General features: G+C 40.9%; 2 protein-coding genes and 3 long non-coding RNA genes across 7 annotated transcripts; 2 read left to right on the top strand and 3 right to left on the bottom strand.

The window, feature by feature from the left end:
- The first annotated feature begins 18,428 nt into the window (after positions 1–18,428).
- On the top strand, positions 18,429–21,168 carry LOC142109195 (uncharacterized). Its single transcript, XR_012680306.1, has 4 exons — positions 18,429–18,559; positions 19,622–19,694; positions 20,258–20,338; positions 21,039–21,168. It is a non-coding gene; the product is annotated as an uncharacterized LOC142109195 (long non-coding RNA).
- A 23,732-nt stretch (positions 21,169–44,900) lies between these two features.
- On the top strand, positions 44,901–47,630 carry LOC142108254 (uncharacterized). Its single transcript, XR_012680133.1, has 4 exons — positions 44,901–45,024; positions 46,087–46,159; positions 46,723–46,803; positions 47,504–47,630. It is a non-coding gene; the product is annotated as an uncharacterized LOC142108254 (long non-coding RNA).
- A 559-nt stretch (positions 47,631–48,189) lies between these two features.
- On the bottom strand, positions 48,190–70,037 carry LOC142108194 (uncharacterized). Its single transcript, XR_012680116.1, has 4 exons — positions 69,974–70,037; positions 57,139–57,221; positions 52,197–52,319; positions 48,190–48,589 (listed from the first exon to the last, which is right to left on the bottom strand). It is a non-coding gene; the product is annotated as an uncharacterized LOC142108194 (long non-coding RNA).
- A 3,934-nt stretch (positions 70,038–73,971) lies between these two features.
- Positions 73,972–100,046, bottom strand: LOC142108808 (cathepsin K-like). Of its 2 annotated transcripts, none has more exons than XM_075192684.1 (8): positions 99,940–100,046; positions 92,825–92,951; positions 90,133–90,255; positions 88,239–88,394; positions 86,721–86,939; positions 85,430–85,595; positions 78,531–78,636; positions 73,972–75,433 (listed from the first exon to the last, which is right to left on the bottom strand). In XM_075192684.1, the coding sequence occupies exons 2-8, from the start codon at positions 92,945–92,947 to the stop codon at positions 75,334–75,336; spliced, it is 993 nt and encodes a 330-aa protein (XP_075048785.1). In that variant the 5' UTR covers positions 92,948–92,951; positions 99,940–100,046; the 3' UTR covers positions 73,972–75,333. The 2 variants fall into 2 exon arrangements, with proteins under 2 accessions (XP_075048785.1, XP_075048787.1); XM_075192686.1 differs by having other exon boundaries at positions 92,825–92,958; positions 99,949–100,015.
- Positions 100,047–126,913: 26,867 nt separating this feature from the next.
- On the bottom strand, positions 126,914–143,798 carry LOC142109031 (cathepsin K-like). Of its 2 annotated transcripts, XM_075193028.1 has the most exons (9): positions 143,687–143,798; positions 143,343–143,419; positions 142,843–142,969; positions 141,280–141,402; positions 138,850–139,005; positions 136,240–136,458; positions 133,332–133,497; positions 132,173–132,278; positions 126,914–128,124 (listed from the first exon to the last, which is right to left on the bottom strand). In XM_075193028.1, the coding sequence occupies exons 2-9, from the start codon at positions 143,363–143,365 to the stop codon at positions 128,025–128,027; spliced, it is 1,020 nt and encodes a 339-aa protein (XP_075049129.1). In that variant the 5' UTR covers positions 143,366–143,419; positions 143,687–143,798; the 3' UTR covers positions 126,914–128,024. The 2 variants fall into 2 exon arrangements, with proteins under 2 accessions (XP_075049129.1, XP_075049130.1); XM_075193029.1 differs by lacking the exon at positions 143,343–143,419.
- Between the last annotated feature and the right edge of the window lie 381 nt (positions 143,799–144,179).

Below are 144,179 nucleotides of genomic sequence, written 5' to 3'. Positions count from 1 at the left end.
GTCATTTTGTAGAATGCACTAAATAAATGAAAGTTAGAATCTAATTGGTTGCTATAGGCAACATCCCCACTTTTTCAAACCCGCAACTTAGTAAATCTAGCCCTTGGACTTCTATCTCACTCTTCCCTGCAAACATGTTCATGAACCATCAAATTGTGAGTGAATCTCCTGTGCACAGCCCTCTATAGGTCATTCAGTGGGATTGGTCTGTCTCCTGTGTTTGCTGGCAGTATACAATTCACATACCTTCTGATGACATTTACTGGGGAAAAATGAGAGAGAAATAAATACTAACTAGGGAAGGCACAGCTCATATGTGTAGTCAGTAGTGACTGTAATGAGGATTAGTATATTCCAAAATAGACATGAGATGAATGAAAAAAACACACATTAAAAGAACATTTTAACCGTATAAATTAAAAGTGCATATATTAAAAGTGAAATATTAAAACTTAGTGGTGTAAAGGAGTAGATACAGATATATATATATATGACGTCACTCAGTGCCGATTATTGCAATGGCGGCAGCGCATATAAACTGGAGCCCTGGTGCTGTGTACATCTATCTATTTGTGCTCCTCCTGATGAAGTCCATACATTACACGGACGAAACGCGTTGAGGATTGTGTCAGCTCATCTGGTGATTTATGGACATTGGTCGTTATTTGCCCTCCAGCTAAGCGGTTGTAGGGATTCTGAAAGAACTTTATGTTGCCAATTCTATTGGATTCCATGCAGTCCAGATGAGTACTGGTTAAAGAAACCTTTATATGTATATTTCAAGTGTTTTTATGTAAGTGGGCTACTTACTGTTTTTAAATTAAAACTGTTTTACACAGTATTACACTATTCCAGTATCTTTCTATTTTTGCTTATGATCTGAGGTTCCAGCTGATATCGGTGTCATTCTGCTGAGGAGAAGTTAACATTGATTGTCCAAGCAGATACATAAAACATCACCAACATGTCAGTTGTGCTTTCCAAAGTCTCTTATCTGGTACACAGAAACTTTAACTAGTGGTGATCTCACTTGGGAATTGAGTCACTTCACTCACGTGTGTGCTGTATTCACTTCACGGTTTTCCCTATCTGGGAACTTACTACAGTACAGATTTTAGCGCCCTGTTCTTTTTACTTTTTTCTAGATTATCCACACTCACCATCTGATTTAGGACTGGCTGCCTCCTGTTAATTGGACTTTGTGCTTACCATAACATTTGACCTTGTATACACTTACTATACAGTATTGGGTTAAGCGCCCCGTGTTCGGTATCAGTTTTTCTTGGTTATATATATATATATATATATATATATATATATATCTGTGTGTGTCTAGCAAAATGAAAACATGAGGTATTAGTTCATATTTTGATCAAAACATTTAAGCCTGCATCCCAGCGTCAAGGGCACCTCATTATATGCACGTCCTACACGGACCTTAATGCTTAAACACCATTAAAATCCAGTTAAAATCAGATGCACTCACCTCCCAAGTATAAGGGTTTACATCTAGCAAGGGCTGGCTTGAGAGCCGGACCCAAATGTGCCTTAAATAGGCTTGATGGACAGCTGCTATGACAAGAAGGCAATATTTTGAAACAAAACCAGAGAAAAAACAAGCCCGCACTCGTTATATCCCACATTATATATGGTACCAGCTGCTTGGCAATAAGCCCGCGCTCTGTATATCCCATATTGTATATGGTACCAGCTGCGTGGCAATATAAATGCCCATATATATATACAAAACAAAAAGACAGCTGTCAGTGCTTATCCTTTACACTGCATATCTGTGGGTGTCTAGCAAAATAAAAATATGTTGTATTAGTTCATATTTTGATCAAAACTTTTAAGTATGCATCCCAGCATCAAGGGCACCTCATTCTATGCAGGTCCTACACTGACCTATATGCTTTAAACACCATTATATATAGGTCAGCCATTCTACCCACTGTACACTTAACCACAGATATGTGGACAAGCGGAACTGGGCAAACTAAAGATTATATGACTGTGACAGCCCACTGGGTTGGTGATTCGCCTTCACCAGCAGGAAGAGGAGCAGCATGTACCCAAGTACGTCACATTTTTCAGAAGTAGGCTTCTCTGTGTATCAGCGGCTGCACTAAGAGGCATACAGCTGACAATCTGTTACAAAAAGTAAGGGATGTCATTGCAGCATGGCTAATCCTGCTTGGACTCTCCTGAGGATAGGTGATTTCTGATAACGACACCAATATTGTTAGAGCATTACAGCGGGGGGAGGGGGGGATTTCATTACATTTCCTGTTTTGCTCACACAATCAACTTGGTGTTACAGAACTTTTAAAAAATGGCAATGACATGCAGGAGATGTTGTTTGTGTCCCAAAAAATTTAGGGTAATTTTCGTGATTCTGCAACAGCATGTAGGAGAATGCAGCAGCTACAAGAAGACTAGCATTTGAGGGGAATATACTTTAGTCCAGTGAAGTAGTCACCTGTGAAGAGAGTGCAGACACAGTTAGCTTGAGTTAAGTGATTGCCTTAATTATACTTTTTAAGAAGCAGCTAGAAAAATTTTATGGCCGAAATAAAACTAAGTAAATCTGCTAACTATATTGTAATTGTAGATTAAGTACTTAATTCGCTTCGCCAGGATCCAAGAGCTATCAACATCTTGTAATGACGTCTACTTCTTCTCTGAAAAAACTTAGCTTTCCCAAGACACGCAGTAGTGATGCAGATGAGTCAGCACAACATTTTGATATTTGCTCTGCTCTAAAAGAATTGCCCAAAAATTGTGACAGCTCCCATAAAATTAACTCAAAATTCCATGAGGAGGCCATTATCGGCAATTACATCAAAGTACACAGACGTCTATGATGGTGGATTCCAGTGGGGATGAATTACTATTGTTTGAGGAAGATGTACACAATGATGAGAGTGATTATGATGACAGTGTCGAATGCAGCAGGGACTAAAATCTAGCTAAGAGAAGGGAGCTACCTGATGCTGGTATGCCTGGTAATATTTTGGGTAGAATGGCATGTTGGCAATTTTATGTTTTTCTACAGTAAACTTTCACCTTTTTTAGAGAGGTTTTTTTTCTTTAAAAAGGTACAATATTTTTATTTACATTTTTGTTTCCCTGACTTAAAAACAGTATGCACTTGAACATAGACTTTAGTACATGTGGTAGAAGGATTAGTATCATTATGACTGAGACTGGAGAGTGACAAGAACAATGCCACCCCTCCTGTTTCTGTATGAGCTATGGTACAATAAAATGTAACTGCAGATTTAGACCAAGCCAAACAGGACTATAATTTCTATTTCAGCAATTACAATTAGCAATGGAGCAATGGAGCTCTTCTCTTTAGGTGTTATCTATATAACGCCTGCAAATTCTACAGACAAGCCTGCTTGTCTTCCTCTTCATCAATGACTCTTAGCAGTTGAGCACTCATCTTTGGGTGTATATTAGACCCTACACTTTGTAGTGCAAATTCAGACAAAAGCCTGCAAGGACTTGTAGATTAACAAAAAATGACCAAAGCACGTCTTGTCTTTGGGGGTATATTAGACCAGTGGTTCCCAAACTTTTGCAGTTCACGGCACCCTTAGAGTCTCCAAATTTTTTCAAGGCACCCCTCCAAAATAATTATTGAGCAGTCCTGTTTTAGAAGTAGTTGGGTAAAAAAATTGTTATAAGTATTTAGGTCAGGACAGAAATACTTATTTAGTTGTATGCAAAAATGCCCCCTTTGCATCCAGACACTCTGCCCTCAGGCACTCTGTCCCCTCTGCATCCAGACACACTGCCCCCTCTGCATCCAGACACACTGCCCTCTCTCACACTGCCCCCTCTGCCACTCTGTCCCCCTCCTCTGCTCTGTCATGCTGTCCCCGCTCCTCTGCCCTCTCTCACAATGTCCCCCTCCTCTGCCCTCTCACACGCTGTCCCCTCCTCTGCCCTCTCATGCTGTGTCCCCCTCCACTGCCCCTCTCATGCTGTGTCCCCCTCCTCTGCCCTGCTGTGACCCTCCTCTGCCCCACTGTGCCCCTCCTCTGCTCTCTGTGCCCCTCCTCTGCCCCGCTGTCCCCCTCCTCTGCCCTGCTGTCACCATCCTCTGCTTTCCTCCTCTGTCCCGCTGTCACCATCCTCTGTCCCCCTCCTCTGTCCCGCTGTCACCATCCTCTGTCCCGCTGTCACCATCCTCTGTCCCCCTCCTCTGTCCCACTGTCACCATCATCTGCTCTCCTCCTCTGTCCCGCTGTCACCAACCTCTGTCCCGCTGTCACCATCCTCTGCTCTCCTCTGCCCCGCTGTCACCATCCTCTGTCACCAACCTCTGTCCCGCTGTCACCATCCTCTGCTCTCCTCCTCTGCCCCGCTGTCACCATCCTCTGCTCTCCTCTGCCCCGCTGTCAACATCCTCTGTCACCAACCTCTGTCCCGCTGTCACCATCCTCTGCTCTCCTCCTCTGCCCCGCTGTCACCATCCTCTGCTCTCCTCCTCTGTCCCGCTGTCACCATCCTCTGCTTTCCTCCTCTGCCCCGCTGTCACCCCTCCTCTGCTCTGTCACGCTGTGTCCTCCTCCACTGCCCCTCTCACGCTGTGTCCCCCTCCTCTGCCCCGCTGTGCCCCTCCTCTGCCCCACTGTGCCCCTCCTCTGCTCTCTGTGACCCTCCTCTGCCCCGCTGTCCCCATCCTCTGCTCTCTGTCCCCATCCTCTGCTCTCTGTCCCCCTCCTCTGCCCTGTTGTCACATCCTCTGCTCTCCTCCTCTGTCCCGCTGTCACCATCCTCTGTCCCCCTCCTCTGTCCCGCTGTCACCATCCTCTGTCCCGCTGTCACCATCCTCTGTCCCTCTCCTCTGTCCCACTGTCACCATCCTCTGCTCTCCTCCTCTGTCACCATCCTCTATCACCAACCTCTGTCCCGCTGTCACCATCCTCTGTCACCAACCTCTGTCCCGCTGTCACCATCCTCTGCTCTCCTCCTCTGCCCCGCTGTCACCATCCTCTGCTCTCCTCCTCTGTCCCACTGTCACCATCCTCTGCTCTCCTCCTCTGCCCCGCTGTCACCATCCTCTGCTCTCCTCCTCTGTCCCGCTGTCACCATCCTCTGCTCTCCTCCTCTGTCCCGCTGTCACCATCCTCTGCTCTCCTCCTCTGTCCCGCTGTCACCATCCTCTGTCCCTCTCCTCTGCCACGATCCCTCTCACTCTGCCCCGCGCCAGGCACCAGCCATAAAAAAAAACACAGAAACTTACCAATCCGTCGGGCGCTGGGACCCAGCAGTCTCCTCTCTCTCCTGCAGCTGGTTACTGACGTCGATATTCAGTGACAGCTGCAGGAGAGAGGAGGCTGCTGGGTCCCGGCGCCCGACGTATTGGTAAGTTTCTGTGTTTTGTTTTTTTTATGTCTAGCCGGCGGATCCCAGGGGTGCCGCGCGCACAGTTTGGGAACCGCCATATTAGACCCTACAGTTATTAGTGCAAATTCAGAAAAATACAGTGCAATGACTGCTATATTAGGATTTCAGCACTCAGAAATTCAGCTGTTTTATAAGGGTGTATATGAGACCCCAAACACTTTGTAGTGCAAATTCAGAAAAATACAGTGCAATAACTGTTATATTAGAATTACCACCCTCCTATTTCTATTCTCTCACTTTGCCTGCTCTATACTGTGACCTAACCCTTCTCTGTCCCTCTTTCAAATGGTGCTAGATCGCAGTGGAGGCGGGTATAAATTGATTCCAAAACTCCCGAGATCCGACGACGTCACAATGACGATTTGCCTCGTTTTGGAATCCGAATAGGCGCGAGAGTACTCGGAACCCCAAAGTTCGGGTGGGGTCGGTTTTAAGGAAACTGAGCCCGTCCATCTCTGCTCTAGAGTGACAAAACCCACAGCCCACAATAAATACACCGATATACACTGGTGGCTCGCAAGCTATTCTAAAGGGGTGGGCTCTATTCTGAGGGGGCGGGCTTAGCCAACTCAGTGACTGTTCATACAGCAGCCCAGCACCAATCACGGCTCTCTGACTTAAACTCAGGACAGCCAGCGCCATGCAGGGAGAGAAAGTAGCTGAGGGACAGTTAGAACTGACAGTCGGAGCAGCCCTGAGCCACTCGTCACATTGAGACTAGGGGGTAAATGTATGAAGCTGAGAATTTTCCGGCGGGTTTGAAAAGTGGAGATGTTGCCTATAGCAACCAATCATATTCTAGCTTTCATTTTGCAGAATGCACTAAATAAATGATAGCTAGAATCTGATTGGATTTTCAAACCTGCCAGAAAACTCTCAGCTTGATACATTTACCCCTAGGGCTGCCATAATCTGTACTGAGGAGTCGGCTCTGCACCCTGGGCAGGGACAATCTGACTGCAGAGCAGGGGAGAACTAGGAGCCTCGGGCACTCTGTCAGGTGGTGTCCGTCCGCAGTATGTACAAGTGCAGAGCTGACAATTTTAACCCAGACTATCAGAGCATCAGAGCATAAACTATGAAACGAAATGTGTAAAGCACCTCACTTATTGCATGAACTACAAACCACTTTTCATGTTTCACTGGTTCCATACAATTAAAAGTTCATAGTCCATTTTCCTATACCCTATCCCCTGCACTGATCGTGGCTCTGTGCGATCAGTGCAGGAACTGCAGAGCAGTTTTAAATCTCCCGCCCCCACCTCAGTGCAGTGAATAAATTAACTGACGTCACTGAGGGGCGGGAGGCTTAACCTGGCTCTGATACAGCCGTACGGACACAGACGGACCTGTTAAACTTTATAATGAGAGCGGTGCCAGGCCTAGAAATGTGTGTCCCCTGCAGCCCCAAAAAACCCGAAGATCCTCCCTGTATCTGGCAAAAATGGCTAATTTCTCCTGCTGGCAGAAGAAAATTTCTTAGCGAGAGGGTCAGCCATATTTGTACTTGCAAGTGAAGCCAGTCTGAGTACACCCAGCACACACATCTAACTGACATGCGCAACCTTATGAATTCCCCTATCTTTAAAATGGGGCATATTTTACTAAAATGTTAAAAAATCTGTAAGTTCTCAAAATTTTAAACCCTCAAAGGCACTCCTCCGCCCTAATAGCTTTCTAACAAAACAGTCCCCAAGGGGTAAATGTGTCAAGCTGAGAGTTTTCCGGCAGGTTTGAAAAGTAGAGATGTTGCCTATAGCAACCAATCAGATTCTAGCTGTCATTTTGTCGAATGTACTAAATAAATAATAGTTAGAATCTGATTGGTTTTTCAAACCGGCCGGAAAACTCTAAGCTTGATACATTTACCCTCAAGTCTTTAAACCTCCTGTACCCTGAGTTACGCTCTCCCAAAAAAAAACAGAAAACCGGTGACTCTTGTAAAACAGGAAGTGGAAAAAAACAGCGACATTTTGAACTTTAGATTATTCCAAATTTGTCGTTTTTTATTATTTTTTTCTGAAATTTGGCATGCGGCACCTTTGGACACTTCTCCATTCGCATGCTTAATAGCTTTAATACTTTTTAAAATATAGCCCCTAAAAACACCATGCCCCGCCCCCTCTCACAGATTTAACATTGCAGAATGTTGTTTATTAGATGCAACCTTAATATAAAGGCACAACTAATAATATATATACAAACATACACGGTAGGCTTTGAATATATACACTCAAGACATCATTCAAAAAAATGTGTTGACTGAACCAAAATTTTTCTAGTATGGTTAACAGCAAAAACATACCACTATCTTTTTCAGTATCCATGTTAATGTTTCCCAGCCCCTTACCTAGTTCTCCGGTCCACAACGAAAAGATCAATTCCAACACTACATCCCATAATAAAGGATGTATAAAACACGTAGCCTATACTGCTGCAATATTACGCTGCAATTAATTGTAACTCTTCTTCATGGTGTACAGCAATAACATAACAGTATAATTATCTTCATCCATCGTCATCTGTTTCCTCACCTCTCTTTCCCTGGTGCCCAGGTTCATATATTTCATAACACTGTGACACCACTATAGCCTAACAAGATCACATTTAAACCATGCCTGTGGGGGCGTCATTGTAAAAGTGTCCATAATAATAATTACCAAAATTATAATCACTGCTACTAACCATGCACAATGTGTGATTGGTGCTGTATGCTATAGCTCCGAATAAGGGCATATTGAAGATTTTTCTATGCACTCTCGACCTCTACACTTTGTCCTATTTAGAACACACCTACTCAGTGTTAAGGTCTAATATTACACATTATTTACTGTACATGGGTCTCCTAAAAATACATTCAGAAACAATACATAGAAATCACATACAAGTTTTATACACTAATCTAACAAGAAAATACTACTTATATAGTATACAATATATAGTGATAGTGAATCATAATAAAACATAGAACACAATTAATAAATCAAAAGCATTTAAAAAACTGAACACCCAGATTAATCATTACCCGAATGAATGCATATCGTGATGTAATCCAATTAGACCAGACTTTTAAGAATTTGGATTCATTATTTCTACTAATACAATCTACCGATGACCCAATGTTTTGTTGACTAAATCAACCCATCTCTGGGTGGCCCTCAGGTGCCATCCCAGTTGTCTATGCTTACTTTGGCCAAGGTGAGGAGATTAACCACATATTGGCTACGTTATGCCAAAGAGGTTTTTCAGTGTTAAGCGAAACATAGTTATTTTTGGGGAGTGCAAATACATTGATCGTATTGTATGCAGTTTAATACTGCTAACCAAAATCTCTGAATCTTGGGGCAAGCCCATAATAAATGCCAAAAAGTACATGGCCTTTCTCCACATTTTGGGCGATTTGTTTCCTCCCTTGTACTAAATTGTATTAATCTGACTGGCGAGAGATACACCCTATGCTATATATATAAAGCTGAAGTTGATGAAACCTACCACAAAATGTTGTTTCTTTGGTATGTGCTAATGCATCAGATCATTCCTCATCTGTTAAACTGTTACTCCAAGGTCACCTTCCCATTTTAATCGGAGTGCCAGCAAATTATCCCCATAAATTTATTTTATTAACAGTGTATAAATGAGAGATATTTTTACTAGTCCTCATAATGTATAGTGTTTTTCATAGGGGCATCCGATAAAATTGGCACTCCACCCCCACCCTCCACCCCAAACCATGACAAAGCTGCAAATATTTATAAAAAGCTGTTCTAGGGACCCCATACCCTGGTTGAATTTTTTCAAAACATTTTACGTGATTGTGCATATAAAGCTGGTCCAACTTAAGTTATCCCATAGCAGCTCCAGAATTCACCCCATTTTTAGTAATTTCCTATATCCCACAATGGAGTTTCTGGATCTATGTCAGAATAATGCAAAATCAAATGCACCGAATTCCATGTACGGACTGTCTGTATTATGAGAGGTGCACCGTTACTCCCCTACTTACCCATTGATAGCATCTGGAGGGGTGTATGTCTTAAGTTCACTAAAGCATTATGTGACATACTGCGCTAATTCTGAAACAGATAACAGCTGGCGATTTGAACACGTTGATCAATGCAAAGCTAAAAATTTGGCAGTAGCCGATGGTGTGAAAAGCCGCCAACACAGACTGCTCAACTCAGACTTTTGATCTGGAATTTATCCAGCAGATTTCTATTCAACTTCCCCATATTGTGGATGTGATCACAAAAGCCTACTGTTTTCCAAGTGTGTGACTTTTATATACACCAATGTTCCTGTGTGTTTTGAGTCAACTTGTAAAATAACATTGATTGGAAAGCTTTCCCTATACAGTATGTGCACTATAATGGTGAATGGTGATCTACATTGAAAGACTGAAATGGGTCCCATTATTATACGTGAACTGAAGAATTTATTTTATTCTTTAATGAATTGGATGCAATGTGTTTGGTTTATTTATTTTTTAACTGTTTAATAAATTGTGTTTTATATTAACTTGCATATGGTGGTTTTTATACTGGAGAAGGTGTTAGCGCTTGTTTTCTTTTTCTCAAAATTGCACTGAGAAGCAGAAATTACCCTCTCCATGCTATAAAGGTCAGGTATTTAGGTATCATCATCATCATTTTATTTATATAGCGCCAGCGAATTCCGTAGCACTTTAGGTATTAAGTAGGATTGGTCTATTGCATTTTAATTTATTAGTACAAATGTATAATTATTAATTCCTATTACCTAAAGTCAGCGCCCAGTATTGCCTTTGTGGGTGGAGGGTTTAGTGCATAGTAATATAGCTTGAGATTGGGTAGAGCTTAGTGCATAGTAATATAGCTTGAGATTGGGTAGAGCTTAGTGCATAGTAATATAGCTTGAGATTGGGTAGAGCAAGATCGCCACACAGTCTATTATCTAAATAAAGTATTTAATCTCATTTTGGCTCCTGTTTCCGCCCATACCAAAGATCACGTATACCCCATCTAAAAAACGTAACCTTGAATAAATATTGGTGAATGTTGATGCGCAAATAAAAATATTTTTTTTTATAATTAACATGTTTTGCAATAATAGTGGAGGGCCCAAGGCGAGGTGGCCTTTATTAGCTGTTTCCTCCTTTCCCCTTCATCGCAATTCATTGGCAACACTGTCCCTACCTGCAGTTGGGTGGCACACACACGATCGGATCAAATACACGGCCTAAGTTCTCACGAGAGGGCTCCCTAACATTACCTTACACAGGAGCACAACGGCATTCGCTACAAAGAGAGCAGCTCCCATCGTTGCAGAGGACCTTCTTAAGCAAGCCTGTGACCAGGCTAATCCAGTCACCAATCTTTCACACTTCCCTGTCTCTTGCTGCCCACCCTGGCAAACGCAATATTGCCACATATTCTCCTCTGAGCCAGTATCACCGGACTGCCATTCTCACAATTTTAGTGCTTTGTGAGTGTGGAATCAGTGTTGCTGCCATCTTGGGTTCTGTTGAGTGCTGTAGGGGTTAACAGTTCTGACGCGTTATATTTTGGCGCCAAAACCACCCACGGTCATCATTTTAGGGCTCTAAAAATGGATGATCCTGACACACTCTGAACAAGGATCCCTACAGATAGCACTCTGGAAGAGCAAACTCACAGTACCATTATCTACATCAAATTATAAGCCAATTTCCTGATAGACTAAATATATACTCTTGCTATGAGACTGTACAGCCATGGCCAAATGTTTTGAGAATGACACAAATATTTTTCACAAAATCTGTTGCCTCAGTTTTTATGATGGCAATTTTCATATACTCCAGAATGTCAGGAAGAGTGATCAGACGAATTGCAATGAACTTTATCCCAAAAACAACATTTCCACTGCATTTCAGCCCTGTCACAAAAGGACTGTCTGACATCAGGTCAGTGATTCTCTCGTTAACACAGTTGAGAGTGTTGACGAGGACAAGGCTGGAGATCACTCTTTCATGCTGATTGAGTTAGATTTACAGACTGGAAGCTTTAAAAGGAGGGTGGTGCTTAAAATAATTGTTCTTCCTCTGTTAACCATGGTTACATGCAAGGAAACACGTGCAGTTATCATTGCTTTGTACAGAATGGCTTCACAGTATTGCTGCTAGTAAGAATGCACCTAAATCAACCATTTATCGGATCATCAAGAACTTCAAGGAGAGAGGTTCAATAGTTGTGAAGAAGGCTTCAGGGCGTCCAAGAACGTCCAGCAAGCGCCAGGATCGTCTCCTAAAGTTGTTTCAGCTACCGCAGGTGTGAGTGCAGCTGCACGCACAGTGAGGTAAAGACTTTTAGAGGTTGACCTGGTGTCAAGAAGGCCAGCAAAGAAGCGATTTCTCTCCAGGAAAAACATCAGGGACAGACTGATATGGGCAGCACGGTCACTTAGTGGTTAACACTTATGCCTCACAGCGCTGTGGTCATGAGTTCGATTCCCGACCATTGTCTTATCTGTGTTAAGTTTGTATGTTCTCCCTGTATTTGTGAGGGTTTTCTCCAGGTGCTCCGGTTTCCTCCTACACTACAAAAACATACTAGCAGGTTAATTGGCTGCTATCAAATTGACCTTCGTCTCTCTCTCTGTCTGAATGTATGTTAGGGAATTTAGGCTGAAGCTCCAATGGGGCAGGGACCGATGTGAATGAGTTCTCTGTACAGTCCTGCAGAATTAGTGGCGCTATATAAATAAATGGCGATGATGATGATGATGATGATGATATTCTGCAAAAGGTTACAGGGATTGGACTGCTGAGGCCTGGGGCAAAGTCTTTTTCTCTAATGACTCCCCTTTCAGCTTGTTTGGAGCATCTGGAAAATGCTTGTCCGGAGAAGGAAATGTGAGCGCTACCATCAGTCCTGTGTCATGCCAACAGTAATACATCCTGAGACCATTCATGTGTGGGGTTGCTTCTCAGTCAAGGGAGTGGGCTCACTCACAATTTTGCCTAAGAACACAGCCATGAATAAAGAATGGTACCAAAACATCCTCCAAGAGCAACTTCTCCCAACCATCCAAGAACAGTTTGTTGACAAACAATGCCTTTTCCAGCATGATGGAGCACCTTGCCATAATGCAAAAGTGATAAAGTGTCTCGGGGATCAAAACATCGAAATTTTACGCCCATGGCCAGGAAACTCCCCAAATCTTAATTCCATTGAGAACTTGTGGTCAATCCTCAAGAGGCAGGTGGACAAACAAAAACCCACAAATTCTGACAAACTCCAAGCCTTGATTAGGTAAGAATGGGCGGCCATCAGTCAGTATGTGGCCCAGAAGTTGATTGACAGCATGCCAGGGAAATTTGCAGAGGTCTTCAAAACGAAGGGTCAACACTGCAAATATTGACTCTTTGCATAAATTTAGTGTAATTGTCAATAAAAGCCCTTGACACTTATGAAATGCTTTTCATTTTAGTTCAGTATACCATAGCAACAAAAATGCCATTCTGCCTATTGTCCACTTAACCACAGATATGTGGACAAGTGGAAGTGGGCAAACCAAAGACTATATGACTGTGAAAGCCCACTGGGTTGGTCATTCACCTTCACCAGCAGGACCAACAGCAGCACTACGTAACATTTGTCACAGGCAGGCCACTCTTTGTATCACCGGCTTCACTAACAGGCATACAGCTGACAATTTGTTACGCAAACTAAGAGATGTGATTGTTACATGGCTCATACCTCTTGGACTCTCCCCAGGATATGTCATTTCTGATAACGCCAACAATATAGTGCAAGCATTATAGCTGGGTGAATTCCAACACATTCCCTGTTTTGCTCACACCATCAACTTGGTGGTGCAGAGCTTCCTAAGAAATAACCGTGAGGTGCAGGAGATGCTTCGGGTGGCCTGTAAAATTTCAGGACATTTCAGGCATTCAGCCACAGCATGTAGGAGATTGCAGCAGCTCCAAGAACAGTTTAACTTGCCCTGCCACCAACTTAAGCAATAGGTGGTAACTAGGTGGAATTCCACCCTGTACATGCTTCAGAGGATGGAGGAACAGCGCAAAGCCATCCAAGCCATGCACAAGCCATGACATTGGGAAAGGAGGGGGGATGTATTTCACTCTGGCACAGTGGGGAATCCTTTCAGTGTTGTGCAAGGTGCTGAAACAATTTGAAGTTGTGATGTGTGAAGTGAGTGCAGACTCTGCTAGCTTGAGCCAAGTCATTCCTTTAATTAGATTATTGGAAAAGCAGCTTGAGAAGCTGAAGGAGGAGATGAAAGCAAGCAATTCCGCAAAGTATGTTGACCTTGTAGATCAAGTACTTAATTCGCTTCACAATGATCCTCGAGTTATTAAAATCTTGAACTCGGATCACTACGTTTTGGCCACTGTGCTTGATCCAAGGTTTAAGACCTACATTAAGTCTTTGCTTCAAAATGAGCGAGATGTGAACTTTTGCAAGGAGCTATTGCTCAGCAAGTTGGCCGCTGAACTGGGCCTTGACTTGACGACGTGTCCTCCTTCAGTTTCTCAAGCAGCTGCTGCTTGTAAAAAATTTAATTTTCCAAAAAGAAGCAGCGAAGACGCAGGGGGCAGACCACTCCAGTTTAACATCTGGGCTGGTTTGAAGGATTTTTCAAAAAAATGTGTGACCCTGCCCATAACTCCATCCAATACGAGTATTAACATGCAAAGGATGGTGGAGGATTATTTTCAAGATGTAATTGATATGAAAATGTCAGACAGTCCCTTTCCTTACTGGGAAGAAAAGCAGGCCATTTGGAAACCCATGTACAAACTTGCTTTGCAATACCTAAGCTGCCCACCCTCCAGTGTGTACTCTGAACGAGTGTTCAACACAGCCGGTAACTTAGTCAGTGATTGCCGTAGAAGGTTACTTCCCAAAAATGTGGAGAAAATTATGTTTATAAGAATGAACTACATCTTCCACGAGGAAGGCCTTCACCATCAAAGACATCCAAGCACTGACTGTTCTCTAATGGCGGATTCAAGCGGCGATGAATTGATAGTCTGTCATGATGACGTACACACTGATGAGGGTGAGGATGAAGCTGAAGATGATGATGATAGCATCTTTTTAAAACTTTCTATTTAAGTGTAGGGTGCAATCTACCCCCAAAGAGGAAAGGGACTTGGGGCATTTCTATATCACGTACCGTCTTGAAAGGCTGCTGTTTTGGCAATTTCTCATTAAGGGTAGGGTGTCATACACAGACTGACCCCAAACTGGCTTTGTCCATTTCAATTAATATTGTACAGTCTATAATGGCTGAATTTTTTTGTATTTTCTATAAGTGGAGGGGAGCCTATAGAGACAGAAACCAAACTGCCTTTTCCTTTTCAATTAATATTTTACAGTCTATAACGGCTGAATTTTTTGGTATTTTCTACAAGTGAAGAGGGGCCGAGAGAGACAGAAACCAAACTGCCTTTGTCCATTTCTTTACATATTTAACTATAAGTGTAGGGTGTAATATACACCCAAAGACGATGGCTGCATTGCCAATATGCATAGATGGAGAGGAAGACAATCTGGTTTGTGTGTAGAATTAATGACGGCCTACCAGGAATTAAACTGTTTTTTTGATAATTTATTAGCTTTACAATTACATTAATTATCCAAGAAACAGGTGGAGCACTAAATTTGGTTATTTTATGCCCAAAAACTTTATTTTTTAAACAAAACTGCAAAACAAAACCAAACAAAACCAAAACATTCAAGGGCCATTTGGCAAAACCAAAACATGACGGTAATCCAGATCCAAAACAAAAACCAAAACATAAACACGGGGGTCAGTGAGCATCTCTAATTTGCAGGGAGGGAAATAGGTTTATTTATTAAATGGGAATACTATTGCCTTAATGTTGGGGCTGGAGGAAGGCCTAATTATTACTTGTGGGTGGTATTTATTTAACGCCGGGGCTGGTTGTAATTTTCTAAATGTAGCCATTTTTTTTCCAAATAGGGCTTCCAACATTTCAGGATCCAGAGATGCTGCAACTAAAGAAATCTGCAACCACAGCTGGTGAAAATGAGAAGAACAGATAGGAGAGAGCAGGAGAGTGTGTGAAATGTTGTGATTCAAGTGGGCTAATCCCAATTTTTGGTGACTGTTCAGTGGTGTTCACAACAATGCAGGTTTTTCTTCTGTAGGAGGGTGGCCTAGCGCTTGTCATCTGGTAGCCACACCCAATTATACATAGCCACGCCCCAATTGTATAAACACCCCCACTAGCACCTAACAGTGTCTTTGTGCTGCCGCACAGCCACAAATTCTTTTTACATTTTCAACTATAAGGGGGACCCCATGAATTTGTTGTACCGGGGCCCTGAATTCCTCTTGGCAGCCCTGCGTGTAAGTAAGTGACTCTGTGGGGAGAGTGACTTGTATGGCAGAATGCTGCACAAAACGTGGGGTCACCTGCAGCTGTGGAGTAGGCACCCATGGACTGAGTGTGATAGTATCACCCTGCCATTACTATCTATCTGCTATCATAACCAACCGACAAGAGGTACTATACCGCAGCACTATCCCCCTCTCCCTCCTGCCGCATCATCTCTGATGTCAGGAGAGTCACACCGCCGGTATAAATTGTTATTTGTAATGTGAGCCACGCCCCTTCCAAGCATCCTTCACCTGATATAGGAAATACATTCTGCGGCTGTGGGAGAGACGTTCATATACCTCATTGGTGTCTGACCTTTACTAGTTTACATAACATCCAGCAACATTCCTGCAGATGGATTAGGCAGTTAGAGGTAACCATTGATACCTGTAATGATAAAAGTAAAGCAGGTAGGTGAGGAGATGTATTACATCACATACTATGCTATGTGGAGGTACATAGTAGAGAAATAAGTAACCGTGGACGTAGCCTTTAAGCGCTTTAAATGAAATGTGTCCCTATGTCACTGACACACAGCTCTAAGAGAACACGTGTAACAGATATGAACATGTATCATGCAATGCACAGTATGACGTGTTTGGTGTACATGCTGTAGTTATAGTAGTACAATGTGTTAGCTATAGTACATGATGAGTGTGGTATTCCCTGAATACTAGATTATTTTACACTGAAGACCAAGTAACCTAATTGGTGTCTGTCACTGGTAGAGAATATGAAGCACGGCAGCCAGGTTTTATATATTAAGTTAGTCCTTTATAGATACTGGTAAACTCAATGTTATCCTCCAGTGCCATGTTGTGGGCACCATGTCTCAGTAATGATGCCCGGTGTACCAGCTTGGTTGGAACCCACATGACATTACAATGCAGTGACATCACAATGTTCCTGGATTCCGCTGCTGCTAGAAAACAGGTTGTATATACTGGAATCTGGGCAGTTGGTGACAGGCGAGTGAAGAAGATGTGTTGTCGCAAGTCCTCTGTTCGACAGATGAGCCATCTGCTGACCTACCTTTTTATTCTGTTACTAGTTAACGGACTTTTCTTCAGCTTCCCGTGAGTACTGTGTGTATTTCAATGGAAACCATTCCAATTAAGTAATAAGTGAGTCAGATTAGTAGATCATGTCATATAACTAATACAATGATAGTACCAGGTGTGGAATCTCTCTCTGTCTCCACTAAAATATATCAAATATCTCATCTGTGCTTTACCTGTAAACAGCAGTTTAGCTATAAAGAGGATTTTACATACCAAAGTTTATGTTTTATAATATCCAGCATTATAATACACTAATCACATCTCTACCAATCTGACAGACCTGTCTGGGCTATTCTATGTTCCTTGTATAAATCACTTTACAGTCAGACTGAAGGGAGTATTCTCCTCTGAACTCAGGGCCCCCTATGTTGCGGGGCCACACACTGTGTCATGTGGTCATGGATGTTACTATGGCCTTTCATTGTACAGTTCTTACCTGTTTCTTTATCCCTCTGTGATGAGTTCTCAGTCATGTTTATATCTATGAATAAGATGGAGGAAATAAAGTAAAATAAAGGAATATTAGGATACAGTAATAGTAATAAGATTATTGCATATTATTAGATATATTTTCTTCCTGTTTAGATGTATTTGGCTGGCTCAGCACCACACCATAGTAGTCCCACTATCAGCCGGGTTGACTTTCCACATTCAGATACTGCTGACTATAGTTGTGGCCTATGTCAATCTAAGGAGATCTTGGAGAGGTGAGCACTGTGATATTAATATTACTAGTCAATGGGCACAAGGGAGATAACATTATATAACGCTTCATGTTTCCCATTAGTTTCATCACAATTACAGCAAACCCTGTTTTTCATGCATCAGAAAAATGGAAGATTATTATCTTATTACCTGAGCGCACATTGTTTAGTTCAAAAGAACTTTTCTGACACTTTTTTTTAACAATTTAATTGTTATTAACATTGTGTATACTGAACAATCAGAAAAGTTGTGTTTTCTAATCCCCATTTTAGCATCACAAACTGTAAGTTTAATACAGCAAAACTGGTCATGGGGCCCAGTTACTCCAATATATCGCCAATTTTATACAATAACTTAAAATGAGTTTGGTCACAGGTATATTGGTCCTTAGGGGACATCCTTCTCTATAAATTGTTTGTACTTGTTATATAATTTATCAGTAGGGAATTATTAGTGACATATTGTATTGTCATTGCAGGTTGCTGCTTCCATACAATGATAAGACTGAGGGCCATCGACTGGCCTATCATTGGCGCTTGGCCATCGGCAGCAGAGGTACATGATAATTACCACAACAGTGACATTATAACGTGTGTAGTATTTATAATAGTAGCCAAATAAATGGCTTCTAGTTCTCCCAGTGCCCCCTGCAGCGCATCATGTTGCTAGGCAACACAAGCATGGCTGCCATCTTTCCGCTAACCGTACTTATGGCAGAGAGATCATCAGCTAATATGGGGGCACTGCCCAACATCTGTTACCTGTATTTTTCTTTTAATTGAATTATAATACCATCACTAACATTAATGAATGTGGTACTTTATGTTTTGTCTCTATAGAACCCTACATGCATGAAGAAATCTCATCTGTACATCATTTTCTTCAGCAACCTATGTGTGCACTCGGCCATCCTCCATGTATTCTCCATAATGTACATCCTGGGGAACTGGATGGAGGATGTGGGAGCTGAGATGATTTGCACGTATCCTTTATGTCAAAGAACTGGACAGAAGACAGGAACGTGGCTTCTCCCAGCAATTGGTATTAGGACACTGGGAAAGAACATGACTTTATGGTGCAGACGTGTCACTTGTATATAACTGTACAGCACCTTTACCTAACATGCCAGTAATTGTATTTACAGAACAGCACAAAGGCCAAAAAGCACAATGTATATAAATGTAATAACATAGGTGAATAAAACCCAATTAGGGATAATGTAAGCTGCACATTAAAAACCCACATTAATATTTACCACCTTTAATTACATCAATCTTGACCATCTTTCCAAACTAACATAATACCTAGTAAGTTAATATAACTTTACATATGATTACTAATCTCACCTTACATCCAATTAAATAGCACAAAATAATACAATTAGTGTTACAGTTACTCTCCCAGTGCTTCACTTTTAGCAGCCAAGAAACTGCATTTACTTTTTTCCTAGTGTAACAGAAACACTAGAGCCAAAACATAAGTAAGAAGAATAACGACCATTTTTCTGAAGCCACAGTTCACTAATACTTAGTCAGATTCCCACAAAAATGGGTCTTATACTGCAGACAAAGTGTACCGTAACTTCTAACAAGTCTTATGTAGTTCTTACTATTAGATCTATGTAATTGCGGATCTATTAGTGATGTAATAAATTGGATACAATATATATCTCTGAATGTTTGATCGCTGTTTGCACAGATGGGACATAGTACTGTTTAATATGACCGTGTACTACATGGACAGCGATGGTAGTGTGCACATAGGAGGAAATGTCATACAAATATAATACAGCATAGCACTGCGCAGAATGACATTTATACACATCAGTTTCCTATATAGGGCTAAGTAATGATATATAAGAAACACATTTCTGTCATTGTTAGTAATTATTAATGACAATATTACTTGTGTATTAAGTTATAACATACATGTCTAGGTATAAGTTACTGTGATAAAGAACAAGGCAGACAGAATTATACACACAGGTGATTACTGTCTCTCCTCCATCCACTATTTATTACATTTCTTTAATAACGGTGCTTAGTATTGTGGTCCTGGTGACATCATTTATCGGGTGTATATCTACTCCTCTGTACGCAGCCTGCTGCTTTACAATGGTGAGTAACACAATGACAACAAGAAGGCGACTTATTATGGGGATACACCGGGGTATCTACATAATGATCTCATACTCTGGAATAAAAATATGATTAAATATTGGATGCATGTTTCCTAGAGGTCGTCCACATGTCAGTGTGGTGAGAGGTGTTATATAATTATACTTGTCCGGTGTATACGTGGATAGTGCAGATTTCTGTCACATTATCCCGTTCAAAGTTGCAGTTTCTCTCAGGAGCCACCTGACCTCCTTCCCAGACAATGACAGAGGGTGTGATCAGAGCTGCAGCCTTTTAAAGGCAGCACGCAGGTGCAACTCCTAGTAAGTCTGCTTTGAAACCTGCACTGGGAAGCTTTCCCCACACACCTAAGCAATCTCTCTCCAGTGGTTTAAAATATAAATGACAGAAATCTAGGTCTTAAATACCTGCCATTCGTTTCTTTCCCAGTGCTTCTGTCACAGTACATACAGCCCTGTTTCATGCTGGTGGTGTAATACAATCAGTCCTTTAGTCTTACTACTCTTATCTAGAAATATAATGTATTTATGTATGTTTTGCAGAGCATAGAGACAGAGGTAGTTGAAGCTATCAGCAATCCTGAGGCAAGAAACCTACCCAGCGTGTCATCACCCCAAAATCAGGTAATTATCATGTTTCATGATTAATATTATAACATACTGACCAGTATTATTATTTCAGGACCATTTAAGGTATTGTTGGGTCCTGCACATAGATTGTATGATTGGTCCACAATCCAGTGTGTGCATGTACTTAGATGCCCGCATGACTTTGCATAATATATATTTATGTGTTATCAATGCACGGTCAGGTTCTGACCAGATCAGATCATTTATGTGCATCCGACCTGTCACACACACTGGGCACACACACACACGTGAGTGGGAGGTGTAACACGGGTCCCATGGAAAGTATAGTGTGAGACCTGAAGACTCAGCTCGGAGCTGGTGAGACATGTCCTTTTGTAGAACAGATATGTCCATGTTCCCCTCTGCACAGCAAGGAGCGCTCTTATACATGTGACTCTACAACACTTTATATTCTGCGGAGATTAGTAACATGAGGACTTACATTTCTCACCAGCTCCGACCTGAGTCTTCAGGTCTCACATTAGACTTTCCATGGGACCCATTCAGCCATTAGTAGCCTGGTGTAGTCACATTAATGAAAGCTTTTATATAAATGGATGCTATGGGTTACCAGACCATTTTACTATGTGTTCCTTTATTACTATTGTTAATACATAATATTGAAATATCACTATGAATAGAGGAGGTAAACTAACACAATGTAGATTGATATTTTATCTTTTTGCACCTACAGACCTCATTGCCTGAAGTGTTTTATGAAACAAGTTGCTGAACCTGCTGGATGAAGCAAATAATCATTATTAATTAATTGTTAAAAATTGTAGTTTAAATATAGTTAATATTTAGTAAATTTTATGCTCATACTGTGTGTGTATTCGTTATTTCATAAGACATTTATTATTTGTTATGTTTATTATAAAAATAATGCTTAAACAGAAGGAAAGAAACTAAATGATCAGGGTAATTTGCTAATTATAATATGTGTATACACAGCACATAAAATTTTGCACAATTGTATCCATTTGTCTGCTGGACACTTTTATGCCGCACGGGCACTCTTTGGTTTTCCACCAGCTCAGAGTAGCTGTGTGCCTGGTATGTTTGTTTGGCATCATACTCACTGCAGGACACAGAGCCAGGGCACTTGTTTCACATGTCCACAGAAGGTGTGTCGGCTGGTGCTACCATCAAGGAGGCTGCAGACATCAGCACCGGAGGAACAGAGATGGTAACAGCAATGACAGCTGAACACTCTGGGTCCAGCAGCTGATCTGAGATGGGTCCAGTAGATCTTCAATACAACCATGTCCTTGGTGTGATGACTCCTCGGCAGTACCATGTAATGTCTCTCTGCCCTCACAGAATGAACAGATATAGCCCCATACATCCACAGTGTATATCACACAGAGATTAGTACGTTTGATGTTGTTTCCCTTTGTGGGACAAAATGAAAATGTTACAATTTCTAGAATTTTAATCACCCATGCAAATTGCTGGTAATAAGGGACATTTACAAGCCTGACAACTGAATGGAGTAACATGTAATGATAACAGAGAGTGACGGGATACAGAATTTTCCTCCTTAGGTTAGGAGGAACTGCCTCAATTGTGGCTTTCTTTGTTCAATGTGGACCAGCAGCAAGAATATGCCTCATGTGGTACCCAAATAGTGGAGAGAGAAGATGTAGGGGGTGCTTCCTAAGTACCCGGGGGCCACAGAGCCTGTTTACTCCAGCACAACTACTTGATTGTTTCATATCCTTCAAGGTGCTGGGTACTGGACTTTGGTCAATACTTTAATTCAAGTCTTTGTCTTACACATTCTATAAAACCATAAAAAGAAACAAATATTACATATGAAATAAAGACAGTCACAATATCCAATACTCTCACGATTATATAAGAAATAAACAAGGCTCCAAGAACTAGGGCCAGTTCTAGACAAGATTGACCCCCAGGCAGAGTGTTACCCTGATATCCATCATATCACCATCATTTATTTGTAAGGTGGAATTAAACTCCATATTATACTAGGATCATGAGGATGTTATAGTTGTCACTACAGGATCCCAATTTTTATTCATTATCCTGGAAGCCACTATAGTCCCCGCACTGAATGGTCTGGTGCTGGATCACATTGCTCTATAGCAGGGGACCTGCATAAGAATACTGTAAATCATCAAATAAAATAAATAGTCACTTAACTGACGCAAAGGTAACAAGAAACTTATTGCTATATGTCCTTACGCTCCTCTCCCTGTTCATGCATTGATAACCAGTATGTGTGATGAGAGCATGTACTGTACTATAAGCACACGGGATAACATCTCCCAGCACATCTGTTAGTGCAGTGAATAAATTACTGACATCACGTTGCTGGAAGAAATGTAATTACATCAATGACTTTCATCTCTAGTAATAAACAACTTTTCTCTTTGAGATGTTAATACAACTCTCTGGTGACATTGTCATACTCTCACCTTGTACAGAACTAGAACTTCCACACAGGACCCAGAATATGGATAGAAATGACAGCAGCAAGACACCACCATTTATATGTCTATCCACAAACATAAACATCCTCCATAATGTCCTGTATAGTTGTATAATCCTCTATCCTCTGTGTCTATGAGATAAGACTATGTTGGTTCTGGTTAGGAGCACGGTAATGTCATCCTGACATCTCCCCCAACATTATTATCCACTAGCACAAGTGTACACTTCACTTATGGCCTCTCCCCAGGGACCCCCAGCACTACAGTGGATATAAAAAGTATTCACACCCTTACTGACATTGCAGGTGTTTGTGGTATAACTTGAAAAACCAAAGAAAGGGAGGGGGGGGGGGGGGGGGAAAGGGAAAAAGTCAGTGTGATATGAGACACTCCAAAATTGCTCGTTAAAATATAACTTTTATTAGATTGAATTTAAAATGGAAAGATTTGAGCGAAATGTTAAAAGAAAAAATAAATACAAAAAGTGATATGTGGTTAAAATGCTAAATAATTTGCAATGTCTCACTTGTCGTCCCTATCGTATCCGCTACAATAGCGCTAAGGGCTGCATATAAAGGGTATACAATGTGCTATAGTAGCCCTCGCTACAATAGCGCTAAGGGCTGTATATAGAGAATATAGAATATGCTGTAGTAGCCCTAGATTGCATAAATTGCAAAGACCAATAATCGCTAATTAAGAAAAGCCTCAATAATTGGTATACATGTATACGATCCACTTGAAGGAGAAGATGCAATAATAATGGTATAAAAGTTATTGCCTGAATGTAACAGAATTAATGTCCATCATATTGATCTCCTAATAATAAAGAGCAGATACCATGTATCTCATATTGACAGCCCGAGGATACTATCTATGAATAGTGCTAACCCGCATCTGGCTAATGAAGCCTATATCGAGGCGCCAATATATAGTAGAAACGGCCTGCAGGAATCGCGGGATTTTGTGATAAATGCCCTGCCTAAAATGAAACTGGGGAGCGATTCCTGCTGTGCTTCTAATCAATCTATGCTAGGAGGACAAGTGAGACAAAACGCCAACGCGCGTTTCGCTCTGTAGCTTTGTGAAGGCGAACTAATCCAAAGGAATGGAAAATATTGGAATTCCTGAATTGCAACTCCTCAGGGGTTGTTTATTGCCTTACCTGTCCGTGTTCTCTGAAGTATGTTGGAATGACCACCAGACCTTTTAAAAAAAGGTTACTTGAGCACGTTAATAACATAAACAGTAAGAAGGACAAAGATAAACTTAAGATACTTACCACAGTTGCAAAACATTTTTTGTTCAAACATGATGGCAACCCAAAGAGGTTGCAAGCATTTGCAATGGTCAGAATTAATTTGGGAATTAGAGGTGGTGACCTACAAAAACAGCTACTGCAAAGAGAGACTAAAATGATATTCCAAGTTTTTTCATAGTAGGTTACGAACTTCATTCCCAACCATTGGTGATATTCAGGAATTCATATGGTTTCACTATTTTTTAATATCAATATGGCTTATAGCCCTATCGATGTTTCTTCCTTGGGGTTTAAACTGTAATTGTATTTACAACTATCAATAATTAATGGGACTTCTCTTTCGGTGTCTTTCATAATTGGCAACCTTTTTAATTTATCTTAATGATATTGAGTTATGATGTTATTTACTCTCTTTTTCGGGATATTCAAGATGGGACATTATTAACCAACATAATCCCTGTGGATTACTCTATATTTTCTACATATTTTTTGATTCCCAAAGGAATATTACAAAATCTGCCAAACAAAAAGGGATAATTATCCTCCTACTATATGTCAGAGTTTTGATTTTATTTTGTCCTCTCAATATATTTTCCTAGATATATCATTATTTTCTTTTGCAAAATCCCTATGGAATAATTATTTCTAGATGGAAGGGATGTCTTTTATTATTATCATTGGTATCTTTATCATTGTTGTTTTATTTTCGGTTTACAAAATTACCATTAATTGGATATGCCCCCCGCCCTCCGTTTATAGTAGCTATTCAATTATACCACCTCAAGTGAGAAATAAATTTATATCACCTCAAGTGAGAAATAAATTTTGAGTGAAAACTCTTTGACTATATTATTATAGTTTATTGATAATCTTTCTCACAATGTAGATAGAATCATGTTATTCTTATAATATATATTTCTCTATGATTGAGGCATAACTATAACGGATGTGAATACCGGTAATCAAACATGGAAAATGATAAATAATAAAAAGGCATGAGTTACTGCTGATATTGAGATTAATTGGTTTTTCTGATTCAGTATCACTCAATATTTCTCAGAGTCAGAATTAAATGAAATGAGCATTAAAACGGCACACTTTGCTATTAACCAATGAAACAATCTGTACTCTAATAGCATCAATGATTATGGGTCAACTTAAATGTCAATCAAAACCACGGGGGGACAAAATGAAAATATACACACCTATCATAACGGAATTTTTTCCGATTGGTCGCATAAACTTTGGCCACACCTCTTTGAGAGACTATTTAACAGCTGTCATTTCTTTGGATCAGTTCGCCTTGACAAAGCTACGGAGCTTTGTCCCACTTGTCGATAGGGACGACAAGTGGGACATTGCAAAATATTTAGCATTTTAACCACATATCACTTTTTGTATTTATTTTTTCTTTAAACATTTCGCTCAAATCTTTCCATTTTAAATTCAATCTAATAAAAGTTATATTTTAACAAGCAATTTTGGAGTGCCTCATATCACACTGACTTTTTCCCTTCCCCCCCCCCCTCCCTTTCTTTGGTTTTTCAAATTAACTAATACAGTGTAGGGTGCACCCCCCGACTTATCATATGTCTTTAATCAGGTTTACCACAATATAGTGCTCGTACCATTTTTTGGCTTGTGTGGTTTTCCATCTCTAAGTTTTTTTCTTTATTACTAGTCCAGTTTGTGGTATAACGCCTGAAATCAGGATCAGTCATGTCAGACCTGTTTCCACCTGTAATGTGACTCTGACACCAACAAAATTAAAGTGAAAAACAAGTAGACAATTTTTATTATAAAGAAGCGAAAATAAGATCCCTGCAATTCACACACTAAACCAAGGGGAATATTTACTAAACTGTGAAAAAGTGGAGATGTTGCCTACAGCAACCAATCAGATTCTAGCTGTCATTTTGTAGAATGCACTAAATAAATGAAAGTTAGAATCTAATTGGTTGCTATAGGCAACATCCCCACTTTTTCAAACCCGCAACTTAGTAAATCTAGCCCTTGGACTTCTATCTCACTCTTCCCTGCAAACATGTTCATGAACCATCAAATTGTGAGTGAATCTCCTGTGCACAGCCCTCTATAGGTCATTCAGTGGGATTGGTCTGTCTCCTGTGTTTGCTGGCAGTATACAATTCACATACCTTCTGATGACATTTACTGGGGAAAAATGAGAGAGAAATAAATACTAACTAGGGAAGGCACAGCTCATATGTGTAGTCAGTAGTGACTGTAATGAGGATTAGTATATTCCAAAATAGACATGAGATGAATGAAAAAAACACACATTAAAAGAACATTTTAACCGTATAAATTAAAAGTGCATATATTAAAAGTGAAATATTAAAACTTAGTGGTGTAAAGGAGTAGATACAGATATATATATATATGACGTCACTCAGTGCCGATTATTGCAATGGCGGCAGCGCATATAAACTGGAGCCCTGGTGCTGTGTACATCTATCTATTTGTGCTCCTCCTGATGAAGTCCATACATTACACGGACGAAACGCGTTGAGGATTGTGTCAGCTCATCTGGTGATTTATGGACATTGGTCGTTATTTGCCCTCCAGCTAAGCGGTTGTAGGGATTCTGAAAGAACTTTATGTTGCCAATTCTATTGGATTCCATGCAGTCCAGATGAGTACTGGTTAAAGAAACCTTTATATGTATATTTCAAGTGTTTTTATGTAAGTGGGCTACTTACTGTTTTTAAATTAAAACTGTTTTACACAGTATTACACTATTCCAGTATCTTTCCATTTTTGCTTATGATCTGAGGTTCCAGCTGATATCGGTGTCATTCTGCTGAGGAGAAGTTAACATTGATTGTCCAAGCAGATACATAAAACATCACCAACATGTCAGTTGTGCTTTCCAAAGTCTCTTATCTGGTACACAGAAACTTTAACTAGTGGTGATCTCACTTGGGAATTGAGTCACTTCACTCACGTGTGTGCTGTATTCACTTCACGGTTTTCCCTATCTGGGAACTTACTACAGTACAGATTTTAGCGCCCTGTTCTTTTTACTTTTTTCTAGATTATCCACACTCACCATCTGATTTAGGACTGGCTGCCTCCTGTTAATTGGACTTTGTGCTTACCATAACATTTGACCTTGTATACACTTACTATACAGTATTGGGTTAAGCGCCCCGTGTTCGGTATCAGTTTTTCTTGGTTATATATATATATATATATATATATATATATATCTGTGTGTGTCTAGCAAAATGAAAACATGAGGTATTAGTTCATATTTTGATCAAAACATTTAAGCCTGCATCCCAGCGTCAAGGGCACCTCATTATATGCACGTCCTACACGGACCTTAATGCTTAAACACCATTAAAATCCAGTTAAAATCAGATGCACTCACCTCCCAAGTATAAGGGTTTACATCTAGCAAGGGCTGGCTTGAGAGCCGGACCCAAATGTGCCTTAAATAGGCTTGATGGACAGCTGCTATGACAAGAAGGCAATATTTTGAAACAAAACCAGAGAAAAAACAAGCCCGCACTCGTTATATCCCACATTATATATGGTACCAGCTGCTTGGCAATAAGCCCGCGCTCTGTATATCCCATATTGTATATGGTACCAGCTGCGTGGCAATATAAATGCCCATATATATATACAAAACAAAAAGACAGCTGTCAGTGCTTATCCTTTACACTGCATATCTGTGGGTGTCTAGCAAAATAAAAATATGTTGTATTAGTTCATATTTTGATCAAAACTTTTAAGTATGCATCCCAGCATCAAGGGCACCTCATTCTATGCAGGTCCTACACTGACCTATATGCTTTAAACACCATTATATATAGGTCAGCCATTCTACCCACTGTACACTTAACCACAGATATGTGGACAAGCGGAACTGGGCAAACTAAAGATTATATGACTGTGACAGCCCACTGGGTTGGTGATTCGCCTTCACCAGCAGGAAGAGGAGCAGCATGTACCCAAGTACGTCACATTTTTCAGAAGTAGGCTTCTCTGTGTATCAGCGGCTGCACTAAGAGGCATACAGCTGACAATCTGTTACAAAAAGTAAGGGATGTCATTGCAGCATGGCTAATCCTGCTTGGACTCTCCTGAGGATAGGTGATTTCTGATAACGACACCAATATTGTTAGAGCATTACAGCGGGGGGAGGGGGGGATTTCATTACATTTCCTGTTTTGCTCACACAATCAACTTGGTGTTACAGAACTTTTAAAAAATGGCAATGACATGCAGGAGATGTTGTTTGTGTCCCAAAAAATTTAGGGTAATTTTCGTGATTCTGCAACAGCATGTAGGAGAATGCAGCAGCTACAAGAAGACTAGCATTTGAGGGGAATATACTTTAGTCCAGTGAAGTAGTCACCTGTGAAGAGAGTGCAGACACAGTTAGCTTGAGTTAAGTGATTGCCTTAATTATACTTTTTAAGAAGCAGCTAGAAAAATTTTATGGCCGAAATAAAACTAAGTAAATCTGCTAACTATATTGTAATTGTAGATTAAGTACTTAATTCGCTTCGCCAGGATCCAAGAGCTATCAACATCTTGTAATGACGTCTACTTCTTCTCTGAAAAAACTTAGCTTTCCCAAGACACGCAGTAGTGATGCAGATGAGTCAGCACAACATTTTGATATTTGCTCTGCTCTAAAAGAATTGCCCAAAAATTGTGACAGCTCCCATAAAATTAACTCAAAATTCCATGAGGAGGCCATTATCGGCAATTACATCAAAGTACACAGACGTCTATGATGGTGGATTCCAGTGGGGATGAATTACTATTGTTTGAGGAAGATGTACACAATGATGAGAGTGATTATGATGACAGTGTCGAATGCAGCAGGGACTAAAATCTAGCTAAGAGAAGGGAGCTACCTGATGCTGGTATGCCTGGTAATATTTTGGGTAGAATGGCATGTTGGCAATTTTATGTTTTTCTACAGTAAACTTTCACCTTTTTTAGAGAGGTTTTTTTTCTTTAAAAAGGTACAATATTTTTATTTACATTTTTGTTTCCCTGACTTAAAAACAGTATGCACTTGAACATAGACTTTAGTACATGTGGTAGAAGGATTAGTATCATTATGACTGAGACTGGAGAGTGACAAGAACAATGCCACCCCTCCTGTTTCTGTATGAGCTATGGTACAATAAAATGTAACTGCAGATTTAGACCAAGCCAAACAGGACTATAATTTCTATTTCAGCAATTACAATTAGCAATGGAGCAATGGAGCTCTTCTCTTTAGGTGTTATCTATATAACGCCTGCAAATTCTACAGACAAGCCTGCTTGTCTTCCTCTTCATCAATGACTCTTAGCAGTTGAGCACTCATCTTTGGGTGTATATTAGACCCTACACTTTGTAGTGCAAATTCAGACAAAAGCCTGCAAGGACTTGTAGATTAACAAAAAATGACCAAAGCACGTCTTGTCTTTGGGGGTATATTAGACCAGTGGTTCCCAAACTTTTGCAGTTCACGGCACCCTTAGAGTCTCCAAATTTTTTCAAGGCACCCCTCCAAAATAATTATTGAGCAGTCCTGTTTTAGAAGTAGTTGGGTAAAAAAATTGTTATAAGTATTTAGGTCAGGACAGAAATACTTATTTAGTTGTATGCAAAAATGCCCCCTTTGCATCCAGACACTCTGCCCTCAGGCACTCTGTCCCCTCTGCATCCAGACAAACTGCCCCCTCTGCATCCAGACACACTGCCCTCTCTCACACTGCCCCCTCTGCCACGCTGTCCCCCTCCTCTGCTCTGTCACGCTGTCCCCGCTCCTCTGCCCTCTCTCACAATGTCCCCCTCCTCTGCCCTCTCACACGCTGTCCCCTCCTCTGCCCTCTCATGCTGTGTCCCCCTCCACTGCCCCTCTCATGCTGTGTCCCCCTCCTCTGCCCTGCTGTGACCCTCCTCTGCCCCACTGTGCCCCTCCTCTGCTCTCTGTGCCCCTCCTCTGCCCCGCTGTCCCCCTCCTCTGCCCTGCTGTCACCATCCTCTGCTTTCCTCCTCTGTCCCGCTGTCACCATCCTCTGTCCCCCTCCTCTGTCCCGCTGTCACCATCCTCTGTCCCGCTGTCACCATCCTCTGTCCCCCTCCTCTGTCCCACTGTCACCATCATCTGCTCTCCTCCTCTGTCCCGCTGTCACCAACCTCTGTCCCGCTGTCACCATCCTCTGCTCTCCTCTGCCCCGCTGTCACCATCCTCTGTCACCAACCTCTGTCCCGCTGTCACCATCCTCTGCTCTCCTCCTCTGCCCCGCTGTCACCATCCTCTGCTCTCCTCTGCCCCGCTGTCAACATCCTCTGTCACCAACCTCTGTCCCGCTGTCACCATCCTCTGCTCTCCTCCTCTGCCCCGCTGTCACCATCCTCTGCTCTCCTCCTCTGTCCCGCTGTCACCATCCTCTGCTTTCCTCCTCTGCCCCGCTGTCACCCCTCCTCTGCTCTGTCACGCTGTGTCCTCCTCCACTGCCCCTCTCACGCTGTGTCCCCCTCCTCTGCCCCGCTGTGCCCCTCCTCTGCCCCACTGTGCCCCTCCTCTGCTCTCTGTGACCCTCCTCTGCCCCGCTGTCCCCATCCTCTGCTCTCTGTCCCCATCCTCTGCTCTCTGTCCCCCTCCTCTGCCCTGTTGTCACATCCTCTGCTCTCCTCCTCTGTCCCGCTGTCACCATCCTCTGTCCCCCTCCTCTGTCCCGCTGTCACCATCCTCTGTCCCGCTGTCACCATCCTCTGTCCCTCTCCTCTGTCCCACTGTCACCATCCTCTGCTCTCCTCCTCTGTCACCATCCTCTATCACCAACCTTTGTCCCGCTGTCACCATCCTCTGTCACCAACCTCTGTCCCGCTGTCACCATCCTCTGCTCTCCTCCTCTGCCCCGCTGTCACCATCCTCTGCTCTCCTCCTCTGTCCCACTGTCACCATCCTCTGCTCTCCTCCTCTGCCCCGCTGTCACCATCCTCTGCTCTCCTCCTCTGTCCCGCTGTCACCATCCTCTGCTCTCCTCCTCTGTCCCGCTGTCACCATCCTCTGCTCTCCTCCTCTGTCCCGCTGTCACCATCCTCTGCTCTCCTCCTCTGTCCCGCTGTCACCATCCTCTGCTCTCCTCCTCTGTCCCGCTGTCACCATCCTCTGTCCCCCTCCTCTGTCCCGCTGTCACCATCCTCTGTCCCGCTGTCACCATCCTCTGTCCCTCTCCTCTGTCCCACTGTCACCATCCTCTGCTCTCCTCCTCTGTCACCATCCTCTATCACCAACCTCTGTCCCGCTGTCACCATCCTCTGTCACCAACCTCTGTCCCGCTGTCACCATCCTCTGCTCTCCTCCTCTGCCCCGCTGTCACCATCCTCTGCTCTCCTCCTCTGTCCCACTGTCACCATCCTCTGCTCTCCTCCTCTGCCCCGCTGTCACCATCCTCTGCTCTCCTCCTCTGTCCCGCTGTCACCATCCTCTGCTCTCCTCCTCTGTCCCGCTGTCACCATCCTCTGCTCTCCTCCTCTGTCCCGCTGTCACCATCCTCTGTCCCTCTCCTCTGCCACGATCCCTCTCACTCTGCCCCGCGCCAGGCACCAGCCATAAAAAAAAACACAGAAACTTACCAATCCGTCGGGCGCCGGGACCCAGCAGTCTCCTCTCTCTCCTGCAGCTGGTTACTGACGTCGATATTCAGTGACAGCTGCAGGAGAGAGGAGGCTGCTGGGTCCCGGCGCCCGACGTATTGGTAAGTTTCTGTGTTTTTTTTTTTTTATGTCTAGCCGGCGGATCCCAGGGGTGCCGCGCGCACAGTTTGGGAACCGCCATATTAGACCCTACAGTTATTAGTGCAAATTCAGAAAAATACAGTGCAATGACTGCTATATTAGGATTTCAGCACTCAGAAATTCAGCTGTTTTATAAGGGTGTATATGAGACCCCAAACACTTTGTAGTGCAAATTCAGAAAAATACAGTGCAATAACTGTTATATTAGAATTACCACCCTCCTATTTCTATTCTCTCACTTTGCCTGCTCTATACTGTGACCTAACCCTTCTCTGTCCCTCTTTCAAATGGTGCTAGATCGCAGTGGAGGCGGGTATAAATTGATTCCAAAACTCCCGAGATCCGACGACGTCACAATGACGATTTGCCTCGTTTTGGAATCCGAATAGGCGCGAGAGTACTCGGAACCCCAAAGTTCGGGTGGGGTCGGTTTTAAGGAAACTGAGCCCGTCCATCTCTGCTCTAGAGTGACAAAACCCACAGCCCACAATAAATACACCGATATACACTGGTGGCTCGCAAGCTATTCTAAAGGGGTGGGCTCTATTCTGAGGGGGCGGGCTTAGCCAACTCAGTGACTGTTCATACAGCAGCCCAGCACCAATCACGGCTCTCTGACTTAAACTCAGGACAGCCAGCGCCATGCAGGGAGAGAAAGTAGCTGAGGGACAGTTAGAACTGACAGTCGGAGCAGCCCTGAGCCACTCGTCACATTGAGACTAGGGGGTAAATGTATGAAGCTGAGAATTTTCCGGCGGGTTTGAAAAGTGGAGATGTTGCCTATAGCAACCAATCATATTCTAGCTTTCATTTTGCAGAATGCACTAAATAAATGATAGCTAGAATCTGATTGGATTTTCAAACCTGCCAGAAAACTCTCAGCTTGATACATTTACCCCTAGGGCTGCCATAATCTGTACTGAGGAGTCGGCTCTGCACCCTGGGCAGGGACAATCTGACTGCAGAGCAGGGGAGAACTAGGAGCCTCGGGCACTCTGTCAGGTGGTGTCCGTCCGCAGTATGTACAAGTGCAGAGCTGACAATTTTAACCCAGACTATCAGAGCATCAGAGCATAAACTATGAAACGAAATGTGTAAAGCACCTCACTTATTGCATGAACTACAAACCACTTTTCATGTTTCACTGGTTCCATACAATTAAAAGTTCATAGTCCATTTTCCTATACCCTATCCCCTGCACTGATCGTGGCTCTGTGCAATCAGTGCAGGAACTGCAGAGCAGTTTTAAATCTCCCGCCCCCACCTCAGTGCAGTGAATAAATTAACTGACGTCACTGAGGGGCGGGAGGCTTAACCTGGCTCTGATACAGCCGTACGGACACAGACGGACCTGTTAAACTTTATAATGAGAGCGGTGCCAGGCCTAGAAATGTGTGTCCCCTGCAGCCCCAAAAAACCCGAAGATCCTCCCTGTATCTGGCAAAAATGGCTAATTTCTCCTGCTGGCAGAAGAAAATTTCTTAGCGAGAGGGTCAGCCATATTTGTACTTGCAAGTGAAGCCAGTCTGAGTACACCCAGCACACACATCTAACTGACATGCGCAACCTTATGAATTCCCCTATCTTTAAAATGGGGCATATTTTACTAAAATGTTAAAAAATCTGTAAGTTCTCAAAATTTTAAACCCTCAAAGGCACTCCTCCGCCCTAATAGCTTTCTAACAAAACAGTCCCCAAGGGGTAAATGTGTCAAGCTGAGAGTTTTCCGGCAGGTTTGAAAAGTAGAAATGTTGCCTATAGCAACCAATCAGATTCTAGCTGTCATTTTGTCGAATGTACTAAATAAATAATAGTTAGAATCTGATTGGTTTTTCAAACCGGCCGGAAAACTCTAAGCTTGATACATTTACCCTCAAGTCTTTAAACCTCCTGTACCCTGAGTTACGCTCTCCCAAAAAAAAACAGAAAACCGGTGACTCTTGTAAAACAGGAAGTGGAAAAAAACAGCGACATTTTGAACTTTAGATTATTCCAAATTTGTCGTTTTTTATTATTTTTTTCTGAAATTTGGCATGCGGCACCTTTGGACACTTCTCCATTCGCATGCTTAATAGCTTTAATACTTTTTAAAATATAGCCCCTAAAAACACCATGCCCCCCCCCCCTCTCACAGATTTAACATTGCAGAATGTTGTTTATTAGATGCAACCTTAATATAAAGGCACAACTAATAATATATATACAAACATACACGGTAGGCTTTGAATATATACACTCAAGACATCATTCAAAAAAATGTGTTGACTGAACCAAAATTTTTCTAGTATGGTTAACAGCAAAAACATACCACTATCTTTTTCAGTATCCATGTTAATGTTTCCCAGCCTCTTACCTAGTTCTCCGGTCCACAACGAAAAGATCAATTCCAACACTACATCCCATAATAAAGGATGTATAAAACACGTAGCCTATACTGCTGCAATATTACGCTGCAATTAATTGTAACTCTTCTTCATGGTGTACAGCAATAACATAACAGTATAATTATCTTCATCCATCGTCATCTGTTTCCTCACCTCTCTTTCCCTGGTGCCCAGGTTCATATATTTCATAACACTGTGACACCACTATAGCCTAACAAGATCACATTTAAACCATGCCTGTGGGGGCGTCATTGTAAAAGTGTCCATAATAATAATTACCAAAATTATAATCACTGCTACTAACCATGCACAATGTGTGATTGGTGCTGTATGCTATAGCTCCGAATAAGGGCATATTGAAGATTTTTCTATGCACTCTCGACCTCTACACTTTGTCCTATTTAGAACACACCTACTCAGTGTTAAGGTCTAATATTACACATTATTTACTGTACATGGGTCTCCTAAAAATACATTCAGAAACAATACATAGAAATCACATACAAGTTTTATACACTAATCTAACAAGAAAATACTACTTATATAGTATACAATATATAGTGATAGTGAATCATAATAAAACATAGAACACAATTAATAAATCAAAAGCATTTAAAAAACTGAACACCCAGATTAATCATTACCCGAATGAATGCATATCGTGATGTAATCCAATTAGACCAGACTTTTAAGAATTTGGATTCATTATTTCTACTAATACAATCTACCGATGACCCAATGTTTTGTTGACTAAATCAACCCATCTCTGGGTGGCCCTCAGGTGCCATCCCAGTTGTCTATGCTTACTTTGGCCAAGGTGAGGAGATTAACCACATATTGGCTACGTTATGCCAAAGAGGTTTTTCAGTGTTAAGCGAAACATAGTTATTTTTGGGGAGTGCAAATACATTGATCGTATTGTATGCAGTTTAATACTGCTAACCAAAATCTCTGAATCTTGGGGCAAGCCCATAATAAATGCCAAAAAGTACATGGCCTTTCTCCACATTTTGGGCGATTTGTTTCCTCCCTTGTACTAAATTGTATTAATCTGACTGGCGAGAGATACACCCTATGCTATATATATAAAGCTGAAGTTGATGAAACCTACCACAAAATGTTGTTTCTTTGGTATGTTCTAATGCATCAGATCATTCCTCATCTGTTAAACTGTTACTCCAAGGTCACCTTCCCATTTTAATCGGAGTGCCAGCAAATTATCCCCATAAATTTATTTTATTAACAGTGTATAAATGAGAGATATTTTTACTAGTCCTCATAATGTATAGTGTTTTTCATAGGGGCATCCGATAAAATTGGCACTCCACCCCCACCCTCCACCCCAAACCATGACAAAGCTGCAAATATTTATAAAAAGCTGTTCTAGGGACCCCATACCCTGGTTGAATTTTTTCAAAACATTTTACGTGATTGTGCATATAAAGCTGGTCCAACTTAAGTTATCCCATAGCAGCTCCAGAATTCACCCCATTTTTAGTAATTTCCTATATCCCACAATGGAGTTTCTGGATCTATGTCAGAATAATGCAAAATCAAATGCACCGAATTCCATATACGGACTGTCTGTATTATGAGAGGTGCACCGTTACTCCCCTACTTACCCATTGATAGCATCTGGAGGGGTGTATGTCTTAAGTTCACTAAAGCATTATGTGACATACTGCGCTAATTCTGAAACAGATAACAGCTGGCGATTTGAACACGTTGATCAATGCAAAGCTAAAAATTTGGCAGTAGCCGATGGTGTAAAAAGCCGCCAACACAGACTGCTCAACTCAGACTTTTGATCTGGAATTTATCCAGCAGATTTCTATTCAACTTCCCCATATTGTGGATGTGATCACAAAAGCCTATTGTTTTCCAAGTGTGTGACTTTTATATACACCAATGTTCCTGTGTGTTTTGAGTCAACTTGTAAAATAACATTGATTGGAAAGCTTTCCCTATACAGTATGTGCACTATAATGGTGAATGGTGATCTACATTGAAAGACTGAAATGGGTCCCATTATTATACGTGAACTGAAGAATTTATTTTACTCTTTGATGAATTGGATGCAATGTGTTTGGTTTATTTATTTTTTAACTGTTTAATAAATTGTGTTTTTTATTAACTTGCATATGGTGGTTTTTATACTGGAGAGAAGGTGATAGCGCTTGTTTTCTTTTTCTCAAAATTGCACTGAGAAGCAGAAATTACCCTCTCCATGCTATAAAGGTCAGGTATTTAGGTATCATCCTCATCATCATTTTATTTATATAGCTCCAGCAATATGCGTAGCACTTTAGGTATTAAGTAGGATTGGTCTATTGCATTTTAATTTATTAGTACAAATGGATAATTATTAATTCCTATTACCTAAAGTCAGCGCCCAGTATTGCCTTTGTGGGTGGAGGGTTTAGTGCATAGTAATATAGCTTGAGATTGGGTAGAGCTTAGTGCATAGTAATATAGCTTGAGATTGGGTAGAGCTTAGTGCATAGTAATATAGTTTGAGATTGGGTAGAGCTTAGTGCATAGTAATATAGCTTGAGATTGGGTAGAGCAAGATCTCCACACAGTCTATTATCTAAATAAAGTATTTAATCTCATTTTGGCTCCTGTTTCCGCCCATACCAAAGATCACGTATACCCCATCTAAAAAACTTAACCTTGAATAAATATTGGTGAATGTTGATGCTCAAATAATTGTTTTTTTTTATAATTAACATGTTTTGCAATAATAGTGGAGGGCCCAAGGCGAGGTGGCCTTTATTAGCTGTTTCCTCCTTTCCCCTTCATCGCAATTCATTGGCAACACTGTCCCTACCTGCAGTTGGGTGGCACACACACGATCGGATCAAATACACTGCCTAAGTTCTCACGAGAGGGCTCCCTAACATTACCTTACACAGGAGCACAACGGCATTCGCTACAAAGAGAGCAGCTCCCATCGTTGCAGAGGACCTTCTTAAGCAAGCCTGTGACCAGGCTAATCCAGTCACCAATCTTTCACACTTCCCTGTCTCTTGCTGCCCACCCTGGCAAACGCAATATTGCCACATATTCTCCTCTGAGCCAGTATCACCGGACTGCCATTCTCACAATTTTAGTGCTTTGTGAGTGTGGAATCAGTGTTGCTGCCATCTTGGGTTCTGTTGAGTGCTGTAGGGGTTAACAGTTCTGACGCGTTATATTTTGGCGCCAAAACCACCCACGGTCATCATTTTAGGGCTCTAAAAATGGATGATCCTGACACACTCCGAACAAGGATCCCTACAGATAGCACTCTGGAAGAGCAAACTCACAGTACCATTATCTACATCAAATTATAAGCCAATTTCCTGATAGACTAAATATATACTCTTGCTATGAGACTGTACAGCCATGGCCAAATGTTTTGAGAATGACACAAATATTTTTCACAAAATCTGTTGCCTCAGTTTTTATGATGGCAATTTTCATATACTCCAGAATGTCAGGAAGAGTGATCAGACGAATTGCAATGAACTTTATCCCAAAAACAACATTTCCACTGCATTTCAGCCCTGCCACAAAAGGACTGGCTGACATCAGGTCAGTGATTCTCTCGTTAACACAGTTGAGAGTGTTGACGAGGACAAGGCTGGAGATCACTCTTTCATGCTGATTGAGTTAGATTTACAGACTGGAAGCTTTAAAAGGAGGGTGGTGCTTAAAATAATTGTTCTTCCTCTGTTAACCATGGTTACATGCAAGGAAACACGTGCAGTTATCATTGCTTTGTACAGAATGGCTTCACAGTATTGCTGCTAGTAAGAATGCACCTAAATCAACCATTTATCGGATCATCAAGAACTTCAAGGAGAGAGGTTCAATAGTTGTGAAGAAGGCTTCAGGGCGTCCAAGAACGTCCAGCAAGCGCCAGGATCGTCTCCTAAAGTTGTTTCAGCTACCGCAGGTGTGAGTGCAGCTGCACGCACAGTGAGGTAAAGACTTTTAGAGGTTGGCCTGGTGTCAAGAAGGCCAGCAAAGAAGCGATTTCTCTCCAGGAAAAACATCAGGGACAGACTGATATGGGCAGCACGGTCACTTAGTGGTTAACACTTATGCCTCACAGCGCTGTGGTCATGAGTTCGATTCCCGACCATTGTCTTATCTGTGTTAAGTTTGTATGTTCTCCCTGTATTTGTGAGGGTTTTCTCCAGGTGCTCCGGTTTCCTCCTACACTACAAAAACATACTAGCAGGTTAATTGGCTGCTATCAAATTGACCTTCGTCTCTCTCTCTGTCTGAATGTATGTTAGGGAATTTAGGCTGAAGCTCCAATGGGGCAGGGACCGATGTGAATGAGTTCTCTGTACAGTCCTGCAGAATTAGTGGCGCTATATAAATAAATGGCGATGATGATGATGATGATGATGATATTCTGCAAAATGTTACAGGGATTGGACTGCTGAGGCCTGGGGCAAAGTCTTTTTCTCTAATGACTCCCCTTTCAGCTTGTTTGGAGCATCTGGAAAATGCTTGTCCGGAGAAGGAAATGTGAGCGCTACCATCAGTCCTGTGTCATGCCAACAGTAATACATCCTGAGACCATTCATGTGTGGGGTTGCTTCTCAGTCAAGGGAGTGGGCTCACTCACAATTTTGCCTAAGAACACAGCCATGAATAAAGAATGGTACCAAAACATCCTCCAAGAGCAACTTCTCACAACCATCCAAGAACAGTTTGTTGACAAACAATGCCTTTTCCAGCATGATGGAGCACCTTGCCATAATGCAAAAGTGATAAAGTGTCTCGGGGATCAAAACATCGAAATTTTACGCCCATGGCCAGGAAACTCCCCAAATCTTAATTCCATTGAGAACTTGTGGTCAATCCTCAAGAGGCAGGTGGACAAACAAAAACCCACAAATTCTGACAAACTCCAAGCCTTGATTAGGTAAGAATGGGCGGCCATCAGTCAGTATGTGGCCCAGAAGTTGATTGACAGCATGCCAGGGAAATTTGCAGAGGTCTTCAAAACGAAGGGTCAACACTGCAAATATTGACTCTTTGCATAAATTTAGTGTAATTGTCAATAAAAGCCCTTGACACTTATCAAATGCTTGTAATTTTAGTTCAGTATACCATAGCAACAAAAATGCCATTCTGCCTATTGTCCACTTAACCACAGATATGTGGACAAGTGGAAGTGGGCAAACCAAAGACTATATGACTGTGAAAGCCCACTGGGTTGGTCATTCACCTTCACAAGCAGGAACAACAGCAGCACTACGTAACATTTGTCACAGGCAGGCCACTCTTTGTATCACCGGCTTCACTAACAGGCATACAGCTGACAATTTGTTACGCAAACTAAGAGATGTGATTGTTACATGGCTCATACCTCTTGGACTCTCCCCAGGATATGTCATTTCTGATAACGCCAACAATATAGTGCAAGCATTATAGCTGGGTGAATTCCAACACATTCCCTGTTTTGCTCACACCATCAACTTGGTGGTGCAGAGCTTCCTAAGAAATAACCGTGAGGTGCAGGAGATGCTTCGGGTGGCCTGTAAAATTTCAGGACATTTCAGGCATTCAGCCACAGCATGTAGGAGATTGCAGCAGCTCCAAGAACAGTTTAACTTGCCCTGCCACCAACTTAAGCAATAGGTGGTAACTAGGTGGAATTCCACCCTGTACATGCTTCAGAGGATGGAGGAACAGCGCAAAGCCATCCAAGCCATGCACAAGCCATGACATTGGGAAAGGAGGGGGGATGTATTTCACTCTTGCACAGTGGGGAATCCTTTCAGTGTTGTGCAAGGTGCTGAAACAATTTGAAGTTGTGATGTGTGAAGTGAGTGCAGACTCTGCTAGCTTGAGCCAAGTCATTCCTTTAATTAGATTATTGGAAAAGCAGCTTGAGAAGCTGAAGGAGGAGATGAAAGCAAGCAATTCCGCAAAGTATGTTGACCTTGTAGATCAAGTACTTAATTCGCTTCACAATGATCCTCGAGTTATTAAAATCTTGAACTCGGATCACTACGTTTTGGCCACTGTGCTTGATCCAAGGTTTAAGACCTACATTAAGTCTTTGCTTCAAAATGAGCGAGATGTGAACTTTTGCAAGGAGCTATTGCTCAGCAAGTTGGCCGCTGAACTGGGCCTTGACTTGACGACGTGTCCTCCTTCAGTTTCTCAAGCAGCTGCTGCTTGTAAAAAATTTAATTTTCCAAAAAGAAGCAGGGAAGACGCAGGGGGCAGACCACTCCAGTTTAACATCTGGGCTGGTTTGAAGGATTTTTCAAAAAAATGTGTGACCCTGCCCATAACTCCATCCAATACGAGTATTAACATGCAAAGGATGGTGGAGGATTATTTTCAAGATGTAATTGATATGAAAATGTCAGACAGTCCCTTTCCTTACCGGGAAGAAAAGCAGGCCATTTGGAAACCCATGTACAAACTTGCTTTGCAATACCTAAGCTGCCCACCCTCCAGTGTGTACTCTGAACGAGTGTTCAACACAGCCGGTAACTTAGTCAGTGATTGCCGTAGAAGGTTACTTCCCAAAAATGTGGAGAAAATTATGTTTATAAGAATGAACTACATCTTCCACGAGGAAGGCCTTCACCATCAAAGACATCCAAGCACTGACTGTTCTCTAATGGCGGATTCAAGCGGCGATGAATTGATAGTCTGTCATGATGACGTACACACTGATGAGGGTGAGGATGAAGCTGAAGATGATGATGATAGCATCTTTTTAAAACTTTCTATTTAAGTGTAGGGTGCAATCTACCCCCAAAGAGGAAAGGGACTTGGGGCATTTCTATATCACGTACCGTCTTGAAAGGCTGCTGTTTTGGCAATTTCTCATTAAGGGTAGGGTGTCATACACAGACTGACCCCAAACTGGCTTTGTCCATTTCAATTAATATTGTACAGTCTATAATGGCTGAATTTTTTTGTATTTTCTATAAGTGGAGGGGAGCCTATAGAGACAGAAACCAAACTGCCTTTTCCTTTTCAATTAATATTTTACAGTCTATAACGGCTGAATTTTTTGGTATTTTCTACAAGTGAAGAGGGGCCGAGAGAGACAGAAACCAAACTGCCTTTGTCCATTTCTTTACATATTTAACTATAAGTGTAGGGTGTAATATACACCCAAAGACGATGGCTGCATTGCCAATATGCATAGATGGAGAGGAAGACAATCTGGTTTGTGTGTAGAATTAATGACGGCCTACCAGGAATTAAACTGTTTTTTTGATAATTTATTAGCTTTACAATTACATTAATTATCCAAGAAACAGGTGGAGCACTAAATTTGGTTATTTTATGCCCAAAAACTTTATTTTTTAAACAAAATTGCAAAACAAAACCAAACAAAACCAAAACATTCAAGGGCCATTTGGCAAAACCAAAACACGACGGTAATCCAGATCCAAAACAAAAACCAAAACATAAACACGGGGGTCAGTGAGCATCTCTAATTTGCAGGGAGGGAAATAGGTTTATTTATTAAATGGGAATACTATTGCCTTAATGTTGGGGCTGGAGGAAGGCCTAATTATTACTTGTGGGTGGTATTTATTTAACGCCGGGGCTGGTTGTAATTTTCTAAATGTAGCCATTTTTTTTCCAAATAGGGCTTCCAACATTTCAGGATCCAGAGATGCTGCAACTAAAGAAATCTGCAACCACAGCTGGTGAAAATGAGAAGAACAGATAGGAGAGAGCAGGAGAGTGTGTGAAATGTTGTGATTCATGTGGGCTAATCCCAATTTTTGGTGACTGTTCAGTGGTGTTCACAACAATGCAGGTTTTTCTTCTGTAGGAGGGTGGCCTAGCGCTTGTCATCTGGTAGCCACACCCAATTATACATAGCCACGCCCCAATTGTATAAACACCCCCACTAGCACCTAACAGTGTCTTTGTGCTGCCGCACAGCCACAAATTCTTTTTACATTTTCAACTATAAGGGGGACCCCATGAATTTGTTGTATCGGGGCCCTGAATTCCTCTTAGCAGCCCTGCGTGTAAGTAAGTGACTCTGTGGGGAGAGTGACTTGTATGGCAGAATGCTGCACAAAACGTGGGGTCACCTGCAGCTGTGGAGTAGGCGCCCATGGACTGAGTGTGATAGTATCACCCTGCCATTACTATCTATCTGCTATCATACCCAACCGACAAGAGGTACTATACCGCAGCACTATCCCCCTCTCCCTCCTGCCGCATCATCTCTGATGTCAGGAGAGTCACACCGCCGGTATAAATTGTTATTTGTAATGTGAGCCACGCCCCTTCCAAGCATCCTTCACCTGATATAGGAAATACATTCTGCGGCTGTGGGAGAGACGTTCATATACCTCATTGGTGTCTGACCTTTACTAGTTTACATAACATCCAGCAACATTCCTGCAGATGGATTAGGCAGTTAGAGGTAACCATTGATACCTGTAATGATAAAAGTAAAGCAGGTAGGTGAGGAGATGTATTACATCACATACTATGCTATGTGGAGGTACATAGTAGAGAAATAAGTAACCGTGGACGTAGCCTTTAAGCGCTTTAAATGAAATGTGTCCCTATGTCACTGACACACAGCTCTAAGAGAACACGTGTAACAGATATGAACATGAATCATGCAATGCACAGTATGACGTGTTTGGTGTACATGCTGTAGTTATAGTAGTACAATGTGTTAGCTATAGTACATGATGAGTGTGGTATTCCCTGAATACTAGATTATTTTACACTGAAGACCAAGTAACCTAATTGGTGTCTGTCACTGGTAGAGAATATGAAGCACGGCAGCCAGGTTTTATATATTAAGTTAGTCCTTTATAGATACTGGTAAACCCAATGTTATCCTCCAGTGCCATGTTGTGGGCACCATGTCTCAGTAATGATGCCCGGTGTACCAGCTTGGTTGGAACCCACATGACATTACAATGCAGTGACATCACAATGTTCCTGGATTCCGCTGCTGCTAGAAAACAGGTTGTATATACTGGAATCTGGGCAGTTGGTGACAGGCGAGTGAAGAAGATGTGTTGTCGCAAGTCCTCTGTTCGACAGATGAGCCATCTGCTGACCTACCTTTTTATTCTGTTACTAGTTAACGGACTTTTCTTCAGCTTCCCGTGAGTACTGTGTGTATTTCAATGGAAACCATTCCAATTAAGTAATAAGTGAGTCAGATTAGTAGATCATGTCATATAACTAATACAATGATAGTACCAGGTGTGGAATCTCTCTCTGTCTCCACTAAAATATATCAAATATCTCATCTGTGCTTTACCTGTAAACAGCAGTTTAGCTATAAAGAGGATTTTACATTCCAAAGTTTATGTTTTATAATATCCAGCATTATAATACACTAATCACATCTCTACCAATCTGACAGACCTGTCTGGGCTATTCTATGTTCCTTGTATAAATCACTTTACAGTCAGACTGAAGGGAGTATTCTCCTCTGAACTCAGGGCCCCCTATGTTGCGGGGCCACACACTGTGTCATGTGGTCATGGATGTTACTATGGCCTTTCATTGTACAGTTCTTACCTGTTTCTTTATCCCTCTGTGATGAGTTCTCAGTCATGTTTATATCTATGAATAAGATGGAGGAAATAAAGTAAAATAAAGGAATATTAGGATACAGTAATAGTAATAAGATTATTGCATATCATTAGATATATTTTCTTCCTGTTTAGATGTATTTGGCTGGCTCAGCACCACACCATAGTAGTCCCACTATCAGCCGGGTTGACTTTCCACATTCAGATACTGCTGACTATAGTTGTGGCCTATGTCAATCTAAGGAGATCTTGGAGAGGTGAGCACTGTGATATTAATATTACTAGTCAATGGGCACAAGGGAGATAACATTATATAACGCTTCATGTTTCCCATTAGTTTCATCACAATTACAGCAAACCCTGTTTTTCATGCATCAGAAAAATGGAAGATTATTATCTTATTACCTGAGCGCACATTGTTTAGTTCAAAAGAACTTTTCTGACACTTTTTTTTAACAATTTAATTGTTATTAACATTGTGTATACTGAACAATCAGAAAAGTTGTGTTTTCTAATCCCCATTTTAGCATCACAAACTGTAAGTTTAATACAGCAAAACTGGTCATGGGGCCCAGTTACTCCAATATATCGCCAATTTTATACAATAACTTAAAATGAGTTTGGTCACAGGTATATTGGTCCTTAGGGGACATCCTTCTCTATAAATTGTTTGTACTTGTTATATAATTTATCAGTAGGGAATTATTAGTGACATATTGTATTGTCATTGCAGGTTGCTGCTTCCATACAATGATAAGACTGAGGGCCATCGACTGGCCTATCATTGGCGCTTGGCCATCGGCAGCAGAGGTACATGATAATTACCACAACAGTGACATTATAACGTGTGTAGTATTTATAATAGTAGCCAAATAAATGGCTTCTAGTTCTCCCAGTGCCCCCTGCAGCGCATCATGTTGCTAGGCAACACAAGCATGGCTGCCATCTTTCCGCTAACCGTACTTATGGCAGAGAGATCATCAGCTAATATGGGGGCACTGCCCAACATCTGTTACCTGTATTTTTCTTTTAATTGAATTATAATACCATCACTAACATTAATGAATGTGGTACTTTATGTTTTGTCTCTATAGAACCCTACATGCATGAAGAAATCTCATCTGTACATCATTTTCTTCAGCAACCTATGTGTGCACTCGGCCATCCTCCATGTATTCTCCATAATGTACATCCTGGGGAACTGGATGGAGGATGTGGGAGCTGAGATGATTTGCACGTATCCTTTATGTCAAAGAACTGGACAGAAGACAGGAACGTGGCTTCTCCCAGCAATTGGTATTAGGACACTGGGAAAGAACATGACTTTATGGTGCAGACGTGTCACTTGTATATAACTGTACAGCACCTTTACCTAACATGCCAGTAATTGTATTTACAGAACAGCACAAAGGCCAAAAAGCACAATGTATATAAATGTAATAACATAGGTGAATAAAACCCAATTAGGGATAATGTAAGCTGCACATTAAAAACCCACATTAATATTTACCACCTTTAATTACATCAATCTTGACCATCTTTCCAAACTAACATAATACCTAGTAAGTTAATATAACTTTACACATGATTACTAATCTCACCTTACATCCAATTAAATAGCACAAAATAATACAATTAGTGTTACAGTTACTCTCCCAGTGCTTTACTTTTAGCAGCCAAGAAACTGCATTTACTTTTTTCCTAGTGTAACAGAAACACTAGAGCCAAAACATAAGTAAGAAGAATAACGACCATTTTTCTGAAGCCACAGTTCACTAATACTTAGTCAGATTCCCACAAAAATGGGTCTTATACTGCAGACAAAGTGTACCGTAACTTCTAACAAGTCTTATGTAGTTCTTACTATTAGATCTATGTAATTGCGGATCTATTAGTGATGTAATAAATTGGATACAATATATATCTCTGAATGTTTGATCGCTGTTTGCACAGATGGGACATAGTACTGTTTAATATGACCGTGTACTACATGGACAGCGATGGTAGTGTGCACATAGGAGGAAATGTCATACAAATATAATACAGCATAGCACTGCGCAGAATGACATTTATACACATCAGTTTCCTATATAGGGCTAAGTAATGATATATAAGAAACACATTTCTGTCATTGTTAGTAATTATTAATGACAATATTACTTGTGTATTAAGTTATAACATACATGTCTAGGTATAAGTTACTGTGATAAAGAACAAGGCAGACAGAATTATACACACAGGTGATTACTGTCTCTCCTCCATCCACTATTTATTACATTTCTTTAATAACGGTGCTTAGTATTGTGGTCCTGGTGACATCATTTATCGGGTGTATATCTACTCCTCTGTATGCAGCCTGCTGCTTTACAATGGTGAGTAACACAATGACAACAAGAAGGCGACTTATTATGGGGATACACCGGGGTATCTACATAATGATCTCATACTCTGGAATAAAAATATGATTAAATATTGGATGCATGTTTCCTAGAGGTCGTCCACATGTCAGTGTGGTGAGAGGTGTTATATAATTATACTTGTCCGGTGTATACGTGGATAGTGCAGATTTCTGTCACATTATCCCATTCAAAGTTGCAGTTTCTCTCAGGAGCCACCTGACCTCCTTCCCAGACAATGACAGAGGGTGTGATCAGAGCTGCAGCCTTTTAAAGGCAGCACGCAGGTGCAACTCCTAGTAAGTCTGCTTTGAAACCTGCACTGGGAAGCTTTCCCCACACACCTAAGCAATCTCTCTCCAGTGGTTTAAAATATAAATGACAGAAATCTAGGTCTTAAATACCTGCCATTCGTTTCTTTCCCAGTGCTTCTGTCACAGTACATACAGCCCTGTTTCATGCTGGTGGTGTAATACAATCAGTCCTTTAGTCTTACTACTCTTATCTAGAAATATAATGTATTTATGTATGTTTTGCAGAGCATAGAGACAGAGGTAGTTGAAGCTATCAGCAATCCTGAGGCAAGAAACCTACCCAGCGTGTCATCACCCCAAAATCAGGTAATTATCATGTTTCATGATTAATATTATAACATACTGACCAGTATTATTATTTCAGGACCATTTAAGGTATTGTTGGGTCCTGCACATAGATTGTATGATTGGTCCACAATCCAGTGTGTGCATGTACTTAGATGCCCGCATGACTTTGCATAATATATATTTATGTGTTATCAATGCACGGTCAGGTTCTGACCAGATCACATCATTTATGTGCATCCGACCTGTCACACACACTGGGCACACGCACACACGTGAGTGGGAGGTGTAACACGGGTCCCATTGAAAGTATAGTGTGAGACCTGAAGACTCAGCTCGGAGCTGGTGAGACATGTCCTTTTGTAAAGCAGATATGTCCATGTTTCCCTCTGCACAGCAAGGAGCGCTCTTATACATGTGACTCTACAACACTTTATATTCTGCGGAGATTAGTAACATGAGGACTTACATTTCTCACCAGCTCCGACCTGAGTCTTCAGGTCTCACATTAGACTTTTCATGGGACCCATTCAGCCATTAGTAGCCTGGTGTAGTCACATTAATGAAAGCTTTTATATAAATGGATGCTATGGGTTACCGGACCATTTTACTATGTGTTCCTTTATTACTATTGTTAATACATAATATTGAAATATCACTATGAATAGAGGAGGTAAACTAACACAATGTACATTGATATTTTATCTTTTTGCACCTACAGACCTCATTGCCTGAAGTGTTTTATGAAACAAGTTGCTGAACCTGCTGGATGAAGCAAATAATCATTATTATTTATTAAAAATTGTAGTTTAAATATAGTTCATATTTAGTAAATTCTATGCTCATACTGTGTGTGTATTCGTCATTTCATAAGACATTTATTATTTGTTATGTTTATTATAAAAATAGTGCTTAAACAGAAGGAAAGAAACTAAATGATCAGGGTAATTTGCTATTTATAATATGTGTATACACAGCACATACAATTTTGCACAATTGTATCCATTTGTCTGCTGGACACTTTTATGCCGCACGGGCACTCTTTGGTTTTCCACCAGCTCAGAGTAGCTGTGTGCCTGGTATGTTTGTTTGGCATCATACTCACTGCTGGACACAGAGCCAGGGCACTTGTTTCACATGTCCACAGAAGGTGTGTCGGCTGGTGCTACCATCAAGGAGGCTGCAGACATCAGCACCGGAGGGACAGAGATGGTAACAGCAATGACAGCTGAACACTCTGGGTCCAGCAGCTGATCTGAGATGGGTCCAGTAGATCTTCAATACAACCATGTCCTTGGTGTGATGACTCCTCGGCACTACCATGTAATGTCTCTCTGCCCTCACAGAATGAACAGATATAGCCCCATACATCCACAGTGTATATCACACAGAAATTAGTACGTTTGATGTTGTTTCCCTTTGTGGGACAAAATGAAAATGTTACAATTTCTAGAATTTTAATCACCCATGCAAATTGCTGGTAATAAGGGACATTTACAAGCCTGACAACTGAATGGAGTAACATGTAATGATAACAGAGAGTGACGGGATACAGAATTTTCCTCCTTAGGTTAGGAGGAACTGCCTCAATTGTGGCTTTCTTTGTTCAATGTGGACCAGCAGCAAGAATATGCCTCATGTGGTACCCAAATAGTGGAGAGAGAAGATGTAGGGGGTGCTTCCTAAGTACCCGGGGGCCACAGAGCCTGTTTACTCCAGCACAACTACTTGATTGTTTCATATCCTTCAAGGTGCTGGGTACTGGACTTTGGTCAATACTTTAATTCAAGTCTTTGTCTTACACATTCTATAAAACCATAAAAAGAAACAAATATTACATATGAAATAAAGACAGTCACAATATCCAATACTCTCACGATTATATAAGAAATAAACAAGGCTCCAAGAACTAGGGCCAGTTCTAGACAAGATTGACCCCCAGGCAGAGTGTTACCCTGATATCCATCATATCACCATCATTTATTTGTAAGGTGGAATTAAACTCCATATTATACTAGGATCATGAGGATGTTATAGTTGTCACTACAGGATCCCAATTTTTATTCATTATCCTGGAAGCCACTATAGTCCCCGCACTGAATGGTCTGGTGCTGGATCACATTGCTCTATAGCAGGGGACCTGCATAAGAATACTGTAAATCATCAAATAAAATAAATAGTCACTTAACTGACGCAAAGGTAACAAGAAACTTATTGCTATATGTCCTTACGCTCCTCTCCCTGTTCATGCATTGATAACCGTTATGTGTGATGAGAGCATGTACTGTACTATAAGCACACGGGATAACATCTCCCAGCACATCTGTTAGTGCAGTGAATAAATTACTGACATCACGTTGCTGGAAGAAATGTAATTACATCAATGACTTTCATCTCTAGTAAAATAAACAACTTTTCTCTTTGAGATGTTAATACAACTCTCTGGTGACATTGTCATACTCTCACCTTGTACACAACTAGAACTTCCACACAGGACCCAGAATATGGATAGAAATGACAGCAGCAAGACACCACCATTTATATGTCTATCCACAAACATAAACATCCTCCATAATGTCCTGTATAGTTGTATAATCCTCTATCCTCTGTGTCTATGAGATAAGACTATGTTGGTTCTGGTTAGGAGCACGGTAATGTCATCCTGACATCTCCCCCAACATTATTATCCACTAGCACAAGTGTACACTTCACTTATGGCCTCTCCCCAGGGACCCCCAGCACTACAGTGGATATAAAAAGTCTTCACACCCTTACTGACATTGCAGGTGTTTGTGGTATAACTTGAAAAACCAAAGAAAGGGAGGGGGGGAGGAAGGGAAAAAGTCAGTGTAATATGAGGCACTCCAAAATTGCTCGTTAAAATATAAATTTTATTAGATTGAATTTAAAATGGAAAGATTTGAGCGAACTGTTAAAAGAAAAAATAAATACAAAAAGTGATATGTGGTTAAAATGCAAAATAATTTGCAATGTCTCACTTGTCGTCCCTGTCGTATCCGCTACAATAGCGCTAAGGGCTGCATATAAAGGGTATACAATGTGCTATAGTAGCCCTCGCTACAATAGCGCTAAGGGCTGTATATAGAGAATATAGAATATACTGTAGTAGCCCTAGATTGCATAAATTGCAAAGACCAATAATCGCTAAATAAGAAAAGCCTCAATAATTGGTATACATGTATACGATCCACTTGAAGGAGAAGATGCAATAATAATGGTATAAAAGTTATTGCCTGAATGTAACAGAATTAATGTCCATCATATTGATCTCCTAATAATAAAGAGCAGATACCATGTATCTCATATTGACAGCCCGAGGATACTATCTATGAATAGTGCTAACCTGCATCTGGCTAATGAAGCCTATATCGAGGCGCTAATATATAGTAGAAACGGCCTGCAGGAATCGCGGGATTTTGTGATAAATGCCCTGCCTAAAATGAAACTGGGGAGCGATTCCTGCTGTGCTTCTAATCAATCTATGCTAGGAGGACAAGTGAGACAAAACACCAACGCGCGTTTTGCTCCGTAGCTTTGTGAAGGCGAACTGATCCAAAGGAATGGAAAATATTGGAATTCCTGAATTGCAACTCCTCAGGGGTTGTTTATTGCCTTACCTGTCCGTGTTCTCAAGTATGTTGGAATGACCACCAGACCTTTTAAAAAAAGGTTACTTGAGCACGTTAATAACATAAGAAACAGTAAGAAGGACAAAGATAAACTTAAGATACTTACCACAGTTGCAAAACATTTTTTGTTCAAACATGATGGCAACCCGAAGGGGTTGCCAGCATTTGCAATGGTCAGAATTAATTTGGGAATTAGAGGTGGTGACCTACAAAAACAGCTACTGCAAAGAGAGACTAAAATGATATTCCAGATGGGGAGTATGGCTCCATATGGACTTAATGATTATAATAGCTATGCTTCCTTTCTTTAAGATTCTTTAAGATTTTTTCAATTCTTAAGATCCTTGAGTATCAAGTTTTTTCATAGTAGGTTACGAACTTCATTCCCAACCATTGGTGATATTCAGAAATTCATATGGTTTCATCATTTTTTAATATCAATATGGGCTATAGCCCTATCGATGTTTCTTCCTTGGGGTTTAAACTGTAATTGTATTTACAACTATCAATAATTAATGGGACTTCTCTTTCGGTGTTTTTCATAATTGGCAACTTTTTTCATTTATCTTAATGATATTGAGTTATGATGTTATTTACTCTCTTTTTCGGGATATTCAAGATGGGACATTATTAACCAACATAATCCCTGTGGATTACTCTATATTTTCTACATATTTTTTTGAGTCCCAAAGGAATATTACAAAATCTGCCAAACAAAAAGGGATAATTATCCTCCTACTATATGTCAGAGTTTTGATTTTATTTTGTCCTCTCAATATATTTTCCTAGATATATCATTATTTTCTTTTGCAAAATCCCTATGGAATAATTCTTTCTAGATGGAAGGGACGTCTTTTATTATTATCATTGGTATCTTTATCATTGTTGTTTTATTTTCGGTTTACAAAATTACCATTAATTGGATATAAATAAATTTATATCACCTCAAGTGAGAAATAAATTTTGAGTGAAAACCCTTTGACTATATTATTATAGCTTATTGATAATCTTTCTCACAATGTAGATAGAATCATGTCATTCTTATAATATATATTTCTCTATGATTGAGGCATAACTATAACGGATGTGAATACCGGTAATCAAACATGGAAAATGATAAATAATAAAAAGGCATGAGTTACTGCTGATATTGAGATTAATTGGTTTTTCTGATTCAGTATCACTCAATATTTCTCAGAGTCAGAATTAAATGAAATGAGCATTAAAACGGCACACTTTGCTATTAACCAATGAAACAATCTGTACTCTAATAGCATCAATGATTATGGGTCAACTTAAATGTCAATCAAAACCACGGGGGGACAAAATGAAAATATACACACCTATCATGACGGAATTTTTTCCGATTGGTCCCATAAACTTTGGCCACACCTCTTTGAGAGAGTATTTAACAGCTGTCATTTCTTTGGATCAGTTCGCCTTGACAAAGCTACGGAGCTTAGTCCCACTTGTCGATAGGGACGACAAGTGGGACATTGCAAAATATTTAGCATTTTAACCACATATCACTTTTTGTATTTATTTTTTCTTTTAACATTTCGCTCAAATCTTTCCATTTTAAATTCAATCTAATAAATGTTATATTTTAACAAGCAATTTTGGAGTGCCTCATATCACACTGACTTTTTCCCTTCCCCCCCCCTCCCTTTCTTTGGTTTTTCAAATTAACTAATACAGTGTAGGGTGCACCCCCCGACTTATCATATGTCTTTAATTGGGTTTACCACAATATAGTGCTCGTACCATTTTTTGCCTTGTGCGGTTTTCCATCTCTATGTTTTTTTCTTTATTACTAGTCCAGTTTGTGGTATAACGCCTGAAATCAGGATCAGTCATGTCAGACCTGTTCCCACCTGTAATGTGACTCTGACACCAAAAAAATTAAAGTGAAAAACAAGAAGACAATTTTTATTATAAAGAAGTGAAAATAAGATCCCTGCAATTCACACACTAAACCAAGGGGAATATTTACTAAACTGTGAAAAAGTGGAGATGTTGCCTACAGCAACCAATCAGATTCTAGCTGTCATTTTGTAGAATGCACTAAATAAATGAAAGCTAGAATCTAATTGGTTGCTATAGGCAACATCCCCACTTTTTCAAACCCGCAGCTTAGTAAATCTAGCCCTTGGACTTCTATCTCACTCTTCCCTGCAAACATGTTCATGAACCATCAAATTGTGAGTGAATCTCCTGTGCACAGCCCTCTATAGGTCATTCAGTGGGATTGGTCTGTCTCCTGTGTTTGCTGGCAGTATACAATTCACATACCTTCTGAGGACATTTACTGGGGAAAAATGAGAGAGAAATAAATACTAACTAGGGAAGGCACAGCTCATATGTGTAGTCAGTAGTGACTGTAATGAGGATTAGTATATTCCAAAATAGACATGAGATGAATGAAAAAAACACACATTAAAAGAACATTTTAACCGTATAAATTAAAAGTGCATATATTAAAAGCGAAATATTAAAACTTAGTGGTGTAAAGGAGTAGAGACAGATATATATATGACGTCACTCAGTGCCGATTATTGCAATGGCGGCAGCGCATATAAACTGGAGCCCTGGTGCTATGTACATTTATCTATTTGTGCTCCTCCTGATGAAGTCCATACATTACACGGACGAAACGCGTTGAGGATTGTGTCAGCTCATCTGGTGATTTATGGACATTGGTCGTTATTTGCCCTCCAGCTAAGCGGTTGTGGGGATTCTGAAAGGACTTTATGTTGCCAATTCTATTGGATTCCATGCAGTCCAGATGAGTACTGGTTAAAGAAACCTTTATATGTATATTTCAAGTGTTTTTATGTAAGTGGGCTACTTACTGTTTTTAAATTAAAACTGTTTTACACAGTATTACACTATTCCAGTATCTTTCTATTTTTGCTTATGATCTGAGGTTCCAGCTGATATCGGTGTCATTCTGCTGAGGAGAAGTTAACATTGGTTGTCCAAGCAGATACATAAAACATCACCAACATGTCAGTTGTGCTTTTCAAAGTCTCTTATCTGGTACGCAGAAACTTTAACTAGTGGTGATCTCACTTGGGAATTGAGTCACTTCACTCACGTGTGTGCCGTATTCACTTCACGGTTTTCCCTATCTGGGAACTTACTACAGTACAGATTTTATCCCATGTATATCTGGTAATACACTATGTGGCGCCCTGTTCTTTTTACTTTTTTCTAGATTATCCAGACTCACCATCTGATTTAGGACTGGCTGCCTCCTGTTAATTGGACTTTGTGCTTACCATAACATTTGACCTTGTATACACTTACTATACAGTATTGGGTTGAGCGCCCCGTGTTCGGTATCAGTTTTTTTTGGTTATATATATATATATACATATATATATATATATATATATATATATATATATATATATATATCTATATCTGTGTGTGTCTAGCAAAATGAAAACATGAGGTATTAGTTCATATTTTGATCAAAACATTTAAGCCTGCATTCCAGCGTCGAGGGCACCTCATTATATGCACGTCCTACACGGACCTAAATGCTTAAACACCATTAAAATGCAGCTGAGAAGCACAGGACACTGGATAACAACTTTTTCAGAAGAGGCTTTTTTCTTGCCAACCTGCCATGAAGAGCATCCCACAATACAATGCTGCTTTGTATGGCTGGTTGGTAAGAAAAAAGCCTCTTCTGAAAAAGTGCCACGCTCAATCTAGTGTACACTTTGCAAAAAAACGCTTGGAAGATTCTTGTGCCATGTGAGAAAAGGTTGTATGGTCAGATGAGACCAAAATAGAACTTTTTGGACTGAACTCCAAGCACTATGTTTGGCGTGAAGCAAACACACCATACCTACTGTGAAATATGCTGGCAACATTAATGTTGGGACTGGGCGATTGGTCAGGATTAAAGAGTAGATGAATGCTGAAAAAGAACACCCGACTTCTTACTGAAAACCTGCGTCCCTCTGCTATACTGCAGAAGATGGGCAGTGGTTCACCTTCCAAAACGACAACAACTCTAAACATACTGGCAAGAAATTAAAGCAGTGGTTTAAGGATAGGATGGTGAATGTCCTTGCCTGGCCAAGTCAGAGCTCTGACCTAAGTCCGATAGAAAATCTGTGGATGGACTTGAAGAGAACAGTCCATCATCACCTACCACGAAATTTGATTGAACATGAACAATTCTGCAAGGAAGAATGTGGAAATATTCCCTAATCTAGGTGTACAAAGTTGGTAGAGACATATCCAAACAGTCTGATGGTTCTAATTACAGCAAAAGGTGGCCCTACAAAATATTACATATTAAAGTATTAAACTTTTTCAACTTTTTAGTTTTTCATTCTCTATTAATTGTAAGAACTGTTGTCTTTTTTTCATTAGTTGAATGCTGTAAAGTTGGAAACAGTTTGGTTTAATTTATTTTTATTTCTATGCAGAGCCAGATTTAGACCTCATGGGGCCCTAGGCAAGACACTGGTTTGGACCCCCCTCCCTGAAAAAATCCGTAGCCCTATTGTTTTTTAGCATAACTTATACACCTATTCAGGGGCTGGCTGGTAGACTTTAGCCGGGGGGGGCAAGCATCTAGCACTGGCCCATAAGTAGCAGTCCATTTTTAAAGGGTGGTCTCACCGCCGGCCCTGGGAGGGCCCTCTGGGGACCACTGGGCCCTAGGCAATTGCCTAGGTTGTGTAGTGGTATATCCGGCCCTGTTTCTATGGTGTAATGTGACCAAAGGTAATGATTTTGACAGGATATGATCTATTTCTATTTCTATAAGCACTGTATAGACATTTATAGTTAGGAGCAAATCTAACTTAAAAGTGAAAATTGCCACCTGGGCAAATCGCTTTGCGAAGCAAATGCAAATGATTCTATTTTATTTTGGAAGATGGGAAAATAATGCCTGCTTTGCACATAGCACACATATACTAAATACTTTCTTTTTATATTTTTTGCGATTTAGAGTTGAACAAGGATGCATTACCTTCCCAAGTTTAAATATGTCTGCACATTTTGTATTTGCTCCCCCACAAGGTAACATGCACATTCTAGCTGGATTTACACCTAAATATAATGAGGTTTATTTTCTTTACTTCCTTACGATCATATTAACTTTTATCGAGCAGTGAGAGGTACAGATAAGATTATGAAGATAGGATGCATCACAGATTTAATCCTAGGGCAGGTCTATGGGATTTTGGCTAGTTTAATTGGTCAACAGTGGTCGGAAAACTGCTTGGATCTTTTCAGGTACATGTATACCATCGGTGAGGCCTATGGGGCATCTAGCGGCTGCAATATGACAAGTGTTCAACCTAAGGAAAGAGTCTCATACTGGTTGAGGTTGGGATAATCTAGATTTTTGATTATGGACAAAGCTTGGTGTTCTTACTGGCCGCGATACGAGGGGCATGGGCAGGGACCAAAAGATATACCTATTGTTCAATGACAGTCAATGTAGGTGGGGTCCCTCATGTAAGTTTTCTGCTCTACCAGTATTTTTCAACTGCCCGGAGAAAGGAACTAGCACAGTGCCAGTAATTACTAACTGCCCAGAGCTAGGAACTAGTGCTGTACCTGCTATTGCCAACTGCGTGGAGCCAGAAGCTAGCACTGTACCTGTAATTACCAATTGCCAGGAGCCGATGCTGTGGCTATCAATAATCCGGAGCCAGGAACTAGCACGATACCTGTATTCACCAACAGTCTGGAGCCAAGAATTAGCACAGTGGCTTTATCGAAGACCATGTATCTCTACCAACAGCTACTACTGTTACTCGCTAACTTACATATGTAGCGTATCTTGCGTGAATTCACACTGTGCATGTCCAGAAACAAACTTACGCAATTGCACCGAATTCTTATCTGCATGCATATGACACTTACAATGTTTTCAGCGGAATCTTTTGAACCTACCACAAGGCACATGTGCATGACCAACACAACATTGCCTCTCTGATTCTGATTGGGTGATGGGTGACGCTGTTTATTCGCTGTTACCTTTCACAAATGCGCCTCAGCAGCTAACACAGGAAAACTGTCATCATTGAAGCTTTATCTTCAATATGCCTTGTAAGCACTGTATGCATTGACGTTATTTAGTTATTTAATTATTATAAAATAATAGATGAAATAAAAAAAAAGAATTCTCAAATATATGGATTATATTGAAAAAAATTATAGTTAAATTAGTTGTTTTTTTTTGTTTAGTTGGTTTGTTATTATATTGTTACCAGTTGTTATTTTAATTTATGATTAAATAAAATTTATGTGCGTTGTGATGTGAATTAATTGTTTATGCAGAATGCATTTCCACCCCTATTCACATCGTAACTTATCTTAAGAAATGCTTGGATATAAGTAAATAGTCATGTTAACCATGGAAAATATACACATTTTGTCTTCTGATTGAATCATTCCACAAGTGTTTCTCCACCTCTTAGATTGTGAGCTTGTTTGAGCAGCATAATCTTTACATTCTGTTTTATATCATTGTATGTTATGTATTGTATCCTCGTATTGACCCCTTAATAGCAGCAATGTAACTGTCGTCATTTGAAGTGACGTGCATCTCAGTGGCGGTATGTTCTCTTGCCGGAATTCTTGCCTAGCACATTTTTAAGTCTGTATTTTCTCAATTTTCCTGTTGCTCCTATTGTTGTTGGAATGGTTTTCGGAAACTACTACGCACCTTAGTCAATACAGTTATGTGGAGAAGATCAGACCTCTACCATCTGTTGGACTGTCAAGGCAGTTCTCTTTGGCAGTTCTCACCTGCAAGCAAAAGGGAGTAAATGTTGACATTGTCTGCTCACTCAGAAAGTGTCTCAAGGCTCCTCTGGAGAACAACCTCTTCTTTCAAATATGCCAGTAGGGCAGCTTAATAATATAATTTAAAATTAAGAAACACTAGACCACCTGAAGCTTTAGATCTACACAATATATTCATTTTAATTCTCTCCCTCTTCTCCTCCCAGACCAGAGAAGATATGTACTTACTGATGTTCTGAAAGATTTGTCCAGGAAAGTAAACCGTGCATGTTGTGAAGGGTATAACAATTTGGGCTGAATTAACATTTTAATTAAATTAACTCTACCAGATGTGGCGAGGACGAGTTTTTTTCAAGTATGGGTTTCCAACTTTAAATATCTAAAAACCAAGTCGTCATTTAGAGGTATATAATGTTGCTAGATATCTAAATCCCAAGATATTTAAATTCCAAAGTCCATTGTAGGGACTTTGGAATTTAAGTATTTTGGGATCTTCCTCACATGGGATCTCATGGCAAAGAGGAAATATATTGGATTTATTGTGAGACCTAAAGAGCCACCAACAACCACCAACAACCTGGAGCAATTTGTCAAGTGAGCCATCTTCATCGGCCAGGAAGAGGCTCATATCATCAGCATATAAGGCAATAGTATTACCTTCTGAAAATCTTATGATGGGATCTGATAAGACAGGTCAGTATTCAATAGCCAATAGGCATAGCGCAGATGACAAGGGACATCCCTGCCAAGTGCCCCTTCATAATTTAAATGAGTCTGTGACATGTCCATTGATGCATATTCTTGCTACGAGGGTTGAATATACCAAACTAATCCACTGAATGAATCTGAGACCCAATCCAAAAATCTCATAAACTCTACCAAGTATGTCCTTTGCATCAACTCAAAGGCCTTGGTTGGATCAAAAGTCTCATCGTCCTTGGCACACGGTTATATAGACGTCTGAGATTAGAGGTTATGGTCTGGTCTGGGTGGATGATTTTGGTTATAGCATTATTTAGTCTAAAGGCTTACACATTTGCCAAAGTGTTGAAACCTGTGGTTAGAAGAGAAATAGGATGGTATGATTCAGGGTAAAGTAACATTTTGCCTGGTTTTGGAATCACAATGATAAGAGCATATAACATAGATATGGGTAAAATTCCTCATGGCAATAATCAGGGGAGGGCTGGAAAATTTTAGCCTGGGGGGCAATACTCGACTAAACAGCCTATTTTCAATGCAAAAATTGCAGGTGGCCCAGTGACGTAGCCCAATATAGGACCGTCCCGGGGGGAGGAGATGCCCCCTGCCCCCCAGCCCCCCAGCCCATCTTGCCCCTGGCAATAATTGACCAAAGTAGTCTAGGGATAGAAGCTTCTGCATATTCAACTGTTTGGTCCTAGCCCCTTCAGTAAGTGAATTTAAATATATACATTCAAATGACAGAATGATTATTTATATTGGGTCTCTTTATATCAAGAATTGTATTCAGACCCTCTACTATGGTTATAAGGGTACCCCTAAGAAATGCTTTAAAAGCATGCCACAAAATGCATGGATTCATAGAATGAGCATTAGTACCAAAATAATCTTCCCACATAAATACCAGCTACAATCCTTCACCCAAAAAGGACTAAGCTTATGTCAGAAGGCAGGTCAATTATTAATGTTATTGGGTAATTGTCCAATATATCCCCGGGAAGGTATTCAACATCTGTGATCATATGAGAAACCAGACTCATGTCTATTCTGGAGTTTCTCCATTTATATAATCAATAAACAGGGTGTGCATGCCATGTGTCGGTTATTTGTATTTATTGAAGAAAACTTATATAAATATGCACAATAAAGATGTTTAAGATATAAAACACTGTAATTTTTTTCCTTATCTTTTGATCCATAATAGATTGTGGGGGGTGAAAAGATGGGGAAGGGAAATAAGACGAGGGGTAGCACAGTGGCTCAGTGGTTAGCACTTCTGCCTCACAGCACTGGGGTCATGAGTTCGATTCCCGACCATGGCCTTATCTGTGTGGAGTTTGTATGTTCTCCCCGTGTTTGCGTGGGTTTCCTCCGGGTGCTCCGGTTTCCTCCTACACTCCACAAAACATACTGGTAGATTAATTGGCTGCTAACAAATTTACCCTAGTGTGTGTGTGTGTGTGTGTGTGTGTGTGTGTGTATGTTAGGGAATTTAGACTGTAAGCTCCAATGGGGAGGGACTGATGTGAGTGAGTTCTCTGTACAGCGCTGTGGAATTAGTGGCGCTATATAAATAAATAATGATGATGAGGGGTATTATAGGTACACATCAGATATAATTGCCTAAAGGTATCTTTTGAGTATACAACTGTGCAAGTATCTTTGAATAATTTTGACTTAGCTTTTGGAACTCTAGGTTTAAAATTGTAAATAAGCTCGACAGGGGGTTCTAGAGGAACCTCAAGGCCCATTTGGTGGTGAAGCTAGGTGACAAACCTTTCTAGTTCTTCTCCTGTACATATTTGAGAGGACGGAATTCTCCACACATAACAGTGCAGTCGTCTGATTAGTTCTTACAGTGACTCAGCAGTTTAGTGGTTCATGAAAGTTCATTATAAACATTGTCATTGAAAACAGCACATGTTTTACGACTTATCCTGCTGTTTTATAAATTATTCACTGTGATGACTGGTAAATGGTTAATAAATTACGAAAACATTGCTAAATTGGCTTCTTTTTCTTAGGTAACTGTTAGGAACTCCTAAGCCAGTACAGTGAAACTCGGGAACTACTCTGAAGGCCCGGTATTCGCTGGAGCCCCTAGTGGTGGGGACAGATTTGGCTGCGGACCGACCGAGGGTCGAGCAATGTGTACTGACTTAAAGGAGAACCCAGGAGTGAGTGATAGGCAGGCCGAAGTGAGGAAGAGATCCAAGGTCAAAAGGACACTAGCATAGGTACGAAATCCATGGACAGGCGAAAGGTCAGGTGCACAAGCGAAAGGAGCAAAATCCGGAGTTCAGGCAAATGGTCAGGGTCAGAAGCGAGGGTTCAAAGGTCCAGGAACAAGCAGAGGTCAAAACGGGTAGTCAATCAACGGTAATGGTAACCAAACAGGGAGCACAAGCAGGTAGCAGAACTGAGGACAGAACGCTATAACCGGCAGTGAGGCTCAGTCCTCACTGCCCTAAATACCCCTGCTAGCCAATCAGAGCCTAGCTCTGAAACAAGTCACAGCCCCTGCCTGATTAATTTCCTATAGGTTGCGCTAGACTGCGCATGTGCCCAGCTGTTTTATTGCGCCCAGAGCGCCTGGGTAAAGCTCCCGGTGTCCAGCCGTTGCCCTGGCAACGGTCGGGCCGGATTTCCGGAAGCGACGTTCCGGTTGCCATAGCGACAGCCGGGACGTCAGAGGAAGCAGGAACTGAGTCGCGGCGGTGCCCGCGGCCGCCGCGGCTCGTGACAGTAACTTCCTTTATTATGAATATATTTTTATGGAGTGTAGAACCATATACCTGCAGACACTAGCAAAGTTTTACATTCCAAATCATAAGAAAGAACTGTGACAAGAAAATAGGGTGTGGGTCTAAAATTCCCCACAAACTCTGGTTTACCTTACTTGATCGTCAAAAGTAGGTCAAATGCCTTGTTGTCATGGACAATAGATTTTGATCCCTCCCTGTGCTACCACAATAATAATGGCATTAACCACTGGGCTGGCAGTACAAAGCTTTATTTATGTATTTGTTTAATTTAATAGCTTATAGTAAAATCCTGGAAGAAAGCAGGCTATTCTCCTGTAGACTCCTGAACCCAGTGATTACCTGTATTGGGGAGTCTCGGCACTGGGGCAAAGGCAGAGAGGAGGAGGAGAGGCTGACCCTGGGTGCTGTAAACTGCATGCTTGATGATGTGTGAAGGAAGAGGAGGAGAAAGACACCCTCAGTCACCCTGGAGCATGGGATGTAAACCTTTAATCATGTATGACAGTGTTATCCAAGTATGTATATGTACAAGGCTACATTGATGGTATAAGTCTGTGCTCATGGGCAAATACTCTAAAGAAAATTACTACAGTGTATTCAGGTTGTCAAGAAAGATAGAAATTCCAGAGTTAGGTCACATGGTAAGATCAGATGGTGTATAATGTCCACCTTGTCCAGCCTGTCCAGAGGGAGGTCACATGGTGAGACCGGATGATGTCCAGTGTCCAGAGGGAGGTCAGATGGTGAAACCAGATGGTGCCCAGACTGTCCTGTAGGGAGGTCAGATGATGAGACCAGATGGTGTTCAGTGTTCAGCCTGTCCAGAGGGAGGTCAGATGGTGAAACTAGATGGTGTCCAGACTGTCCTGTAGAGAGGTCAGATGATGAGACCAGATGGTGTCCAGACTGTCCTGTAGGGAGGTCAGATGATGAGACCAGATGGCGTCCAGACTGTCCTATAGGGAGGTTATATGATGAGACCTGATGGTGTCCAGACTGTCCTGTAGTGAGGTCAGATGATGAGAGCAGATGGTGTCCAGACTGTCCTGTAGGGAGGTCAGATAATGAGACCAGATGGCGTCCAGACTGTCCTGTAGAGAGGTCATATGATGAGAAAAGATGGTGTCCAGACTGTCCAGTAGGGAGATCCACCACACAGGGAGTCCCTGTGACTGGATCACTGATAAATAGCTTCTGGTATAAATTTATTTAAAGGAAATAGCGCAGGGTGCTTATTTATATAATTGCACATGCACTTATTTTTGATGTTTTGTATATTTTGAGATAGGAAATCGTTATTTCTGAGACCAGGTTAGAAATTCATTTTTCCTATTTTAACCTTTCTAAAGCAAATGCCTTATTGTTGATGTATATATATATATATATATGATACAATGAGCCTTTGTTTACAAAGTCTTTTGTGTATTGGGATGTGTTTTATATTGGAAATGTCATTGTTTGGGGTTTGTAAGGTTGTTAGTGGAAACCCCCAATTAAGCCTATGGGGAGGGAGTCTGATAGCAGGAAATACCTGCTCTGGCCAAAGGCCCAGCAAGGGGTAGTTACTGTGTGGCCTTTTGTCAGAGTGTTCAAACCTTTCTGAACACTCAGAAAGGTTTGAACACTCAAACCTTTCTGTTTGTGAACAGCATGTGATGCATGACATCACAGCATCTCTAGAATTTCATAAATAAGTGTAAATAATGTTGGCTTTGCAATGCATGTAAATCCATGTTTGTGTAAACACATTACATAAAAGTTCTAAAAATATCCTGTGTCTAAACTGTATATAAGGCACTGGCTTATATTGAAAACTTGTTCTTCTGATTTCATCTGACTTGAGTGAGCACTGGTACCTTTAACCAGTGTGAGAGAAAATAAACATCTTGCTTCAAAGACCTGCTTGGAAACATTTTCAATATTGCTGTATTCCTGTGACCTATAGAATAGACCCAAAATCTAATCAGTTCCCGGCTGTTCTGAGGTTTGCATCCAACTTTTTCGGTACCACCGCTCTGCCTGCTACCCTGCAGCCTTGATCAGTGTGATAGGCCAGGGAGGATCCATCCACAGCATCCCTGATCCAAGCAGCAGCACCAGCCCAGGTACACCAGCAACGAGATACGCTAGCAGCGTCAGTTACCCAGAAGAGACCCGTTTTGGATGCCGGTATAGGAGTCCAGTGGTGGCAAGCCTTGTAAGCCCCTCCTACTGGAGCAAGAGGGCAAATTTGGGATAACAAAAGGGAACGGTGGCAAAGTAAGCCCAGCCAGTTCCCAGCAACAACAGACAGGGTGGCATAGACGGACACAGCTTCATCTACCAAGTATCTGAGTTATACACCTATGTGGATTTCTATGCTTTTGCTTTCTGCAGCTCATTGCTTCTCAGTGTAACCTGTTCAGCTTACTTCTGCCTTTACCTGCTGTCTGCTCTCAAGTATTTCAGCATTACCAGGCTACTCGTCTCACCACCTTTCCAGAGGTATCCAACCCTGCAACCCACAGGCTACTCATCTCTCCACCTTAACAGAGGTATCTAACCCTGCAACCCGCAGGCTACTCATCTCACCACCTTTTCAGAGGTATCCAATCCTGCAACCCGCAGGCTACTCGTCTCACCACCTTTTCAGAGGTATCCAACCCTGCAACCCACAGGCTACTCGTCTCACCACCTTACCAGAGGTATTCAACCCTGTAACTCGCAGGCTACTCATCTCTCCACCTTTCCAGAGGTATCTAACCCTGCAATCTGCAGGCTACTTATCTTTCCTCCTCTTCCAGTAGTATCCACCCTGCAACCCGCTGACTACTGCTGCTCACCATCGCTTTACAGTATTGCCTATTCCGCTGTTAAGATCTGTTCCAGATGCTTCAAGTGGACATTCTCTAACTACGCACTCCAACCTCTCAAGTATCTTCTTTGCTAAATAAAGTGCTTAAACAATTTTCAGTTTCCATCCCTAACACCTCATGCTCAAGTACCTGCTTTGGTCTGAAAAATTATTTTCCCAGGGACAAACTCATTCTTGCTATAAGGAGTCTAATTGTGCTGCTAATTTATCCCAACCAACTTTATCTGCCTCTTCTAATAATCCTACCACAAAATCGCAGCTAATTCCTGTAGCAAATTCCTCGTTCACAAGTGGTCCACGCCCCCACCTGACCGAAGAGGAGCGATGGCGCAGAAGAGCCAAAAACCTATGTCTTTACTATGCCAGTGATGTACATTTTTTACAGGACTGTCCACTCCGCAGACCTAAACAGTCTACAGAACCATCTTCTGCTTACTCCACTCCTCATTCTAGATTTGTTTTCGATCCACTTTCCACTTCTTCATTACAATCAGTTCTGCTCCCTGGGATAAGGCCTAATCCACCAGTTCCGCTTACCTGTCTTAAGGTACAAGCTCCAGCCGATTGTGCCAAGACACCACTCTGCTCCAAGGAATCATCCTCAGTCTCCAGTACCCAGCTTCCAGCTTCAGTCTCCAGTGTTGAGTCTCCTGTCATGGCCTCCAGTGCTCAATCTCTAGCTACTGTCAGTTCCAGAGAAATTGTCTGCTACCGAGAGGGTCCTGTCCCTCCAGAGAGTACCCTGTCCCTCCAGTCCGCTCCTGAGACATTATTGACGGTCCAGCCCAAGTTGCTGGTCAGCGCGGTCCAGCCCGAGTTGCCGTTTAGCTCGGTCCAACCCGAGTTTCCAGTCAGGGCTGTCCAGCCCGATTTGCCGGTCAGCGCGGTCCAGCCTGAGGTGCCAGTCAACATGGTCCAGCCCGAGTTGACCGTCAACGCGGTCCAGCCCCAGTTGCTATTTAAGGCAGTACAGCCCGAGTTTATACTCAGTGCTGCTGTGTTCGGGGCTCCTCACAGTGCTGCCGTGTCCAGGGCTCCTCACAGTGATGCCGTGTCTGGGGCTCCTCACTGTGCTGCCAAATCGTGTGCCCAGTCGGGGCCTTCAGATATATATGCTGAACCCGAGTTCTCCAAGACGTTTGCCCACCCCGAGCCTTCCTCCAAGTCATGTGCTCTGTCCGAGTCCTCTCTTGCCGTCCCAGTTGAGGATCTGTGTTCTCGATCAAATCCCCCCTAAAGTTGCCAAAACTGCTGACTCTGCTTCCGTTGTTGAATTCCCACCACCTACCTTTGTCGGGGACATCCTGAAATTTAATACCCTTGTAAAATTTGTATATCTTACTTTCCATCAGTACCCGACCTCCTAGATACCCAAAAAAAGTGTGTGCTTTTCATGCTATCCAACTTTACAGGGAAAACCCTGGAATGGGCAAACCCCTTTATTGAGACCCAAGATTCTACCCTGTCGGATTTGCGACTTTTTACTGAAATAGTTTTCAAAGAATTTGCCAACCCTACTACTAGTGCTTCTTCTTTGCCACTTTCTTTACCTCCGGCTACTCCAACTGTGAGATTGTCTTTTGCCTCGCTCCATTTACAGCAACTCTCTAAAAGCCTAAAAGAAGAGGAGAAGTGCGGCTTCGGAATCTCTGCATTCCTTAGACGAGGACTGCTCCAGGACCCCAATTGTAGACTATGACTCTGATTTCTTTGACTGATCCTAAGCTTCCGGTTTGATAGGCACCTGGAATCTGCCCTTTAAAAGGGGGGGGGGGGTACTGGCACGATCTGCCTCCTGCTTCTCCTGTTTGCCAGGAGCTATGTTGTTTTTTCTGGATATATATAGTCTGCAGTACCACCATGCCACCAAAGGGGCCACTGTGGCACTTGAACTGTTTCCCTTCCTGCTGAACTAAGCTCGTTTTCTCAGGATGATTTACACCTACTACTACTCCTCAAAAGACAGCCTCGCCTAGCAGTCTGGGCCAGATCATCAGGTCAACCTGATAGGAAGCATTCTCCTTTGAATCCTGTTCCTGGTTATACTTACCTGTGTACCTGTCTTTGTGTTTTTGCTGTTCATTCCAGTTCTGCAGACACAGGTTCATCTACCCTGTTCCTGAGTTATACACCTATGTGGATCTCTGTGCTTTAGGTTTCTGCAGCTCATTGCTTCTCAGTGTAACCTGTTCAGCTTATTTCTGTCTTTACCTGCTGTCTGCTCTCAAGTAATTCAGCATTACCAGGCTACTCATCTCACCACCTTTCCAGAGGTATTCAATCCTGCAACCTGCAGGCTACTCATCTCACCACCTTTCCAGAGGTATCCAATCCTGCAACCTGCAGGCTACTCATTTCTCCACCTTTCCAGAGGTATCCAACCCTGCAACCCGCAGGCTACTCATCTCACCACCTTTCCAGAGGTATCCAATCCTGCAACCTGCAGGCTACTCATCTCACCACCTTTCCAGAGGTATCCAATCCTGCAACCTGCAGGCTACTCATCTCACCACCTTTCCAGAGGTATCCAATCCTGCAACCTGCAGGCTACTCATTTCTCCACCTTTCCAGAGGTATCCAACCCTGCAACCCGCAGGCTACTCATCTCACCACCTTTCCAGAGGTATTCAACCCTGCAACCTGCAGGCTACTCATCTCACCACCTTTCCAGAGGTATCCAATCCTGCAACCTGCAGGCTACTCATTTCTCCACCTTTCCAGAGGTATCCAACCCTGCAACCCGCAGGCTACTCATCTCACCACCTTTCCAGAGGTATTCAACCCTGCAACCTGCAGGCTACTCATCTCACCACCTTTCCAGAGGTATCCAATCCTGCAACCTGCAGGCTACTCATTTCTCCACCTTTCCAGAGGTATCCAATCCTGCAACCCGCAGGCTACTCATCTCACCACCTTTCCAGAGGTATCCAATCCTGCAACCTGCAGGCTACTCATTTCTCCACCAGACTTAGTTGAGCAAGGTGGGAGAAGGAGCCAGATCACCCATTAGGAGACTTAGGCTTCCATCTAGGGCCCAGATTACTCTAACCTGTTTTTATGCTCTGTCTGTGTATGTTAGGGAATTTAAACTGTAAGCTCCAATGGGAGACTCTGATCCCCCCTCTCCTCCCCACTGCTGATTACAATGGTAGATGTGAGCACATGCTCAAAGTTAATTGACGTGCAAGATAACCTGGAAAAAATAAAGTGGTGAGGGGCTTAATTATCCCCAACCAACATGCCCGTGAGTAAAACTCTATTCATGGGCATAAATGCCTCATGTAAATTGTGTGTGTGTATAACATTTTCATTATCTCAGCGCCGCCATTAGGGGTCCCGAACAGATTACTGTCCAGGCCCCCTAGTCTGACCTCCTGTCCCACTCCACAGTCACTGATAGGCTCAGAGCGTGCGGTGTGGTGACGTCATCACTGTGCGCCGCGCTCCCCTTTTATCAGTGACTGGGAGCTGCAGCATTGTGTGAACAAAAGGTAAGTGAATTGGGCATTTACAATGATTTGTGGGTAGGGGAGCAGAGCTTTGATTCTGACGGGTGGCAGAGCATTGATTCTGGTAAAAGGGGGGGAATGGAGCATTTATTCTGATGAGGAGGGGGAGCGGAGCATATTCTGTGATGAGGAGGGGGAGCGGAGCATATTCTGTGATGATGTGGGGAGCAGAGCATTTATTGTGATGTGGGTGGGTGGGGGAAGCATTTACTGTGCAGAGGAAGTGGGACATTTACTGTGATAAGGGAGGGGGGGGGCATGTGTGACAAAAATGGAGTGGGGGGGGGGGGGGGCAAGACTAATCTATACAATAAGGTGGCTAAGTAAGCTCATCCTGCCACAGCCATTACAACTATCCTATAATTATTATTATACCTTATTTATAAGGCATTGACAAATTAAACAGTGCTGTACGCCAAGGGGATCCTGACACACAAATTGCATACAATGACATTAAACAGAAGGCAAGGATGGCCCTATCCAAATGAATTTACAATCTAAGAGGTGTTGGAAACATTTGATCCATTAGGTAAATGCATATGGTTATTGAAAGTCAACAGTATTATCGTCCACCAACTATAAAGCAGTCATTGGCAACCGGCATTTCTGTGCAACTACCAAGGCAGAGACACAAAACATGAACCAGTCACCGTAGAAATTGTTGTTAACCATAACTGTCACTTGTACCTTTCCAATTACCTGATATAAAATGCAGCCACCGCCTGTAATATATACTAGGCAATGTTAGCTATATTGTACAAAGAAATACCGCTCAGAGGTAAAAGCATTCACTGCTGCTCTGCAGAGCGGCGCATGCACCTGACACTGCTGCGCGCGGCAATGAGCACTCAGAAAAGCGCTGTTTAAAAGTGTTCCTACATCGGCAATCTAACCATTGTACGCTTGAGCTGCTCAGCATTTGTAATCCATGGACGTATGACTGTCAGATTCTTCAACTGGGCCCTTTACATATCAGTTAGGAACTTCTAATGGCTGCTGACCAATGCACTAGAGACCAGGCACAGCCGAAATCTCATGACTAGGATCACGTATTATGAAAGCTGATTACTGCTGCATTATTCTAAGGTAGCTTCATTGTGTAATCTGCAGACATACCACAATTCCCTTAATAAATTAGTCCCCTGATGTGTTGTAGTCACTACTGGACATCAGTAATATTAGCATAAAATCACTTCTGCTTTTTGCAATGACTCAGCAGCATATTTTGCAATTCATTAAATCATTTTCGTAATCTATTTTTGCAAAACTATTTCCAATAAAAAAAAAATGACGCCTATCAGGCGGATTTGCAGAAACAGAATTCTGAGTACATGTCACCACACTCACGAGATGCAATCGACAAGTGACAATGACACATCAGTGGGTTTGAATGGAATCTGGCTTGACCTCTTTGCGGGGGTTCCTGGAGAAGACCAGGGGACGCGTTAAACTCCGCACCGTCTACCTGAGCTGCGTCAGCAGGTACCTCCTACGTGTTTTGTGATAGTATACTCTGGCCATGTCTACTAAGCAGCGCCGGTGCTAGGGTCCTTGGCGCCCTAGGCACAGTGTGAAAATCGGCGCCCCCCCGTTTAAAAATCAGCGCCCCCCCGTTTAAAAATCGGCGCCCCCCGCCGTGGGTACCCTGTCAAAATTGTCGCTGCGCTTCCCTCCCCTCAGCTCCCCTCCCCATGTCTTTCTTTATCTTACCTGCATGAAGCTGCTCCTCTCTGCTCTGTCTTCTCCCCTCCCCTCACAGACACTGTCGGGCCGTTATGATGTCATCATCACGGCCTGTCACTGTCAGTGAGCGGTGGGGAGGAGACAGAGCAGAGAGGAGCAGCTTCATGCAGGTAAGATTCATAGCCCCTTCCTCCCTCTCCTCCCCGTGGATTTCCGCACAGTTTTAAATGACCATAGTCATTTTTTTTTTCTTTTGAGGCGCCCTGCAGAGCCCGGCGCCCTAGGCAATTGCCTAACCTTGCCTAATGGGAGCGCCCGGCCTGCTACTAAGGGTACAGGTGAACCTTCGGCCTGTGACCTTCTCCTCCACCTTTCACAACGGGTAGAGCAACAAGAGATTGATCAAGCCGGGCTGCTACAGTGTGTTCAAGGGGTAGTTACTCGTCTGGATGCCCTGCAGAGTGCCCTGACAGTCCTGACAGCAGCCGTTTCTATCACGGCTACATCACCGACGGTGGTCACAGTCTCCACCTCCTCACCCTCTAGTTTGCGTATTCCATCTCCGGAAAAATTCAATGGTGACCCTAAAAGGTGCAGAGGCTTCCTAAATCAATGTGCCATCCAATTTAAGTGTAATCCCTGGGGGCTTTCTTTCCGAACGAACAAAGGTAGCCTTTCTAATATCTCTTTTAAGTGGACAAGCACTTGCCTGGTCCTCTCCTCTCTGGGAGCGTAATGATTACCTTCAAGGTCTGGTAGCTACCATAATTCAAAATACTGCCTACTTCATGAATTCCTCTTCATTAATTGAACATTTCCTAATTTCAATAAATAAAGTGGTTGTCACATTACACATACTCCTTCATCATAGGAGCCCTGCTAACATAAACTGAAATTAATAGGATTTTGAAATAGTATTAAAAATAATTTTTATTGTTTTTTTTTCTTTAATAAAATAAATTAAATAATAAATTCTTGTGAAGTGAAAGCAATTGTGCAATGGGAAGTGAAATAAATTCATAAAGCCCCCCTCTAGAGTTAAACCCTCTAGATCTGTCTGGACTATTTCTTTAATGACTTGTTATCCACTAACACAGTGATGGGCAAACTTTTTCAGGAGTGGGCCAAATAAAAAAGAAAAACTTTAGGCGGGCCAATATAATTTATTAAAAAACTCAAATATCGAAATATATAATACAAATTTTTTGAATGGGACGGGAGGGTGTTATATAGCAGTGTTACCTCTATAAGTGCAGCGATCGTACAGACACAGAACTTATTTCAGCAGGTTGTTGCAGATCCGTCTTTCTGGTTAGCCACTAATTGACAACACAGCAGCCAATCGAAATCCGCCTTAGTATATGGCCCAGCCCATCTCTTCTCACATGACTTTCAGTCATTAGGGGGCGGGCAGGTGTTTGAGTGATTGACATACAAAGTGTCCTTTTAGGAAGGAGGATGAAGTGTAATGGAGGAAATAGCTGGGAAGGCATAAAAATGAAGGTTCTGACACACAGGGTGGGCCCTAATAATTTTATGCATATTTTAATGATTTTTTAAAAAAAATGTTGGCGGGTCGGATAGAACCTTTAAGTGGGCCGGATCTGGCCCGCGGGCCGTAGTTTGCCCATCACTGATCTAACACATCCTCAGCAATGTGACTATCTGGCATAGAGCACTGCAGTGTTACACAAATGTACAGTAAATTGAAGGGAGTAACTTAGCTTATAGCAACAGCGTGCTAGGTTCTGTTTGCAACATTTGCATCTGGATAAATATATATTGTGCTGCAGAAGGATCGGAGGGATGGGGGAGTTAAGGTAACCCGCACAACTAGTTTCAGAATTGTATGAGGGACGCTGCTCATTCCAACTCTAAAAGTGGCCACAATGTATGTGCAGCATGCAAAAGCATGTGCTATTTCTGCGCATGTATAAAGCTTAGCATTTACACCGATTGCAGACAGTGCATTATGATGTATTCAGCCATAAATTCGACACCCAAATGGGTTATCTATTTCTTCACCCAGGTGTGAATCTTCTTTCTTGCATTAGTCCAAATGGAAATATCAAGTAATGTGAATAGATGGCCACAACATCATAAAATATAGCATACTTGCCGACTTTGTGTTCTAGCCCTCCGGGAGATCCATGATGAGGGGGTGTGATGGGAGGGCGTAAAGGAGCGGGGCTGGGTAAATCCCGTCATTTTGGCCCAGCCCCTTGACAAAATTGTCATCTTGTCGCAGGGGACCGCGCCAAAATGACGCGATTAGTGGTGAATTGTGTCATTGAGGCTCGTCGGGAGCAGGATGCGGGAGAATTGCCTGCTTTCGCGGTAGTCTGGGAGACCTACCCAGAATTCGAAAGTATGTAATATAGTCGCAACATTAATGATTTAAGTATAATCAGCCAATCAGAAGCATCTAGAAAGTGCTGCTTGTCATCATCCTCATTACATATTGTTGCACATCCTTAAGCAGAGATACGACTCCTAAAATGTTTATATGCGGATGTGTTCAAAACTAATTTGCAACTACGTGAACACACCCATGCTGTACGCACCAATGCTCAGTTCCGTCTCTACTGGTGCAAGCAGACAGAAGTCTTCGATATTTAAAAAACTAATATACGGACATACACGGACACCTCTAAATGAGCCGCCCTCTATTCCAGTTACAAATTGCTGCTGTGCTCAAACAATTACAGTCCCCGTCATAGCTACTAAATGGACAGCGAAGTGTTCTTATGTGGATAATATTATCAATTTGTAACATCTACATGAGTTACCACCACTTTGCCTCTCTGAAACGGAGGTACCTAAAATAGACGTCATTACAGTGCCGGCACACATTTTTACAATTGACAGGCTTCATCATGAAAACGAGATGGAAGGGATGCGGTCATAGTAAAAGAAACAGCCAACCACTCCTTATGTGACTGACACATAATACATATCACCTAATGAATATTAATATCAATAAATATTATTCTAAACATTCAGCCCAATAAATAAATATAATGGTAAATTATCACATGTAAAATAAGATATGCCTGACACCTTTGTTAAATAGCCAATACAATAGTTTAACCTCATATAAGTAATTGTGAGTTATATAATGATAGACAATGCCAATAACTGTATTTGGGCAACGTTGTATTCGAGCGATATGGACAAACGGCAATGAGCGGTCTTAGATGCAAAGTAGTTGTTGTTTATTCGGTACAGGTTACAACGTGATTGTCATAAAGCTATCAGAATCAGCTGACCTTTTATAAGGTACAGAGTCTATTATTGGCATACATATATTTTATACCCAAAATGACATAATCATATTCTTAAACCAATCAAGAATCTTCTTAATTACGTATAATGTTCTCACCTCTTTGTCTGTTTTACCCAGTTTGTTTATTAGTTTACTATGTTTGTCCCCAATTGTAAACTGCTACGGAATATGTTGGCGCTATATAAATAGATGATGATGATGATGATGATGTTTGTCTCAGCAATTATGGTAAAGTTCCACGTTTCATTAGACATTGACCAGGTGTCACCCTATTTCTTTATCTGGCTTTATCAGAATTATTGTGCTGACATGTTTGCTTGTCTACCCCCCATCCTGGATATACTCCTTATTCCTGTATTAAAAGCCCTTATCCTGCGATTCTTTATATGACATTTATCTCATTATTTATTATGTTGTTTGTTATCAGCTGAGGTCATATTGACCTTGTGTAAGATTAGTAAACCATTTCTTAAAGTGCAAGTATTAAATCATAATATTTTCTGTGCTTGGTAATGTGTTAGTGTATATATTGAACATTTATTGGAATAATATGGATTATTGTGAATTATTATTTCCACAGTCTATAATGCAAATTTTAACACATTCTCCAAAAATAATTAGCGGAGAATATGCTCGCTAATTGTTTGCAAAGTGATAGTCACAATCAGGGCCGGATTAAGGGAATGGAGGCCCCTGGGCAAAGGGGGCCTCCATTCCCCCGTGAGGCCCACAATGAGAGCCGCCCGCCGCGAGGCTTCCCCCCCAAGCACTTACCTGTCAGTGCAGTTCTCCTTCCGTGGCGCGCTGTAAGCTCCTTACTGAGGAGATCTCGCGAGAGTTCGTGAACTCTCGCGAGATCTCCTCAGTAAGGAGCTTACTGAGCAGTGCCGGGGACGGATGACTGCACTGACAGTGCTCAGCAGCATTGATCGGTCCGGGGGCGGGGGCGCTGCTGAGGACTTTGAAGGGCCCCCTGGATGCCCGAGGCCCCTGGGCTATAGCCCAGTTAGACCTCGGGTTAATCTGGCCCTGGTCATAATAGATAAAATTAAACATATATTGATGTATATACTTACTCTCCAACATATTGACACTTTAAGGCCAATTTAGTGCTCTATCTTTTCGTCCAACTAAATCCTGTCAGCTCTCTTTCTTTCTCTCAAGCTAATCTTGTTAGCGCTCTTTCCTTTCATCCAAATAAATCCTGTCAGCTCTCTTTATTTCTCTCCAGCTAGTCTTGTTAGCGCTCTTTCCTTTCATCCAAATAAATCCTGTCAGCTCTCTTTATTTCTCTCCAGCTAGTCTTGTTAGCGCTCTTTCCTTTCATCCAAATAAATCCTGTCAGCTCTCTTTATTTCTCTCCAGCTAGTCTTGTTAGCGCTCTTTCCTTTCATCCAAATAAATCCCGTCAGCTCTCTTTATTTCTCTCCAGCTAGTCTTGTTAGCGCTCTTTCCTTTCATCCAAATAAATCCTGTCAGCTCTCTTTATTTCTCTCCAGTTAATGTTGTTATCTCTCTTTCCTTTGATCCAACTAAATCCCGTCCTCATCTCCTTGACAACTTCAAATATCCATATATTTTACAGTATGGAGAATGCACATATATGGCTAATGAATCTAAAAGTTAATGTAAATAATAACTATATAAACTGTGAGTTCTGAGGAAATATCTTCTAATCAATTCTGATGTCACCAGTTCAGTGTTCGTTAGGAAAACTTGTGTATTATAAAAAATAATCAACCCCTAAATTATTAGAAGACGTCTCGGATTTCCATGAGCTGCATAAAAACAAGCGGTCTGCGGCAATGTGACCTTATATTGTCATATAAATCTAATCTCCAATATACCATTACAACTATTTACTTTATCTCAGAAATGATACCTTCATATTGGGCAATTACTAGCTCATTTTTACTAATTCAGCATATATTTGAAATAATAAAGTAACCAGAAATTGAAATCACATTTGTTTTTTTTATTTATTAAAAACATACACTAATCACAACACAAATATAATTCAAAATGCGGAAAATATTCTGACCTTTCATCTTTAACATCAATGATAAAAAAAAATGGATAAAAACCCAAGAGTGCCAGACTCTCGTCTTAAATTATAAAAAGAACATAAAGAAGCCTAAGAAAAATGATCCCTTTGTGGTATTCAGTGCCTGAATTCTGAGCCAGGTCCAAGTGTGTGAGAGAAGTCCCTTATTGTAGGAACCTGTATTCCAAGTATTATATATACCCATATTATATGATGGGTGAGTTAACATTAAACAGAATGTACCTATTATAACATTGGACAGGGCAGGTGACATATAATCTGAACAACCATATCTATAGGTAAATGGTCATTGTACATACTGGGTGTGCTGATCCTGGAATTTGAGCCAAGTACTTTCTACTTAGGCTGGGCACACACTACAGGGTTTTCAGCCGATTATCTGTAAATGAGTATTTCGCCCGATATCGCTCCAACGATCCAACAAAGCACATTGTATTGTTTCATTTGATTTTTAAACAAAATTAAAAATCTTGCTGAACAATGGAACGATGACGTTCCGATTCTGCAGTGTGTACGCACTCAGGACCGGCAGTGTCCATAGATCTCTATGCAGTGTGCAGAGTCACCATCTGTTCAGCCGATGGTTATGAAAGATGAAGAGCACAGATCTGAAGGTAAATTTTGTAAAACATGTTTAGTGTGTACACATGAATCGGCTGCTGATCGGGAATTTTATTATTTATTTTTTTCAATCGTTGGTAAAATTGTTAACAATATCGCATGAGGAGAAATTTTCTGTAGTGTGCACCCAACTTTATTCTTTTTCCATTATACTCAATCAAATGTGATTGCGTTGAGAGCTTATCATATGATCATTAGCTGCCACACTACATAGACCAATCAAAACTGCTCTTATGTGGAAGACTTTAGCGTCTTAACCTAAATTAGATAAATTAGGAACCCCAATTCCTGACCTAGTGTAAATAGTTACCACAGGTTTTTATTTACTCTTTTATTGAAAATCGCAGGACAGGATTTAAAAAAAAATGTGTGAAAATGACATTTCAAAAACCTAAAGAGAATTTGAAACTATTAAAAAGTTTTACTATAGGGAGAAATGTTTCATTTTTGGGAGTGTGAACCTGCATGTGCAAAAAATCTCCAACAAAATATTTGTGATTGTGTGTGTAAACTTGTGTGACTCGGGTAATGCCGAGAATGACCCTTTGACAAGACCAAAGTAATCAAATAGGTGACATAAGTGGACTGGTTCTCGGCAGTCAAGTCGGCTTAATGTACTTCCACGACAGGTCACATGAGAGGGTAGCTGGCTAGGTTCGAAATTCCACAGGCATTGTCTTTATCTCTGGCCATTAGGATGTAGCCTTTATCCCCCCATTCCTCACCCCAGCTGTGAAGAGAAAGCAGAAACAGTTATATTATGAATCATCAAATAATCAAAATTAATACATCATGATGCTACATGGAATCTTTCTTGATAGAATTGCATATTAAACAGGGTGAGAAAAGGAATTAACTTTCCAGACAATAATTTATCTTTAGACCTTTCCTCTCTGACATGGTAGACCATTCTTACTGTTACAATTCCTGCAGTATAGCTCTTTCTTGGTTTTAATTGGAACAGGTTGAGTCTTGCATTCTTTGGTGTTACATTTATTTTATTTTTTGATCTAACGATTATTAAAGACAAGCTTTGGAAAGTTTCCTGTCTTGTTCACAGTTTCAGAATATAAAGACATCAAGATAACAGCAAGAGAATGTTTGTAGGAAGAGTGTAGACAACACAGGAGAGGCAGAGAGCAGTATAGGGTCAGGGCAACAGATGTCATAATGATAATAGTCATTTAGGAATCCACAATATGTGGCATAAAAAACCCAAGATCAACATTCAGTCAATCTTTGTAATGGTCACCTTAATTTTTTTTTTTACTAAAATTCTTTGCATTTTTATTATAAAATGTATTTATGTTTGCATTTTATTTGTATTTCCTATCTTAGCATTTTTTTAAAATAGTTTTTCTAGTTATAGGTAAATGTTTAAATAACCCTGTGGAGGAACAGCAGCTTAAACGGGTGTCTCCAATCGCTATCATAATCGTTTATTGGTAAAATGCCACAAAACTCTGCAGCGCAGGACAGTCGGTATAACAAAGCATACATAAAATGAATCATACATAATATAAATCATGCATAAAAGCAAAACAGATTCGTACAAGGTTGGGGTCATTAGTTTGATTCCCGACCACGGCCTTATCTGTGTAGATGTTCTTCCTGCATTTCGGTGGGTTTCCTCCGGGTGCTCCGGTTTCCTCCCACTCTTCAAAAGCATACTAGTAGGTTAATTGGCTGCTATTATATTGACCTTAGTCTCTCTCAGTCTGTGTGTGTATATTAGGGAATTTAGACTGTAAGCTTCAATGCGGCAGGGACTGATGTGAGTGAGTTCTCTGTACAGCGCTGCGGAATTAGTGGCGCTATATAAATAGAAGATGATGATGATGGTACAGACACAAAACACAGGATAGAGATGGCCACTAATAAATTCAATATTGACTGATTCTAATAGTAGCTTACTTAACATATTGTTACACTTTATTTATGCTGGTGAGCAGGTGAGACGAGACCCAGAGATGACTTTCCTGGGTCTCTCCCTTTACCAGCACTGAAATATTCTAAAGAACCTAGCTTCAATAGTATCTGAAATTAAGTTATCATTCAGGTACTAGTGGTCTTGTGCAGGGGAACCCTGATTAGTCAAGTGACTGTTGCCAACTCTCCTTACTTTTCTCTTAACAGTCCTACATAGTAAGCATCAGAACCATGGGTCCTCTTGTAATCCTGTTCTATTCTGCTACTAAATAAACTAGAGTTTGAAGATATGAATCCTCATAGTTGAGTCCGTTCTCTATATGTGGGGCAGCTTTGTTCATATAGGTAGTCTCTCCTTGGCGAATATGTGTAATCTGACAATATTTTCACTGGGCCATGGCCTATATGTACAATTGATGATCTTTGGTAAGGCGAATGTAGAAGTCTTTGAGTGTTGTCAATTATCTCTCTGGGTGGTCTAAATTATCCCTCTTCTTCAGGTACTAGATCAGTCTCAGGTGACACCTCGATCCTGTTGTATCTCTCTGTAGAGGTTCTCTTAACCACTCTCACAGACTCCTGTCAGCTCTCTTTTTTTCTCTCCAACTAATCTTGTTAGTGCTCTTTCTTTTTGTCCAATTAAATCCTGTCAGCTCTCTTTATTTCTCTCCAGCTAATGTTGTTAGCTCTCTTTCCCTTTGTCCAACTAAATCCTGACAGCTCTCTTTATTTCTCTACAGCTGATTCCTGTCAGCTCTCTCTCCATCTTCAACTGTCACTCTGCATCTCAGCAACGCACACAATGTTTCAAACTATAGAACTTTTTTGTTACAAACAATTTCTAAATTGAACATCTGAGATGTCTAGCAAATTAACATCAAATACTATTACATTATTTATCATTCCTATCTAATCCCATATTTTTTGCATTTTAAAATCATTGTACGCTAAAACATGTTTTGTCAGTCCAGCACACTTCAACAATAATAATATGAATACTGCAAATAGTAATTCACCAAGCCAGTGGATTCCAAACTTTTTCAGTTCAAGGCACCCTTAGGGTCTCCAAAATTTTTTCAAGGCACCCCTTATCCAAAATAATTACCAAGTAGTCCCCCGCCTTGCTTACCACTGGCCCTGGCCGAGGCACCCCTGTGAGATCGCAGAGGCACCCCAGAGAGCCTATGGCACACAGTTTGGGAACCACTGCACCAAGCTGTACATATGGTGAGTGTGTGAGCAAGTATGAGAGATTGTATTAAACAATGATTATTATCTGTCCTGCATTCATTCTAAAAAGTATTGTTCCAAATTATCAGAGATGAGTGGAATTTTCAAAACTGTTCCAAAGAAAATTTGCCTAATTCAACATTTTGACAATTTTTTTCTGTTGAAATTTAGCTTTAAGTGTTCCGCATGGAATACCCTCTATTAATTTTGGTCCAACCAGAATTCTAACAGTTTTATTCAACCCAATTCAGAATAAAGTGACACTTTCGTCAACCCAGCTGTATTTATAGCCTATGAATTCAGCAAAATGCAGAACGAGGTATTTGCAAATGCCGAACTTCAAGATTGTATCGCTGGAATTTCGCACCTGTGACATATGGCCTGTGAAACTCAACGAGGGAGATTCAATTGCTGCTGATGTGGTGCTCGGACATCGCGCACACTCCCGACAATTACGGTAGGAATCCTGTATGTGTATTTTTCCTCGCACCACTATGGGATGTAAGGACAAACGAGCGGAGATTCCAGCCATGACATCGGCTCAAGGAGTCTACACGGACGTTTCAGAGACACTCTACGCCAAATTGAACCTCCTCCAATGTGGGCTAAAATTGACTGCAACTTAGCTCATCTCTTAATATTATAAATTGTTATAGAGTCTTCAATACCTGTTCTTAACAATCCAGTACTTGGATTTCTTTTGTGCTCCATATCCCACAGCCAAGACGGCGTGATTTATAGCTTCTGCATCACAGTTTTGGTCATAGTATACACCTGAAAAAGAGACACAAGATTGTAACCAGGTAAAACTAAACAAGAATATATAGATGGTAGAACTAACCTGGGCTAAGGGAGGAATTCAATCAGCTGCGAAGTGTCTCCGGAATGTCAGTGAGACATTTCGCGGTGGAGACTTATGTAAAATCTCCATTCATTTTTCCTGGCACCCCATAGAGGTGCGAGGAAGAATGAACAGTGAATTTTGCTATAATTGCCGACAATGTGCGCGGCGCAATGTCCGCACGCCACATTGCCGGCAAATTAATTCCTCCCTAAGAATCGCAAATGACCAGGAGGTATAATTACTAAACTGCGGGTTTGAAAAAGTGTAGATGTTGCCTATAGCAACCGATCAGATTCTAGCTATCATTTATTTAGTACATTCTACAAAATGACAGTTAGAATGTGATTGGTTGCTATAGGCAACATCTCCACTTTCTCAAACCCGCAGTTTAGTAAATCTAGCCCCATGTGTCATACAGTTTAACTTTTTAGGCCAAAAAAAAAGAAATACTGCTTTTGAAGCATTCAAGTCATTTAAGGGGTCTTCAAATTCCATGCTAAATTGTGATGTGACCTTTTTTGATTATGGAAAAATCTTTTCATTTTTTTTTTAAGCTTTTGTTCCCACAAGAAGGAGAAACAACTTTGAATTTTTTGGGGTCAGGATTGATAAGTGTGGGCGAATACAGGTAATTAGAAAAAATAACACATGGCCTATTTTAGTTTGTTTGTAGTTGTATTTTGCTACATAACCGAACACTTGAAACTGTGTGTAAGGGGTCATGTTAACTATGGTTATATTGTTTTGGCCTAAGCTTTATTATAAATATCTAAGTAATATAAACAAAAATCAACAATCATTCCAAAACATCAAATATTTTAAATAGAGAGATATAAATGTCATACATATTAGATACCAGTAGGAATGAAGTATTGTAGGGGAACCAAGGACTCCAACTTAAACTATTTGGTATTAAAGGACTAGTAAGATGTCAAAAAATAAATGTTCATTCAATCACCAATCACCATAAATACCCCCTGCCCCCTATTTCCTGGTTGTGCAGGGTGTCATTGTTATTCCACCATAACATTGCTATAATGTGCAAGTTCAAGACAGATGTGGTTGAATGTCTGTTCCCTCTCTGGTCTTTACACCAGAACGGGCCAACAGAGATCACAATTGTTCATAGCAGGACTCCTCTGATGGAATCTGCACTGTTTAATGACATCCTTGTGTTAAATACAAACTATTCGGATGGCAGTTGTCATTAAGCACTACAGATTCCATCACAGATGTCCTGCATTGGAGCTATAGTGATTCCCGCTGCATCTTCTGAAATAAAGACTGACAGAGAGACAAGATTTCTAAACTGGTCGGCTTACATGCAAATGGGCTCTTCATTGTGGTGGTGTAACAATGTTACTCCAGCAGGGCTTCCCACTGAAACTCTGTGCAGCATTGAGGAGACAGGAATGTATTGAAGGTGATAGAGGTGACTTGAAAAAATGTTTGGAGAGGGTTTACTGGTTCTATCATCTTACTCATGTCCATTTGTGATACCCCAACCAAATGCTGAGTACCCCCGGGGTGTGTATGTATATATATATATATATATATATATATATATATATATATATATATATATATATGGAAACACATAGAAACATATGTGTGTACATTTAGATTTATTTATATCACTGCATAATTTGCTGTAATTACCTATATTATCTGTTGTAATTGCTTATGGAAACTGATTGTATGTGTGGCGGTACCTATGCCACTGGCCACATACACATTTAATCGACTTGTGTTACTTTAAAATATACAAGGATATAGTCAATGGATTTTGAGTTTAATATTGTATGTTTTGCCAATAACAAATTAATTTTATAGTAATTGTATTTGGATTTATATCAGTTGTGTTTGGCCTTTTCTCTAACCTAATTGTCAATAGCTCAGTTAAAACATTGGTTTTAGAAGTCTGCACAGAAGAAGAAGGGGGAGGGGGCTCTGACTGGACATGTGACCCCTGAATCTGAGTGGACATGTGACCCCTGAGTCTGAGTGGACATGTGACCCCTGAGTCTGACTGGTCATGTGACCCCTGAGACTGACTGTGACCCCTGAGGCTGACTGATCATGTGACCCCTGAGGCTGACTTATCATATGACCACTGAGACTGCCTGGACATGTGACCACTGAGACTGACTGATCATGTGACCCCTGAGGCTGACTGATCATGTGACCACTGAGACTGCCTGGACATGCGACCACTGAGCCTGACTGGACATGTGACCCCTGAGACTGACTGGACATGTGACCCCTGAGACTGACTAGACATGTGACCACTGAGACTGACTAGACATGTGACCACTTAGACTGACTGGACATTTGACCACTGAGACTGACTGGACATGTGACCACTGAGACTGACTGGACATGTGACCCCTGAGCCTGACTGGACATGTGACCACTGAGACTGACTGGTCATGTGACCACTGAGACTGACTAGACATGTGACCACTGAGACTGACTGGACATGTGACCACTGAGACTGACTGGACATGTGACCACTGAGACTGACTAGACATGTGACCACTGAGACTGACTGGTCATGTGACCCCTGAGGCTGACTGATCATGTGACCCCTGAGGGTGACTCATCATGTGACCACTGAGACTGCCTGGACATGTGACCACTGAGACTGACTGATCATGTGACCCCTGAGGCTGACTGATCATGTGACCACTGAGACTGCCTGGACATGCGACCACTGAGCCTGACTGGACATGTGACCCCTGAGACTGACTGGACATGTGACCCCTGAGACTGACTAGACATGTGACCACTGAGACTGACTAGACATGTGACCACTGAGACTGACTGGACATGTGACCACTGAGACTGACTGGACATGTGACCACTGAGACTGACTGGACATGTGACCACTGAGACTGACTGGACATGTGACCCCTGAGCCTGACTGGACATGTGACCACTGAGACTGACTGGTCATGTGACCACTGAGACTGACTAGACATGTGACCACTGAGACTGACTGGATATGTGACCACTGAGACTGACTAGACATGTGACCACTGAGACTGACTAGACATGTGACCACTGAGGCTGACTGGACATGTGACCCCTGAGCCTGACTGAACATGTGACCACTGAGACTGACTGGTCATGTGACCACTGAGACTGACTAGACATGTGACCACTGAAACTGACTGGATATGTGACCACTGAGACTGACTAGACATGTGACCACTGAGGCTGACTGGACATGTGACCACTGAGACTGACTAGACATGTGACCACTGAGGCTGACTGGACATGTGACCCCTGAGACTGACTAGACATGTGACCACTGAGACTGACTGGACATGTGACCACTGAGACTGACTGGTCATGTGACCCCTGAGGCTGATTGAACAGCAGCTGAATTTTGGTGGGAAAATTCCATGTTTAAAAATCTGAGGTGAAAAACTTCCATGTTGGATGTCTGAGGAGAGAGGCTGAGAGCACAGGGACAGGCAGCTGAGTACCCCCAGCAGTGAGCACAAGAGCACCAGGACTTGTGCTGAGAAGTTAGAAGGGAATTCCCTTCCCCTGCTGCAGAATCTCAGCCACAGAGTGCAGCCCACGACTGTCAGTAAAGAGCCAGGTATCCCATAATATTATGTGCAGATCTGTTTAATGCAACATCAGTGTATTTAATCAGTCAGAGACTTTACCCTAAATGACTCATTCCAATCTTTTTAGGAAGTAGACAATTACAACTGTTACCCGCTATAGATAATTCAGGACTGAACTGTTAAAAGCCTCTATGTAGTTGGATGAAAAGTGTCAGAATTGAGGAATTACAGATATTGCAACCAAATCCCCAGGGTCACTAACACCTGCAGTAAAGAGGTCTTCTCTCCAAGCCTTTAAATATTAAATTGCACGTTTCTCATTGACTTAAAAATAGAAAGCTACCCCAGGACACAAAATAATAAACAAAAAACTTTGCAATCTTAAAAGCACCTATGGGTTATATTTACTAAATGTGGGTTTGATAAAGTGGAGATGTTGCCTATAGCAACCAATCAGATTCTAGTTAACATTTATTTAGTACATTCTGCAAAATGACATCTAGAATGTGATTGGTTGCTATAGGCAACATCTCCACCTTATCAAACCTGCAGTTTAGTTGATATACCCCCTAGTCTGTGTGACACAGACAGTTCTAAATTGTAGACAAATTAAACTCCCCTCAAGCTGCAGGGTTTTACTTACGCCCAATCAGCCGCAACGCTAAGTAACTTAACAATTAGGGACAACTCGTCACATGTACCACCTCTACAGAAGAGTACTGAATTATGTAATGGGGATTAAATGCTTAGGGTGACATTTACTGCGCAGTAATTTGCATATAAACTGGATTTTAAGGCTATCTTGACAAATCCGTATCTATACCGTGTTGGATTATTAAATCCGAATGTTATTGATGTGTACAGACAATGGTAATTAATGCATCAGTTAATGTTATCCAATTATTTATGCAAGGGTTAATGATTTATTTTGACAGAAACGCCCGGGGATGCAAAGTTCCACAAGTATAAATTTGTTACTTGTTTTGTGAACATGAATTTTTAGTCCTATGTGAATGGTTTGAAACTGACATTAATTTGCTACGTTATTACCAAATTTATATCAGGGGCCCTCCTGAAGAAAGTAAAACTATTTTGGAAGATATTGCTGTCATCTTTATTTTTGTGGTTAACCCTCGTTACCTCTCTGGTGTTAAGAAAATCAAAAGAAGCGAACCCGTGGAGAGAATAGCCTTGGCCTGATAAAGTACAAATTCACCTCCTTACACTGTACAGCATCTCACGGAGTATTACACAATTTACATCCTCAATATACCTTTCAACTTCCATGTTGTTAACTAGGATATTAAATTGGAAAGTGTATTTTGCTGTCTGCGATATCTGTAGTCATGAGCTCATTTTAAGAGGTCTAAGTCCCAAGACAGTCTTAATCCTTCACTGAACAGTACTAGGGCCAGTCTCTACCATTGAATCTCATTAGATTAATTGTTTTAAAAAAAAGAAACACAATAGAACTTTGCACAACTTTATGCGATTAATCTCATGAGAACAAGCTTTCCCTGCCTAGAATAAATTATGATTTCCAGAATGAGCAATTTATCGTTTATTCTATTAAATTCTATGGAGAAGCTCAATCGCCTGAAGCTGATGTGAGACAGTTATATTGCAGGATTGCACAATTCAAAGAGACCAAATTTTTTTCTGTAGCAAATCACTTTTTCCCCAGATCTCCTTTGCCAACTCCCCCTTGTGCCTGTTGTCTGTTTGCCCTCCCTTTAGGTTGTAAGCTCTTACGAGCAGGGCCCTCTTCCCTCCTGTCTCATTACCTATTACTTCTGTTCCAACTACACTGCCCACCTCCTCCTCAGGCTTTCCGCCCTTGACTCTACTCCTGCATATCATTGCACCTCTCTCGTTAGCTCCTTACCTGTTAGCTGTGCCCACACTTTTGGGCACAGATTCTTAGTTTGTGCCATATTTACCCTGCTCCCCCCTCCCTTTCCATCCTTCCTGTAACTGCATACTACCAGCTTTGCTGGGAGCTTTACGATTTATAGTGTTACTCATTTATTGTTCTGTGTTGTTATAACTTGTACGGTCTTATTGCTTGTAATCTGTACGCCGATGCGGACCTCTTGTGGTGCCATATAAAGGCTAATTTCAATAATTGTATCTTCCTGTACAATACTCATGACTATGACAGTTCCCTGATCTCTGTTAGTCTTCGGAATTTTTATGTTGCACTAGTCACTGTCGCCTATATCGGTATCGAAAAAGTGTACCCTACCCGATATTTCTACTGGTCTCCACTTCTTGAAACCAGTCTTCACTTTGCTATATTTTAAATATACTAAAATAAAAATCTCTTTTAATTTGATTACTACTAATAGTGTCATGTTATGTTCTTTTAAAAGAAAACTATGTTTTATCGGTCCTCCTCTTTCATACATTGCCTTGTTATTAGTGAGATACAAAATCTCTTAGTAGTGAGCAGCAACAACCTGTAAGTTATGAGCAGTCCTTGATTTGTATATTAAAAAAAGAAGTGGTAACCCTATCCATACTTTCTCATGGTAAATAGTGTGTGTGCCACAGAGCTGGCATAGGTAGCCCATGTAGAGGGAGTGATTGGATTAGATGTAATGACACACAATATTCTACCAAATATTAAATGTAATTTTTATAACAAAAAAACAATAATGGAAACAAACAGTTGCCCTCCAAAAGTAAAAGTTCTGGCTTGGTCATAACAGGGGGAAGCCTCCAGTCAAAGAGTAGTTCATTTTTACACCGCATATTATAATCTTGGGCCTCATTTAGAGTGTGACGCGTTTTGTGCCTGGAACGTGCACATAAAAATGACGTCGCAAAAATTGTGGTCTTATGTGTGTATGTTTAGTTGCACATATCTCACCGTACATCCAACATACAGGACAGCAGTATTTTGCGGCAGGCATATGTCAGGTGTACAAATGCGTATACATATACCTAACATCCGCGCAGAGATGCAGCTTGTCAACGACAGCCACATTACCCTATTAGTACACAATATAATGTAATAAAATGTTATATTCACAAGAGATAATAGAGGCTTGACAGTGTTCTTAATATAGTTACATTTTCTATATAACATATAAATACAAACACCCCTCATACATTATTAGCAGACAGTATTTATACATACCTTTACTATAAAATTGGAAGCTGGAGAGGCTGGCATCAATCCCCACAGACACGGGCCCGATCGTCCCCACTGCTTTCTTCAATGCTTTCTCGCTGCCCTTTTGCACTTCTTTATAAGATTTACATTTGGCTGCTTTCCCAGCTGTAGTGTAGTTACAGGTCTGATCCTATTACAGAACACACATGATTGTTAAACAACAACAAAATCCAAAGAGATATTTTGTGTGATATAAGCATACAAGATGTACTAAAACTCTACTCTAGCTAATGTCACTGCCATTCTCTGGAACTGTTCCAAAACAGAACAATACCCAACACTGCAACTGACTAACTAAAGCTGGGTAACACTACAGAAATTTCAACCAACCGCTCGGTCCATGGACTGCATACACACTAGCCTTGTTTAGGACGATAAAGGGAAGAGCGGACGTCCCTTTAGCGACTTTTTAGAGCCATGTTGTCATGAGCAATGACTGTAATTTCGTACTCACTGTTGTGGATCGGTCAGAAGTTTATACACACTGCACAGCGGAATCGAGATTGGAATGAAAATATTAAACGGTACGACCAACCAAATGAGGCGACAATCGTCCATTTGGGCAGACTTTCGACCATCGAGTCACTACACACACTGACCCGACTTTTGAACGAGCGGTCGTATGTCGGCTGTTTGAGCCGATTATTGGACGAAAACAGTGTAGTGTGTACCCAGCTTTACTTTTAATAGCTGCTAAATCAGACTGCTGCTAAACTCAATATATAGCAGGACTGATTGGGCCCTAAGATGCTCAAGTTTGTTCCTGTGTTTTATTTAGGTCTTATACTACTTAGCCTGTATGGATTTTAGATGGTGTTATAGTATTAGATAAATGACAGTCGACGGTTTGCTGTATAATTGTCCACACAATGACTTTCAGACTGTAGGGTAGTGGTTCCCAAACTGTGTGCCGCGGCTCCCTGGGGTGCCGTAGTGATCTCAAAGGGGTGCCGCGGCCAGGGCAGGTGATAAGCAAGACAGGGGACTACTTGGTAATTATTTTTGCTTAGGTGTGCCTTGAAAAAAATTATGGAGAGCCTAAGGGTGCCTCGAGCTGAGAAAGTTTGGGATCCACTGCTGTAGGGAATTAAAAGCAACAAACACTAACCATTTCTAAAATCCAGTCATCTTGCCTAGGTTGTCTTGTATGCATTCTGGGCCTCCAATAAAGGATCATCATTCATGGACTAGGTGATTACCCATACGTACACAACAACATCTCTTACACCACAATTATTGTATTAGAATAACTTACCTCTCCAACATAAGGATACGCTGCTTCAGAGTCGATGCCTTTATTATCTCGCACATACTCAAAAGCGTTGGTCATGTAGCCTCCTCCACATCCGTCATTTTTCTTGACACAGTCTACCAAGTTCTGTGGGCTGAGTACCACTATTTTTTTAGTTGTTTTCTTGAGCTGTCCCTCCAGAGCTCCCACAGAACTAAAAGCCCAACAAGACCCACAGGAACCCTTAATGGGAAATCAAGAAAGAAAAGTAATACAGTTGGGTTATTATCCCTGTATGTAATGATGTAATGTAACCTAATGTACTGAATGTAATGACACATCTTTTTCTCTCTCTGCATTTAAGTTTGAGTAATGGATGTCCACTGGTCTTCATGTTCCTCTCCCAATATGGACACTGTTCCTCTCTCCTTATTGGCATCTTATACTAAAACAGAACATGGCTATAGAGCTTGTAGATCAGATTACTCCTTATGTTGACCTTGTGAGTGCTACATTGTGTCATGAACACACAGGTGAAAATATTGTTGTCCAAATTGGGCAATTGAGCCGATACAGCCGTGGGTGTGACCCCTAAACTGGTACAACGTCCTCTAATAGTCAGATCAGTTCAATGAGAACAAAAAGACTTCTGCTTTACATGGCATGTCGAAAACGGAAACACATTGTGTCATAGCCATTTGACAGGTCATGGATATCTGACCTTTCTGGACAACATCTGTAAGAAAGGAAACAACAGCACTGATTGTTTCTATGGTTACAGATGTTGCCAAAAAGGTCAGGTATAAACAATACATCTGTCAAATGGCTTTGACTTTGTTTTCCTGACTTTAACAGATGTTTTCAGACAGAAGTCCTATTTGAAATATCAGCCATTATCTCAGCATATTCATTTTAATTACACAAATACTATGTGAGTGGAATTACCAGTTAAATTAAAACTCAGCTTTAGGTTTTAATTATAAAACAATAAAACTGAGTTTCAATAAAAGTTCCCAATGTTAATGACAATGTTCTGTATCTTCTACTGTGTTGGCTGCTGAATGGCGTTATCCTGTGAATTTAATCATGTGATTATACATTTTCTGAAACTGATTGTGACCCTTCAGACGTAAAAGTTTCCCAAGCTATGTTTGTCCACTTTAGACACCAAGGGGTATATTTACTAAATGGCGGGTTTGAAAAAGTGGGGATGTTGCCTATAGCAACCAATCAGATTCTAGCTTTCATTTATTTAGTACTTTCTACAAAATGACAGCTAGAATTTGATTGGTTGCTATAGGCAACATCCCCACTTTTTCAAACCCGCAGCTTAGTAAATCTAGCCCCAAGTCACCACAAGAGGCTGGAGGATATCTATTAGAACAGGTCAATCTACTAAACTATTAAATCTAGAATGTTAATATTATTCCGACTACATTTCACTTGAGCTCCAAGCAAATCCAGAGGCATCACACAGCACAACACAGTGATATAAATATACTATATTTTAAATAATAGATATAGTTGCCTTTGTCATATTACCTGGTTCCTGACTGGTGTCACATAGCCTTTTTTCCTATAGTCAATAGAGTCGGGGAGAGCTACCAGTTCCTCATCCTTCTCAGACGTGATGTTCATGGCTCTATCTTGTGTTGGAACTTTGAGTCCAGTCATTGTCCTCACAATCTCTTCACTGGTCTGGAAAGAAAAGAAACTGGGGATGAAGCTTGGAGCTGTACCATAACAATTTATAGAGTAGTACTCCATTTATAGCACCTCTGCCACACAGCACTGGTGTCATTAGTTCAATTCCCAACCTAGGCTTTATCTGTGTGGTTTGTATGTTCTCCCCATGTTTGCGTGGGTTTCCTCCAGGTGCTCCAGTTTCCTCCCACACTCCAAAAACATACTAGTAAGTTAATTGGCTGCTATCAAAATTGACCCTAGTGTGGGTGATTGGGAATTTAGACTGTAAGCTCCAATGGGGAAACGACTGAAGTGATGGACAAATATCCTCTGTACAACGCTGCGGAATTAGTGATGATAAATAAATAATGATGATCCTACTTTCCACCAATTACATGTTTCCTAGGTGTTGCATAGTGCCTACAAGAGTATCATGTATGCTCTGGTGCAAATGGGATTAGGATAATTCTGCAAAAATTAATCCTTTCTAATTTACAAGAATAGTAGATCAGTTGTAAAAACAAAGTAGTATAATACAGTACAGCTCATTCTCAGTGAGGTAGGATGTGAAATCCAAAATCTCTTAGTGAGCATACCTTGTGCGATTCCTGAATGGATTTCTGCGCTAACATTCCTTTTAATAATGGAAATGCAAATGTTTTTGGGTGTGTGTAAACCCTTAGGCATGTCTATATCTGTATTTAGCTAAACAAATATTTGCTTACTTCACAGCACACTAACATAGGGTTATATACAGACAATTAACAACATAAAATACCCATCAGTGACTGGAATTTTATACCCAGCAAATGATCAGCATATCATATTTTGCAAGTGAATTGACCAGCACAGCATACCCAGCAAGTCAAATGACCAGCATATCATTACTCACTAAATACATGACCAATTTATCATACACTCAGTAAATGAAATGTCCTTAGATATGGCACAGATTAGCGCTGCTGTTTTCCTTTGATATTTTTGTGTTTATAAAGCATTTCTGTGTCATGTTCAAGAGTAACACAACTAAAATAACAACCCTGCTTTAATAATATAAAAGCCTCAGAGTAAAAAAAATAATCACAGAGAATAAACCTAGAAAAAAAAGCATTGTGTTTTGCAAAAAATATAACAAAAAAAAAACCACTTGGTATTACTCTTGCTTACAGTTTGATAGCAGTGTTTTTTTCCACTGTTTTCTGCAATATTTTCTTTATATACCATACGAAGAGGTTCTATTTATGACCCATTACATTTATGTCGCATTGATTATCATTTCCCTATTTCAATCATAAATTACTTAATGTTACTATTTATAAAACTTCTTCAGCCGGGACCAGCAAATAGTCTACAGTAAAGTGATGGCAATCACTTTACTTACAGGTCTTTGCAAATTTGCGATGGGGAGGAGCACTTAGCCTGACCTTGAGGGATCCATAGATTCTTTTCCTGCGGTGCTCTCCCCATAGGATAGAATGACCAATGCCCCTGTAGGGGTCAAGCTCAGAACTTTTGCATTTGCGATTGAAGAGGATCGGACCGCCGCAGATATTGGAGATCCTCTAATAATAAATAGCCTCTTTACCTTTAAATGCAGTAATCCCCCCAAAACTGCAGAATAAAACCTCTTTGGAGGCTCATAAATAGGACCCCCTATCTGTTTGAGCCATTTACATATTTCTCCCAAGTGTGCGTTCCTTTAAGACATTTGAACTCTACCCCCTGCCCCCTCTTCATGACAGTAACTCACCATGTCTCCTAGGCGGTTCATAGCCAAGTCATAGGTGTGCAGCCCCTGGGAATACTCTAGATTATGGGTGGAGATTAATTTGTAGTTTTTCTCCCAGATCAGACGTCTCAAGAGTTCATCATGCTGTGAAAGAGGAGAGAATACAGGTGAATCAAATCGTCAGCTCAAATGCTTTTTAGTGTCTGTAAAATATCTGCTACCAAAATAGATGTTCTGTATTTCAGAGGCTACGTATATCTCTGCTGCTCCTGTTTATGTGTCTGCTATACCTCATACTGACCCTTATGTATACCTCCCTTGTCCTGACCCTTATGTATACCTCCCTTGTCCTGACCCTTATGTATACCTCCCTTGTCCTGACCCTTATGTATACCTCCCTTGCCCTGACCCTTATGTATACCTCCCATGCCCTAAACCTTCCAATGTCTGATCCACCCGTGATACACCCATTTCTAGTTATTCTCATGTAGGCCACACCTCATTAACCAGTGGAAATCAGGACGGTCCCACGACAATCGAGACTATTGGCAGGTGTGCCTCAGGAAAGTTTTTTTTCTCCATCCTTGTCACTCCTGGAGCTTATTTAATTATGAATATCTGCGTTCCAATTGCTGGACGTTTCTGGAATTCCTGACCTCTTAATCTCCTTACTGCTACCACAGTTGTTCAATATCCAGTGTGCAGAGCAGAAAGATTTTGAGATATGCTCATAACATTTAAGCATATAATCTGACTTACCTCCTGTCTGTCTGTCTCTTCTGTTACATTCCACTGATTGATGTGAAATTAAAGTGTTCCTGTCACCTACACACAGTGGACATTCAGGAGGCATGAGGTCAAATACGTCGGTATTTCTACCATCAGAAATATGACTACCACCGGGCATGAGGCACAGCCTTTGTTATGTTGCTTATTTCTAGTGAAGGTGACAGGCAGAATATTTGTGGGGCTGACATATGGCTGCCTCCCAGGTGTACTTTAAATCTCAGTAATTAAGTGTCAGTAATTGCTGCAAACATTTACTATTATTTCCTTACTACTCTTGTTAGGTATTGGAAACTATCATATTATTATTTATTAAATCAATTGCACTTTATTTAATTTACTGTACATATCACAGGCGCTGCAATGGGGTGTGTCTAGATGGCAACACATACAACACCAATTGTGTTTGTTCTCCCCGTGTTTTCATGGGTTTCTCCCGGGTGAGCCGGTTTCCTCCCGCATTACAAAAACATACTAATAGGTTAATTGCCTGCTATTACAATTGACCTTAGTCTATCTCTGTGTTAGAGAATTTAGACTGTAAGCTCCAATGAGGCAGAGACTGATCTCCATGAGTTCTCTGTACAGTGCTGCGGAATTAGTGGTGCTATATAAATAGATGATGATGGTGATGAATTGTTATTGATTCATGTTGCATTTACAACAAGTTATATTTGTTTTACGTTTATTTTATTTTTTTAAACTTGTACTTTTTTTGTATTTAACAAATTATGTATGTATGATAGTGCTGTATATTTAGATCAAGGGTTTATAGCATGGTGGTTTAGAGGTTAGCACTTCTGTCTCATAGCACTGGGGTCATGAGTTTGATTCCCAACCATGGCCTTATCTGTGTGGAGTTTGTATGTTCTCCCCGTCAGGGCCCTCTTAAGAACATCCTGGGCCCCCGGGCACAGCAGTGCACCGGGGCCCCTATATATACAAAAAAAAAAAATGATTATATATATGGGCCCTGCAGCCCAGGGGGGCCCGTCGGAGGCAGGAAAAAAAAAAAAACCTGAAAAAAAAAGAAGAAAATAATTACCGTGCTGTCAGCTGGCGATCCGGCTCCCTCCATGGTCTCCTCCTCCGTCGCGCTCCACAATGGATGTCGGGCGGGCGTGATCACATCACGCCCGACATGCACTGCAAGCGCGACGGAGGAGGAGACCATGGAGGGAGCCGGATCGCCAGCTGACAGCACGGTAATTATTTTCTTCTTTTTTTTTCAGGTTTTTTTTTTTTTCCTGCCTCAGACGGGCCCCCCTGGGCTGCAGGGCCCCCGGGCACCTGCCCATTGTGCCCTATGGGAAAGACGGCCCTGCTCCCCGTGTTGGCGTGGGTTTACTCCCACAATCCAAAAACATAATAGTAGGTAATAGGCTGTCATTAAATTGTCCATAGCCTGTATGTATGTTAGGGAATTTAGACTGCAAGCTCTATTGGGGCAGAGACTGATGTCAGTTCTCTGTACAGCGCTGAGGAATTAGTGGTGCTATATAAATAAATAAATTATGACAATGATATAGGTTGTCCACTTTTAGACGATCACTGGTACTTAGCTAGCACTCCCCATGTAGCCCTTTATGGTGGTTATTCCCTAAGTTCCATCTCCAGTACTTCAGTGTCTGAGCCAGAGCTTGCAGAAAGGTTACATTAGTGGGCCTGGTTGAGGGATTCACACCCCAAGCTTTGTCATTCTATGCAGCAGCTGATTGGTTAGGAGTCACCGACAATCAGATCACCTGCTGCATATGGAATGCGGTCACATTTCCGTCAATGGAAATATCGGCAAACTGAACGCCAACACTTCCATTCTGGTGACAGCTTAAAATTGTGGACAGTGTGATTGTTGACATTCACAATGTCCACAGTCACACTGCAGACATTAAAAAGCAATGACTTCTACTGCTAAATAAGACATTACCTTCCCATTGTATTGCTTCTGATACGTTCTCTTCCATTGCTCCCACTCAGCATCCAGTGTATCATCCCGATAATGATCAGCTTTCACCAGTGGAAGAACAAGGAGCAGGAGGTAGAAAATCATTATACTGCAGAAAGATAAGAATAATGACAACTTCGTGAAAATTGAATAATTAATCGTATTGAATAAGCCATTATAATATAATACATAATTGAAGAATTGTGGAATTGTCACCTATACCTACTGCGCGATAAACTCAAAAATTCAGCCTATTGGTTCAAGAAGAGCAGGGCCTGTGCCGTTCAGATACATTGGATTATAAACCATTATAATATTAATCCTGAACTATTATTTAGTGAACTATTAACCTACACAGTAGAAACAGACACAAAATGGCTTGTAGGATGCCGCTATAGTTTAAGTTTGCCCTCAGTGGGAACATTCTTGGAAATGCCCATTGGCTTGGATGTGATCTCCTCATACTAAACGGCTACACCTTTAACTTTAGTAAGACACAGGGCCCTCTTAACAACATTTTGGGCCCCCGGGCAAAGCCGTGCACCGGGGCCCCTATATATATATATATATAAAAAAAAGTGATTATATATATGGGCCCTGCAGCCCAGGGGATCCCGTCAGAGGCAGCGCAAGAAAAAAAAAAGATGAAAATACTTACCTTGCGGTCAGCTGGTGATCCGGCTTCCTCCCTGGTCTCCTCCACCGTCGCGCTCCGCAATGGATGTCAGGCGGGCGTGATGACGTCACGCCCGACATGCACTGCGAGCGCCGCACGGAGGAGGAGACCAGGGAGGGAGGGAGCCGGATCACCAGCTGACTGCAAGGTAAGTATTTTCATCTTTTTTTTTTCAGGTTTTTTTTTTTTTTTCTTGCGCTGCCTCTGACGGCCCCCCCTGGGCTGCAGGGCCCCCGGGCACCTGCCCGTTGTGCCCAATGGGAAAGACGGCCCTGGTAAGACATTGCTTATTAATAAATCAATAAAGATACGAGAAGTCATCGTTGCACTGAGCACACACATGACAATAGATGAGGGTTGTAGATATTCTTGAGGCCCTGGAAACCGAGGCCCAGGTCACAACACTCAAACACAATTACATATAATTGTTATTATTTTTCATTCATTTATAGCAACTTATTTGTTAAATGTAAAATGTTGAGACATTAATAGTAGCATACAGACGCAGCCGTCTTTACTGTATCATTTAACTCACTTGGCCAATAAATCAGCACAAATTACAATACATAGATCTGTACCAGACTTTTTTGGAAGGGAATGGTGACTAGGAGTGTCATACACTGTGATGCAGTGATAAAAGTGAATACAATCTGCAGGTATATGGTAAACTGACTCTTATCTGTGTTACTTGTAACTTTATACTGAGTGAGTGTATGTGCGAGGTTTGAAAGAAACAACTATGTGTATGGCAAGCTTGGTTATGGGGCCAGGGGTCTTGTTCTTTTGAGATCATCATCATTTATTTATATAGCGCCACTAATTCCACAGCGCTGTACAGAGAACTCACTCACACCAATCCCCTGGAGCTTACAGTCTAAATTCCCTAACATACATGCACACAGATTAGGGTCATTTTAATAGCAGCCAACTCACCTACTAGTATGTTTGTGGATTGTGAGAGGAAACCGGAGCACCCGGAGGAAACACACGCAAACACAGGGAGAACATACAAACTCCACACAGATAAGGCCATGGTCAGGAATCGAACTTATGCCCCCGGTGCTGTGAGGCAGAAGTGCTAACCACTGAGCCACCGTGCTGCCACTAAGAACCTATCAATATCTCAGTCAGGTTTCTGTTGCAATAAGCCAGATGCAGTGTAGTCATATATTACAGAGAGAGAACAAAGAACTAGGAAATCCCAAACTGCATGTACAGCTAAAGCATACATCTGGAACTAATTACTGTACATTCCTTTTAAGAATCATCTGTGTAAGTACAGTACGGTAAGATCTTTTGGGGCCTATTTATTATAGTTAATTTACATGTCAATTTCACGAAAACAACTGTTTTTGCCCTGTAATAAAACACAGCTCTGCTATCTCCATTGGGCACAACTGTATGCAGAAAGCAGCTTTGTGTTGTATCATAAGACTACAAAATGAACAGCTCTGTCTGAAGGTATAGAGATGTAGCAAAAGAGAAAGCATAAGGAAGACAGAACAGAAAGATTTAGTACAATTTAAGACCTTGCATGAACAGACAAATAGTCACCTCGATGGACAACTCCTTTAAGATAATGTTATTATCCCGTGTACCCCTATGATTGTCATCCTAAGTTACAATACCAATGACAGTAATAATAGATGCTGGCAGGTTTTTATACGTCTCAGTCCGCATTTTGGATGGAATTTCACACATTTCTCTAGTGGTATTTGGCCTAACACGTTCTGCTTGGAATTTCCCCTATTTTTTTTGTCCTACCCAAAATTATATTGTATACCCCAACTACACCACAGAGCAGAATGAAGTGACACCATCATAGCCGCACCTTCATTGTTAGACTATACATTCAGCAAAGTGCGGAATGGGGAAGTAAAAGCAGAATTTAGAGGGTGTATCACCACAATTATGCTCCTCAGTGAAATGACCTTTTCCACCACGACGTTCAATTTTCACAAAATTCCAATATATCGTCTCTGATCTCTAGTCAGTTTTATATACGGGAATTATTTTTGTGGATTAATTAAAGGATTGACGCAAAGCAAGTCTATTAAATAAATTAATTAACTTCACTCAGGTTAGTTCATTCAGAAAGTCAGTGCTAAATATGGGAAGAGACAAACAATGGAATATAAAATCTCAAAAGCACGCACAGAAAAAAAAAATACATTCAATTAATGTTACCTGTCAATATTATAGTCATTTAGGATTAGACATGGACATTTTTTTAAAAATGTTTTGTTTTTTTACTTGATAAACATTTATTAGGGTGAACTTAATATCTACCGTACATAACAGACATTTTTGCTCCCGATTGCAGACCATACGATACTGACTTATAGCTAAGACTTATAGATACTGGTTATAGCATGCATACGATACTGACATAGCTAAGACTTGTAGATACTGGTTATAGCATGCATACGATACTGACATAGCTAAGACTCAGGAATTAGACTTGACCTCTAGCTGGTGAAAGAGATACGTCAGAAAACCAGCGTACTTCTGTGTGCATCTGAGTTTGACGTGAACGGCCTAACTGTACATTGCCTATGTACATCCACCTTTGCCCCCCCCCCCACGCACTTCCCTCACCCCCCGAAATCGTTGGCTGTAGTAAGTGTTGTTTAGGCTCGAAGATGACTTGGACGTGGCTGAGTTGTGTTGTGTATAGTCCGATTCTGAGAATGTGCAGAGTGATTGTGCAGACGATACACACAAAATCGGCAGGCACGTTCCTTAGTGACTCAGGCCCTTAGAGCGTTCCATAACCTTATAGTTGTATAACAGTGGAGGACTAATTTAAATTGATTACCCCTTTCAAATGACCTGTTATATTAACTACAATGACACATACTGACATGTCAACTCTAGTGTACTAGTGGGCCACACGTAGGGTGGTTTTCTGTTGCCCAGAAACCCACCCACCCACTTGAATCAAAGTGTGTGTTAGAAGGAGGCTAACGCTTGTTAGTGCCTTTATAGGATAAACTATAGCATTTCATCTGCATTCTAAGACTCGTTTTTGTGTGAATCTGCTTAAATTTTTATGATCTTCAACAAAATGGACACCATAATTGTGCTTATTTATTTTTGTTTTCTTGGCAGCTAAGAGCGATTGCTGCACTTGTTGAATAACTGTAACACTTCTTGTATTTTTTTTTTTATTTGATTGGACGAGAGGGGAGATTAGTATTCATTTTACAGATTTTTATTGCTACATAAAGTATTGTATTAATTTGGTATGCTGGTCAACATGGATTTATTTAATGGAGGTTAATAGTAATATGGGTTTTTTCGCATTAATGTACTGCTTACTTTGTAGTTTAGGGTGCACTACTGTGCTTGGCTATTATCATACTCCCAGGTGCACTTTGGCATTACTTAAATATTCGGTTCTGTGCATATGTAGAACTGATATCCTCTCCTCAGGACTGTGATGTCCATGTCACTGGAGTGAGCCTAAGAGCCGGCCCGGCACCACATGGTATATTGATAACACTGAGTGACCTGCGTGACTCTCATTCTGGAAGCCAAATACAAAAGCGTAGAGAGAGGTGTCAGTATCAGTTCCCCTCTGTGCACTATGTTCCTGAAACTCTGCACTCGAGAGGGAACTGATGTGTGACCGTAAGTTCCCCCTGAATATAGAGCTCAGATGCATCCTCATCAGAGGGAACTGATTGTTACCCAACTGTCACTGGCCTGCTCCACTGCAGTCTGCATATATGGGGTGCTGGGGCTGGGGGTCATGATGAAAGAAGGGTGGGATTATAAACAGGGGTGGTAAAGGAGTTAAATGACGGAAGGTTGGTGATGAGAGAGACACAAGAATTAGAGAGGAGGTGCAAGTGATGATAATATGGAGAAATGATAACTTAAAAAAAAATATACCAGTGTCAAGTTTGTCTGGGAGAGACATTTATACAAGAATGAATTGGAGAATTGGGGGGCCTAAATCAGTACCTCACCGAAGACCTCATGGGGTCTCAACTGTTCCTCTGGGTCTGTTTGGCATTTTGGTTTTGACTCTGTTTACACATACAAGCCATAATTACACATGTATATGAAATTCATACATAATAGTGAGTTTTATTTGACGGAGGGGGGGGCAGAAAAGCTGCATAATAAGAAATGGAGAACAACTTTTACTCATGTATATTTCATGCATTTACATAAATATGGTTTACATATGTATTTATATATTCATGTACAGGTATTAGAGAAATAGGTGCCCCTAAGGATGAAATTAGGTTATCTCATACTTACCAATTTTGTATTCTTTACCTCCGGGACATCCTGGAGAGTGGGCAAGTATAGGTTATCTTATTGAACTAAAAGTGCTACTAAAATGCCTCTGGTGAGCTACAATGATATGTTTAGGGGCGCTTAAACTTTTGACCTTTGACCTTGCATTAAGCAGAAAAGGCTAATGTGTTAGCACATATAATTGCATTCTCCTATCCTCAAAGTGTCTTAAGTTTTAAGGAACACCAAAGCACTAACTACATAGGAGTTAGGGGAACAGTACTTAGCTCAGAGCAGAAGCTCTTAGTTTATAGGAGACAATAAAGGCATTAACGGCCTGTTATGTTCTCCTTAAATTCAATAACAAAGTCTATCTGGGCAACATCCCAGTGTCACTTCCTATTAACACCTTGTTATCCATTTGTTCAACTGGGTGAGTGCAATACAACTAAGGCTGGGTACACACTACAGGGTTTTCAGCCGATAATCAGGCCAATCACACAATAAACGACCGTTCGGCCCGATATTGCATTAGTGTGTACACTCCAACGATGAACGATTATCGTTCGTTAGCTCATCATATCGTTTCATTTGATTTTTAAACTGAACTAGAAATCTCGTTCAATGATGGAACAATGTGGTTCCAATCCTGCAGTGTGTGTGCACTCAGGACCGGCAGTGTCCATAGATCTCTATGGAGTGTGCAGAGTAATCATCTTTTCAGCTGATGGTTATGACAGATGTAGAGCACAGATCTGACGGTAGTTTAAGTGAAGCCCTAAGCTGAGGGCAATTAAAATTTTGTGCTATATTTCATCAGCACTGCATTAGGGGTTAAACAATTGGTGGCAGCCAGCCTATCACTCCTGGGGGAGTGGTTTTCCAGGAGGGCATAAATTACCTGGGAGCTGTGGGCTGGCTCTCTCTTTGTCCTGGATGTCAGATACCTCCCTCCCGCCCGGCATAAGCTGGTTATACTAAATTTAAGTCCTTGTCTTAGGACAAGGCGCAGTGGGTAGGAGAGCAATGCAGTCAGCGACTAATCGAAGGTACTACCGTTTAATTGGCCGCACGTCACTGCCCCTTTTGCAGTAACCTGACTCTTGGCCTCTGGGGCGGAGGATATCCGGTCGTATGCGACAATGTGAGTCCAGAAGGGGGCAGTCACGATGACGCCAAGTTTAGTACCAACCAATCGTAAAGACTTGGGATCCGTAAAGTCTTGGGACAGCGGTATTGTTTCACCTTACGCTGTATTGGTTTAAAGTTTAGTCATTAGCTGACTGCTTCGCTCTCGTCGCCATTCAGAGTTTTAAAATAAAATTCTTCCACAAAATAAATACGCCCCTTTTTTGCCAAACTTAAATCTGGTGTCCGTGTCGTTATTTTAGATAAGAAGGTATTAATTGTTCAATCATTAAGGTATAAATAAGTGCAAGGATAAAAGGTATTCGCACTGAACATTTTAAATCATGTATAGTGTGTACACATGAATCAGCATTCTGATCGGGACTTTTTTTTTTCAGTCGTTGTGAAAATCTGTAAAGATGTCGCGTCGGGAGAAATTTTCTGTAGTGTGTACCCAGCCTAAGAAAGGGGTGCACACTAATGCATCTCCAGCTACATCTCATTTCAAAATAGCAGTTTTAAATAAACAGTATGAATATAATTAATCGAAAAGGAAAACGTTACCCTTGCAGCTGACTCCTAGACATTCCCTACAGATGAGGGGACTTAAACTCCAAACACAAAAAACTGTGTTCGTGTTACTTATTGTCTAATTTAAGTTAATACCAGCACATCACCCTATTCACTAGGTAATATATAGCACATGCTTACAAGACACTCCTAATCCTTTCCCTCAGGGAAAAATAACAAATGCAACACTTTTTTCTTTCTTTTTTAGTTCGCTAATTAAGCAGAAGTTAAAGAAAACTACTGTTATGTGCTTAACACTGAGGTCAATGAGACTGTGCTTACTTCAGCTTTGTGTTGAAAATCATATTTCTCTACATAATGTGCCTTCTATGTTATATGCATGAATACAGACACAATTTATGGTTTACCCAGTTTAGTTAGGAGTGAAAAAAACTAAAAACAACATGAACAGCTGAGACAGAAAGTTTCTGAAGAGGCCCTGCAAAGGGATCAGAGAGAAAACAGACTGTACCTGGAGAATGAGAGAGCCGTTTCCTCTTCAGTCTGTGTCCTCCCTGTATATGAGCCTGCATCAGCTATAGCCCAGTTATACTAAATATTGTGGGCTGATCCTTTCCAGGAAGTCTACTGGGGAATTCTGGGCGGGTGAAGAAAAGGGAAAAACAGTTATAAAGTCACGCAGCAAAAACATAAAAAACAAGCTGAGTTTTTTATGGTACGTGTCAGGAACTGAAAAAAAAACAAAAACCAAGAGACAATTGCACTGCAAAAAAGTACTTTGGAACCTATAAATCAGTTTCAAAAAAACTAAAAGGGAAGTAGTCTTATGCAAAATTGGCAGTGAATCTTTGAATCAGCACATTCTCAATTGAACCAAACAAAAAAGGAACTAGAATATGGATTGAGGGCTTCTCCCTATTTATCAAAGCCCCTTGGGCAGTGAAGACCATCGCCGTCTGTGGCTGTCACCAGGGGCCCTGGGTAAGCTTTCCCATGGGGAATTTCTTTTTTTAAAAAGTAAGTTCATTTTATTTCTGTTTTTCAATTTATTTTATTTGCTTAATTTTTTTTTACCTTTTTTTATGCCTTTGTTATTTTATTTTTTGCCAATCTTGAACTGGAAGCCCCTGTACTGACAGGTGAAGTGGCAAGAGTCCTCTAACTGCTGCCAACCAATATAGCCATGGAGCTGAGCATCACTTACCTGCCCCGGTGACTTTTTAGTGTTAAATTGGGTGATAGATGATTTTCTATGGCCCATTAATACTAAATAGTCCTCTGTGTGTGATTTTAGTTACAACTGACAACAGTGCTGTAGCACTGAAGAATGTCAGGTGGGACATGGCCAAAATTTGCTGCCCTTTTATTTGTTAATAAGAAAACCTTTTTTTTGTAAGTCTGTTTTTTGTTTCCAGTTTTAGGTGGAAGAAAGATTGCGGGATATGGATGGGGCGGGGTCAAAATGATGTGATTCACTGCACATCCTGGAGTCTCCTATCCTACTCACTTCACTAGAAAGTGGGCAGGATGCGGGAGAATGGCTTGCTCTCCCATGAGTCTGGGAGACCTACTCGGAATTCAGGAGTCTCCCAGACATTCCGAGAGAGTGGATTATGTGTGTACACCCACACACCTGCTTCTCACATGATGCTCCCAGGAGGCTACTGCTGGACATGCTGGGTCCTAACATCAGATGCTAGACAGACTGTCAATCTGCCTCTTATATTGTGGTAGGTGCTACCAGCAGGGACAATTCTAGGCCAAGTGGAGCCCAGGGTGAAAACACCCTTTGGTGCCGCCAACCCAAAAATACAACTATCTGTACTAGCAGCATCACAGGATATGAATAATGATGAGCTACAACTGTCCTATGGAATCATTTCCCCTCTCTGGCCGTAATGCTTAGCAATGCTTCAACCTTTTCAAGAAATTATTTGCTAATAGCAGTAGTAGAAAGAAAGGGTTGTGTGCTTAAAATATAAGTGTCACGGGCACTAGGAGTCTTTACCCAGTATCACCCGCTGATGGTCTTATCAGAGCAGTAGAGTTGGTATATGATACTCTGGTGGCAGGGTGATAATGAACTGGAAACAGCAGATGGTTAGAGAATGCTCAGAAAGTCTATGACTAGCAGCACTGGTAAACAATAGGTAACTGAACACGAGGATACGGATGGACAAGGACACGTGAGGGTAGTCAGTGGTCTGCGCACGGCAAGTTGTACCACTGCTATAGTGAGAAGGAATGTCCAGGAGTAATTAGGAGGTGGAAGTCAGCGGTCTGCGTATAGCAAGTTGTACCGCTGTCTGTAGTGAAGGAATGGAATCCAGGTGAAGGTAACGGGGAAGTCAGTGGTCTGCGTGTAGCAAGTTGTACCACTGCTTAAGTGAGAGGATATATGCAACTGGTGACACAGGGAAACAGGAATCAGTGGTTTGCCTCTAGCAAGTTGTACCACTGAATATATATACGAGGAAGGACACGAGGAGATAAATGCAATGCAGAGTCTACACGGGTACACTGAACTTGATCCCACGTTGAACTGCACACAATAATAATAATGAATGAACAGCACTGCACAGATAAACAAAGTCACTAGAATAGTCCAGTAAAAGGAAACACAGTCAATAATAGCAATAGTCTCAGAGGATGGAAACTCCGGAGGAGAACAACTCAGTCCAGATGGATATGCAATACACCAGCACAGTCAATGAGAAGTATGCATACCGTGGTTCAGATGAGCAGGCTGTTAGAGATAGCTGCAGGGATACCTGAGCGGCAGGGAACTGACGAGATGAGAAGTCCTTGCAGAATGGAAGCGGCAGGTAGGTGCAGCGCACTGTAGGTAGGCCAGCAAGGACGACAAAATACTCAGGAAGCAGTAGTATATCGAATTGAACAGCAGGAGACCACGGGAGAGCTGAAGCGATGTAGCAGAGCTGGAAGCCGAGGAGCGTAGACTCGATGCTAACAGGCAAGTTGACACAAATGGACACACTGTAGAAGCAGTAGGCAGCGGGTCAGCTGACGGCAGGTAGAATGCAGACTGGAGCGCTGAGACGAGCAGGAGTCTGTAGACACGCTGAAGTAACTAACAGGAATCAGCTGGAACAGTAGCGATGTAACACAGGAGAGTTGGAGAGATCTGTAACTTGTTAGACACACGGAGGCAGCGGATAGGAATCAGCTGCTGGAGTCACGATGAAACACAGAAGAGTTTGCAGTAATCTGTAACTGTAGATACACGGAGGCAGCGGATAGGAATCAGCTGCTGAAGTCACTAGGAACACGAGGAGTAGAAGTGGTCTGGAAACCACAAACGGCAAACAGGAATCAGCATAAGCTTGAACACACGAGGAGGCACTGGAACACCTTCAGAGACTCATGAGGAATGAGACTCCAAGATCAGGCAACGTGGTATTGACCACAGGTGCTTAATATAGGGAGTGTTGCCTGATCAGCCAATTAAGTTAAAGGAACAGAACTGAAGGTTAGAAGGAACTGCACATGCGCAGTACCTCATTATAATGGACGGACACGGTTCCTAGCTACCTTAGAAGTAGCACTCACAGTCCGGTGAGTGACAATAAGGAGAACACTCAGTGCTGTCTCAATGGAGAGTCATGTGAATAAAGATAAAGGAGTAGTGAAGTTAATGAATTTTGTACAGAGGGGTACATCTAATTGAATAATGGTTGAAATTACATTTTTGATTGGAACCCAAAAACATTTCAATTTTGGGCAATTCTTTTCAAAATTGGATCTCAATACAGGTTATCACTAACTAGAGCTTGACGAGGAGTCACAACAAACAATCGCATTTTCAACTTGTCTTGAATTATGAAGATACAGCTGTCTGTCATTTGGAATTTCCTCTGTTGTGGCAATATTTCAAAATGCTATTTGGCTGGTTTTACAGACAGTTTTGAATGCTGTCAACTACAGTGTTGATAATCTTGTTTATGCAGCTACACATTTTCACAATACCGGAACACCCAGAGACTATTTACCCTCAGAAACTTACTTTCATACCCAGGCAAATTTCCAGAAAAATGCAGCAATTTATCACTTTCAAGAAATGGGTAACAAAGTCATAATACGGCAGATGAAACATACATCACACAAGGGGTACACATGCAACATTATATTTGTATACCAACCCAGATCAGACATCCACCCTAGGATATCTGATCTGGGCTGGAAATGAGTCCCTTAAGAAGAGCTGAATCACTGTTGATGAAATTAGCAAAGCAATTTCATGGAGCTCACACAAAGGAGCCTAATCACTGGGAACCTGATTAACTCTAGTATTCTCCCTGCCTTAATCCAGGGGGCTGGGACATGGCTCAGGTGCTGCCTTTTTAATAGCACACACTTACTAATAATTCCAAATTCTGTTCGGAAATAGCCAGGAATTCTTATATAAACAATTAGTCTCCCTTCCAACATCACATTCATAATTTTACCTTCAATAAATAGAGCATAAATTGGCCTACATGTAGACATGAAACATTACTATAAAATATGGATTATTTGGGCTAATACTTCATTGCTACATATTTGTTATTAAGCTGATCTCAACATATTTGATGTACCTATTCGTCCTAATTCTAAAAATACAAACAATTCAAACTGATCATTAAGCAATTGAGAATCACTGTGATGGGGCTTATACAAGTATACAACTTTTCAATCAGATTAGATTTCAAGGCACCTTTACCTTCTAATATCTCAAATTTCACATCAGCAGAGAAGTATGTGCATTTCATAATCAATTACTCAATTCCATATTTTATTACATTAGAAAGCAACATCAGGTGACAAAGTCTTATCTATAGTGATTGGAGGAAAGCACAAACCTTGTTCACAAAGGATGAGGAATTGTCAGAAATCAGGAGCTATCTGCTGATTTTGGCGCAACCTTGTCTGGAGGCGTTGAGTCTAACACGCCTCTGGTCTTCACCAGGGAGCTCCGCAAGGGAGTTTGGATTTAGCTGCGAGAGACGCACAGGTCGCGGTTCTCCCGGAGGGCACTGGTATTCACATAGTCTGGAAAGCATGGTCAAACTATGCAGACAGCGCAGTACACAGGGAGGATCCAACGGAGTAGTCTGCCAAGCTGAAGTCAAATGCCAGGAGAATATTACAGAGCCCAAGGGAGGATCCAAAAGAAGTGTCGGGGAAAGTGAGTCAGGATACCTGGAGTCAGACCAAACAATGAGGAACCACATAAACGCCTGGAGCTAGGGGACCTAATACTCTGGCACCCATTGGTGCCAGAGCCTTCTTTAAATAGAAAACAGGGAAAGAATTACCGTATTTGCCGGCGTATAAGACGACTGGGCGTATAAGACGACCCCCAACATTTCCACTCAAAATATAGAGTTTGTTATATACTCGCCGTATAAGACTACCCCCTCTTCCGCACACCTTCCACACACCAAATAAAACGTAAAAGAACATCAGATTTGATTTCAACATGTTAATTTATATTTGAATGCCTATGACATGCAGGAAAACTGTCACAAGGCTGTATGTTATCAAACATGTACAGTAAACATAAAACAGTGCAAGTTTATTAAACGTAATTCACTAGTCAATGATAGAAGGAAGATAACAAATAGAGGGAGAGAGCAAGTGCACACTTACCCCTTGGCATAATCTTTAATGCTTTTTCCTTTGATTTTCAGTCCCGAACCATCTTTTCTGTTACTCCATATTGTCTTGCAGCAGCACAATTATTATGTTCCATGGCAAGTTTTACAACTTTAAGTTTAAAACTTGCATCATATTTCTTTCTTTTTGCTGGTGCCATGATAGGGTTGATAGGGGTTTGACTGCTGGACATTTTCTATGCTGTATTGTACTGTACAATGGTGCAGTACTGTGGTTGGCTGTTGGCTGTATAGAAACCCTGATTGGATTGGTCCCTGCTCCCTGTCTGCCCTCCCTGTCAGCAGAACGGGCCGGTCACGCCGAAAAGGCTGGCACCCCTGTATCGCTGCTGATGCTCGCCGCAGCCACGCTGATGACCCGCCACGGCTGCACTGGATACCGCGCGATACTGGACCCAGTGTATAAGACGACCCCCCCACTTGGAGGCATGTTTTTCAGGGCAAAAAAGTAGTCTTATACGCCAGCAAATAGGGTAATTATCGTGGGGCTGATGTCCGCAGCCGTCGCCAGGTGTCCAATAGTGTCCCGTTGCTAGCAATGGGATGCATCTGCGCAGAAGGAGCTGCCGGCAGGCCAGTTCTGATGTGTCTGGTTGCTTGGCAAGCAGACGCGACTTCCGGCAGCAGAGAAGGCGTCTGTCCCTGTGCAGATGGGAAAGCACAGGGACGGTTCCTGACAGGAGTGATTAGAGTGATTTGTAAACATTGCCAAGAATTTACAGAACATGATGTTTCCATCGTTCTTAAAGAAAAATAGTTATTCTGTCTGCATTATAAAAGGAAGTGATCAATATATTTCATGCAAGTCATCTCTAGATCAGAGGTGTCCAAGTTGAGTCCTCAAGGGATACCAACAGTTAATGTTTTCAGGAATTCTGTCTGTAGAAACAAGTGGGATAAGTACTGACCCAGCCAAATAGATTAACTTACCTGTGCATGAATAAAGAAATCCTGAAAACATGAACTGTTGGTAGTTCTTGAGACCTCTGCTCTAGATAATAAAGAACAAACAACTTTTATATGGAAAAGTTTGGTTTTCTTCCCCAGTATAGCTTGCTGAATCTATTTTGTCCACAAACTTATACTAGAACTATTAGAATAATACAGATAATAACTTTTATGGACCAATATAAAATGGCAAATACATGTTAATAGTTGTGGGTGAGTATTCCCCATATCCATTTTTTTAAAATAACATTATCAACTTCAGCTCCGTCTGTATTACCAGCGTTGAATACAATACAATTGAATACAATTTTTACTACTTATTGAATGCCTGAAAAGATAAAGTTGGATAATAAGCCACCATTTCAAGTAGCGACTTCAGCAAATTCTGCAATTTTTTGGAATTCAACCTCAAAGAATACCTCCATTGTGGCCACATGGGCTTGTATAATGTTTCATTCACTATTTAGAGAAACAGACAAAGATTTGTAAAGTCTCACAATTTCCACTTCAATAGTCATTGATTCAGTTTCTCAAAAAATATAGTTACATTCTATGAAAAAAGTTCCTCCTGATTCAATAATGTTCAAACTTCAAAAAGTCATTAAGTCCACAGTTCCGTAAATTAAGTTGATTTCCACAGAAAGATACTCAGATTGAAAAAAATAGTCATAGTCGGACCTTCCATTGGTGTACGCTGGGAAGTCTGTTCTGGACGAAAACTTCACAGACTGGTAACATTGGATCCCAGAAGACATACTAGGGGGTTGAGGTCCCGGTCAGACCTCCTGTTGGTGTACGCTGGCCAGAACTTTGACCCGGGGAGCCTGATCTTGGCCTTCCACTGGGTGTATTTGGTTTGTTTATCTGTCCAGTTATGCATTCGAACACCTTCACCGATTGGAATGAAACCAATGCAAGGTGGTCCAATTGCATACTGGTCAGGTTTTAGGGGGGGTTAGGGTCCCTGTTGGACCTCCAGTTGGTGTATACTTGGCAGAACTTTGACCCCAGGGAGCCTGTTCTAAGGCTTCCAATGGATGGATTTGGACGAAAACTTCACAGACTAGTAACACTGGATCCCAGAAAAAATTCTACAGTAGAGGGCTGAGGTCCCGATCAGACGACCCGTTGTTGTACGCTGGCCAGAACTTTGACTCAGTGAGTCTGTTCTGGATCTTAGCTAGGCTTTGCGGTATATCCTCTATTCCGACTGTTCCCCACCATGTCTATATCTGGGCCTTGTGGTATGCCCTCTAGCTTCAAATGGTTCCCAACCAAGTCAATATCTGGGCCTTGTGGTATGCCCTCTTGGTTCATATGGTCCCCCACCATATATATATATATATATATATATATATATATATATATATATATATATATATATATATATATATATATATATATTTATATATATATGGGCTTTGTAGTATGACCTCTTGATTCAGTTTGTTCTCCACCATATCTATATCTTGGCTTTGTGGTATGCATCTTGGTTCAAGTCTTCGTCATTTCTATATCTCGGCCTTGTGGTATGTCTTCTCAATTCAGATGGTTCCCCACTATGTCTATATCTGGACATTGTTGTATGCCGTTTTGGTTCAGATGGTTCCCCAACATGTCTATATATGGGCCTTGTAGTATGTCTCTTGGTTCAAGTGGTTCCCCACCACGTCTATATCTGAACTGTATAGTATACCTTCTCGGTTCAGGTGGAGCCCACCATGCCTATATCTGGACCTTCATCTTGGTTCAGGTGGTTCTCTACTGTACCTCTGAAAATATTTGTATTTTTGAAAGTCTGATAATGGGAATCCAGTTCTCTCAATTTTGTATATCTGTTTCTATTCCTCTCATCTGTCCAATTCCCTTCCTATCTTACTTTATAATCTTGTATTTCCCTTCTAAATGTATTCCGTTTCTGTTTAATTTACATAATTTAGAATTGTATCAAATTTAGCTTGGACTATCTTTTGTAAATTAATAAAGTATTCCGTCTCTTTTAAAGGCTGTAGATAAGCTTGTATTGTTTCTATTTTTTCCTTCCTATCTTATCTAATGACCCCTCTCTATTTGAAAGGAGCATGGTCATTATTTGAAAAGAGCATGTGTCTAAGGCTAGGTACACACTAGAGTTTTTTCAGCCAATTATCGGGCCAAACATCCGATAAACTACCCTTTGGCCTTATATCGCATTAGTGTGTATACCTGCTTGATGAACAACAGTTAATTGTTCCAAAGTACTGATCATCATTTCATTTGATTCCTCGTCCTGTTTAAAAATCTCGTTCCAAACGCCTTCCAATCCAACAATGTGTAGGAAATCACAAGCAATTGCTTATATTTGACTGCTTATTATTATAATATTCCTATGTTTATGTGTATTGATTTTACTTATTTTAGACAGTAAAACTCTATGTGTGTAGAACTGTATTACAGTATATATATATATATATATATATATATATATATATATATTAATTTCCAAGTAATAAAAGTTTATACCTTGCGCCTAAACATGTTAATCGGTTAAATCGGCAGCGGCTCATGTGCTTATTGATCTCTGTGCATGATGCATATATCCAGACACATGAGAACGTCACTTGCCCATGAGATTTTCTGGGGTGACTCGCAACTTCGCAAGGGAATAGTTTGTTTATAATTTGGAAACTGAACTGTTTGATGATCAACGTTTACTTGATGCTTTTACGTGAAGAACTGAATGCTTTTAAAGGTAAATTAGGTAACAGAGCCGCAATTAGAGTGGTGCAACTGGTGCCCTAGCGCAGAGGGCAGGCTGCCCAGGGAGCAGAACTGACTGCTGCCACAATGTTTGTTTGCCGGACGTCCGCTGCAATATTTTTATAAGCAGTGCGCCCGGCTCATTCTCTGCAGTCTCCTTCCGGCATGATGTCTGAGCACGGGGTAGGACTACAGGTACTGAGTGTATGTATGTGGGTGTGTGTGTGTGTGTGTGTGTGTGTGTGTGTGTGTGGCGCAATTGAGTTGCGGAGGTAAATTAGGTTAGTGGGAGAAATAATTTGGACTGCTGGAAAAGGTCAAGGGCATGAGGGGAGCAGTTTGAGGTGTGATTGGAACAAAATGAACAATGAGCGGAGCAGTGTGAGGTGTAATGGGACAGTGTGAGCTGTGGGGGGAGGGAGCAAGCATGGCATAAAGCCTTTAAACCCCATGTGTATGTGTAATCGGATTCCAGAAATTTATAACGGCAATTTAAGTAACAAATAATAATCATTTTTATATACATGATGTTTCAGAATATTATGGAAAACCATGCAATTTTGTCGAAGGAATTTGAAAGTGGGGCATCAACGGAAGTCGAATCTAAAAAATTAAGGCCAATAACTTCATTTTTTAAATCATGGTACAAGAAAACCGTTTCCCCATGCGATCCAACAACAAGTGCTTCAGGATCAGGAACTTCAGATTCAAACCCAGTTAAAAATGAAAACAGCCAAACCACTGCAACTGCAAGAAATGACAATTCTGTTTCAAGTTTAATGCCTGAGGCTGAAGTTCCAACAGCAATACCGCCGAGTCTGCCGATACAGAGACAAGCAGCAAACAATCCAGTTTACAATCCTGAAACTCTACTGCAAGAAATCCGAGAACCAGAAGAGCAACAAATTAAATTCTGCTGAAACTTTTACCACCATCTACATTGGTATTATCAACAAATGCTGCCCACTGAAGTAATTTCTTAAGATTCCTAGTTTTGAAATACTAAATAACATTCCACGAGACACTAGTAAGCATTATTTCCTTTATCTTCTACTTAAATAAAACCTTCCAAATAGTGAGACCTGTCCACGAGCCTGGTTATGCTGGAGTGTAGCAAAACAATCTCTCCACTGTGCTCCCTGCTTCATTTTTAATAAAAGTGCAGCAAACGCTTCGGTTTTATCTGCTCAATCTGGAACCTTGAGTAGAGGTTAAAATAAATTGTACAACCGAATACCATCACATGAGAGTTCAATGCTGCACATACAAAATTATGTGTTGTGGAAGTCAGGGCAATATTATCTGAAACTTCAATTTACAGTTTACTCTTCGCCGAAGTCACCACAAAAGCTAATTTTGGAAACAAATTCTTGAGCGCATCCTGCATGTTGTTCTTTATATTTTTGAGCAGGGATTAGTATTCTTTGGTTCCGGTTCTCGTATTGGTGACCGTAATAACGGAAACTTTCAGGGTATAATTGAGCTTATCAACATTTATGACCTGATTTTATCGAAGCATATTAAAACTTGTACATGAATTGCCAGGGAGTCAAAAACGCTTGAAGTTCATTACCTTTAAATAAGCATACAAAACAAATTTATTGAGCTGTGTGGGTCATTCACACAAGAAACAATTCTTGATGAAGTTAGAGTTGCAAATTGCTATCATAGTTCATGGTGATTTTCAGAATTTTCAATTGAAGAACAGTTTGTCATGTTTGATAATTTCACCAAAAAATAGAAAAGAAATTGCTGTTCGAAAATTTGGTAGGATTAAAGTTGGATTTCCAAGCATGCATTGGCCAAGCCCAAAGCAAAGGATCTAACATGGCTAGGAAATGCAATGGATTACAAACAATTCTGCTTGTGCAAAAATTCATACTGTATTTTCTCAAGCTGTGGATACCACACACTAAACCTTGTGGGCGTTGACTGTGCTAAATCCTGTAAGGAGGCAATTACTAACTTCGGAACTGTGCAACAAATGTACAGTATCTTCAGTTCCTCTCCTCAAAGGTGGGAAATTCTGAAAGAGCATCTCCCTGCTTTTCTTTATAATATATCCACGACTAGATGGTCTGCACGCATTGATTCTGTTAAACTAGTTGTACACCATTTGCGTTCTTTGGGAACGGCTTTATCAAATATTGAAATTCTCCATCTCACTGCACAAACCCGATCAGAAATTCAGTCCATTAAGAAGTACTTGTCAAAATTTGAATTCGTTCTAATGTCATTGTTGTGGATAAAATTACCTACAATGATCAGCCAAACTACCCTCCATATTGAAGCATGCAATGCTACATTGGACGTTGAGCTGGACAATATTAAATGTCTTGTCAAAGACACTGAATAGAAGCACAATAAATGGGATAAAATCATCATAAGGTGCAAAATTGTAGCAATAAACATTGAGATTCCAACCGGGTTCTCCACCAGTCGCCACTTAACTATACTCAATCTGATGCCAAAAAGCACTATAGGGTCAACATTTTCTCTGTAGTGGTAGACTCCATTCTGTCTGGTCTTCATCGTTGATATAATTCATTGGAAGTAATTTGTAACTTGTGTAAGATTCTTTGGGAGTTCAACAAAATGAGTAATGAAGATCTTCAGCAGCAATACAAGAAAGATTATTGCCCAAGATTTCAGTGATGAACTAATTTTCCTGAAGCAAATTTATAGAAAGCAAGCCAAAGGAACTTCACACTTAAATCCTAGAACTAGGACTGTCTGGAGTGTTTCCGAACATCACAATTGTTTTGCACATTTTCCTCAGTTTGCCAGCATCTGTTGCTTCTGGTGAATGAATGTTCAGTGTGCAGAAGAACGAGAAAAAGTATCATCGCTCAACTATAGGACAAGAGCGATTGAATGGGCTGGCCATGCTCAATATTTACCGTGAAAGTTGGAATTTTTCCAAATTGATTGCTGCATTTGCAGAAAAAAGCTAAAAAAGCATCTCTAATTTTAAATCTCCAATAACCTAGTACATCAGTTTATGTATATAGTATATTATTTGTAAATTTTAATAAAGTTAGGCATTAAATTCAATAAAAGTGTAAAATGTAATCATTTTAAATGTATTTTTTTTAAGTAAGAGGGGATGGGGGGGCTTTTAATTTGGGTTTCCCTGGGCCTGTATGAACCTCTGAAAGGGCCTGATCGTGAGTGTATGCACACTGCAACACTGGAAGGCGGTTGGAACGAGATTATTATGTTTGCCAACCAACCAATTGCTCTGACGATTGGTGCTTTGGAATGACTATCAGTCATTGTGTAAAGCTGGGTACACACTACAGAAATTTCGACCAACTTTTTATGCCGAGCGATTTTACATGCGACTGATGGTCCGATCGCTCGGTCCATGGACTGCATACACACTAGCCTTGTTTAGGACGATAAAGGGAAGAGCGGACGTCCCTTTAGCGACTTTTTACAGCCATCTTGTCGTGAGCAATGACTGTAATTTCGTACTCACTGTTGTGGATCGGTCGGAAGTTTATACACACTACACAGCGGAAACGAGATTGGAACGAAAATATTAAACGGTACGACCAACCAAATGAGGCAATAATCGTCCATTTGGGCAGACTTTCGACCATCGTGTCACTGCACACACTGACCCGATTTTTGAATGAGCAGTCGTATGTCGACTGTTTGAGCTGATTATTGGACGAAAACAGTGGAGTGTGTACCCAGCTTTAGTATACGAACTACTGCATTATTGGGCAGACCAGTCAGTTTTTGGGAGTTTGACCTGATAATCAGATGAAAACACTGTAGTGTGTACCCAGCCTTAGCCTTTGCACAGCATAGATCTATTTCAGTATTTACCCTAAATGTCAAACTAATTGTCCTTATCTAAGGGTTTATACTGATGTCTTAATTTATCCACTTTTTACTCAGATCAGCTGTCTTTTCTCCTTTTAAGGAAATAAGAAAGCTGCTCTTGCTAACAGATTTTTACAGGATATCAGACAGCGAGAGAGTCAGGGCCAGTCTCTATTGGTACTTCATAGCTCAGCACATGATGCATAGTACACACCCATCCAGATTTTTTTGAGGTTTTAATAACACAAACAGGTTATAAATGCAATTCCAACAAAGTAGTATGGCATAATGGCACCAAGCCAATATAGAATTAGGTACGTAAAAAGGGATATATCAAGCCATATATAAAGCTGCTAAGAACCTACTAGCATAGAACACAGAGACAAAGGGGAGAGAGGTAAAGGTGACGACATTGGGGAAAGGTAGGAGGGAAATCATAAAGAAAATCCTCAATCAAAATCTCAGTTTAGGACACAGCTAACCAATCAAATTATGTATATAGCAGGTAAAAGACAAACCTAAATGGCCTGCCTTACAGAGTCAATATTCAAATGCAAAACAGGAACAATAACAATCAGTTAGTCTGATCTAAGGTCTGGAACCCTGGGAAGTCTATAAAGTTTAACCATGGGCCGTAAATGGCATAATACGTTTCGAGCGAGTCCGTAGCTGAAGGTGTATTTCATCCATGGCCCTATAATGTCTCTAATACTTGGTGGCGTAGTTGTTCTCCATCTCACTGGAATTACCGCCTTAGCTGCCGAAATTATGTATTTTAACAAGGATTTTGTAAAGCGTGATAAAGGCATGTCAACTTTATTCAATATCCAGAGCACTGGAGTATTGGGTATGTTTTGACCAAGCAGCTTCCGTGAGATGCATACCACCCGGGACCAGCATGGTTGCAAATTGGGGCAGTCCCATCAGATATGTAGAAGCGAACCAGGCCCTTGGTTACATCTCCAACAAGTGCTAGGCACCCAGCGGAAGATTTTCGCTAGATGCGTCGAGCATCTGTACCACCTGGTAAGTACCTTGTAATGGGTTTCTAGAATTGAAACATTAGGAGAGCATGCATAAGTTGCTTGGAAGATTTTAGACCAGTCGGCATCTTGTAAGTCAACTCCCAGATCCCTTTCCCACTCTATAATGAATTTCAAAGGGGACTCGAACAGATGCTCAACTAAAAGTTTATATGTAGTTGATAGAGAGTGCGGAGGACAGGGTGATCTGCAACAAAGGGATTCGAAAACCGTTAAGTTCCTAAAAGTGTGTTGTCTTGGGAGACCTATCGACAGGAGGTGTTTAATCTGCAGGTATCTCCAAATCTCTATATTTGGTAAATCCCATTTGGATTGAATCTCTGCAATTGAAAAGCTCCCACCAACTGGCCGACATGATGAATTCCTGCTTGTGACCGTTGTTTGAAAGCTAATAAAATAGTCCCCGGGGGAAACATTGGATTATTAAATAATGGAGTTAGTGGGGAGATTGGAGAAGAAATATGAGTGAGTGTTCTAAGCTTGGACCATTTTGCTAAGGTAGGACCCGGTGTAGGATGTGCAATCCTAGGAATATTGGAGAGCCAAAGTAGTGTGGCACTAGGGGATTCCAGGAAAAGTGATTCAATTTCAACCCACTGTTTCGTCCCGGCCTGACCTGACATCTCCATTATTCTGGTCAATATTGCTGCGTCATAGTACACGGAAAAGTGAGGCCTCCTAAGTGTCTGCGTCTAAATAATATCTCATGTTTAAATCTAGGACGTCTCCCACACCAAACAAAGTCTCGCACTAATCGCTGGATGCACTGAAACCAAAAGTCAGGTATGTGAATTGGTAATGTCTGTATGAGATATAGAAGTCGGGGTAGAACATTCATTATGATTATATTGACCCGACCAATTCATGTAAAGTTCTTATTCTGCCACTCTCTCAAGTCTGCCCGGAGGATGCTCAAAAGTGGTTTGAAATTGAGGTCAAACAAGCGTGAGAGGTCGCTAGAAAGTACCACACTTAGATATCTTAACTGGGAAAGGTGCCAAATGAAAGGAAAGGAAAGTTTTAGACCTTCCGCCACTGAGGTCGGGGTCTTGATATTCATAGCCACAGATTTGCTATAGTTAATTTTGAAATTAGATAATAGATCGAACTTTTGAAATTCCTTTACCAAGTTGGGTACAGAGACAAATGGATTGGTAATAAGAGTTAAGAGATCATCTGCAAATAACGCAAGTTTGTGTTCTCTCTCGCCAACCTGCAGTCCCGAGATATTTGAGTTGGCTCTGACAGCTCTTGCTAGCGCCTCCATACACAACACAAAGATTAGTCGTGAGAGAGGACACCCCTGTCTAGTGCAGTTATTTATCACGACTGGCTCTGACATATCACCATTGATTTTGATTTGAGCCGTAGGTTGTCGGTAAAGAGCCAGAATTCTATATAGTCCCACTGGGCCCAAGCCCAAATGTTCAAGGATCCCTCTCATAAAAGGCCAACTTACGTGGACGAAGGCCTTCTCTGCGGCGGTGGACAGAAGCATTGAAGCTGTTGCTGAACGTAAAGCCAGGTGAATCAGATCTATCACCTTGGTAGTGTTGTCCCGTGCCTCACGACCTGGGACAAATCCTACCTGATCTGAATGAACTAGCTCTGGAAGTAGCGTTTTTAATGTATTTGCAATGAGTTTCGCATACAACTTAATATCCACATTAAGAAATAGGCCTATAACGCGCATTGAGAGGGATCCTTCCCCTCTTTAATCACTCTTATATGTACTCGTAACTCTTTGAGGGGGAAAAAAGGAATCTCTGGAAATTACGTTAAAGGCCGGCACCATCAGGGGTATTAATTTATCTTTAAAAGTCTTATAGTAATAGATGGTAAAGCCAACAGGGCCTGGACTCTTACCCGAGGGCGTAGATTTAATTGCCTCCCTCAACTCCTCTTCAGTGAAAGGTTGTTCTAGCATATCTCTATCAGAGCTTGAGAGAGTGGGAAAGTCGACCTCTCTTAAATATGTCGAAATCTGAGCTGATTGTGTGACGCTTTCTCAACCATTTTCCTGGGTCTCAAGGTTATACAGTTTGGTATAATAAGTATGGAAAGCATCGGCTATATCAGAAGTTAGCTTACATTCTCGATCTCTACCGTCTTTGATCAAGGCAATGTAAGCCATAGCTCGTTGTTTACGCACGGTCCTTGCTAATATAGTACCTGGTCTGTTTCCCCACCAAAAGAAACGGTGACACCATCTACAAAAATCTAGTTTAACTTTATTGTATAACAATTTGTTAAGCGCCGTCCTTGCCTCAGTCAACCTAGCTAGCAGATCTCTAGTCACATTGGATTTATGTGTCGTCGCTAGGTCTCTAATCTGTTGTAGTAATTGATCCCGGTGAGCTGTGCTTTCTTTCTTAAAGCGGGAATCTAGTTCAATGAGTTTTCCTCTTATGACACATTTATGCGCCTCCCAAATAGTAATTTTGGAAACATCAGGGGTATCATTGTCAGTGATATAGTCGTCCGGTGCATTTTTTGGTCATGGATTGAGTTAGTTGAAAAGTTAGTGATATAGGTGCGTGGTCAGACCAAGTTACTTGGCCAATGGATGGTGTTAAGAGATTAGGAATAAACCTGTGTGAAGGGAGTATATAGTCAATTCGTGAGTATACATTATGTGGGTGGGAGAAGAAAGCGTAATCTCTCTCCCCAGGGTGTTGAAAGCGCCATGTGTCGACCAGTTGGTGTTCATGGAGTGCCTGCCTAAACTTACAGTGTTGAGATCTGCGTACTCCCGACCTAACATTGGAAGTTTCAAGTTCTGGTTACAGGGACCAATTGAAATCGCCTCCCACAATAAGTGTTCCCTCTGCAAGCTCTGCAACTTTTTCCAATACCTGTGATATAAACAGTGATTGACCTTGATTATGTAGGTATAAATTAACAAAAGTGTATGTAATATCTAATAGGCAGCATTTTATCAGGAGTGCTCTTCCTTCAACAAGGCAAAATTTATGGAAATCTGAAAAAGGGGATCTTTTATTGAACAAAATAGCAACTCTCAGGGTCTTGCCCTCACTATTATTACTAAAATACGAGCTAGTGTAGAAGCTGAGAGCCGTGGAGCGATTCCCTGTTAAAAATGTGTTTCCTGGAAGAAATATACATCTGCTCCCAGGTTTCTCATTTCTTTTAACGCCCAAAATCTTTTCTCAGGGAGGTTAAGACCCTTGGCGTTAATTGAGACCAGTTTAAATTGGGCAGTCATGGGGGGTACACATAAATCGGAAGAGCACCTCCGATATCAGCAAAACAGAACAATTGAATCAACATTTGTGAATAAGGAGTAGTCATGGGCTTAGTAAATAATGAGAGATTTGTATAAATTGAAACTGATGGGGAAACTGGGGAAGGAAAGTCACATAAGGGAAAAGACAATACGGACATAGACAAACCGGATGACAGACAAAGACATAACAAGTAATAGACAATTAAACCGCTCCAGGGAAACGGGAGAAGAGGAGCCACTCCCATCTCTCGGATTTCTTGCCTTGGTGTGGAGAGAAAAGGGGGGGTTAGCAACAGTGACTTACAGAAACATCTTGTAATGTATCAAGCATTATAAAAGCTATAAAGACCATAGCAAATAACAATAGCAATAACAGTAACAGAAACACATCAAGTCTTGTAGTTAAGAGAACCTCCAACAGGAGTAGACCAGAAACTCTGATATGCAAAGAAAGATATTTGAAGAACAATATTTTGCTTAATGGAATATCAAATAAAAAACTAGGTATGTAGCCTCCAGTGACTGTTTATGCGATCATCGGGCAGAAGAGAAATCCGGGAAAGTCTTGACAAGTGTGGGAATCCACCACTCCGATGTCTGTGCCATCAGGACAGGAAGAAACCAGTACATATATAGTAACGTAGAAAAGGGCATGTAATATAAGAAAGCCAGCTGATTTTGTTTAACAGCAGCCATGACCAACTGGATAGCTAGTTAGCACAAGGGTTTCCTGGTTACATCGAGCACATGTAGAAAAGAGGACCAACAGAGAGCATCAGATTATATGTCCGAGGACTCTGGGGGATCTCGCCGTCTCCTCCTAGCATTTCTGGGACTATTCACCAGTTGCCAAAAATCGTTATTAGTCAAATGCAATCGGGCAAAGTGCTGTTGACAATCCGGACGTGGCATCACCTGTCTGCCCAGTTGCAAACAGAATAGGTTGATATCTTGAGGTGATCTCAGAAACTCAGTCTTTCCATCATTAGACACTTGCAGGCTGAAGGGGAATCCCCAGCAATATTTAATGTTCTTAGCACTTAATGCGTCAGTTAAAGGTTTAATCCTCCTACGCATCTGCAGAGTATTCCATTAAAGATCCTGAAAGACTTGAAGTTTGTTGCCGTCATACACTATGGCGTCCAGGTTTCTTGATTTTTGAAGAATCGCTTCTTTCTGTACGTAATAATGCAGACAGCAGATCATGTCTCTTGGGCGTTCAGATGGAGAACCCCTTGATCTTAGAGCCCTATAAGCCCTATCAAATTGGATACTCATGGAAAGGTCCTGCTAAAGAATGCCATTGAAAACTTTAGTGAGGAAGGCAATTAGATCTTGTGTAGATATATCCTCAGGGATACCGCAAATTCGCAGATTGTTCCTGCAACCCATTATCAAGGTCATCAACTCTACTTTGTAGTAATTTTAGATCTTGGGCTTGCCGAGCTATAATGTCGCTGAGAAGATCATGACGTGCCACAGACTCCTCTTTGAAATCTTCTAACGTGGAAATTCTAGAGATTAGACGAGTTAACTCAGCTTGTGGAGTGGCAACCTCCTTCTTAACTCCATCTTTAAGACTGGATTCCAGTAACTCAAAGTCTCTCTTAGAAGGAAGCTCAGCCTTTGTTGGTAGGGATTTGACTCATTGCAGGATCGCCCTAATATTTTGATTGGTACTTGCAGAACAATCAGTAGAGGTGGAGAAGCCATTTCTACAGCCTTGGCAGCTTCTGGCGAAGACGGTGGACTATTCTCTTGTTCTGGAGGGGTAACTGCAAAATGCAAATATTGTTGTAGATCTTGATGTCTGGGTGTATTAGCAGGTTATCCAGGAATCAGCTTGTGCTGGCCTTTCTTATCTTTGCCCATTAGGGGCCTGATTCATTAAGGATCTTAACTTAAGAAACTTCTTATTTCAGTCTCCTGGACAAAACCATGTTACAATGCAAGGGGTGGAAATAAGTATTCTATTTTGCACATAAGTTAAATACTGACAGTTTTTTTCATGTAGCACACAAATATCAACTTTAAATTTCAGTGTACAAATAAGTTATTGAGTATTTGTGTGCTACATGAAAAAACAGTCAGTATTTAACTTACGTGCAAAATAGAATAAAATGGATAACTCAGCCATCTAGCCAAGTCGCAGTAGCATGTAAGTGCCCTTTGTAGATAGGCAAGGCACTGACTTTAGATACATGATTAGGCCCCAAATGAACCGTTTAAACTTGGCGTATGTAGGGAACCAGGCGTAATGTATAACCAGATGGGTCCCACTGCACTCTCAGGCCTATCAGCCTAAAGTAATCTTAAGTAAACTTAGAGCAGTGAAACTGGAGGAAGGTTATGCAATGAGATTTACCACAGGGTGGCAGCAGAGGTTCAGATTAGAAGCTGTGGGAATCAGTAGCACTGGGGAATCTAGCTTCGTGGATAAGTAAAGCAGATAATTAAGCACTGACCCAGGAATCCAGCTGCTTGTTAGACTCTTCCAGCAGGTCCCTCAGAGTGTACAGTGGCATATCACGTCAAGGGCATTATCAGTGCCCGACCAGGGAATACAGCTCTACATCAGCAGGACCAGTAGATCTCTACAGGACGATCCCTTACCTCAATCACCGCAGGAAAGGAGAACCGTGCAGAACGCCTCACTGACTGGGAGCTCACGGTCAGCACTGAAAATCTTGGTGACTACCACCGAAAGTACGGAGGGCCGATGACTTTCGGTTTCACCACCGAAGCAGAATCCACCAGAAAAGAGTCCCGGACGGAAGAGCCAGCCTGACTCACCGCACCAGGGGACCGATCACGCCAAAAGACAGGTGAGTCCAGATACAAGAGAAACGGTGGTCATCAGCCTTTCTAGTGGGAGGCAATTGAAGGTGGAGAGCGGGTCAGCGAAACCACCATAGATGATCGGGGGTCATCAGTATAGAGTTGCGTGCTGATGATCTCTGGTGTCCGTCAGCAGTGTCGAGGCAGAAGGGCGCGTGGCCTGGCGCTGATTCGCTGGTGGCTACGTGTCCAAGTCCGATTAGGCCCCAAACAGCGCACTAGGTTTTACAGACTCCCCAGACTTCAGGACAAATCCCTGGTGCAGGGAGAGAACACCTTCCAACAAATACTGAGCTCACAGGGTGAATTAGAGGCTCAAAGCATCCGATGGAAACAGATTTTAATCTCCCTCGATGAGGCCCCCACCCATTCAGATTTTTGGCGGTCTGCCCCTCATTTGTGTATCAGTCACAGAGCCCCATGCCCCCCAGGACTCAGTTTGGAGGCACATTTGCCAGAAGGACCGGTGATAGACAGTTTTGGCAGTGACTCATAATGAATGAGCTGCAATGTGATTTATTGCAAAACTATATATCACTTACTGTATTGTAGAGCTGTTAGTTTGTTGAGTGGGACATCATGATTTTCTCATCTTACAACGTTAAGATTTGCATTGGTCTTGTCTGCCAGACACACTGAAACTTGTTCAACAAAAAAGAATTCATCACAGGAGCCCTCCATACACCTGCTAACATAAACTGAAATTAATAGGATTTTGAAATAGTATTAAAAATAATGTATTGTTTTTTATGTAATAAGTAAAATTAAATAAGTGTATGTAAACGGTTGGATATTTAAGTTCGATGAGACCACGGATGTATAATACCAAGTAAGAGACACAACTTCAGTTAGCACAACAAATAGATTTGTTTACAATATACCTAGCAACAAGTGTTGATCAATTAATAGGTATATATGTCCAGTACATCAATCCCATCAGCAATTCTAGGAGCCCAGACAGTGAGGCTAGAATAGATTTCAGGCTCCCTGGCGCTTCTGCAGTCTGATTTATTCCAGGGAAAAGGCTACTGAGTCCACCCCCCCTAAGTTTATATAGTGAGCAGAAAATGATTCCAGCCACCGCCCTAGGTGTGCATGTCATAAGATCATATGTTACAAGACCAACTGAATCATTAACAGCTAGATGGTTAAAGTGAATACTGATGCAATACATCAAATTGATTACAGTATCATTCTGAGTAAAAAACAGCTAATTTTGCAAACTAAACAATTACATTCTTATATTGCTTATAAACAAGCATTACAAAAGTATACTTAGAGATGTTCACTGACCCCCTTTTTTTGGTTTTGGTTTTAGATCTGGATTAACTTCGTGTTTTGGTTTTGGCAAAACCGCCCTCGCATGTTTTGGTTTTGGTTTTGGATCCCAATTTGTTTTCTAAAATCCCTATTTTCTTTTGCTAAAATCACATAATTTGGCTCCTTTTATCCCTACATTTTTATTAACCTTAATAACATTAATTTCCAATCACTTCCAGTCAATTTTTGTCAAGTGACAAGAACACTGCTACCCCTCCTGTTTCTGTATGAGCAAAAACAAAGAGCAATGGCACTGGAGAGTGACAAGAACACTGCTACCCCTGTTTCTGTGTGAGCAATGGCACTAAGCAATGTCACTGGAGAATGGAGAGTGACAAGAACACTGCTACCCCTCCTGTTTCTGTATGAGCAATGGCGCTGAGCAATGTTACTGTAGACTGGAGAGTGACAAGAACACTGCTACCCCTGTTTCTGTATGAGCAATGGCACTGATCAATGTTACTGGAGACTGGAGAGTGACAAGAACACTGCTATCCCTGTTTCTGTATGAGCAATGGCACTGATCAATGTTACTGGAGACTGGAGAGTGACAAGAACACTGTTACTCTTGTTTCTGTGTGAGCAATGGCACTGAGCAATGTCACTGGAGACTGGAGAGTGACAAGAACACTGCTACCCCTGTTTCTGTGTGAGCAATGGCACTGACAAATGTCGCTGGAGACTGGAGAGTGACAAACACTGCTACCCCTGTTTCTGTGTGAGCAATGGCGCTGGATCTCAAGGGGAGGGATGTACTTATGTAATCCAAAACCTGCAAGATCCTACAACGCAACAATGAGCCTGAGCATCTCTATTAAGAATACACAAATACTTATATAGCTGTCTGTTGTAAAATCCACATTACCTTAAGTTGGTAAATAACAATTGTCTCTCTGAGTTCTAAATTGCTTAAAGAGCTGAATGCAGGACATAGTCCACTGCACTAGTTTTAGAGGAAATCTGGTCATAAAAGACAAGTAAATAATGTGAAGTCTAAGGAAACCTCTGCTCCCCAACTTAATACCACAGACACACACAAATGAGATATAGTAATACACCAGGATGGTCTTTAGAAGCCACACCGGTATATTTATTGGTGGGGCATGGACTTCTAATGGTCTTTTTGTAAATTTTATATATCAAAAATATATCTCTTTGGTTCAAACAATGGTTACTGGGCACTTTGCATGCAGTAAACACTGTAAGTATACAGCAATTTAAATGCAATCATTTGAAGGGTATCTAGAGAACAAGACTAATATCCAACGCGCTATTTATACAGACCTCACTAGTACTATAGTGCTAAGAGATACCTCTAGCCCTTCTAGTGACAACTGCAATATCTCTCTAACTACGATAACTATCACTAGCAAGAAATATTAAGCTCTATCCCAGTTGCTTTGGATTGGCTACCACATATCATTCTAATGCATTTGAATATTAGACAAAAGTACACAATCATGCAGTCCTTGTTAAAAGGCAGTACAAATACAGATAACTTCTCCTTCACAGGTCAAACATGCATTATGGCTGCAAATAGGACAGAGAAATGTCACAGTTCCCTGTCTTCTTCAATATTGACTTAACACTGATAATCCCACACAGTGGCACTTTGCAATCTTACTCTTCTCCAATAAACAGTTACTTTCTCCAGGAGATCTGATAAAACACATTCCCTTGTCTGTCGTTCCTCCAATTCAACATCAATGCAGAATAGAATTTACACCCCTGCTGCTCCCTCTCTTCCTCTTAGATGCGAGTATACAATCACTTTAGTACAAATTGGCTCCTCAACACACAGTTAGGGCTTTCTCACAGATAGCAAATAATACCAAAGAGTTTGGTGAAATTTTCCTCAGTTGTAAACTCATGTGTAAATGTAAGAAAGTCCGATTTGTTCAAGTCGCCGGAAATCGGCGAGTTTACAGCTAAAATTTAAAGTGGCGCTGGCTTGTAAAGGCAAACTTGCTTTAAATTTTAGCTGCAAAGTTGCCGATTTCCAGCGACTGGAACAAATCGGACTTTCATACCTTTACCCCTCAGTCTCTATCCCCTATCTTTCCCTACACTTCACCCTTGTTACTATATCAAAAGGGTATTATTAAATATTCTTCAAATCTTCCCACCTGATCCTTACCTGACTAGTAACAAAATACTTAGTCCAAGTAGATCAATAACAAGGTAAACAAGGGTTACTTATCCCCACTGGTCTCCAGCATGTGTCGAAGATGGCTCCTCTCTGCTCTTGTGTCTGGTGTGCTGTCCAACTGTCCACTGTAAAGTCTTCTCTCTCTCAGGGTCTCTCTCTCTCTCTCTCTCCTAATCCCTCTGTCTCTCTGACTCTTGTTACTCTCTCACTCTCTCTCTGACAGGCTGCAGGGAACTTCTTTAGGATGTCTGTCTCCCTGAGTGCCTCTCAGAATCTCCAACTGCCTTTTGTCAGAGCTCCTTCAGATGCTCCCCCTCCCCACTGCAGGCTGGGAGATGTAGTTCTCTGCTAGCAAGGGAGGTATCTAAAGCACATTTGCGGCCCACTTGGGTCGCGTGCGCTACATAAGCAAATCTGCAATGGGAAAATGTAATAAATTCATAAATCCCCCCTCTAATTAGATTTAACCCCTCTAGATCTGTCTGGACTATTTCTTTAATGACTTGTTATCCACTAACACAGCCTCGGCAGTGTGACTATCTGGCATAGAGCACTGCAGTGTTACACAAATGTACAGGAAATTAAAAGGAGAAACCTAGCTTATAGCAACAGTGTGCTAGGTTCTGTTTGCATCTGGATAAAAATATATTTTGCTGCAAAAGGGCCAGGGAGGGGGGAGGGGGGCTTGCACAACCAGATTTGGAATTGTGAGAGGGACGCAGCTTAGTCCAACTCTAAAATGTAGTATAAAAATAAAGGTGGCCACAATGTATGTGCAGCATACAAAAGCATGTGATATTTCTGCACATTAGCATTTGCACCAGTTGCAGTGCAATGATTTATTCAGCCGTAAATTCTGCACCCAAATGGGTTATCCATTTTTTCACCCATGTGTGAATCTTCTTTCTTGCATTAGTCCAAATTGAAATATCAAGTGATGTGAATAAACGCCCGCAACATCATATTTTTTTATTGAAAGCCTAAAATCGTACTTTCACCCTAGTGCTTGAAAAAATAAGTGAGTAACTTAAAAAAACGTGCTCTAAGGTACCATTCAGGCCCTCCTCCAAAGAGGAAGGGTCCCTCTATCCCCGATAGTGAAGTGACAAACAGTGAGAAAAATAAACAAATAAATTAGTGCCGTGCAAAACAATCCCAGCCTTTCGGCCGAGATGTTAAAAATGAATCCTGCCTAGCCAAAAGGCCGGGCCAAGGAAGAGTGTGAAGCTGAAAGTGCGGTTCGTGCAAAGTGCTGAATCAAGTGAGGGTCACCACTCCCCAGGTGAGTTCAGGCACCCCTGGGTCACTACTCCAGGGGCACTATCCCAGGCTTTCAAGCTACTGGCCTCTTGGCCAGACCAAGCTTTCCCATGGACCTTTCAGGGCGGGCAGAAACCCCTACTTGGACAGGTACTCACTTGATCTTAGCCAAAAGGCCAAGAAGCCGCAACATCTTATATTATAGTCGCAAGGCTAATGATTTAAGTACAATCAGCCAATCTGAAGCGTCTAGAAAGTGCTGCTTGTCATCGACCTCTTTGCATATTGTTGCGCATCCTTCAGCAGAGATATGCTTGCTAAAATGCTTATCTGCGTCAACAATATGTAAAAAAACTATATATACGGACATAGGTGTACACACTTTGGGTATTCATGGCCACCATGGATATCCACCTCTAAATGAGCCGCACTCTGTTCCAGTTACACGCTCGCTGCTGTGGTCAAACAATTACAGTTCCCGTCATAGCTACTAAATGGACAGCGAAGTGTTCTTATGTGGATAATATTATTCATTTGTAACATCTACATGAGTGACCGCCACTTCGACTCTCTGAAACAGAGGGGCCTAAAATAGACGTCTTTACAGTGCCGGCACAAATTTTTACAATTGACAGGCTTCATCATGAAAACAAAATGGAAGGGTCATAGTAAAAGAAACAGTCAGCCACTCCTTATGTGACTGACACATAATACATATCACTTAATGAATATAAATATTAATACATATTATTCAAAACTTTCAACCCAAATAAATAAATAAATAATGGTAAATTATCACATATAAGATATGCCTGACAACTTTGCAAAATAACCACTACATTTAACCTCATCTAAGTAATTGTGAGTTATATAAGGTTAGACGATGCCCATAAGTGTATTTGGTCTATGATGCAAATATTAAAACATTCTTCAGAGACAAAGGGGCATATTCAAGTCTTTTTTTCCGCGCCGCGGAAAAACTATTACCGTTAATACGGTAATAGTTAGCTGGATTTCAGCTTGAGGCTCAGGGAGCAGCGAGCTGAAATCCAGCGAGTAAATTACTGTATTAACTGTTTTTCCGCGCGCGATTACCGTAATAATGGTAATCGTGCGTGGAGCGCAAGATTTTTGGCGTTTCCGCCGAGAATTGAATGTGCCCCAAAATGTCTAGAATATGCTCGCTGATTTCAAAGCGATAGTTATAATAGATAAAAAAAATATATATATATATTGGTGTACATACTTAACAGACAGCTCATTCAGAACCATAAATATACAAATAAAATGGATAATTATAATTTAATGAGGTCTCCTCTTGACCTTCAAAATGAGGATGAGTTAAGCCACAAAGTATGATAAGGGGGTTATGTAGTAAAACGCTGAATAATAATTGTTCTAACTTAATCCAGGTGGTGACACTGTACTCATCAGGAACATTAACCTACATCCCCTTCTGCATAATATCAGACATTTTCTATATGTTCAAGAAGCCTGAGTTTGAACAATGTTGTCATGCTTCTGTATCACATAACATAGTGGCAGGTCACATAATAGTCTACCCCAGAAGGGTTGCAGCTAATATAATCGTTAAAGCTTCCAAATATGCCCAAACTTATTTTGAAATTCTATTGTGCTGATAGTGTATTCACAGGTGTAACTTTTACCACAACTGTAAACCCCTTCATTTTCTGTCTCATATTCTCTTACATATTCTCATATTTTGGGCCCTTCTCCAACACATTGATACTATAAGGCAGGGGCGGATCTAGACAATTGTTCTACCCGTGGCGATTTTAAGGGGGGGGGGGGGGCAATTTAGGCCACGCCCCTTTCTGACTTCTAAGGCTGGCGGCGGCTGCACACTATGTGCAGGCTATGTGCAGGTCCGCTCGGTAGTGACAGTGTTTAAAACACAATCAGAGCAGCCGGGCAGCACACTCTCACTGCTGAACGGACCTGCACAGTGTGCAGCTGTCGGCAGCAAGCCCCTGCTAGTGGTGGGGGGGCAATCGCCCCGATCGCCCACCCCCCTCCCTGGATCCGCCACTGCTATAGGGCCAAGTTATTCTTTATTTTTGTCCAACTAAATCCAGTCAGCTCTCTTTGTTTCTCTCCAGCTAATCTTGTTCACGCTCTTTACTTTCATCCAACTAAACTCTGTCAGCTCTCTTCTTTCCAGTTAATGTTGTTAGCTCTCTTTCCTTTGGTCTAACTACATCCCATCCTCATCTCTTAAAAAACAAGCAGCCTGAGGCAATGTGACATTGTACTGTCATAGATCTCTAAATTCCAATATACCATTACAACTACTTACTTTATCTCAGAAATACTTAATACTGGGCAATTACTAGCTCATTTTTACTAGAATATATTTGAAATATTAAAGTGACCACAAATTGAAATCACATTTGTTTGGTTGCTTTATTTATTGAAAACATACAGTAAGCACAACACAAATACAATTCAAAATGCGGAAAATATTCTGACCTTTCATCTTCAACATCAATGATTAAAAAAAAATGGATAAAAGCCAAGAGTGACAGAATCTGATCTTAAAGTGTAAGGAGAACATATAGAAGCCTAAGAAAAATGATCTCTTTGTGTTATTCAGTATCTGAATTCTGAGCCAGGTCCAAGTGTGTGAGAGAAGTCCCTTATTGTAGGAAGCTGTATTCCAAGTATTATATATACCCATATAATGTGATGGGTGCGTTGACATTAAACAGAATGTACCTGTTATAACATTAGACAAGACAGGTGACACATTATCTGAACAACCATATCTATAGGTAAATAGTCAATGTACATAATGGGTGAGCTGATCCAAGAATTTGAGTCAAATAATCAAGTAATTTCTACTTACTCTTTTTCCTTTATACACAATCAAATGTAATTGCATTGAGTCAGTGATCGAAGTGGAAATTTAGAAGTGGCAGTATGAAAATGTAATGGGAATGCAAGTGAATGGCATATGATAATGTTACAATGAAGGCAGTAGGAGAAGTGGCGGTATCACATACCACTGTATACACCCCACTTCCACCACTGTATACACCCCACTTCCACCACTGATTGAGATCTTATCATACCAAAGGGACCCACGTACATTAGCTGCCAGACTAAATAGACCAACCAAATCTGCTCTTATGTGGAAGACTTTAGCGCCTTAACATTTACAGAAAAGTCAGAACCCCATTTCCTGACCATCTAGTTTAAATAGCTACCACATCATTTTTTTTGCTATTTTATTGAGACAGGACAGGGATTAAAAATGTGTGAAAATTATATTTAAAAAATTTAAATAGAATTTGAAGGCGTTACAAAGTTTTACCTTAGGGAGAAATGTTTCATTTGTGGAGTGGGAACCTGCATGTGCCAAAATGTCCTGCAAAATATTTGTACTTGTGTGTGTACACTTGTATCAGGTGTGACTCAGATAATGCAGAGATTGAACCTTCAACAAGAGCAAAGTAATGAAATAAGCAAAATAAGTGGACTGGTCTCGGCTGTCAAGTCGGCTTGATGTACGTCCAGGACAGGTCACATGAGAGGGTAGCTGGCGTCATCCGCAATCCAACAGGCATTGTCTTTATCTCTGGCCATTAGGATGTAGCCTTTATCCCCCCAGTCCTCACCCCAGCTGTGAAGAGAAAGCAGAAACAGTTATATTATGGGTCATCAAATAATCATGGTTCATAGATGATGATGCTACATGGAATCTATTGATAGAATTGCATATTAAACAGGTTGAGAAAAGGAATTAACTCTCCAGATAATAATTTATCTTTAGACCTTTCCTCTCAGACAAGGTAGACCATTCTTACTGTTACAATTCCTGCAGTGTCTGGATATAGCTCTTTCTTGGTTTTTTTTGGAACAGGTTGAGTCTTGTATTTGGTGTTACGTTTATTTTATTTTTTTGGTCTGAGAATTACCAAATACAAGCTTTGGAGAGTTCTTCTGTCTTACCTCTGAGGTAATAATAATAATAGTCATTTAGGAATCCCCAAAACGTGGCATAGATCACCCAAGATCAACGTTCAGTCCATCTTGTAAAATGTATTTATGTTTGCATTTTATTTGTGCCTCCTTTCTAAGCATTCCTTTTCAATATATTTTCTAATTATAGGTAAATGTATGAATAATCCTGTTGAGGTACAGCAATGGGTCTCTCCGATTGCTATCAAAATCATATATTTGTAAAATGCTACAAAACTCTGCAGCACATGTCAGTTGGTATAACAAAGCATACATAAATTGAATCATACATAAATAAATCATGCATAAAAACAAAACAAATTCATCCAAGGTTGATGGTGCAGACACAAGACACAGGATAGCGGGTGCCACTAATAAATTCAGTGTTGACTGATTCTAATAGTATCTTACTTAACATGTTGTTACTCTTTATCTATGCTGGTGAACAGGTGAGACCAGACCCAGAGATGACTTTCCTGTGTCTCTTTTTTTTTGCCAGCACTGAAATATTCTAAAGTACCTAGCTTCACTAGTATCTGAAATTAAGTTATCATTCAGGTACTAGTAGTCTTGTGCAGGGGGACCCTGATGAGTCAAGAGACAACTTGAGGCATGGTCCTCATGTAATCCTGAGTATCACAGTTCTGTTCTGTTACTAAATAAACTAGAGTTTGAATGTATGGAGCCTCACATTTGGGTCTAGTCTCTGTATGTAGTGCAGCTTTGTTCATTTGGGTAGTCTCTCCTTGGCTAATATGTGTAATCCGACAATATTTTCTCTGCTCATTTTTCCTAAAACCTCTAAGAGGTGTATGATCAAAGATTTCTGATAAATCTCCGCCGCAAGGAGTCGTGCGGACGCAGTGCCGCCGAGAGGGAGGGGTCGTGTACATTTTACCCGGGCCCGGGCTTGCCAGGGGGCCTGGGCCGGGCCCTCACTGCTAATTTTTCATTTTTATTTTTTTTATAATTTGTGATTTTTTTATTTATTTTATTATTTATTGTTTTCCCGCAAGGGGGGGGGATTTGGTCCATCGTTGGTGGGGGGAGCTTGGACGAAAAAAAAAAGAATCATACTCACGTGATCGGCGCCGCGTCCATCTCTCCTCTCTGCTCCATTCACACTGACTGCCGGGCGTGACGTCATCAAGTCACGCCCGGCAGTCAGTGAGGAGCGCCACAGCCAGACAAGCCCAGAAGATAGAAGAGAAGACAGAAGAGAAGAGAAGAAAAGAAAGAAGCTGACAAAAGGTAAGGAAAGAAGCGGAGAGGCAAGGGGGGAAACAGAAAGGGACAGTACTATAAAGAAGAGGGAGTAAAAAAACGGGAGAGAGGCTGAGATTAAAAAAAAAAAGGGAGAGAAGCACTAATTAAAAAAAAAGGGAGAGAAGCCCTAATTAAAAAAAAGAGAGAGAAGCCCTAATTAAAAAAAGGGAGAGAAGCCCTAATTAAAAAAAAGGGAGAGAAGCACTAATTAAAAAAAAGGGAGAGAAGCCCTAATTAAAAAAAAGGGAGAGAAGCCCTAATTTAAAAAAAAGGGAGAGAAGCCCTAATTTAAAAAAAAGGGAGAGAAGCCCTAATTAAAAAAAAAAAGGGAGAGAAGCCCTAATTTAAAAAAAAGGGGGAGAGAAGCACTAATTAAAAAAAAGGGAGAGAAGCCCTAATTAAAAAAAAAAGGGAAAGAAGCCCTAATTTAAAAAAAAGGGAGAGAAGCCCTAGTTAAAAAAAAGGAGAGAGAAGCACTAATTAAAAAAAAAGGGGAGAGAAGCACTAATTAAAAAAAAAAAAAGGGGAGAGTCACAGAGTGAAAAAGGAGGGGGGAAAGCAGCATGGAGGGCGCAGTGTGAGCATAAGGGGGCACAGTGTAGTTGTGATGAAGTGGCACAGTATTGCGTGTGTGATGGAACAGGGGGCTTGTTGCAATGTAGTGTGTGTGAGGTCGATGGTGGTTAATTAATGGGCGCTATTTTGTTTGTAGGGTGATGGTGGGGCAATTTAATAGTGGGGACTATAAATTTAAGATGGGGTGGTTTGGGGGCTATTGAATATGGGGGTGAGTTTAGGGAGAATGAGGTCTATTTATTAAATGTGACTATGAGTTATTTAATGCCAGTGATGATTGCGGGAAATAGGTATTGCTGTTTGCAGGAAGGGAATAGGTTTATTTATTAAATGTGAATACTATTATTTTAATATAAGGAAAAATAGAGATATAACTGGCGCTGATCACCACAGCGTAACCACTTCAAATAAATGAGGTACAAAGATTATATATATATAAAAGATATGCATACAATATATATGAGAATTCAGTCCCAAATCCACAATGCATAAAAACACTTGACTCTTGTAAGAGTGGCAGCCTCGATAGCCTGAAACCAGATGGTTAATCCGGACGGGATGGATTGCTGTAACAGAAGAACAAGCAGGGCGCCTCTGAGTGTATTATCAATTGTATAGTGTGAAATAGAGCAATAACTTGCGTACCATGAAGTTGTAGATGATAAACTTTACAGAAGATAATGGAGTAATCTGTGCTTTGCCTTTAGTCCTCCAGATCTCCACCGATCCATACAAAATACAGGAAAACAGCAAACATAGTGTAATACTGCAAAAATCACAGCAATATCACCAGGTTCCCCACAATTCTATGGGGTATATGGGAAAGCTATCCCAAAATATCAATAGGACACCACCACGAGTGCACAAAATTAGTATTAAAATCTGCGTACCAGATATAGTGATATATTCCACTTCTGAAGGGTATTAAAACATGTGCAACACCAATGTCTTCACGATCACAACCTCATCAGAAGCCAGCTCTGTGTGTGTGCTTGAAAAGTTTAAAGGGGCTATCCCATACTATCCCATACATACCTCAACTTCATGGTACGCAAGTTATTGCTCTATTCCACGCTATACAATTGATAATACACTCAGAGGCGCCCTGCTTGTTCTTCTGTTACACTATTATTTTAATGTTGGGGCTGGAGGAAGGCTTAATTATTAATCGTGGGTGCTATTGATTTAACACCGGGGCTGGCTGTAATTTTCTAAATGCAGCCATTTTTCTCCCAAATACGTCCTTGAACATTCCAGGATCCAAACAAGCCGCAACTAAAGAAAGCAGCAGTCACAGGTGGGGAAAGTGAGAAGAACAGGTAGGAGAGAGCAGCACAGTGTGTGAAATGTTGTGATTCTAGTAGGGACAATGTCAATTTTTGGTGAGTGTTGTGCCCAATGTAAGGTGCAGGCCAAGACTGAACTCTTTGTGTACACACTGCATTCTTTCTATACTACACTGTGGTGCTAGATGTCTTAAAAGTCAGGAGTGCTGGGACATATGTGACGCTCTGGTGAATTCAGGACCTAGTGATTTTGATGTGCTAGCCACGGCCCAACGGCGCATTGACACGCCCCCAAATGTATGACCACACCCCCGAAAATTTTTGCACTGCCGTCAGGCTAGCCACGCCAAAATGGCGCATTGCCACGCCCTTGAATGTATGACCACACCCCCGAAATTTTTTAGGGCTTACTCGACTATGAGGGGTGGCCCCATGAATTTGTTGTACCCGGGCCCTGAATTTTTCTTGGCAGCCCTGTGCGGACGTTCCGGAGGCACTTCAAGGCTAGTTAAATCTTCCCCAATGTGTGCTAATCTCTTCCTATTATACATCATTATAGAGTTTTAACAGATGCTTCATTACCTGTTCTTAATAATCCAGTACTTGGATTTGTTTTGTTCTCCATATCCCACAGCCAGGACGCCGTGGTTTATATCTTCTGTATTACAGTCTTTATCATAGTATACACCTGAAAAAGAGACACAGAATGTAACTAGGTAAAACAAAAAAAGAGTATATAGAGGTCAGGACTAATCTGGGCTAAGAATCACAAATGACCATGTGTCACACAGTTTAACTTTTACGCCGAAATAAAGAACTGCTTGTAAAGCGTCATTTAAGGGGTCTTCAAATTCAATGTTAAATTGTGATGTCAATCCTGTAAGTTATTTGTTATTAGCTTCAGTTCTGCAGCCAGGTGTTCTCTTTATGTTCCACCATATGACACCAGCACTGTGGCGAAACAAGGTAGTAACACATCTTTATTTGAACTAATGATTCATTTTTCTGTGACATTACTCAAACAGTTATAGTGAGTATTTCTATTATATACCAGGTGCTGCAGGTATGTACTTACATGACACTGGGGCTTTATTCTATAAAGGTGACATAGAGACAAAATTAAAAATGTATGAAGAGTAAAAGTACAATATATTCTATGTTTGTATATTCTGTACAAATTGTGGTTTAGTATCTTATGATTTTTCTTTAAATACAATATCAAATATAACTTCTGTCATGAGCATCACATTCTATAAATATAATAATTTAGAAATAATATTGACTAACATAAAAAAATTGCTTTTTTAATTACGGATAATCTTTTAATATAATATAGCATAGAAGCTAATGAATTAAGTACTGAAGGGGTCAATATGCAAGTAGCCAATCACAAGCAACTAGATAGCACTGCTCATCTTTCATCATGTATCTTTACACCAGGCCTCCAGTAACCACACAAGATTTACCTCCGAAGAAGCGTATCTGAGGATGTGTAAAGTCAGAGTCTCCAGACGTAACAGGCTTCAGGTGTAAGATTCGCATTAATCTAATATAGGCACATTCTAATACGTAGTCGTACCTCCTTGGTGTTCATTGTGTTCAATAATAATTTTCCTTTAACAAGCTTATATTTTTTGCATTATAGATACACTGTACAGTTTCAGTGGGATTATACCATTATACTTAATATATAAATACGATGGCAGAATATCTGTGATTAGCGGACAGTATTTATACATACCTGTCTTATAGAATTGGAAGGTGGTGAGGTTGGCATTAATACCCACAGACACGGGCCCGATAGTCCCCACTGCTTTCTGCAATGCTTTCTCGCTGCCTTTTTCCACTTCCTTATAAGATTTACATGTGGCTGCTTTCCCATTAGTAGAGTACTTACAGATCTGATCCTAATACAGAACACATATGCACGTTAAATAACAAAATTCAAAGAGCTATTTTGTGTGATAAAAGCATACAAGATGTACTAAAATTCTACTCCATCTAATGTCACTGCCATTCTCTAGAACTGTTCCAAAACAGAACAAATTGCAACTTGCAATTTACTAACTAACTTACAACTAACTTACATACAACTTGCAACTTACTAACTTTCCAAACTCTATACACAGCAAGATTGATTGGGTCCTAATATGCTCAATTTTTTCCTTGCGCAACTGAACCCAAGCAGTTTTCTAGCTGCTATGATACTTTGACGTGATAATATATATATATATATATATATATATATATATATATATATATATATGACTTCAGAATTTGCACATTTTAGGACATGACCAACTTGTATGAAACATAGATATTTTGGAGCACATTTTTTAGGACAAAGGGGAGAAGTTTGAGGGCAAAGACCATCTTATCAGATCTACATAAAGATAATAGCTATTGAACATTCGAACGTGCTGTGCCAAATTTCATATCACTTAGAAAAGCTTGTAAGAAGAAGATATAAAAAAACAAATATCTAAAACATATACTGTAAAAAACAGGGACGGACCTAGAATTTTTTTGGGGGGCAATTTAGTCCCTGCCCCCCCCTTTTCACTTCTAGCAGTAGTGTGCAGCCGGCGGCCGCGCGCTATGTACAAGTCTTTGTTGGCAGAGAGAGGCTGGCAGGGAATATATTTTTGTTAAAACAGTGATTGAAGCTAAATTATTATGCCAGCTTGGTTTTATATATTTGATAAAATGTACTAATATAAACAAATGAGCCTGTGGCTGAGGTGGTTAGTGAACTACCTATAGAACTGTAGGTTGTGAATTTGAGTCCTGAACGAGAGGAGCTCACAAAAAATGAAATAAGATTATTAATGTATATATTTTTTATGATATATTAAAGATTGAATTTTTAAAGTTAGAAAGTTAGTCTAAATTCCCTAATATAGACACACACACAGAGAGACTAGTGTCAATTTTGATAGCAGCCAATTAACCTACCTGTATGTTTTTGGAGTGTGGGAGGAAACCGGAGCACCCGGAGGAAACCCACGCAAACACAGGGAGAACATACAAACTCCACACAGATAAGGCCATGGTCGGGAATCGAACTCATGACCCTAGAGCTGTGAGGCAGAAGTGCTAACCACTAGGCCACTGTGCTGCTACATATACCTCTATTTGAACTGGCTGACTATGAAGTGAACTGGATGGTAGTAATTAATATTTTATAATTCAATGTACTATTGACACCTTTAAAAATTGACTGGTGAAGATTAAGGATCTATACTTTCTCTTGCTGATAATAGCCATCAATTGCAACTTTTGGTTTTGATATTGAACGTTAATTCTTCCCCCTATGTGCACTGAAAGGGGAGGAGATTTGGAGCAATACAAACAAGTGTCCTGGTTCTCATTTTTTCTATTGTTGGTAATAGTGTTTTCTTTTAGGTATAAGTTATGTTTTTAATGTTTATTAAAATGTTTTTAATTTAAAATAATTGATGAGTATTATTATATGGTGGCACACTAGAGTTTAAATGGTTTGGATGCTCTTCTTATTTTTTAGGTAGTTTGTTTTATTATAGTAATTTTGGTTATTACACAACAACATTTTAAGAAGCAGCCATCAATTTGTATTATTTAATAATGACTTGTATGTTAACAATTTTTATACTTTTTAATTACTACACCGGTTGAGATATCAATTGTATTGGCCAGCGCCCTATTAATTCAGTCCTTCGGGGAGTTTTAAGTTGTACTTGGTATGAGAGTTGTATGCTTTTCATAGTTGTTTTCAGTATTTAGGGATTTATACACAACAATCCCTTAGATGAGCAGAAATTATCATTACCAAGTTTATTGATTTGTGGATATCTTAGAACTGGTTTATATATATATATTGAAAATATTATAATAAATTATAAATTAATTAATTCCCCTATTGGGATAGCACAGAAGCGCCCAATATTATCCATCCTTTTGTATAGGATAAAAAGTCTATTTCTAGGCTGGCAGAGAATGTTGCCCGGCCACTCTGATTGTGTTTTAAATGGCCCCAGATTGCCCCATCGTTTCCCCTACCCATCTTGATCCGCCACCTGAAGCACTAGACGAGAGTGTCCAGACAGAAAATAGAGCTAGAGGAGACCGGGGGGGTGTTGAGGGAACTAAGGGGGTGTCTTATATGTAATCTAGCCACAGTTCCCAAATATTTGAACCAGATTGAAATAGGAAATTTGTTTTAAACAATCATGGATTCACATATAGAGACCTATTGGCCTTCAGGGTCAAGGCCATGCTTCAAATACAATTCACCATAGCTGTGATAAGAATATGTATCTGTATATTGGCCGATTAGGCAGAAGGGAGGATCTCCTGCTTGGACCATTAAACAAACCTTGAGTCTCACAACATGACTGGAACTTTGTATTTGATTTAGGTCATCTAGTATTAGATGAATGACAGTCGACGGTTTGCTGTATAATTCTCTCTCACACATCCACACAATGACTTTCAGACTGTAGAGGATTAAAAGCAACAAACACTAACCATTTCTAAAATCCAGTCATTGGGGGTTGTCTTGTAGGTATTCTGGGGCTCCAATAAAGGATCATCCTTCATGGACTAGGTGATTACCCATATGTACACAACAACATCTTTAGCACCACAATACTTGTGTTAGAATAACTTACCTCTCCAACATAAGGATACGCTGCTTCAGAGTCAATGCCTTTATTATCTCGCACATACTCAAATGCGCTGGTCATGTAGCCTCCTTCACATCCAGAACTCTCCTTGTCACAGTCTACCAGGTTCTGAGGGCTCAGTACCACTAGTTTTCCAGTTGTTTTCTTGAGCTGTCCCTCCAGAGCTCCCACAGAACTAAAAGCCCAACAAGACCCACACAAACCCTTAACCGGGAAATCAGGAAAGAAAAGTAATACAGTTCAGTTATTATCCCCTATGTAATGATAACAATTCAAACTATACAAAGGGTTTCATTTAGTGTTATGAGTAAATCCAGCTACAAAATGCCTTTTTTGAGCTTTTGGAAAAACAATACTGTGCTGCAGGAGAGGCAATACAAAATGTAAGGACCAAATAATTGGGATGGGTCATGTCCTTGTTAAACGCTAAATCAGAGGATTAAAACATACATACATACAAAGCATGAGGATGCATGTGGAAATACCATTTTGCAGATGCAGTACATGCCTGTAATCTGCAGGTAACAAGTTAGTGTCTACACATGTCATTTTCCTGACGCTTATTGGACATTTGCAAAGGCAACCTAATGTACTGAGTGTAAATGACACAAATCTTTTTCTCTCTCTGCATTTAAGTTTGAGTAATAAATGTCCACTACTCTTCATTTTGCTCTCTCAATATGGACACTGTTCCTCTCTCCTTATTGGCATCTCATACTAAAACAGAAAATGTCTATAGTGCTTATACAAGAGATTAGTTCCTTTGTTAACCTTGTGAGTGCAACATTGTGTCATGAACACACAGGTGAAGATCTTGTTGTCCAAATTGGGCAATTAAGCCGATACAGCCATGCCTGTGACTCCTAAACTGGTACAATGTCCCCTAATAGTCAGATAGAGGTCAATGAAATAAAAAAGACTTCTGCTTTACAATGCATATTAACAAACGGAAACACATAGGGGTATATTTACTAAACTGCGGGTTTGAAAAAGTGGAGATGTTGCCTATGGCAACCAATCAGATTCTAGCTGTCATTTTGTAGAATGCACTAAACAAATGACAGTTAGAATCTGATTGGTTGCTATAGAAAACATCTCCACTTTTTCAAACCCGCAGTTTAATAAATCTAGCCTATAGTGTCATAGCCATTTGACAGGTCATGAATATCTGACCTTTCTCAACAACATATGTAACAGCACTGATTGCTTCTATGGTTACAGATGTTACCAAAAAAGGTCAGGTATTAACAATACATCTGTCAAATGGCTATGACTCTGTTTTCTTGACTTTAACAGATGTTTTCTGACAGAAGTCCTATTTAAAATATCAGCCATTACCTCAGCATATTCATTTTAATTAGGGAGTGTAATTACCATTTAAATAAAAACTCAGTTTTAGGTTTTAATTATAAAGCAATTTTCTGCATCTAGTACTGTGCTGGCTGCTGAATTATTATTATTATTATTATAATTTTTATTAATTAACCTCTAGCTATAGGGAGCCACATGAGGACCGCAGCGTCGTACAGAGGAAAAACAAAAAGACAGTACATGATATAAGAGTACAATACAGTAAACAAATAGCTACAACTCTCAACACTGCTACTGGGGTGCAAAGGGTATATTCAACGGAGGCTGAAACCTGTGCCCATTAACGTGGACACAACTAACAGGTTTAGGGCCAATGAAAGAGGTGCACAGACAATGGAGGAGTGGGGCCAATAGGCAGAGAGCCCAAGGAGGAGGTGTGCCATGTAGCTGGTGAGCAAAAGTTATAGATAATGAGAACAGGAGGGAAAAGGGGTCCTGCTCACTATAGCTTACAATCTAAAGGGAAAGGGGCAGACAAGCGGTTGACACATTGGGGTGAACCAATGTAAGGGGATCTGAGGGCAAGAAGCAAGAGTGGGAGAGATGGAGGCTGAGTTATAATACATGGTGGAATGGTTTAGTGGAGGACTGGTGGGCTTTTATAAACAGGTGGATTTTCAATGACCTTTTGAAGTTATGCTAGGGGAAAGTCTAACAGAAGAAAGGAGATTGTTCCAGTGGTGGGAGCAGCACAGGAGAAATCTTGGAAAAGGCGATGGTCATTGGTTGACCGGACAGGGCAGGAGGGAGTATGTATGAAGATGAGGTTGGAGATGTAGGGAGCAGTGGAGTTGGAGAGGGTCTTGTACATAAGGGTGAGGTGTTTGAAGAGGATTCTGTAGGGGAAGGGGATCCAATGTAAGGTTTGGCAGGGAGGGGAGGCAGAATGGTGTTTTCCTGTGAATTTAATCATGTGACAATACATTTTCTGAAACTTATTGTGACCCTTCAGACTTAATAGTTTGCCAAACTATGTTTCTGCACTTTACATTCCAGTCACCACAAGAGGAGGATATCTATTGAAACAGGTCAATCTGTTAAACTCTATTAAATCTAGAATGCTAATATTATTATAATTATAGAATATAATATATATTATATATTATATTATATCATATATTTCATCTGAGCTATGACCAAATCCAGAGGCATCACACAGCACAACACAGTGATATAAATATACTGTATTTTAATTAATAGATAAAGTTGTCTTTGTCATATTACCTGGTCCCTGACTGGTGTGACATAGCCTTTTTCTCTATAGTCAATAGAGTCGGGGAGAGTTACCAGTTCCTCATCCTCCTCAGACGTGATGATCCTGGTTCTATCTCGTGGTGGAACTTTGAGTCCAGTCATTTTCCTCACAACCTCTTCACTGGTCTGGAAAAGAAAGAAGCTGGGGATGAGGCTTGGAGCCGTAACATAACAATTTAAAGAGTAGTACTCCATTTAGATCAACAGTTCAAAATAAAGTCATGTATCCTACTTTCCACCTGTTACATTTTACCTAGGTGTTGCTTAGTGCCTACAATCATATCATGTACAGTATGCTCTGGTGCAAATGGGTTTAGGACAATTCTACTAAAATGAAGCATTTCCATGGCTGGGTACAGACTACAGAAAATGTCTCCCGATGTAATATCTTTAATGATTTTACCACCGACTGAAAGTCCCGATCAGCATGATGATGATTCATGTGTACACACCTACACAATTTTACAGAATTTACCTTCAGATCTGTGCTCTTCATCTGTTATACCTATCTGATGAAAAGATTGTGCTCTGTAAACTCTATGGAGATCGGCCTACACTGCTGGCCGTGAGTGTGTACTCACTGCAGAATCGACACAACATCGTTCTATTGTTTATAGAGATTTTTAGTCAGTTTATAAAATCAAATCAAACGATACGATGTGCTTTGGTACGATATAACATGATCGTGGGAGCGTACACACTAATGCGATATCAGATCTAACAGTCGTTTATCATGTGATTGGCACGATAATTGGGTTAAAACCCTGTAGTGTGAACCCAGCCTAATTTATCTTTGAGGCTAGAACGGTAGATCAGTTGTAAAAACATACAAGTATAATACAGTGTAACTCACTCTCGGTAAGGTAGGATGTGAAATCCAAAATGCCTTGGGGAGCTTGAGAACCAGGCATGATCATCCACTGTAGATATCATTCTAGCATACCTTGTGTTATTCTTGAATGTAATTCTGTGCTAACATTCCTTTTAATAATGGAAATGCAAATTCCTTTGGGTGTGTGTAAACCGTTAGGCATGTCTATATCTGTATTTATCTAAACAAATATTTGCTTAATTCACAGCACACTAATATAGGATCATATACAGACAATTAGCAACATAAAATACCCAATATTGACTAGAATTTCATACCCATCAAATGATCAGCAAATCATATTTTGCAAGTGAATGGACCAGCACAGCATACCCAGCAAGTGAATTGGCCAGCATATAATTTCTCTCTAATTACATGACCAACATAGCATACCCAGTAAATGAAATGCCCTTAGACATGGCACAGATTAGCGTTGCTGTGTTCCTTTGATGCGTGTGTATTCATAGAATATTTTTGTGTAATATTCAAGGGCAGCACTACTAAAATAACAAGGCTACATTAATAATATAAAAGCTTTAGAGTAAAAAAAACACAGAGAAGAAAACTAGAAACATAAAGCATTGTATTCTGTAAAACAAAAAGCCAATAAAGATGCATGAAACCACTTAAATGGTATTACTGTTGCTTGCATTTTGATTGCAGTTTTTTTTACTCTTTTCTGCAATCACATGCCATATTAAGAGATCTATTTATGACCCATCATATTTATGTCACGTTAATTATCATTTCTTATTGCAATGATACATTATTTAACATTACATTTATTAAAATTCTTCAGCCGGTACCGGCGAATAGTTTATAGTAAGGTGATTGCAGTCACTTTACTTATAGGTTCTAGCGATCTTCACAAAGATGTGATGGGGAGGAGCACAAAGCCTGCCCTGGAGGGATCTGAAGATTCTTCTCCTGCTATTCTCTACCCATAGGATAGAATGACCAACCCCCATGTTGAGGTCAAGCTCAGAATTTCGGAGCTTGATAAATAAGGCATTTTTGCAATCCCCATAGACAACTATGGGGACTGCATTTGGGATTGAAGAGCAGCAGATATCGGAGATCCTTTAGTAATAAATAGCCTTTACTTTAAAGATGGTAAACCCACGAAAACTGCAGATTTAAACTCGTCGGACATTTATAAACAGGACCCTATATCTATTTGAGATCTCTTTATTAAATAAGTTTACCATTAATCAATTATAAATGTTTGTGATAGTATGCTGTTATAGCTATGTACATATTTCTCCCAAGTGTGCATTCCTTTAAAACATTTTCAATAACATGAATAAGAATTATAATAATTTTTAGAGGTATATCCTATTCAGCCTATAACACCTGAAAGACTGACCTTCCTTTGCCCATAACACTATAGCAGGTATACTCAGAGCATGACTGACATTTCCATACATTTATTGAAATATAGCAATTATGTACAACATTTTGGGGGCAGAAGAGATGAAAGGGGCACATTGTACTCTACCCCTCGCCCCCTCTTCATGACAGTAACTCACCATGTCTCCTAGGCGGTTCATAGCCAAGTCATAGGTGTGCAGCCCCTGGGAATACTCTAGATTATGGGTGGAGATTAATTTGTAGCTTTCCTCCCAGATCAGACGTCTCAAGAGTTCATCATGCTGTAAAGAGTAGAGAATAGAATTGGATCAAATCATCAGCTCAAATGCTTTTTAGTGTCTGTAAAATATCTGGTAACAAAATAGATGTTCTGTATTTCGGAGGCTACGTATATCTCTGCTGCTCCTGTTTATGTGTCTGCTACACCTAATCCTGACCCCTATGTATACCTCCCTTGCCCTGACCCTTTCAATGTCTGATCCAACCGTGATACACCCATTTCTAGTTAGTTTCCTGTAGGCCACACCCAGGGCCGGTGCTAGGGTCCTTGGCGCCTCTGGCACATTTTCAAAATCGGCGCCCCCCGCCTCATTTTCAAAATCGGCACCCCCCCGTCTTTTCTTACCTTAACTTGCCTCCTCTCTGCTCCGTCTGCTCCCCTCCACTCACTGACACTGTCGGGCTGTGATGATGATGGCCCGACAGTCAGTGAGTGGAGGGGAGGAGATGGAGCAGAGAGGCGGCAGTGGTGGGGATGATCAATAGTCCCTCCCCCCCTCCCTGTGGATGTATGTGAAGCTGTGCGGCGGCCGTGAAAGGTATGGTCAGCGGTCGCCGCACAGTTTTAAAGAAATTTTTAATCTGTGGCGCCCTCCAGAGCCCGGCGCCCTAGGCAAGTGCCTAACCTTGCCTAATGGGAGCGCCGGGCCTGGCCACACTTCATTAACCAGTGGAAATCACTACTGTCCCATGAAAATCTGGACTATTGACAGGTGTGCCTCTGGAAAGTTTATTTCTCAATCCTTGTCCTGGAGCTTATTTAATTATGGATATCTGCTTTCCAATTGTTGGACATTTCTGGAACTCCTGACCTCCTAATCTCCTTACTGCTGGCACAGTTGTTCAATATCCAGCGTACAGAGCAGAAAGATTTTCAGATATGATCATAACATATAAGCATATAATCTCACTTATCTCTTGTCTGTCTGTCTCTTCTGTTACATTCCACTGATTGATGTGAAATTAAAGTGTTCCTGTCACCTACATACAGTGGACATTAAGGAGGCATGAGGTCATGAGGTCAAATGTGTTGGTATTTCTACCGTCAGAAATATGACTACCACCGGGCATGAGGCACAGCCTTTGTGATGTTGCTTGTTCCTAGTGAAGGTGACAGACAGAATATTGGTGGGGCTGACAAATGGCTGCCTCCCAGGTGTACTTTAAGTCTCAATAATTAATGCAGTCATTTACAATTATTCAAATCAATTGTACTTCCTTTAATTCACTATACATATCATAGGCACCGTAATGGGGTATGCCTAAATGGCAACACATCCAACACCAATTGTTATTGATTTGTGTTACACTTCAGTCAAGTTATACTAGTTTTAAGTTTATTTTTATTTTTTGAAACATCTACTTTTTTGTATTTAGCAAATTATGTATATATGATAGTAAGGTCAGTGCTGTATATTTAGATCTGCTAAATAAGACATTACCTTCCCATTGTATTGCTTCTGATACGTTCTCTTCCATTGCTCCCACTCAGCATCCAGTGTATCATCCCGATAATGACCGGCTTTCACCAGTGGAAGAACAAGGAGCAGGAGGTAGAAAATCATTTTACTGCAGAAAGATAAGAATAATGAGAACTTCATGAAAATTGAAGAATTAATTGAATTGAATTACACATACAGCCATAATTATACATGTATATGAAATACATACATAACAGTTAGTTTTATTTGAGGGGGACAGAAAAGCTGAATAATAAGAAATAAAAAAATAACTTTTACTTATGTATATTTCATGCATATACATAAATATGGTTTACATATGTATTTATATATACAGAGACCGGTATCATTGGAATGTACACACTAATGCGGTATCGGACAATACCGCACCTAACGGTCGTTTATTGTGTGATTGGCCCAATAATTGAGTGAAAAATCTGTAGTGTGTACCCAGCCATATTCATCAAAAATGAAAACATTACCCTTTCAGGTGACTCCTGGACATTACCTGCAGATGAGGGGACTTAAACTCCAAACACAAAAAGTGTCTTTGTGTTACCTAGTGAATAGGGTGATGTAATTAGACAATAAGTAATATACCACATGTTTACAAAACACTCTAATCATTTCCCACGGGGAAAGTAACAGACAAATGTATTTATTTTTCTTAGTTAATTAAGAAGAAGTTACAGAAAACTACTGTCATGTACTTACACTGAGGTCTATGAGACTGTGCTTACTTCAGCTTTGTGTTGAAAATCATACTTCTCTACATAATGTGCCTCATATGTTATATACATGAAAACACACGCAATATATATCTTACCCAGTTTAGTTAGGAGTGAAAGCCGAGAAAGAGTTTGAAGAGAACCTGCAAGGGATCAGAGAGGAAGTAGACTGTACCTGGAGAATGAGAGACCTGATTCCTCTTCTGTCTGTGTCCTCCCTCTAACTGAGCCTGCATCAGCTATAGGTGTTTTATACTAAATATTGTGGGCTGATCCTTTCCAGGACGTCCTACTGGGAAATTCTGTGCGACCAAAGAAAAGAGGAAATTAGTTATAAAGTCACGGAGCAAAAACATAAAAACAAAGATGGGTGACTAAATAGATCAAGGAAGACGTAGATGTAGCTTATCTAGAGTTTATTAAGGCTTTTGACACTGTCTCACATTGCAGACTGTTAAATAAACTTGAAAGCTTGGGATTTTATTTTAAGATGGTTGAATGGATAAGATCTTGGCAGCAGGATAGAAACCAGAGAGTTATAGTAAATGGAACGTATTCACTGGAGGGAAAGGTTACCAGTGGAGTACCCCA

This window comes from Mixophyes fleayi, chromosome 12, assembly GCF_038048845.1.
Source record: "Mixophyes fleayi isolate aMixFle1 chromosome 12, aMixFle1.hap1, whole genome shotgun sequence".
Classification (NCBI taxonomy): domain Eukaryota; kingdom Metazoa; phylum Chordata; class Amphibia; order Anura; family Limnodynastidae; genus Mixophyes; species Mixophyes fleayi.
Note: the sequence above shows the minus strand (reverse complement) of the source record. Positions and strands in the feature narration are given on the sequence as shown.

Bases quoted from the DNA above. Each gene is read 5' to 3' on its own strand.
- LOC142109031 (XM_075193028.1), bottom strand. From the start codon at position 143,365: ATGTCCAGGAGTCACCTGAAAGG. The intron at 139,006-141,279 runs GTGAGTTACTGT...TTTCTTTTCCAG, and splicing joins TGAACCGCCTAGGAGACATG to ACCAGTGAAGAGGTTGTGAG. The intron at 132,279-133,331 runs GTATGTATAAAT...TCTCTTTTTCAG, and splicing joins CTTCCAATTCTATAAGACAG to GTGTATACTATGATAAAGAC.
- LOC142108808 (XM_075192686.1), bottom strand. From the start codon at position 100,000: ATGCAGGCTCATATACAGGGAGGACACAGACTGAAGAGGAAACGGCTC. The intron at 78,637-85,429 runs GTATGTATAAAT...TCTCTTTTTCAG, and splicing joins CTTCCAATTTTATAGTAAAG to GTGTATACTATGACCAAAAC. The intron at 75,434-78,530 runs GTATTGAAGACT...TTCTCTTCACAG, and splicing joins TACTGGATTGTTAAGAACAG to CTGGGGTGAGGAATGGGGGG.